This window comes from Ailuropoda melanoleuca, chromosome 3 (genome assembly GCF_002007445.2).
Source record: "Ailuropoda melanoleuca isolate Jingjing chromosome 3, ASM200744v2, whole genome shotgun sequence".
Classification (NCBI taxonomy): domain Eukaryota; kingdom Metazoa; phylum Chordata; class Mammalia; order Carnivora; family Ursidae; genus Ailuropoda; species Ailuropoda melanoleuca.
Genome location: NC_048220.1, coordinates 124,867,983 through 125,012,161, shown reverse-complemented (window position 1 = coordinate 125,012,161; position 144,179 = coordinate 124,867,983). Strand labels below are relative to the sequence as shown.

Genomic DNA, 144,179 nt, shown 5'->3' with positions numbered 1-144,179 from the left:
CAGCTTTCCTCTTGAGTAGTTTGTGAAAGGATAAGTGTAATGCTACAGACTCTTTATACCCCTAGGATGAAGCATATGAATGGTCCCCAATAAATCTATAAAGCATTTAAAGAAGATATCTCAGTTTCTGAGAAATGAACATTTTATTAAAATATTTAAGAATTGACCTTGTCCTACTATATCTAATCTCTCTAGTATTCCCAAAGTAAATCTATATAAAATAATGTCTATTTGGTTCATTGAAATTCTATTTATAAAACGTAATGACTAATTCTGTATTACCAGTGGGGTATAATTTGCTCCTATCTACAAATTTAGAAGACACAAATCTAACCACATTATTACAAAGACTAGTAAACTGAGGTTCACAAAAATGAATTATTTTGCTTAAAGTGGCAAGACTAGTTAGTAACTGAAAATATGAGCTCATGAATCTGGGTTATGTTCTTTTTCCACTTCATCACTCTGCTTTACCAAAATGTAGAACCACTTCTCTTTCCAAAGAACAAAAAAATAATTCTGTCATTGTTGCCTTTTAGAAAATATATAGATGGCACTTGGTCTAATTTGTGGGCTACAGATAGTAATCCATCATTAAAAGAAAAAAATCATATAGCTTCGTGAGATTACACATATAGTGATCAATAGCTACTAGCTCCTTTCTTTCTTTCACTTTTATTGCCCTGAGAACTACTAGAGAAGTCAAAAGATTGTAATTTATTGGAAGCAGAGGAGGGACACACCATTCTGCATCTCGTGGTAGTTTATGACGGTATACTATGTAACTGTGATTGGTGAGTTTGAGGGGAAGTTTGGAAGGAGTAATTAAGTGCCTATGTGGCACTACCTTTTAAAGGAATCCAAAGGTAAGGATTTGGCTGTAGCTATATTTTCTTTATAGATTTATCCTCATAGACACAATATAATAGTTTAATAATATAATTGTTAAATTATATAATGTGTTGAAATGTTTATATAATTTAGTAAATCTGTACACTTTTTCCCCCTCATTTAAGAGGGGGAATCCTAATTTCTTATCCAAATTGAATTTTTAAAAATCTAATAATAATAATTCAGTTCCATGTTACTCTTGTATACTATGTTAGTCTTTCTCATACACATGTTTGGGCTTTTATCCTTCCAGCAGCACATTAAACATTTCCTCTACTTTGTTTTCCAAATCAATTAAGTACTTCTTCCTACCATACCCTGTGTTTAGAATAAATGCCAAAGATACAAATGATTTGCATTACTCTATAAGGTACTTGTTGAGTAAAATAACTTTTGCAACAAGATCAGTACAGTGGGTGGAAATATTCCTGGAAGCCAGAAATGAATGTGAACTACATAAATATATAAAACTAAATCCAAGCTCAGTGTGTCTTTTAGCCATCTGTGCTTTATATAGATACCAAAAAGGCTTGCGACCATTGCGACACCATCAATAGTGACTATGGGGGAAAACATTGACAGGGAGAAATAGCAATGCTAGCTAATTGCAGATTAAAACAAGTCATTTAAAAATTTTTACAAAAACTACAGGCCCATATAAAGACATTATTGTGCCACTCATGGACCCAGACAAGAGAGTGGTCTTAAAGCTTAATTGCATTAGCTTCCTGGTAAAACTTTTTTGTTTTGTTTTCTGGTTTTGTTCTGTTTTCTGTTTCTACTTCTTCCTGACACATTGGAAGAAACATCTCTGCTCTCATCTAAACTCATCCTATGAGAGGATGGAGTTATCTTCTTTCATGTACTCTAGGATACTGGCCTCTTCAAGTGCTTCCAATCTTGCTATATAACCTTTCATTCTATTGTTCATTGAAAAAAATATATATACTATGTCATATATTGTATCATTCTTCAAATATATTTTCCGATGTCTTCTGTTGCTACCCAGTAAATAAATAAATAAATAAATAATCTAAAGTCTTTATCAGGGTTTATAAAGACTGCACATGATGATTGGTCTATCCTCTCCCTACAACCAAATCTAATTTTCTTATCCCTTATTAACTATTCCACTCACATTTGTCTTATTATGGTCCTTGAAAACCCTATACATGTTCCAATTTCCCAGGTCTCCATATTTTTTTCTTCCACATCCCATGAAAGCTTTCCCCGGTTATTCACAAAGCAGCCTTCCACCTGTAGTTTATATTTATGCCTATGTGCCCCCCTAGGCAAAGCTTTCTCTGAGCACTCCGCCTTCATTATCTTCTACGCATTTATTTTAAATAGTGCTTATCACAAATTAAAATTATCTAAGTGGATAATTTCAAATATACATAAATATATATATTTATACACGAATATAGACTTGGCTAGACTGTTGGCACATAATAGTTGTGACCTGAATGAATAAATTAATAAATTGCTATGGCTATTTAGAGGATGGATAGTTAGAAAGAAGATGTACTACCTGGAGAAAATGAGTCGGAAAATGTTAGCATAGTTGAGAAGACACTGGACTTTATAAGGCAAAGGGAAAGAAAAAATGATCTTATAAAGGGTACATATAAATGTGCTTAATTTTTAAAATTGTAGTTAAATAAACAACAAAATTTACAGTCTTAACCACTTTTAAATTCAGTAGTATTAAGTATATACATATTGCTTTTGAAATCAATCTCCAGAACTCTTTTCATCTTGCAAAACTGAACCTCGATGCCCATAAATATCAACTTTTGATCCCCCATCACCCCAGCATCTGGCAACCGCTATTGTTCTGTCTATAAATTTGACATGTAAATGGAATCATGGAGTATTTGTCTCTCTACGACTGTCTCTCTTCACTTAGCATAATATCCTCAAGAGTTATCTATATTATAACATGTGTCAGAATGTCCTTTTCTTTTAAGGCTGAATAATATTCCACTGGATATTGTGAATAATGATGCTATGAACATGGGTATACAAATATCTTAAGAGATCTTGCTTTCAGTATTTTTGAGCATATACTCAGAAATGGAATTACTGGATCATATGGTAATTTCCATTCTATTTTATAATACTAAACTTGTATCTAACAATGTGTTAACCAATTACAATAATTTTATGTAGAAGATTCTTTTGGATTTTGTTACACAATCATATCATCCTTCCTTCTTCCCTTCCTTCCTTCCTTCTTCCCTTCCTTCCTTCCTTCTTCCCTTCCTTCCTTCCTTCCTTCTTCCCAGTACAATATTGAATAGGATTACCCATCCTTGCCTTTTTTTTTAATTGTACAGTGAAAACATTTAGTCATTCATCATTAAGCATGATGCTAAAAGTAGATTTCTTTTACAGTCAAGTGTATCCCCTTCTAATCCTTGTTTAGTGAATGTTTTCATTGTGAATGGATGTTGCATTTTTGCAAAATGCTTTTCTGTGCCAATTGATATAAATTCTTGGAATAAACCACTTTAGGTTATGGTGTATTCATTTTATATACTGTTAGATTAAATTTGCTAATATGTTTTGAGGAATTTTGTATGCATGTTCATGAAAGACATTAATCTGCTATTTCTTTTTTGTGCTTTCTCTGATTTTTGAATTAGGGTAATGCCAGCCTCATTAAATGTGCTGTAAAATTCTGATCTTCTATTTTCTGAAAGGAGTTTTATAGAATTAGTGTTATTTTTTATTTGACTGGTAGAATTTGACAGTAAAACCATCTGGGCCTGAGCTTATATCTTGTACAAAATTTTTTAAATTATAATTTCAATTTCTTAATAGTTGTGGGACTATAGAAATGAGCTATTTCATCTTGAGTAAGTTTTAGTATTTTGTAGATTGGAAGATACTAGTCTGTTTCATCTATAATACCAAAATTATGGGTGTAGATTTCTTCATAATATTCCCTCGTTTTCTTAATGTCTATAGTGTCTTTAGTAACAGCCCGCCCTTCATTCCTGATGTTGGTCATATGTGTATCTCTTTTTCTATTGTCAGTCTTCCTAAGCATTTATCAATTGTGTTGACCTCTTCCAATAGAAAAATACTGGGTATTTTGTTTTTCTTTATTGCAGTTTTTTTCCTAATTTTACTGAATTAGCATATGCTTATTACATCTTTTATCTTGCCTACTTTGGTTTATTTTGCTCATATTTTTATGCTTCCTAAAGGGAGAAGATTTTATTTTTGGCTCTTCTTCAAATCAGTGGTGAGCTAAGGAGTTCATAAAAAATTTTTTTGTGAGATAATTTTTCTGAGATTTTCCCTTCTTTAGATCTCTCTAGTAATTTTTGGTTCCCTGTGGTTCCATATTTTACTCTTCCAACTATAAAAGTGGAGCTATAGTTCTTTTGCTCTGCCATTCACCTCAGCAACTAAGACTCTATCTAGGGTTAAGTGATAGTAGGTCAGTGAAAAAAGAAAAGCAGCAGAGGTTGGCCCCATCCTCCTGGAACTACCACCCCAAATATTGAAGATGTTTCCAGTCCCTTCAATTTTTTTTTCTGCAGGATCCCACCAAAGCCACTGACATAGCTACAAGTTTATTAGGAGGCTGAAGTCCCAGACAATGGAGAAAATGAAAAACGAACCAGCCAACCAAAACAAAATGAATGATCTCTGTATGCCCTCTGATGTTAGGAGTTCTCTTTCCCATTCTATAAGGAGGAACTTGGAGAAATCTGGGACAATCATTTAAGGAAACTAGAAAGCAGATATGTTCAGAATTTGAATCATATTGAGTATATATCTCTAACAATATAGTAAATGTAAGAAAGACATTTTAAAATTTGAAAGAAAGAGAGAGAAAGAAAGAAAGAAAGAAAGAAAGAAAGAAAGAAAGAAAGAAAGAAAGAAGAAAGAAAGAAAGACTAAATAAATGCATAATACAGTGGTCTAAGTATAAATTTCAAAAGTGGGCATGTCTTTAAACAGTTAATAGATATGTGACATTAATGTCTACAAATGACATTCAACTTCTAGTCAACTAGAGACCCACACTCCAGATGCATACAAGAGAAAATGCAACTCTAGCATATAATAATTTTCAGCATAGAAAAAATGTGTATTAAGTCAAGGCATTATACTGTTTATGGGTTTACAATTTTAGTTTCCATCGATGAATTAAAAACAGAAGACTTGTTTGTAAAGCAAAACTGAACAACTTTGAAATCATAAAAATAAAAATTCATTGAAGTTAGAGCCCAGTGTGATAAGGGATTATAGGATCAGGAAAGGTATAAAAAGGGTAGAAATATGTATATGAATTTTTATATAAAGGTATCATCAGATTTGTAAAAAAATAGAATGATGCAAATCATATCAGAAATAAATTTAAACTATCAACACAGAAAAGTACAAACTCAACTAAGAAAAACTTAATATGGTGAAAGAGCCTTTGAAGCCTAAGATATTCTCCTTAACTTAATAGATAATTACAATGATATAAGCTGCAATTTTCTAATTAACACATGAATGTGTCAAAATGGATAGCACCTCAATGTGCAAATAGTTCACTCCTAATAAAAACCAAAAACCAAACCAAACCAAACCAAACCAAAACAAACAAACAAAAAACAATCCCCTGAAGTGTCCTAACAGGACACTTCAATAATTTACTAATGGAAACAAATATCCTTAGGTGAAATAGACTTGGATATGAAAATGAAAATAGCTCATTTATAATTACAATGAAAATTAAAGGGAACAGATAATATCTAACTATACTGCTGGAAATGTTGAATTTCAAAAATGCCTACAAACTCTTACAATCATCTTTAGAAAAAAACAAAAGCAAATACTTACAAGAGAAAATATAAATGAAGCTATGTCCTTAGAGGTCTCCAGTCAATTATAACCGGAGCCATAAAATGCAGTAACAGAAACAAAAATAACAATACCACCATCACCAATAAAAACTTGTTGAAGAGCTCAGAAATTTGAGGAGAAATACAAATTTCTGAAATGCTCAACAAGTAGAAATTCACCATTCTTATTGATTTCCTGAAAAATATTATCAAGGCAGATCTGGATAAATTAAAGATGAATAAAAATAATCATAAATGGGAAACTTTAGATTTAAAGAGACCAAGCAACAATAGCAGCCTTCTCAGGCTACAAGAGAAACGTGCGTAGGGTTTAGTAGAGGGATTGAAGCACAGAAATATCACAGAAGTTCCAGGGTTCTGAAGGCTCAAGCTCATTGTCATACCCCAGCTGGCTCACTCTGCTTGTGACTGGTGACTTCGGGGATCTCAGCTCCTCCAAATTGTGCATCTCCTCCAAATTCTGCATCTCCTTACAAGATCCCCTTGTAGAGCTTCCTCAACTCCTAGGCAAGGTTCCTATGCGGTTCTGTGGTAGAGCGTAGGAGGTCTTCTGTAAGTTACAGGCTTCAGTGAATTTGAAAGACAGAAGTGATCAAAGGAAAACGTGGGTTCCAGTTACTTTGGTGGATGTCAGCTCACCCTGGAGGGGTCCAGTTTCCTAGCTACCCCCTCTATAAATTCATCTTTCCTCCCTGATAGCCAGATCTGCTCGCTTCAGGACCTGTAACAGATGCCAGGGTAACAGACTTACGTGGCAGACCTAACTCAGTCTCACAAGTGTATAAGATCTGACCAGCATGATACATGTCTTTTATCACTCATAGTGGCTTTGCTTCTTTGATGAAACCCTGAAAGATATATTTTCCTAAAGTAGAATGGCAATCTCATTGAATACAAAGAATATAATAATAATTTGACTAATAATAATAAACTATCCTAATTCCACGAATAAGCTAACAGAAAGCATACAGCAGGAGAGAATATTGTGGTAAGATCTAAAATAAATTGATTTCCTTGATTTGTATGCGGAAAGGATAATATATAAATAGGAATATTAAAAATAATGATCTAAACCATCAGTCATGCAAGGTTTCTGAGGAAATACAATCCACTCTGCCAAGAGAGCTTGGGGAAGTCTTTCTGGTATTTTGACTAGAGCTTAAGAGAGAATAGAGAACATTTCAGTAAGATGATTTGCATAGGAAAAAAGATGGTTTGGGTTGGTTTAGAATGCTATCTTTTTTAAAGTAGGGAATAAGATCCCCTAGTTTACAATGATGGTGCTTCAGCAAGACAGATTTGTGGTATGGCAATGTTTTTACTGGTAATAAGTAATCCATTCTGGGTTGATGAAAAACCCAGAGCTGCCAGTGTGTGTGTGTGTGTGTGTATGTGTGTGTGTGTGTGTGTATAAGGAAATACATCAAGCTATCAAGTAGGGTACTTTGAAAATTTGAAAATTTCAACATAATTTTTCCTGAAATTTAATAAACTAATTCCCCCCCGCAGAAATGCAATATGCTCAATAGAGGAAGAAGGAGGAATTTTGCTGTTTTATTAGCTTTGACTTTAAAAGCTGTGAATACTCCATGCAAATGACATTACTTTCTGACACTAATTCCTCAATCCAAATTTTAAAAATTGCATATCTATTCCTTGATACTTTTACTCATTTTTCAATAGAGAAGGCTTTAAGAAATATATTCTGCTTACTGTACTTTGTAAACAAGATGAAATATTTAAATTTTAAATTTCCATTTGTTGTTGCCTTTGAGTTAAATGTGTGTGTATAGTTTCAATGAGACATGTGATGAGCAATACTCTGGCTCCTGACAGATAAGAGCAGCTCATACTAAATCCTTCTTATAAACTAAGTTGAATTGTAAAAATAGTAGGAAAATACACTTGATTGCAAATTTCTATGGGAAAACTAGCATAGGACAGATGAGAGTAGAAGAAATAAATTCCAATTAGTATAAAGAGCCAACCATAGGGATGGGATAAAATGAGTTCAAGGTTTATACACTTACAAAAAGAAGTAATGACACATGAATGAGTGAGAAAAATCTGCCTCTTAAAATGGTTATTGAGCTGTGGTAAGTCTAGAGCTAAACTGCACTGAGATCAAAGATAAACGTTTCAGAAAATTCAACATTAATTTGCACCATTTTCGTCAGCTGTAAAATCATAGCAATCAAAGCTTATCTAAAAAAGTTTTTTTTAATCAATCACAGAAAATTAAAATTGCAATGGGCTTTTTGATTTAACAACTTTAATTATGGTGGCTGAATATATAAAATTCAACTTAATAATGAAACATAAGAAACATATAGAGGAATCCAATTTTTAAATGTAATTTTTAAAAAGTTAAAAGCATGACTCTTATACAAGTACGCTGGGAACGTGTCAAATATTTATTAACTCATCAATGAGGAAATCAATAAGATGATAAAGCTGATTCAAGAACATTTTGAGAAACTGGGCATTAATAGTCATTTTGAAAAAATATTAAAAGATGTTAAAGTAATATGGCCAAGATAGATATAAAACTAATAAACATCCTTGAGGGCAATAAAACCATAAATTCTGGGGTTGTCTTCTATATTGGCTAGAAATCTGCATGTTAGCATGCACTTCACACTTTCTGGGATTTAACCCAATAACAAATAGCAGAATCACCACAGATTCATTCTCTTAGATAATTAAATAATCCTAAGGGACTCTTGTTGAGCAATAGCTAGTATGACATTGAAATCATACTGCACATTATTTTGCCTTATTTTCAAATTTGGATATTTTTATAGTTCATTAACAACAGAAGGCACTGGGCAGGCCATTTTAATTATTATAATAAATATAATGAAATTATTTGAGCTTATACACAATTAAAATTGAAGTTACTTAAAACTAATGATAACATATACACAAAATTAAATTATAAATTTTTAAATAACTTAGAGTTCTGTCTTTATATAATGAAAAAAGGTTATGCATTATCTGTTCTTTTTTTACAATGATGACCATTCCATTCCTAGATCATATTCTTTACTTACAGAAACCAAGGTGATAGTTTTAAAAAGTAAGTTAATATAAACTTTGTAAATATTCACAATGTTAACCATTGCTTTTTATTGTTATTTGGATTCTCCAGTTAAATATTCATTTGTAGTTCAGTTGTGTTTTTGTCAGTTTAGCTTTTCTTTTTTTAAATTAACCCAACGTTCATATCGTCAAGAAAAAGAATAATGGTAGCTACAAATAAGTTAAAAAGTGATAAAGACAGAGACTAAGGAATGTTCCCACAGAAGATAAACTTTAAAGTCAGAAATAATTGGTATGGAAGATGCCAAAAGAATATTAATCTAGGTTTGAACTTGTGGATATAATGGTTAATAATTTTACAACCCAATTGTAGACTTTAGCATAGCTTCACTTGAAGCCAGTTTTGTAAGTTATTTAACACTAAATATAAAGTTGATTTTTAAAGGATTGATTTGGGAAGCTAAGCAGTTTCAGCTACAGCATTTGACATCTGCTGCTTAGCAAGTAATAACATTAATAAAGGAATGCAATTTTCTACAATGAACGGAGTGGATGCTCTAGTAAATCACTAGATAACTACCCAACAATCTTTTCTTGCTCAAAGCTGGGGCATGACTGAAAACAAGAAAGAAAAAGAAAGTAAACAGAAGGCTTTTCAGGGGAGTGAAATGTACAAGTAAAGTAAATTTTCCTATTTGGATAAAAGGCAAATGTTTCCAAGTCAGGGAAAACTACTCATTCTTTTTTTTTTTTTTAATGTTTTTTTATTTTATTATGTCAGTCACCATACAGTACATCCCTGGTTTCTGATGTAAAGTTCGATGATTCATTAGTTGCTTATAACAACTCATTCTTAAACAATAGACTTTTGTCCCTTTTCTATTCCTCTTCATAGTGGAACACTTTAGATTGTGGCTCTGCAATTGATACCGAGGCTAAGAGCAAATGTTTCCATTTGCTCTTATATTTCTTTCTTTCTCTTAAATTTTATCCCTGCCAGATTATAGGGGATGGATATCCTAGCCACACCCATATCAGGGCAAGGAAGACGTGATAATGTCTCTTAAGTAACATTGGTTTACAGGCTGGAGACAGAACAGTTTAGAGACTAGCTACACAAAAAACACACCAAAGACAACAGTAGAACCAACATGAGTGAGAAATATCTCCCTATACCCACACTTTCTATTTAGACAATCTAAAGACTTTAAATTGGGAACCATAATGTCGGGAAATTTTTAGCAACCTTTTATATACGCAGCTCCCGTGCTATGAAAGATTGAGCTAAGGGACTCCATTATGTTATGAATTCTCGTTAATTCCTAAACAGTGTATGTTAAATTCATATAAAATGGTTTGAAGACAAGATAGATTAGCATGCATTAAATATCCATAATAATATTCAAAATTGTCAAAGAGATATTATGAAATAATGATGACATATGAAAAAGTTCAGAGAGTTTCCCTAGTGTCAGTAAATAAATCTCAGCTTTTAAGTTTCATGGGCTCCAATTAAAATGTTAGTCAAAGGAACCAGTATCAAGTTCAACAGAAATAAGAAAAAAAAAAGATTAATCATGGCAGAAAAAGCATTTTATTACATTTGAATAAATATTTCTGCAGAATCTTAGCAATATGTCACTTTCTATTAATGGAATTTTATTTCACTACAGAATAATAAGTTAACTGATTTTGATCTCCTTGAACCATATATAGAATAACCACCTCATTGTTACCTATGTGTATTTCATGATTCTTCTCTCAATATCAGTAAGATTTAAAAAATGCATTATAAAAAAACAATAATTAAAGTAATCTCAAATCAAAAAATTATCTCTACATTAAGAATGCAAACAGTTTGTGGTAGGGAGAAACAAACTTGAAATGAGCGTGTTTGCCATCTTAATTATTTTCTCCCATTTCTGTATAAAGTGGCCTGCTATGGTCAAATGATATCAGAATTTTCTTCAAACAAATCAATGAACAGTCACTTAATATATTTTCTAAGTAATCACTTAAATATATGTTTACCTCACTCCCTTCTTTCTTATTTATAACCACAGAAAAGTTAAGCAGCTTGTGGGTGGTCCCAGAGAAGTCACTTTTTATTGCACTGGAATTTCCATTCCTCTAAGAATTCACACTATTTCTTCTTTCTGACTCACCAGGCCTTCAGCCCTCTGCAATTGGTGTCATGCTCTTCTCTGGTTTATCAGGCCTACTGAAGAGTGTTGGAGATACGGACAGGGATCAAGTTGAAAAGCAGAACAGTGCAGCAGTCTTAATAGGGATGTACTCTCAACTCAATTAACAGGAAACTTTCTCAAGTTTGTGAGACTACCAACAATCTTGAGAAAATTAATTTTCAGATTCTTATTCTCAACAGTCTTCCTTAAAACTGTCCTTTATGGGAATTCATCTGCTGATGTTTCTACCTACACTTTTACAACTGTCCCTTCTCACATATTTCTCCTGTATTTGGACTCTTACCATGAACAATAGCCCGAGGGTATAAAAGGCCAGCATACCAAACAAAGGGACATTTCAAAATACAGTATATAATGGATGAAGTCATTGAAAAAATGGGAAATGCCAAGTCCTGAATAATAGATCCTTTTAAAACCAGTCTATTTTTGTTTTTGTTGTTCTAAACATATTGGATGGAAAACAAAATTCAGTTCTCACCTAGTAGCTTATTAAAAATAATTTTTGATTATAAGTCATTTTTGTCATGTAAGTCAGGAGGTATACAAGGAGTTGAGTGACATCACTATAAAAAAAAACTTTGCCACTTCCATTTACGTTTTTATATCAACAAATTTTCTGAGTCCAAAACTATAAAAATGAAGATTGTTGGACAATGTTTCATTCCAGCAAATATTAGTATCTCTGTGTGTATATAATAATTTAATAAGTATCTTCTATCAAATTAAGGAATATGTAAAACATAAAGTGTTATTTTAATAAATATCAAATTTAAATATATACATATACACATTGTTCTGATAATCATATATTGATAATTTTATAAAACCAATTGAGAAAAAACAATTTAAAACTTAGAGACTTCGCACAACAGGATATTTTATGAATAGACTTCAAGTTATGTATATATTTTGTTGTATGAAACTCTGATTAAGAAGGTAAATACAAAGTATTTTCAAGAATAAAACATTAAATTAAGATGCATTTTTAGGGAAAATTGGAGTGGAATAGAGTACAAATAAAAATATTTATAAATTTTTCATTGAATATTGTAGAGAAAGAAAAAATGCACAAATCACTCAAGAATTAGAAAAACAACAGCATTATGGGCATCCTCTTTGTGCTACTTTCCCATCACTAAACCACTTACCCCAAGATAAGGCCTATCTTTTTTTTTTTTTTTTAAGATTTATTTATTTATTCGTCAGGGATAGAGACAGCCAGCGAGGGAACACAAGCAGGGGGAGTGGGAGAGGAAGAAGCAGGCTCCTAGCGGAGGAGCCTGACATGGGGCTCGATCCCATAACGCCAGGATCACGCCCTGAGCCGAAGGCAGACGCTTAACCGCTGTGCCACCCAGGCGCCCCTAGATAAGGCCTATCTTGATTCCCAACACGAAGCAGGGCTTTTCCTGTCCTACATTTGGTTTATACCGAAAAAACTTGAGTCTGATCCTCTCATCAACATGTACGGTGATACTCTTTCATATTTTTGTAGATACTTAAAGTTTGTTCATTCTAATTAGTAAATAACATCTTAGTATGTAACAAAATGCCATTTTAGTGTTGATGGGCATTTGAGTAGTTTCTATTCTGGGTTGTAACAAATGCCTTCAGGAGCATTCTTGTATGTTCTTGTAACAGTATTCTTTTAACAGTATTAAATCATCCCTGTTAGATTATTTACCTGGGAATGAAATTGCTTAATTATAAGGCATGCATGTTTCACTTCCAACAGCATATTATGATATTTCAAGCAGTTCAAGACCTCCCTAACATCTTGTGTTTTTTTAAGATTTTATTTATTTATTTGACAGAGAGAGAGAGAGAGAGAGAGAGAGAAAGTGCATGCAGGGGGACAGGCAGGCAGAGGGAGAGGAAGAAGCAGACTCCCTGCTGAGCACAGAGCCATCCAAGCCATCCCCCCCAACATCTTATTTTGTCTGTCTTTGGTATGTTAGCCATTTTGATGGGTGCATACTGTCATCTGCATATAATAGCAATTATTTCTTCCTTTCCAAAGCACATGCCTTTAATTTTTTAAATGTACCTGTGATATTATATCACATTATCCGACAGTCCATTGTATTGTTTTGGTTTGGTTTGGTTTGGTTTTGGCCATATTGTTCTGGTGTGGTCCATTCCTGTAAAATGTTTTATAATACTAGTAATGTAGGTGTCCTTGCCTCACCCAGAACTCAGGGTTAAAATTTTCACATTTTACTATTATTTATCAGTTGTAAATTTTGGGGGTAGAGCTCTTTATTGAAATAAAAAGGTCACTCTATTTCTAGTTTGCTAGAGTTTATATCATGAATGAATTAATTATTTTATCAATTGAATTTTCCATATATGTAGAAATAGTACAATATTGTATTTCTGTTAATATTATAAATTTTATTGAATACTTTGTGGATGCTAAAATCACTCATATTCTAGGAATTATCCTACTTTGTTCAATGTATTTATCTCTTTGTTTACTGCCTGCTTTCTTTTGCTAATATTTTGTTTATAATTATTAAATCTGTGTTCATAAAGATGATGTTTGTGTATTTTTCTTTCTTGAAATATATTTGTGTGGTGTTGATATCAGAGTTACTGAGGTCTTATACCAGAGCACCTGGGTGGCTCAGTCGGTTTAGTATCTGCCTTTTGGCTCAGGTCATGATCTTGGGTCTTGGGATGGAGCCCTGAACTTGGAGCCCCACTAGGAGCCCTTGGCTTCACTCTCAGTGGGGAGTCTGCTTCTCCCTCTCCCACTGCCCCTCTTCCTGTCATGCTCCCTTTCTCTCAAATAAATAAATAAAATCTTTAAAAAAACAAACAACTCAAACAAAAAACCTCCCAAAAAACAAAGTTACTGAGGCCTTATAAAAATAATGCTATATGTTCCTTTTTTTTCCCCCATTAGCTAGAGAATTTTGCATAAGATTGCTGTAATTCCTTTTTTTTTTTTTTTAATGTTGGAAGAATTCTGAAGAAGCCATATGGGCATAAGTTTGTAGACTATATTTTGTAGGGTTTTTTAAATAATAAACTTTATTTCTTTAGTAGACATCAGACTTACAGATTATCTATTGCTTCCTTTACTTGTTTTGGTACATTGTATTTTTTTTAATTACTACTTTCACACAAATTGTCAAATTTAATTGGCATAAAGTTGTTTTTAATATGTTCTATTTATCTTCTGAATATCTGTGCAGACTTCTTGCAGGCTAAGAAGAAATAGTACTAGTAAAACTATGATGTGAGATCATAAAAATCATGCTTTGGAAACAAAAACAAGCAAAACAATAAAATGCTTAGAACATATTTTTAAGTGAAAATATTTTAAAGTGTTTTAAAATCTTTACTAATTAGATAATTTGTATACAGAAAGAGTATAACAGATGTGGCATATACATGCAAAGTATACACACCCTTAAAACATAACAAAGTTATCAAAGGGAAATGAGATAGGAGTGCCTATCATTTTGTTCTTAAAGACTTTTCCCCACAATTTACATGGTTAATATGAATATGAATTGTTTTCATAGTGAGAACAATGTTTCAAACTGAAACAGAAGCATATAATTTTGTTAGATCTCAATCAAAACTAATTTAATTTTCTAAACCATATTTATAATGGCATAAATGCAATTATTTTATGTATTCCAAAGTCCTACTAAATGTACATATATACTTTTACTCCAAAACTTATTTTTGGAAGGTAATATTTCTCCAAATCTGTATTTACTTTTACTCTAGTATTTACTTTAAGTAGAAAATATATTTTAAAAAATAAAATCTATTTAACTCTATTTATAGTGATAATGACAAATGCATGTTGTCATTTCTCATGATGATAATTTATGAACATAAATCAATTGGTGAGAGTTGGAAAAGACCATAGAGAAACCACTCTTTGTTCCTGCATACATTACTGAAATGACTATGAATGAACAGACATGGCATCAGGATCAGTTACATAAATGAAATGTAGCCAAGCAATATCAGAAGACAGATGTGACATAAAGAGGAGACCTCTTTATGTGTACTTCTGAATCTGAAATTATATGAATGTGTTATGTCCAGATTCCCTAGAACCACAACAGGTCCAGTCTGTAGAAAGACTCACAGTTCTAAAACATGGTTATACATATGGTCATAGTTTATAATAGCAAAATTATACAAATCAAAATCATCAGGGATGCCTGGATGGCTCAGTCAGTTAAGCATCTGCCTTTGGCTTGAGTCGTGGTCCCAGGGTCCTGGGATCCAGTCCCACATCAGGCTCCCTGCTCAGTGAGGAGCCTGCTTTTCCCTCTGCCTGCCACTCCCCCTGCTCGTGTGCTCTCTTTCTCTTTCTCTGACAAATAAATAAAATAAAATCTTTAAAGAAATCAGCAAAAGGAATACACATGGGTCAAAGTCTGGAGGAAAGGAGGTACCATATTTCAAGAGTTGTCTCTTAGTAAAGTCACACAGGACATACGTAAGTCCTCCAGCAGAAGACTGTAACACATATAACATGTTATATGTACTCATCTCATCAGCACCCAAGGTTTTTACAAGGGCTGGTGTAGTCACTGTCTGGTTTGATATGAACCTATGGAGCAGGATGAACCTTACACAAAATTTGGGTTTTATGTTGAGACTGATGGCAGCACACACACCCCCACACACAAACCCACACACCCACACACCAAGAGTGTAAGAAGAGGTTTATACTCACACAGTGAGAATTTTGGGCGTAGGAAGTGGGAGGGGAGCGGGGTGGTACTCAACAGATCCTGTACAGGAGACTGGCTTGGGGTTTTTATGGTATTTAGAGGATGCACTGGGATGAGGGTTGCATAGTTTGAATCTCCTGCCAGCACCGAAAAACGGAGCACCATGCTTTCTTATTAGCCGACCCAGATGTGAGACAGCAGGGTAAGAGTGAGGGACTTACTCGTAAAAGAGTAAGTTTAAAAGCTGTCTGAAAACATCAAAATATTGAATTAGATAACTTCCTGGAGCTTCCTGGCATGCCAAATTAGGTGGCACGCCAAACGCCATGCCAAAATGCCAGACTCCTAGATGAAAACTAATGTTGACCATCAACCACAGTTCTAGCACAGTCAGCCCGTCTTCCACTGAGGAAAGTTTTATACTAGCATACGTAGCTCTTTATCCACCAAGCTCCTAAGTACCAGCCAAAGACCAACCATCAAGACCTTTCTTAGGATGGGCATCACTGGGCCTCAACATTAACTCTTTTCTTCGCAAGTGTCCCCTGAAGTTCATGTAAACTACCTGACCACTTCGATGTCACATGATTTTGTAGTAGGCTGTAGCAAGATTTTTTTCTCAGCTTTGTTCTTCTGTAACATACAACTAATAGGACATACTCTAGTAGAAATGTTGCAGTACAGATAAAACAAACAAAAATAATCCTCAAATAGGGTGTGGGGCACACTATTTTGTCTAGCCAAGTTCTGAGCTTTTTAGCTGTGGCATCAATTTGTTACATATTTTCTGCTAACTTTCTGAGTTGTAGAGTGTGAATGCCCCATCAGTTGATGAGTCTGCTTTAGGCAACGGACCTCCTCTATTGCCAAGACATGATGTCTTTAATAACAACCGAAGAGCGAATGTGTAAAATAGATTCTCACCTTGGTTACCTCTCTGACCTGAGTGGTTAGTGTCTGTAGTCACCTCAGGAATAATCTAATTCTTTTTCATGTTCTCTGCCCCAATTATATATATATATATATATGATATAGTATTATATAATAGCTACTATATATATTTATGTAACTTATTTCCCATATTCTTTAGTTTATACTTTTGATGAGAAATTAATTAAATCTTAGAGTGAACAACATACAACATGAAGATAGTTTCATTAACTTACATCTGTGTATTCAGTAGGTATATCAATAGGCTTTCAAAGCTGTTAACACCTTTACATTTAGTGTTACAGTTTTAAAATTCAATTATATTCTGATATGGAAGAATCAGTTTTTCTTGTTGTTGTTGTAGGATAGTTACAATTCTTGTAATGAATAAGAGATTGATACTATATGCAAGGTATGACACGTTTATTAAAGTAATTATACTCTGAATACTTAGCTACAAATTTCATACGTCCTGGCTGAGGAGTAAAATTGAAATAGCAAACATGCCATAGTGCAATTTACAATATAATTAGCTGTTGGTAGCATTATGTATTTCAAGTAACTCCATTATTAAAACGTTTACAATTTACATAATCAAATAATTTAATGAGGCTGATATAGGAGAGTTTTTTCCTACATAGAATGAAAGACTACTTACAAGTAGAAGTAATGGCCAATTTTAAATACTGAAAATAGTTTAAACACCACAAATCAGGCTGAGATATTTAACGGAAATAAAATAGAAAGATGCATTTTAAGCATTTAAGTATGCTGCTTTTTTTACTATTAGATAATATTGTCAATAAAATGGCAAAATGAAATAGTTTTACAGTTTCATCATTTGAACTGTAATATATTTGATATTTATCATTACATAATATAGTATTTAACATACTAATTAGAGATATCTTATAAAAGTTATTTTGCTTTCTAACATAATATAATAAAAAAACATTAAAAAAGTTATTTTGCTTTTATTTTTGTGAGTTGTCAAGATTTCAGAATTTTAAAAATTATTTTGATTCCTTCTTACTGTAGGCGTGCAGGTATATCACTGAATCTTGACTGTTATCAGTAGTAAAGTCCAGACTTCTCTGGGAACTTTAGAAACTAAAATAAGTAGGTTTAATAGAAGTCTCTTTGTAGAGGAAGAGAGACCCCTTCCAGAAGGAAACTCATAGAGATTAGACTAGTCCTTAAGAGCTCTATTCAGTGAGGAGACTTCTAATTTAGAAATAGAATTCAGATTGCAGACAGGTATCTACCCCTGGCTTTTTCTTTTCTTTAATTTTATGACACAATTTGAGGTCAAATTGGGGCTGAAATTACTGTATCATGTAAACCTTAAGCAAAACATAAAGTATGTTAAGAATCCTATTCCATTGCCTGGGAAACCTTGTAATTTAATGAATATAATTTAATTTAATGAAACTTCAAGAAGGGTTCACTTTGCAGTGGCTTTAGGGCTATGGTTACAGAGGAAACAGAATTTCCTTGTACACAGCTGGTAAATAAGGGATGTGGGCTGGCATGCTTTTTGTTCAAGGTGCAACTGAAATATTTCAAGATTCTCACAGAAACAATTGTTCAATGCTCTCTAGTAGTCTGAGGTAAAAAGGAGGGACCACAAATCAAGGGGACTATTGCTTCAGTTAATTTGATATCATCATCTTTTTTTCTTTTCCTGGTGCACGTCTGTTTGGTAGGTCTTTTGAGTTAATTCACAGTACTTTTCATACCTCTTCTTATAAGCTTATCCAACATTTGTTTTATCTATTAAATTATCACCTAACGTGAGGATCTACAAATCAGAGCCTGTGGGCCAAATCCAACACACAGCCTATTTTCATACTACCCTACCCACATACTAAGAATTGCTTTTACTGTTCTAAAAAAAGTTACTTAAAAGAAGAAGAAGATGCAACAGAGATTGTACATAGACTGCAAAACCTAAAATATTTATTTCTTAACTAGTAAGAGGAAAAAAATGTCTACTCTTGATCCAGAGAAGTAACTTCAATAGAACTTTCAGTGATGATGGAAATATTGGTACTTTCCAATAGAGTATTAACCAGAATCTTAATCTTTCTGATGAAAAAAATACATTGTTTATGCTACTTCAACATTAAGAATAATTTGGGTGAAAATTTTAAGAAGGAAACTTCAGGGTTAGTATAAAAGAACATTTTCTGAAGTTCGATATGGGTAAAAGTTGAATGAGCCTCATTGAGAAGTAGCTATTGCCCTGTTAAGATGCTTTGAAGCAGAGACCAGATACCAACTCATCGGTGGTGAAGTTGAGAGTCTCCTGGATTACAAGTGAAGGTCTCTTCTAACTGGGCTGTTCAGTCAGTCAATGTGGAATTAACTGGCTCTATCTTAACATTTTAGATGGATTCCATGAAAATAAATATTCTCTCAAAGCAAAGCTATTTAGCCTATTAAAAGACACTGGTTAAGTTTCCAGAAAAAATAAAGAATGCAAAAATGTTATAAAATGTGAGAAAGATCTGTGAAAAACAGCTTGCCTAGATAACTTAAATGTATTGTTTATCAAATAATGGCAGAGATCATCTCACCCACCCTTATGATATAATGCAAATAAAGCAGGCTTTCCCCCAGAGAGAGAGAAAGAGAGAGACAGACAGAGACAGAGAGAGGGGAAAAGAGGCATTCTCACTAACAAAGTGATGATTGGTGGTTATTTGTTTTCAGAATCTTGTATAATTGAATATGCTTGAGAACCTCAGTGATCAGCTAAAAACCAATTTTAAAAAGAAGTTCCTCTGAAGTGTTCCATTTGGTAGACAAAAGTCTTTTAAGCACATTAGGAGTTTAGAAAATCAAATAATACACAATAACAACAATATAGAAAAGAAAGGCAAAGGTGTTATTTTAAAGAAGTAATGATGGGGGCGCCTGGGTGGCACAGCAGTTAAGCGTCTGCCTTCAGCTCAGGGCGTGATCCCGACGTTATGGGATCGAGTCCCACATCAGGCTCCTCCACTAGGAGCCTGCTTCTTCCTCTCTCACTCCCCCTGCTTGTGTTCCCTCTCTCGCTGGCTGTCTCTATCTCTGTCGAATTAATAAATAAAATCTTTAAAAAAAAATAAAAAATAAAAAAGTAATGACACCTAATGAAAACAGTCTAGCGTACCCAGGAACATTAGCTATAATACATTTCACACACAATAGCACAATTCTCTTACTCCATTGATTCTTTTTCCTTCAATTCTTATTTTATAATTATGTGGGAACATTAGAAGGAAAAAAATTCCTTTCAGTAACTCTAAATCTAGACATCTTTGTGTAGCACTAAATGAATGAAAATATGGGGAGAAGAAATTATCTTTAGTTCTCAGGGCTTTTGAGAGACAATGCATGGTAAAATGGGCAGATTGAACTTTAACTTACGCAGCCAGCTCCCATAACAAACAGTAAATACTTACTAAATATCTTTTCTTACAAGATACTTTGAATGGTACTCAGTTGGATATAAATGAGATAGCACAATATTTTCTGCTGATATGTTTATAGTAAAGTTGAAAATGACAAAGTAATCAGACCTGCTATGATAGGCACAGCGCTTACATTAAAGCTAATGCCAATCAAATCTCATAAGCGAAATACAATTATTTCTATATTACAAATGAAGAAACTGAGATATAGGGTGGTGTATTTATCCAGATCCTCAATTAATAACTGCTAGAATTTTTTCTCAAATTTAGATATGTCTTACCCTAGATTTAGAATTTTTAGCCATTGACAGATTAAAAGTGCTCTAAGAAGGAAGTGATGAGTGGTAAATGAGTGTTGTGAACAGTGTTGGAATATAGAGGAGAGGTAACTCTGAATGTGAATGAGCCAGAAAGTTTTCATGCAGAACGGAAAGCAGTATTTTCTCTTTGAGACATGAGAATGATTTAGATGAACTGCGAAGGGGTGGGGTGGAATTTTAAGAATTTGTAAAATTTACTGAAACACAAATATACAAAAAACAACAATCTGCCAGATCAGTCACAACACTGTTGTAGACATGAAACTGACTGAAAAATATTAAGTCTTTCGTCAATGCTCAGACAGCACAATAGAAAAGGCTTCCATCTCTATACCCAACAAACCACCTACTTTCCTCAAACGTAGAAATAAAATATCTTTAAAGTTTTGCCTCTCTCATTCAGCTCTTCATTCTACCTAGAAATAGTTTTGTGTATGTTACAAGGAAGGATTACAAATTTGTTTACTTCTTCTTATTTTTCCCACATAAGTAAAGAGTACTTTAAATGTTGCTGGTGTTATATCATGGGTCCAAGAATCATTATATGAATAACAACACACACCTTGGAACGTAAGTAGGCCTCATTCTTTGAAAATAGACCTTTGGCTCTTACAAATGATGCATTATAGTTTCCAAAGTCATGCAGTGCTAGGTCTGTATTTGCAAAAACTTAAATTAATTCCTAAACTTATATTAATTCCTTTGAAACAATAATGATCATAGCCTTGTTCAATCACTATTAAAATGTCTATAATTTGATTTTAGCACCCTAGTATTGAAATTACCCATTGGCTTTCTTTATTAAATACTGGTATTTAGTAATTTCATGAGGTGTTTTTTTTTTTTTTAAGATTTTATTTATTTATTCGACAGAGATAGAGACAGCCAGCGAGAGAGGGAACACAAGCAGGGGGAGTGGGAGAGGAAGAAGCAGGCTCCTAGTGGAGGAACCTGATGTGGGGCTCGATCCCATAACGCTGGGATCATGCCCTGAGCCGAAGGCAGACGCCTAACCACTGTGCCACCCAGGCGCCCCTGGTTTTTTTTTTTTTTTTTAACCTATTTTGTTAAATCCAGTTTTCTTTTTTAAGTTTTTATTTAAATGCCAGTTAAAATGCTGTATTATATTAGTTTCAGGTGTTCGATATAGTGATTTAATACTTCTCTCCAACACCCAGTGCTTCATCTCAGCAGGTGCACTCCTTAAGCCCCATCACCTATTTTAGCCATCTGTTTGTTTTCCCATGTCATAATGATGGTTATATTGGTAATGATGAAGGTAATCCTAATAATTATGGATAATAATTAATACATGTTAGGTTTAGTGATTGTCAGTTATTCATCTTAATACTTTATTAATTCAGTTAATCTCCACAAGATTCCTCTGAACAAAGCATGTCATTATTATCCCTACTTTATAGGTAAGGAAACTGAGGCACATAAGTATTAACTGACTGCTCAAGATTACAAACCAAGTAAACACAAATCTGAGATTTGGATACAGGCATCTGACTCCATATTTGTGTCTTTCCTATTATTATCCAGCCTGTTGGAGTTGGATCATCAATCACCCAGCGCTATTTATTTTAAATGTCTGTCCCTTGTTTGCTGATCTGCAATACAACCTCAGTTAAATATCGTGTCCATATAATGTGGTCTATTTCTGAGCTCTCTTTTCTGTTTCATGATATATTTTCTTATTGCTACACTGATGTAGTATTTCTGTTACCTGGTGTAGCTCTTCCTTAATTAGTGTAGCTTTTTTAAATTATCATTATTATTATTATTACACGTTAGTCATCATTAGTTTTTAATGTAAAGTTCCATGATTCACTGTTTGCATATAACACACAGTGCTCCATGCAATACATACCCTTCTTAATACCCACCACTAGGCTAGCCCATCCCCCACCCCTCCCCTCTAAAACCCTCAGTTTGTTTCCTGGAGTCCATAGTCTCTTGTGGTTCATTTATCCCTCTGTTTACTCCCCCTTCCTTTTTCCCTTCATTTTCCTACCGATCTCCCTGCTATTTCTTATGTTCCACAAATGAGTGAAACCATATGATAATTGTCTTTCTCTGCTTGACTTATTTCACTTAGCATAATCTCCTCCAGTCCCATCCATGTTGATGCAAATGCTGGGTAATCATCCTTTGTGATGGCTGAGTAATATTCCATTGTATATAAGAACCACATCTTCTTTATCCATTCATCTGTTGAAGGGCATGTCGGCTCCTTCCACAGTTTGGCTATTGTGGACAATACTGCTATGAACATTGGGGTGCATATGGCCCTTCTCTTCACTACGTCTGTATCTTTGAGGTAAATACCCAGCTTTATGACAAGCCCTGTGTTTAGGAAAAGTCCATCAACTCTGTTAATGTTCTTTAATAGTACCTAGAATACTCTTGGTTATTTGTTTTCCTAAACAAATTCTAGAAGACTTTGTCAAGTAACATCAACAAAAGACATTTGGGGAAAAAAATGAGATTTTGATTTATATATTCTTGAATCTATAGCCCAATTTGGAGAAAATTAATATCTTAACAGTTTTAGGTCTTCTAACCTATGAATATAGGACATCTGTTAATCCATTTGAGGTTTTAACCACGATTTGTTCATTTTCCTTTGAAATTATTGTGAAATTATTGAGAAAAACTCATCCAAAGATTATGTGTATAGTAGATATCTAGGTGAATTGTCTTTTGGACTGCTAATATGATGTGATCTTGGCTTTCAGATCCTTGTCAGAATTTGCTTCTGATTTCAACTTTTTAGGGAATTCCTCACACATCAGACCTCCTGCTCTACAATGAGCAACTTTTATTTTAATCTTCTTTAGATGAGAAAGTAGGAAGAGTTGTAGATTCAATTCTCACTTTCACAAAGATTATAGCCCTGTGGGATTGCATTTTTTTGGAAGAATTGTCTTGAATTCAATTTGGACAGGTGATGAGGCTGTGTCCTCATCCCTTTGGTGTATACTGAGTGTTGGAGAGACAGTGCCTGTCAAGTTCATCATTTTGTGGCAATGTCTCCAGAACAAAACCCTCGGATACTGGATTCCCACTTTCAGTTAGATATTCTAGCCAACTCATCAATACTCTTAAGAATACTTTTATAAATAGTTTACATACTCTTAACTCTGCATTTTTAGTTGTTTTCTGGATACTTAGCCACTTCTTTATTTTAAACTGAGCCAATTTTATTTATTTAAATAGTTCATAGTTATTACTACTAGCTCTTGAATATCTTGTTACAATTTTTTCCGTTTATCAACCATGTGCTTAGGATACCACATGTGTTTATATAAAACATATGTATTCTACTATTTATACTTTTTAGGGACATCCTAAATCCTTATAAATTACTGACATTATTGTTTAATATGAAAGGTTGTGAGAAAATCAGAATGATATGACTATGAATATGAGCTGATTTTCAGTAGTAGAAAAAATGCATATGGTGTATAATACATGTAAGAAGGAATCCTAAGAACAGAAACATGCAATATATTTTTATGAATTAAGAAGCACGGTCTGAAGTCTTTGTTGTAAAAACAAACAAAAGAGAACCACTCATGCTTTTAATATTTTCAATGGCAAAGATCAGTTGAATTATCACATATAAAATTCAAATGAAATCAATATACAGATTGATAATTAAAGAGCAAGCCACTTAGAATCTCAGAATTTAGAAAGAGATTGTGGAGGTTACAGAATTGAAAAATGAAGAAAATATTCTGGGTTTTAGGAATGTAGGCAAAGCTACAGATCTTTCAAATATGATGCTAAAGAACTTAATAAAAATATATTTTTTGCCAGCTGTTTGCAGATTTTCTAAATTACAGCAAATGAGTTTTAAAAGCCATGTGCCAGATGGAAAAAGGCTCATATTTCCTAAAGTGTTAATGAAGTTTAGTTACAGCAACTTAGATACAGGGAAAAAAAAATGGTGTAAGATATAACGATTTTGTCAAGCCAGCAGCTGTCACAATGAACTACTCATCTGCCCATATTTGGGCATATTTCCCATATTTGTTACCATATTTATAATATAATGAAATACTGAAAAATGTTCAGTTTTGATGCAAATCAGGTTTAATAGATGCCATTTATGTACAAAAGTAATTCTAATATAATGTGACATTGTATGATTACAATAATTTTAAGAATACATAAATGGTTTCATGGACATTTTTTTTCCATTTTTTTCATTTTATTTTTTTAAGTTTTTATTTAAATTCCAGTTAGTTAACATACAGTGTAATATTAGTCTTAAGTGTACGATATAGTGATTGAACACTTCCATACAACACCCGGTGATCATCACAAGTGCACTCCTTAATCCCATCACCTATTTCACCCATCCCCCCACCAACCTCCCCTCTGGTAATGATCAGTTTGTTAAGAGTCTCGGTTTCTTGGTTTGCCCCTCTCTCTCGCTCTCTCTCTTTTTTATCCCCTTTGTTCCTTTGTTTTGTTTCTTAAATTCCACATATAAGCAAAACTGATTTGGCTTTCACAGACTAATTTTTATTCACACTGATGACACAGGATCACCATTTGAAAATATTTTGAAATATTTGAAATATTGAAAGGATTTGAAAATATTTAAGGATTTAAGATTATTTGATTATCAAATATTCAGAAATATTATCAAATATTAAGAAATATTTGAAAGTATTTTGAAGGTTTTAAAAATCTTTAAAGGATTCATATAGATGAGCATACACAAAGAATTCTATTCATTTTTGTGACATCACTGTGCTATATTAATGTGCAAGCATTTGAGAAATGAACTAAGGCTTTACTACCCAAAAGTAGAAAATTAACATTTCATAATATTGATATATCCAGAAACTCTTAATTCTAATTTTATTTTTAAAGATTTTAAATATTTATTTATTTATTTAATTGAGAAAGAGAGAGAAAGCACATGCTCACTCACCCATGCAAGGGTGGAGTGGGGGGAGGGGTAGAGGGAGAGAGAATCTCAAGCTGACTCCCAACCAAGTGCAGAGCCCAACAGGGGCTCAATCTCACCACTGGGGGATCATGAGTCCGTTGCTTGAGCGACTGAGCCACCCAGGTGAACTTCTAATTCTCACTTTAATGTTATAAAAAGTCATCTTCACAAATACAGTATTTTCTTGTCTTAAAAATTGATAGCCAAAAATGTCTTCCTGAAACATGAAATGGTCTCTAGTAACATTTGTAATAGGTCGTGATATTTTGAATAAACTTTAACATATGTTAAATTATTAGCTTTAGTTTTGAAAACATGAAGGAAATAAAAGATACTTTGAATTTTAGTAGAAAAGTCATATTAATGATACCAATGAAGAAATGTGTTAAGCTTTGTCATAATGTTAGTACAAATGAAAAAGTTGTTTTTATGTACTCACTTCATATGATGCAAAACACTTATTAGACCTCATGGATATAGTGTGATTCAAACACTGGTCGGTTAGGGTAAGAAACTGGACCAAACCATGTGATTGAGAGTAAACACGGTAATGAGGACCACATGAAGATGATATGAAAAATCGAATATTGTTTTCTAAAACCAAACATAATAGGGTGTTTACAGTGCTGCTGTTAAGTGATTTATCTATATTATGTAATCACTAAATACATGCAATTGGTGAATGGAGGCATTCTGTAATTAGAGAAAAGCACCATTGACTGCTATCGGTAAGATATTAGGATGAGCTTGAGCATTGAGAAAGACAGATTAATAAATCTTATTGTTTTGTTAATGTAATTGTAAATACATTAATTCAGAGAAATTTACATTAATTTTTTATTTCTATTTAAGATTTTATTTATTTATTTGTCAGAGAAAAAGAGGGAGAGCACACAAAGGGGGAGAAGCAGGCAGAGGATGAAGCAGGCTCCCCGCTGAGCAAGACTGGATTCCAAGACCCTGGGATCATGACCTGAGTCAAAAGCAGACATTTAACTGACTGAGCCACCCAGGCATCCCTATTTCTATTTTTAAATGTATTAGAAACACTGAAATTTATTATGAAATTTATAATAAGTTTTTACTGAAAATCAAGGATTATACTAGACAAATGATTATTTGTTTTTACCCTTTAAGTATATGTTTATGTGAAATATGGCAATCTCTTGGATTCCACATACTGCATCAACCATATAGTTAAAACAGCTTTCCAAGGATAAAAGTATACTAAGACAAGGAATGATGTTGTCAAAGCTTGGCATATCCACTGGAATGTATTATTTGATATATGTGATATCTAAATGGGGTACTCTTCTTTACCTCAAATGTTGAAGGAAGGGATGTTATCCAAATCGACTATCCTCTTTCGGCTAGGTATGCTATAAGGAGTTTAGAATTATTTAAATCCACTGAAATGCTTGATTCAAAACAATGTTGGTTACTTGGGAGACATTCGGAAGTTTCCTTTTTAGTTAATGATATACTAGATGCAGACATAAGAATACTTAAAAATTTATCATTTAATGGACCAGTAGGATTTTTGAGAAAAGCTAGGGATTCTGCAGATTAGCTGCAGACCCTCAAGTACTGAATAAAGAGGTGTCTGTAATAGCATCAGCTGTGCCTGGCATGATCCTAATTAACTCCATTAAGGAAGAATGGTATTTCTGTGATGTTAAGCTAACACTTTCTTTTCAATTTATATTTCAGAAACACACCAGAGCCAATTTGCTTTGATTTGAGATAGAATGAACTACACATTTATTGTTCTCCCACAGGGACATTTAAATTTTTGTGTGTGTTGACATTGCCTGTTAAGACTTAGGTTTGTTTTATTGAAAACTTTTGTTGGATTTGACAAGGTGAGTGGCCATGTTGGCGAGGCAACAGCTAACAGGGGACTGAGGCCCTGATTCTAATAATTTACAAGGATTTGAATCTCGCTAAAAATGACATGAGCATGGAAGCACATCCTTCCCAGTTGAGACTTCATTTGAGACTTCCACCTGGGCCAACATCTTCGTTAGTCTTATGAGATACCCTATACAGAGAACCTGGCAATAGCAAGGTTCTTGACCCACAAAAGCTATGAAATAATAAATGTGTGTTGTTTTCAGCAGCTATGTGTGTGCTCATTTGTTGCATAGTAATAGATAAATAATACAAGGCCAAATATGGTCTGACAATCAGAAGATATTAGAAGTATCAGCAATACGTACTTATGCTGACTGGAGCCTTTGGCAAAGGCCTATAAGCACCATCTAGTTGTGATGGCTGGGATTTAAAACTTGAAAAATTATCCGAGGCTGCCTCCAGGAATACCCTTTTGAAAGGCAAATTATAACCCTTCTTAAGGGCTTAAGTAGTGTCTGAAATACTCATCACCTCAGGGTTTATGTCAGAATAGTATTGCAAAAGAGAGGATTCACCTCATCAAGTGGAAATGACATATTTAAGAATGGGCATCAGGGGTGACCACTAGCATTAGTGGTCACATAAGGAAATAGGCAGCTGATATGCCTTTGGGCCCTACATTAATTCCCTCTTGGAAGTTACCTGATCCCATAAACATCCCAAAAGGAGTTAAAAAAAAACTCTTCTCTATAATCAGTTATTAGAGGACTCCCAGCAACTATCATGGCTAAAGGCAGAGAACCAAAATTCAATCTGGAAGGCAGCTATTCATTGTGACCTGTGATAGGTTTATTTGGCTGAAAAAGAAAAAGTATGCTCCCTAAATGAGCAAAATTAAGAATGATAATTTCTCATTTCATCAGAAGATAAATAATAATGACAATGGTAAGGTATGGATTTATAGAGCTTCTTAGTAGCTAATGGACTGGCAATGTGGTCAGGAAAATGAACTCTAGATGACTAGAGGATGAAAGAAGCCCTACTCTGGGCCCTGTATTATGAAGAGGGGGTTTCAAAGTGGGACAAACCTGTATTCATCAAAACAAAATCCTTATAAATTCAACAGCACCCAGGAATAAAGAAGCGAAGGCTGTTATTCACCACTTGGAAGTGATCTTTTAGCTACATTAGATGAGCCTTAATAGAGGCATTCAGGCCCTACAAAGAGGGGGAAAGGGAGAAGGAATCCCTTTCTCGAAACCTCGCTATCAAGCGTGTGCCCTGTCTCCTTTCTCATTGCCATCTGTGGGACAATTGCTGAACTATCAAAAACTGTACACCAATGGCATAAGCTGGAGTTTTATTCCCTCTAAACATATTTTTTTTTAAATGTCTTCCAACCAAGACTATTGTTTCCTCTATTTTAAAGGCATATTTTAGATGTTTAATTTTGAATAAAGATAATCCTACATTTTAGGTGAAAGAATCCTATATTTTAGATAAAAGAAATTACACTAAAATCACCAATATCATAGTTACCACTACTGCTATTACTACTATTAGCTCCCATTAATTTAATATTTGCAGTGAGTTGAAAATTGTTTAACCACTTCAGGTGAACTCCTTTTAACAATATTTCACAATTTTTGGAGATTATTGTTAATATCAACACCCTAAGTTAACTGACTTTCCCGAGGTACACACCTGGTAAGTGACTAAGTATTTGAACCCAGGCAAGCTGCTTTCAGAATTGGCATTCTTTTTAAAGCACTTTGTTATATTGGATTCCATAATATAGAGCATAATTCCTCTATATCTAGGTCACAGATAATACAATATTACATATTATTACAAGCTTCTCAAGTATCTAAGGTGTGATTTTGGTCTGAATTTCTTTAGCAGACATACATAGAAGTGATTCTCTCTAGAATTTGCTGGCCCGTGGAGTCATTCCTGAGTACATTGCCTCTACCTCCAAACATGGAGTCCTACCTAATGTTTAGGAATACATTTTGAAACGTTATTGTTTCTGATACCTGCTATTGTATGGAACTCTGCAGGAAAATATTTATGTTTTTTCCATGTGCTACAATGTTTCCAAAAATATTTCCAGAAGACAATTCTGGCAGAGAGTGTTGGAGCCAACTTTTCTGTAGTGTTGGATGGCTTACCACGTGAGTGTGAATACTGATTTTGTTTCTCAATTTTTATAATAGAAGATCACATGCACTACAAAAGTATTCTTTAATTCATTTTTGGTTATGATTAAGTGGTTGTATAATAATAAGTTTGGCTGCCCTTCGTCCCAGTTCCTGAGAAGTACCTCTAAATCCTTGGACTTCCTCGGTGATAGGAGTGTCTTTGTTATTTATGGCGGACTTCAAGCACACCTTATGATTTATGCTGAGGTGGCTCAGGGTGGGCGCTAGCATAGTTTGTGCTAAGAAGATGACTCAGGACAGAGGTTGGCCATGCCAGAAAGGAAGACCAATCATATGAGGCTTAGAGCTTTGCATCACATGGTATCAGCCAGATCCTAGAGAGTGGAGAAGAGCTGAAATTTCAGTTCACTAACATGACCATGTTGATTCCATCAACAATCTACAACTATTGAAACTCCAACAAAAAACTTAGACAATATAATCAGGGTAAATGTTTCGGTTGGCTATGCTGTGTGTTATCACATAATGATGTGCTGAGAGGTTGTTACCTGACTCCACAGGAGGAGAGCAACAGAAGTTTTGTGTTTGGAATCCTCTAGGACCTTGCACTATATTCTCTGCCTTCAGCTGGTTCTGATTTGTATCCTTTTGCTATAATAAAACTGTAATCATAAATATAACTCTTCCTGGGTTCTGTAAATTGTTCCAGCAAATTATCCAACATGAAGAGGTGGTGAAAACTCCCCAATTTATAGCCAGCTGGTCAGAACTGGTTGTTGCCCAAGGACCCTCAGACTTGCAGCTGCTATCTAAAGTGAGGGCTTATGGAGGACCATGCTCTTAATCTATGAAGCCTGGCCTAAGTCTGGATAGTCGGAGTCAGAAGTCTTTGCAACAGAACAACAGTGAATTTAAACATATGATTTTACTTCATAATTTAAAAATATGTCAACAAAACATTGTGAGATATTTAAGATCACTCAACTATGGTATACTATCTACTATGAGTTTGTGTATGGTGTTTAAATATTAGAATTGTACTAACATTATACACAAAAATGTGTCTATTAGGTTAAAATATTTCCATGTGTTCAAGCTAAGTGTTGTTGTCACGGTTTATCTTTAATTTAAAACAAGTATAATTTGCTTAATTTAAAATTAAGTGTACTGAGGGAATGTGGCAGGAGAACTGGCAGGAACTTCCACCTACTTGCACCTACTTGCACCAAAGGAATGACACTGGCATCCATGGATGGCACAAAGGAGACCATGCAGGACTCATGTGGGAAACCAGAGATCTGAACAACCATTGGGTAAAGAAGTTTGGTAGTGCCTCTGCTACCACTAAATTCTGTAAAAGGCTTTGGAAACAATAGCAAAAATGAAATGATAAAGTGCATTGAATTAGAGAGAGAAGCTGGCGACTCATGGCTGTGCTCTGCCATGTACTAGCTGTGCCATCTTAACTAAGTCACAGTCCTCAGACAAAGAAATGAGAACATGCAAGATAATGGGAGCTTGAAGATGCTGAAGAAAGCATCACCTCTGGGCCTGTTTGTGTGTCTGTTTATTGATGTGGTGTATACCAGGGGGCAGTGGTCTCTGTCATTCAGGACTTCTTCAGCATCATGGAGGTGGCTGCAGGGGCAGGGAGGGTCCAGTGGGCCTGCACTGATCTCCCCACAGCTGAAAGTGGTCATGAGTCTTCTACAGGGTCATGTCTGGCATAGGAATAACTGGTACCCACATGTTCATCTTCTAGTTTGCACAGTAGCCCAGAGAGGCTCCCAATTTGACCCAAAAAACTTCAAAGCACAGAAGTCAGGCCTTTCTGCTTATTCACATGATCTTGGGAGAGCAATAAGAGATGATGTTAAGTAAGAAACTCATTTTGTCTTCTGGAAGGTCACTTCTTTGGTCTTCATGGGAAGAGCAAATTTAAACCTATTATTAGGAGAAAAAGCTCAGAAGCCACTGCAAGAGACACAAGGTGAAAGAAGCATTGAAGGCATCTCCTTCACTGTGGAAGATGCCTGTGTTTCTATCATGAATGGAATAGATGAAAATATTTCAACATGGCTCACAGTCATCTTCCTAACAGGCAGTAGAAGGCCCCCAGGAAGAAACAGCGTAGACATGCTAGATTTGGGGGCAAGATCCACTCAGGTCTTCTAAGAGTTGAGAGCACCAATCTCACATCCCCAGTTGGTAGCATAACATCATTCTAGATGTTTAACAGAAAATATAATCTCCATTTCTACATCTACTGGGTCTTGTATTGATGTTGGTAAGACTCATGGGTTGGGATGGCATAGAAAAGAATCTGCTAAAGGTAGAAAGGAATTGATCTGCCCTGGTTTGTCTCCCAGTTTCAAAGGAGAACAGGAACATGTTGAAATAATATACAGGCTGTCAGGACAGCCAAAGGGTTAGCCTCTATGAGTTGTTTGTTGGCAGAGGGGCAGAAATCCTTCAAAACACAGTGAACAAAGTGGAAGAAGTGAAGAACTTGATTTTTTCTGTATTTTCCTACCACCATGACTTTGCAGCAAACTTTGGACTTATAGATGCAGAGAAAGGAGTCAGTCTTGCGGTTGTAGACTTTGAAACTCCAATCAAGTGTGTGTGTTAGACAATGGAGACTCATCCACAGAACAACCCTTTTGTACATACACATGGATTTCACCTATGTCAGCTTGCTACTGCAAGAATTCATGTTTCTGGGGAACAAAGTGCTAAAGCTGACTCAGAAAATTGACAATGTTAAAACTAGCTATGCTCTGGGAGCCATTTTTCATTACATCAACTCACTGAACCGACAGAAAAGTCAAGCCTCTTGGTAGCCCAGCTTCCTACTGCCAAGCTGCCCTATTCCCCCCATCTCTCAGTCAACACTCAGATTTACCTTGGGACATTCTCCCCAAAGTGGTGACAATCTCCATGAGAACAACAAATATTTTAAGATGAATAAGTTCTAAGGATCTAATGTATAAACATCTTGACAAAAGTTGATAATACTGTATTGTATAATTAAAATTTACTGAGAATAGAACTTAAGTGCTTTCACACACACGAAAGTGTTAATTAACTAGATTGTGGGAATCCTTTCACAAGGATTACATATATCAAATCATCATCTTGTATTCTTTACATTTATTCTGATTTTACTAGTTAGTTATACCTCGGTAAAGCTGAAAAAAGTCAAAACCAGAAACAGATATTGCACACAAGAAAGGAATGAGGACACATTTGTTGGGAAACCTATCTGAACTGAGGTTCATACCACCTATCTGAACTGAGGTTGCCTCTATCTGCCGACTATATTCCTTTAAAAAAAAAAAAAAAGATAAATGATTTTTTATTATGCCGACTATATTCCTTAGAATGGATTTTGAAGCGTGGGCAAATGGTTTTGGCAATCTCCCCCCCGACTTTAATTCTTTAAAATAAACAAACAGAGAAAAACAATACACCTTTGAGGAACTCCCTAGCCTGGTCTGTCAGCTGACTAGACATCATCCAATGTGATTTCGTCCTTGATTTAACTGTTGAGGTGTTGGAAAGGCCCACAACATAGCCTCACACCCTCCTCCCTTCTAACCTCGGGTGAGGCACTTCTGTGCAGACTTGCCCCAGGGACTTGCAGAGTTCGCCGTGTAATGGTTCTTGGGTTGCGCTTTACTTCTTCCCTGGGCAGCACAGCAGCCTCGCTTTGGAATGGCAGGTTTGTCTCATGTGACCTGAAGACCAGTGTTTGGGAGAGGTTCCAGAGGAAGGGGTAAAATGCAGGTCCAGGTCTCAAAGCCTCTGTCTATCAGTTGGCTGGAAGTGAGCTGTGGAGCAGACTGGGGCAAGATAAATTCAGGCCAGTGACACTCAGCTTTTCCCTCCACACTGCCCCCTCTGTCTCCAAGGTTGCTGCTGCTGTGACAGGGCATCCCTGTGATGCAGGAGTCTTTTATTATTCTCCCTTCTACCTGGTTCTCCCTGCCTGGTTTCTTCCTGGAGGAGTAGACCTCTACATTCTCTGAATGGGGAGGTTCTATAGACTGTCCTGGTTCCTCTCAGTGCGAGTCAAGTAAAAGCAAAACACATAGACACACACACACACACACACACACACACACGGCTCTCTAAGAAAGATGGATTGGATCCTGGGGTAGACTGCTATGAACTTTGTGATTGAAAATGTTTCTCTCTTCCTTGGGTGTGGACATGCACAATTAACCAGATGTCTTCCTCAAATCCTTGGCTGGTTTGATTTGGAGCTAACTGACAGAGCTGTCACTATGAACAGGCACATGGATCCCAAGGAAGAGGGTTTAGGGGTTGCAAAATGTCACTTTGTAGACCCTTACGTGCCCCGACTCTTCAAAACCAGTGCTTACATGTGAACGTGATGTTGAGAATCAATTGCAGTTAATAATATTTATAGTTGTGGTGCTTCAGTTTCCAGGTCTTTGAGTGACATCTCTGTAGTGTAGGCGCTTAGTGGATTGTGGAGGAGTTATGTACCGACAGTGCTGCCTTTTCTGGAAACTCACTCTGTTCAAGTGCATCCCTACCAGGAGCCACCTTTGCAGGCAAGTGATGGCAAAAGACGCCGGGGGCTCCGTTGCACTTCCCATCTGTAGATTTCAACTCAGGGGTCTGCCTGAGTCAGAGTCCCAACCATTCCCCTTCTCTTTACTTTGTCTGGGGTCTTGAGCCACAGCCTGTTCACCTGCTGGCACAGAGATATCCTTGGTACTTGTCCCTACCTATCTTGTGTCCTGCTAGACGACTCTCCATCAGCAGGCAGAGGTCTGTTCCTTGGGAGACTTAGTCCATTCATTCTGCTTAAATGTGGCTCAGGGTCTTCCCGTCTAGCCCTTAGAGTCATTCATGCAGTGAATGTACAGTAAGAATAAGCTGAACCTTGGATGTTCCATCCAAAATGAAAGTTTACAAGGGAAAAGAAAGTGTTTCCCATAAAATTTTCTCAAGCAAGAACAATACTTGTCAAAAAATGTGTTAAATGTTTAGTTCTTTAGTGAATAAATCACAGTAACACCTTTTAACAATATGTAAAGGTCTACAGTCCGAGATTCAAAATTAAATATATATTTTTTGAACCTGAACCACATATAACCTCAGGATTAACCCTATTGCCATAGACGCCCATAGTCTTAGATTTCGCACAACATTTTTACAATTATTAGAGTAAATTACACAAGCTTTCAAGCCATCAATCAATTTACTTTCAATAAGATTTCATAGATATATTTATCAGAAAAGAAAGTAAAACTTAAAACCATGTCAACTGGGTCATACTTTGCCAAAAGTGATGGAGAATGGGACCATTTTGAACAGACATAGGGTTTGTTCTGAACTGCTGAACTATGAGAAGTTAAACTTTTACACAAAGAAGAGAAATAAGTTTCAAAGGTAGAATATTTTCTATAGTTCAGAAAAATGAGGCAGTAGTTGTCCTTCCTCTATTCTGAATATAGGCCATTGATGCTGTTAAATTTTGCTGAAACATTTCTGCAAGTCAAAAAGCATAAATGATTCAAGAGGTTACCAGAGTAAGAAATTCATTTCTTCTTCCAGCATTATTTTATATATTTCTCTAAGGGCTTTTTAAAAAAATTTCAACTAACAGAACAATGAATGGAGTCAGATCAAACAAACAAACAAAAAGGACTCAGAGTCCCCACCTAAGGCAGAGGCTGGACAGCTAGTGATCAGAAAGGCTTACAGACATCCCTGAGAAGCTAAGCAGCAGTGTCTCCTATATCTTGCTGGTCACCTCAACATTATTCGTTTTCCATAAGGGCAACTCAATCCACACTGCAAGAGAGTCTATTCAGATTTTACAAGTTTACAAATTAAACATTCATGTGCCACAAGAAACTGTTTCTAACATCGCCGATTAAAAATTCCTTGGGAAGAAATTCTTACTTTTTTTGTGGAAGGGAAGTATCTACTCCTTGTCCTGTTAGGTAGGACTGAACAGATGGAATGGAGTCCCTGCAGCTAAAGGATTTTGATCGTAGCACAATAGCAGTGTTTGAAGCCAAACTCATACTCACCCTTTGGAAGAATTTCTGACAGTCATATTTGGGAATTTTATTAATATAATTATATAATTGGTAAAGAAAGGAAATTTTTTTATTAAAAGTAGACTCCAGCGATTTACTGAATTTTTCCTCTTTTCATATTCTTGCTATATTCCCTCTAAACATTAATCTGTACTAACAAAGAGGATTTAAAGTTAATCTCATATAATCATAGATTTCAATAGGGAATCTGGTGTTCTGTATATTCTTCCTGTAATATGATTTCATTGAACTTTCTTAAAGCTTATTCTCTTCACTTAGATCACATCTGCATCACCAGCTTGTTTCTTTCCCTTAGGATTAAGGATTGTTTTAATAATAGGCCTCCCAAATCCCTAACACAATGTGCTTGATAAAATAAAGTGAAAAGAGGAGATGAAGTAATCCATAGAGAGAGAACACAGATTTTCCTATGTGCTTTTTCATCCTACAATGTGTTGATGAGCTGGATAAATGAAAATGTGTGTATGTGTATGTGTTTGTTGCTTTTAAGGCTGCTTTCTGACTATTAACATTCGACCTTTGACTCTATCCCATCCTTTATATATGCTTAATGTATATGCATGTATATACATTCATTTGATAGGTGACTTGATTTCATTTAGTAGGTCATTAGTAGGAGACCAATATAAATGTATCTAATAAGCATTCAAATGATCACGGCGATAATGTAATTAAAAAGTCACGTGTGTAGAAGAATCCTGAATTCTTTCTGTAATTAGGGTAGCTCTCCATAATCTAAAAAACAAACCCCCAAATTTCAATGATTCAGCACAAGAGAAGTTTACTTGTCACTCACACAGCTAGCTAATGTGGGTATATTCCTGTCTGATGTGAGCATGTCTCCTCTGTGGGGTTATTTAGGAATTAGGTCACTTCCAGAGTGTTCTGCCGTCCCCCGGAAACTCAAGAGTCCTCTATCCTCAGGCCTCAAAAGGGTAAAGAGACAGCACGAGGAAGCCTCCTCTGATTCTTAAGTAACTTCGCCTAGACACATTTCACTTTACTTTCATCTTCACTTTCATCGGAGACGGCTCTTATTACCACCACAGAAAGGGTCTTGGTAATGTCATCTCTAGCTGAGAAGCCACTTTCCAATCAGAGCTGTATAACATGAAAAGGGGAAAAAGATTTTGTTGGAAATCAACATGTTGCATCCTCCATAAAAGTAACCAGGAAAGTTAAAAGAAGCTTCCCACCTTGAACAGAGTTAACCAATCTCAACTTTGTACAAGGCTTAGCATTCACCAAGTCTGAACTCTGACTCTAAATTTTCTCTCTGATGTGAAATTGTAATAAAGTGAAACACAGATAATATATAGCACCATTAAGATTCTCTTAATTGGGAATTATTCTGGACTGTAGACTGTCACTCAATGGATAGACACGTGCTTTTTCATTTTGCTATTATATTTGCCAAACTAGAACTTACCACACATAGTAATAGAATACAGTACATAATAACAGTACACTAATTGATTAATATAGTTGATACACAGGTATTGTTGAGTTACAGTGTATTGACCAATGCCACAGAATTTGCAAATAAAATAATCTATCACACAGATTATAGCTTATAAAATCAAGATAGTTTAAATTTATCTGCAAGTTCATTAAAACTTCATTTAAATAAATATTGTATATATAGTAATATACATATTTGGGTAATTTTTGTTGAATTCTACATAAACACATTTCTATTTTGATTTTATTATTTTAATGTTTGGATGTATTATGTATTTATATGTTTTTGTTATATACTTGCTCTTATACCTTTCCTCATTATTACTACTTATGCTCTTATGCTTCACCTTATTATTACTATCCCTGCTATTGATTAAATTCATTAAATATTACAACTAGGCTTATTTTTTTACCGATTTTTATTTATTTATTTGAAAGAGAGAGAGTGAGTGAGAGAGAGCACATGAGCAGGGAGAGAGGGAAAAGCAGACTTCCCTGCTGAGCCTGACTGGGGGCTCGATCCCAGGACCCTGAGATCATGACCTGAGCTGAAGGCAGATGCTTAACTGACTGAGCCACCCAGGCACCCATGGGCTTATTTTTAGTAGAAATGCTTTGAGATAATTTGAAACCCACTAGGATTTTGGCTTCTAAACTACAGTATGGAAAATGGTAAATAGACTGCTAAGGAGAGACCTAGCAAAAACTCATTAAAAACGCTAATTAGCAAGCTGAATCATTCTGACATACCCACTTCACTAATCTGCTAGCTAAACACATCATAGAAATGTGCCTGCATTGGAAGTGATCAAATATCCAGAGGAAGGCCGTTTTGAATTTCCAGATTATTTTCAATTAACTGGATTCAGAACAATCTAGAATATGAATAGCTGTGTTATTGAAAATGTATCATTAAGTCCCTAAATGAGCCATGGAGTCCAGTTGCTATTCCTGAGGCAATATGACTGTTTCTGTTTCTTCTCACCCATCTCCTTAACCTCTTTCTACAGATCTATTTATTTGGTTTGCAGGTTCTGGTACTTTCATTACATCGTCTTTCACATTTCTAAAAAAGATTTATTTATTTATTTTAGAGAGAAAGAGCTGACTGGAGGGAGGGGCAGAAGGAGAGAGAGAATCTTAAGCAGGCTCCCCACCAAGCACAGAACCTGACACGGGACTCGATTTCATGACCCTGAGATCATGACCTGAGCCGAAATCAAGAGTCGGTTGGTTGGCTGAGCCACCCAGGCACCCCTCACATTTTGTTTTTTATTGCATCTACATTATTACAAATTTTATCTCTTTTACTAGACAGAAAGTTCTGTGAAGTCAGGGATTAAATTTTTCCTTGTTACCAGAAACCTGTTTTGGAAAGTGGTGAATCTGAGAATAAGTATAGATGTTGCACTAGGCCTTTAAAAAGTTGTTCAGGTGGTAGAAGATAGTATCTGGCTCTCAGTCCTACTGTGTGTGTGTGTGTGTGTGTGTGTGTGTGTGTGTGTGAGAGAGAGAGAGAGAGAGAGAGAGAGAGTATGGAGGCGGTTATAGCTTCCTAAAATACATTAGATGAATTTCTTTATTTTTAATTTCTTAAAAAAATCAATATTAAGTATAAAGAAGATAATGATAAATAATTTAATGTTCTCTAAGTTAGGAATCCCATGGTTTTGACAGTGAAGATGGCAATTCATAAGTTTTTAGTCAGTCTCTGGCCACAGATCTAAATCTTTATTATTAGTAAATCTAAATTTTTACTATATATAAATAGTGAAGTTTATATCTTAAATGTATATGTCTGTCTTCTGTTTTATTTTTCTCTCTCTCTCTTTCTATATAGATATTAAAAATAAAGAAATTCATCTAATGTATTTTAGGGAGATATAACTGCCTCCATACACTCTTTCTTTCACACACACATAGACAGTTTTAAGGCATTGGTATCCTCTCTGTCTCTGTCTCTCTGTCTCTCTCTCTCTCTCTCTGTCTCTCTCTTTCTCTCTCTCTCCATAAATATATATATATATCTTAAACCTTTTTTTTAAAGATTTTATTTATTTAATTGAGGGAGAGAGAGTGAGTGAGAAAGACCTCACAAGCAGCGGCAGAGGGAGAGGGAGAAGCAGGCACTCCGCTAAGCAGGGAGCCCGATGCAGGGCTCGATCCCAGGACCCCAGGATCATGACCCAAGCCAAAGGCAGACACTTAACCCACTGAGCCACTCGGGCACCCCTGCCTTAAAACTTTTAACTGTTTAGTGAATTTTCTTGAAATCTTGAAGAAAATGAGACATGGAGTGATCTGAAACAACCCAAGTGGGTGACTTAAAATTTTAATTTTAGTAAAGTAAAGGACAGGACCTTCACAGCAGATAGTCATGTGAGATTATGGGCTCCATTTTCTGGAGTTAGGAGATTGACATTTAACAGGACACATGAGATCTTAGTAACTGAAACTATGATGAACTTTGCAGCTGACCATGACCATTTATGCAAATATTTTTATTAAGTTGGCAATGTGAAAAGAAGCAAGGATTTATATAGAGGAGAGAAGACTCATAACAAAGCATTTTCTATACTACAGATTAGAAATATGTATTGCAAGTTTAGCCTGGTTGTTCAGGAAGTTGTGGAGACTGAAATTTAGACTCCAAAGAGCTAAGTTCCAGGGGACTACAGGACACTATGGTGTGCATTTCCTGCAGTGCAGTGCTGAACGAGATACCTCAATTTCAGTCCATGAGTGTGACGCTCTTAGGTCAGGGGGGAAACTGTAGAAGAGCTTGTCTCCACCATCCATGTGGCCTATCCGTGGACATAACTGTCACCTGATCAATGAGGTCCCAATATTGGCATATTATGTGAATAACAGAACCTCTGAGTATAAGTTTAGATTTAGAATATTTGCTACGTGACTACTTCCTTAATTTGAAGCATGCCTGTCTATGTCCAGCAAAGCCTAGATTTCTACCTGACTTTCTGTCAATTTGATGCCACAGGAAATGGCAATCTGTTGGTTTGACCACCTTTCCCTCACCAACTGATGAATAATAATCCATTGTAGGCATTTACTACATTTTCTTTATTCTTTTATCCACTGATGAACATTTGGGTTCTTTTCATGTCTTGGCTACTGTAAACAATAAAAAATGCTTCAATGAACAAGGGGGCACAGATATCTCTTAGAGATGTGATTTCATTTCCTTCAGATAAATCGCCAAAAGTGGGATGGCAGAATCCTACAGTAGATCTATTTTAAATTTTTAAAAGAAACTTCCATGACTGTTTTTCATAGTGGCTATATCAATTTATATTCCCACCAACAGTGCACTGAGTTCCCTTTTCTCCACATGTTCAACAACACTTTTTATCTCTTGTCTTTTGATAATAGATACACTAACATGTGTGAGGTAATATCTCATTGTGCTTTTGATCTTTACTGATGATTAGTGATACTGAGCGCCTTTTCATATACTAAGAAGACAAATCCATAAATGTGTTGCTAAGGCTGGTGTCCAAAAGATTACTGCCAATGTTTTCTTTTAGGAGTTTTATCATTTCAGGTCTCACATTCAGGTCTTTGTGTATTTGCATTTTTAACTTCTTTTCAATTTCATTGAGCTTTTTCTCTGCTATCTGATAAATAGCAAAATCATTTGTTATATAACAGATTGCCATTTGGGTGTTTTATCTATCATATATCTATCTGTCATCTATCTATCATCTATCTATCTATTTATCTATCTATCTATCTATCTATCTATCTATCTATCTATCATCTATCTATCTATTTAACTTTCTTCCCTATGTGTCATGAATGCTCTTTCCCTTTATCCAATAGATTGCCTTATGTATTTATGTTAGTTATTTTAAATACAAATGTGATAATTCCAAGATCTATGTTATCTATTCTGTTTTATTGACTATTTCCTTTCTTGATGATGAGCCATGGTTTTTGTCTCCTTTTGTGCTTTGTAATTATTTTTTTCACTTGAGTGCCAGGCATTTTGGAACTGAAGTAGGTAATATCTGTGTACAAAAATTTCAGGTATTCTCTTCTGTTAAGTTGAATCCTGTATGAGGCAGTCAAGTTCCTGCTGAAATAGCTCTTTTCACTATTATTATTATCATCATCAACAACATCATCGCTTAGTTTGGGTTAGATTTAGATCATTTATTGCATACTTCAAATTATTTGAATTCAGGACCAGAAACTTCTTTTTTTGCTGGATATCTGATTTCATTGAGCTTTTCTTGCCTTTGTCTTCCTGCTAGTCCTAGGCAAATACAAACCAGGAGAGATCTCTCTCTTTCTCAGTTCTCCTGCTTCTCTTTCACATGCAGATATCCAGGATTTAATACTCACTATAAGATCCAGAGAGACATTTTCTGCTATTAATAAGCCCCAAGACTGGTATTTAGCAAAGTCTGTCACCTCTCCTGCTAATTTCCCCACCTGTAGAGGGCTGTTGCTTTGGATTAAGTGAATGCTTGAAGTTTCTATCGTGTTTATCCCAGTCTTCTACTTGCCATAATAGTTCTTCAGGTCTGATATTTATACCTCACAGGGAGTTATCTCTTGGGGTCCTTATTTGCCTTCATTTTTTCCATGAGCACTTAGTGAAGACCAACGGAAAGAACTGTCAAATTTTTAAAGTCTTACCTTAAATCTATTACTCTAGAGAGTTTCCACTCGTATGCTGGTTCTCACTTTGCTGTTAAAAGGGTTATTAGCATTCTCATCTGATTTCTTCTTACCCAAATCTTTTTTTTCTTCCCTCTGTTACTTCACCAAAGATAAAAGCAGCTATGGGCCTCTTTGTTGACAAGACGTATTCATCAAATTGCACATTAGTTCATTGGTTTTCTTTGTGGCATGGGCTCTCTTATATGCTTTAAAAATGGCTCTGTTGGTTTTCTGGCTTGTTTGCATTGTTAGAGAGCATTCATAGTTCTCTTGTGGCTACCGACATAATAGCAGGATTTGAACGTTCTCTCCTCTTCATTTGTGATGAAATTCCTAAGATAATGTTACAATTCACTAGTGTGCTTTGTGTAGTTTGCTTCTCAAATTCCTAATTGTATGTATTATATAAATTTTATCCAAGATTTCTAATTTTTCAAAATGTATTTACCTACCATTGCTCATATCTGTATAAATTTTTGATTAATAATTTCTGTCTATACGTTTTTAAGACAAATATCTTTAATCTTATCTCCACAAACATCTTCAATAATCTTAATAACTTTTTCAAATTGTTAAGTAATGTTATTATTGCCTGATGCGAATTTATATTTTAATGATAGAATCCATTAGCTATCTTTCTTAGAATTAGGTTTTGCTCTTATTTATAGATTTTTTTTCCTTTTCTCATTATTTTAAATTTCTCTCTCCTTAGCATTATCTCCTCTCCCCTCCCTCTCCCTACCTTCCTCCCTCCCTCTGGTTCTTTCCCCTAAATTTAACCTGTGAGCCTGGATCCAGTTTCTCATCTGTGTATGAAGTGTATTTAGTACTTACTATGCTGCAAGAGCTGGATTTCTGGCCACCTTTGCACATGTGGGACTGATGCCTCTCTAGACAGTGGCGTAAGTGTGCTCATTATTTTTTTTTATTCTTCTTTTGTTGTTGTTGTAGATATTCATCTGTTTTTATGAGCCTGGATTTGTAACTTTATTTTATGTATTATCCATCATTGTAATAAATTGACAGCAAAAATGATTTTCAATGGGTGAATTCATAGCACTCCTTTGGATGCACGAACCATTCTTCTTCTTTTTTTTTTTTTTACCACCCTTCTATTTTTTAACTATGCATTTTTTCCAAGAAGATCAACAGAAATTTTTTTAACACTAATACACACACACACACACACACATATGGCAGCCACAGAGTCTGAGCATAATAAATGAAAATGCTATAATGCCATAGAAAGGTCAAGGGTCATGGAAAAGCAGACTAAATAAATGCTGATTACACAAAATGTTTGTTCTCTTTGACTTCCTCTTCACTATGATCATATGCAAGAGCATGTGAGCAAACAGTGATAGTTAATTTCTTTACTTTGCCTTAGACTTTTGACTCAATGCTACTTCAGTGTCTCCTGCATAATTTAGAAAACTTTTGCTTAATAATTCTGGTGAAATGGACGTTTTAATTTTCTGAGACTTCCATTCGGTAGAGGCAGCAATTTAGGAATACCCACGGATAACTTATGAAACAGTTAAATGCTAGTGTGAGATATTGAAACAAAAAAACCTTAAAAAGATGTATAGAAAAGTAACATTTACCAAAATATTTCAAATCTATTTGTACACAAATGCTTTCTTGAGCTTGGTTGCTTTGATTTTCACACTGAATCTTATACTGAATTGAATCTCTGAATATGTTAGCATTTGTGTTCACTAGGTGATGAAATAACTTTTAAAAAATTAAGCTAGTAAGCTGTATGGAAATTCAGATATCTTACAAATCTTTAGAAAAGGTGATGTGTTTCCAGTAAATAGGAGTGAAAATTTATAGCCTACAAGTAGGGAAACTGCAAAAAACCCAAGAAAGAAAATAAAAATCATAATACAAAGGAGCTAAAATGAACATTTAACAAGTGAGAAAACTGTAATAACACAGATTTCTCATAATTCTTATTTTTTCCTTTATTTCATCTATTCTGAAAAACAACAAAAGATAACATCAACATTTTAGACTTTATTCTCTAGTACCTACTCAAATTTGTTTATTGTTCATTAGCATTCAGCTGAATTTCATGCCAAATAAAATCTAAATCATGCTTAAGAATCAGGGAAATGCACTCTAGAATTAATTTTACAAATTAAGACCAAACATTATAGTTCTAAAAATATAGAATAAAAATGCCAAAAAGTACTTCCATTTTTGTTCTGGAGTAAATTTAAAGTATAACACTTTCTATTTTATATTAAACACCAAAATTAGATACTATGGAATATAGCTGTGGTAGCAGTTCCCCGTTTTTCATACACCTGCCTGTGCGGACACTTGTGCAGTCCTCTCCTACGCTAATCCTAGGGCTGCCTGTGTGACTTGTTTTGGCCAATGCGACAGTAGCAAATCCACTGGGAGCAGAAACTTTGAGCTTGCTCAGTGGGCCTTGCTGTCTTGATACTCACTCACCACTTCCTCCACCAGGTGTAAACAGCCCGGCTAATCTGCTGGAGAATGAGAGACAATGTGGAAAATAAACAAAATCTATATTCCTGTCCAAAATGAAATATTCTGTACACCATTGAGCATGAACGATCAACAAAAGTTGGTCGGTAGAGTGTCTAATATATACCCTAACTTGGGTTGAATGCATATTCAAATATTCATTTTCTGGAATTTTTAGTGGCAGGAAAATAATAAAATGGGACTTAAGGTATATACGATATTTGGGGAGAAAGAAGAATGCACAATGTAATTGGATAAAAAAGCAGAGTATAAAAGCTAATAGATTCTTAAATTCCACATATGAGTGAAATCATATGGTATTTGTCTTTCTCTGAATGACTTATTTCGCTTAGCATAATACACTCTAGCTCCATTCCCGTGTTTGCAAATGACAAGATTATATTCTTTTTGATGACTGAGTAATATCCCATTGTGTGTGTGTGTATATATATATATATATATATATATATATATATACCACTTCTTTATCCATTCATCTGTTGATGAACACCTGGGCTCTTTCCATAGTTTAGCTATTGTGGACATTGCTGCTATAAGCATTGGGGTACAGGTAGGTGCCCCTTTGAATCACTACGTTGTATCTTTTGGATAAATACCTAGCAGTGCAACTGCTGCATTGTAGGGTAGCTCTATTTTTAACTTCTTGGGGAACTTCCACACAGTTTTCCGGAGTGGCTGCACCAGTTCGCATTCCCACCAACAGTGTAAGAGGGTTCCTCTTTCTCTGCATCTGTCATTTCCTGACTTGTTAATTTTAGGCATTCTGACAGGTGTGAGATAGGTGTGAGGTGGTATCCAGGTGATGGGCGTTAAAGCGGGCACGTGATGTAGTGAGTACTGGGTGTTATATGCAACTGTTGAATCACTAAATTCTACCCCTGAAATTAATAATACACTATATGTAAATTAAATTGAATTTAAATTTAAAAATATGAAAAATAAATAAATAAATGAAATAATTCAGCAATTTTCAACTTCATCCCTCCCAGGTAAGAATAAAATGGTTTTAAAAATAATAATATTCATGATTGCTATATTTTATATTCCTCTTTGGTACTATAAAAATTACTTTACACGTCTACATTGTACCAAAATTATATATTTCATAAATAGAAAAGCTACATATATATTTTTTATTAAAAATTTTATTTATTTATTTATTTATTTATTTGACAGAGAGAGAGACAGCCGGCAAGGGAGGGAACACAAGCAGGGGGAGTGGGAAAGGAAGAAGCAGGCTCCCAGTGGAGGAGCCCTATGTGGGCTCAATCCCAGGACCCTGGGATCAGGCCCTGAGCTGAGGGCAGACGTTTAACGACTGAGCCACCCAGGCGCCCCAAATATACTTTGATCAAAAATGTAATCTTGTTCAGAGTTCAGAGAAACTTTACTTATTTTGATAATTATAAGAATGGAGGATACTGAAAAACATTAATTCATCAATCATTTGTATTTTTAATGAGTCATCTAAAATAATAGAAATGATAGCTCTTGTGAAAATATGAATAAATCATAGAGGAATATATATTGGTGCTGAAATGGGCATTACAGGTTGTCTGGTTTCATAATATCATCTTTCATATACAGAAACTAAAGCATAGTTTCTGTGGATTTTTTCAAGTTTGTATTCCAATAGCGGCAAAGCTTGTCTGCTTACTTCCAACAAATTTTGTTTCAGATTTCTTTAATGTGTAAACTTTTAGTAGCCTGAAATCTGAGCAAAGCCCTTTAGAAGTTGAGTGTAGTGCCCTAATCTCTAATTAACTGTTTTAATATTTTAAAATGGCCTTTAGACCGCAGAAATGAATTTCAAGGCACAAGGAGACACTTTATTTTAGACCAGCAACTTAATTTCTCTTGGCTTTCATAGACCTGATGAGTCCTCATATTGCAAGTTGGCTTCAATGCAACATTTAAATAAATGGACAGAAGAAGCTAGCCAACTGCTGTTAAAATAACTGCTTTTGCTTTTGACATTCCTCCTGCAGTTTTTATGTCTGCTTAGTGCCTCTGAGGTCTGAGTGACAATGATTCAGACTTTTCTAAACCAGTAAAAGAAATTCATTTTTTATAATGAGAGAACCCAAGTGCTCTCACACAGGATTGTTCAGGTCCTACAGCCTGCTTTAGATGTGACTTTGGTGAACCAGTTTTATGTGTCAGTATATTATCTGTAAACACAGCAGTAGAGAGAGCAAAGACAACACTTATCCAGCACCACAGCTGGAGCAAGAGAAATTCTTTGGACAATAAATATACTTGTAGCTTAAGTATGTGCGTTAGAAATGGAAAGGCATTAATTCTACATTACGGTTTTTAAGCTAAGGTGACCAGATTTAGTTAAATACCCTTGTAACTTGATTGTTTCTAAATGTTTATTTTCTCTTTTTTTTGTTAATTTACTTAATGCTTTGTATTTGAAATAAAATATTATTAGTTACTATATCCTAGCTTATATTTTTATTTTCCACCTGCTATTTATCTAGTAATCACCATGAAATCAAAGGGCGTTTTGTGGGGTTTTTGTTCCTTTGTTTGTTTTGTCTTGTTGTAAATGAGATGCTTTTTAAAATTACTGAGTAAGTTATGTCTAATTTCTGATAGTACTTCACAGGCAAATCCAAAATTTAAAACTGTATAGCTCTTTATAGACAAACTTTTCTCTTTACTCACAAAAACTGACTACTCTCAGGATGTGGAACTTTCTGTCAATATTTGTTAAATCAGGCTATAAGCAAAAGTACACAAAGATAGAGAAGTTGACATTGGAATTGCTAAACTGAGTGAAATCACCAAATGATCATTCTCATTTATTTATTTTGTTTAAACAAAACAGATGCGCCTCCAAAGTCCAAAACAAAACAAAACAAAAGTAGAGCAAAAAAGGACATGCTGACAAAATACGTCATCTGTAAAATAAATTGTCAGTAGTCTTAAAAAATTAAAGCACCCAAAATGGGTATCTTATGTCTTGAAAAGGTAAAGTTTGTTATTTGAGCAGTAAGCTGTTTATTTAAAGTAAGAGATGTTTATAAAGTGCAACATTAGATAGTCCTAGAGCTGACACACTTGGACCTATATTTATTGTTCCATGATCACAATAAACAAAGTGAGAACTACTGAGATATACACCCATTAAAAGAATGTACATTATATGGTTCCAAATTGAGGGTGTAGAACACTAAAAATTAACAATGAAAGACACAGATCAACTTCACGGTATATTTCAAATTCCTTAGTATACTCCCTATGTAGTTTGTAAATTTCAATATTATCTCTTATCATTTTAATGAAACTATAATGCCTTTTGAACCATAGTGAAATGACAAGACAGATATAAATAATACAATGACTAAGATAAATTGTATTAAATTAAGTTAATGGCAAGGAAAAGAAAGAAAACAATGAAAATTATACACTGCTTTAGTTTTGAAGCTGGAGTATTTTTTCTCCAAAGCAAAGTTATTTATAGCTGTCAAGTTATTTATAGCTGTCAGGCTTTTTTTGTTTGATTATTTTACTTAACCTAATGTTATCTAATTCACACTAAATATGCTTTACTATATGTACCCACTTCAATAATAGGAACCAAAAGATGAAGACTCTCACTTACAACATTTATTAATAGAAATTAAACATTTTTAATAAAGAAGCAATGAGTGAAAAAAGTAAGTATACAGCTAATACTCTCTGAGCCAGCTATATAACAAAAATACCTCTCTATAAAATCTTATTGTACATGTATTCCATTAATTTCTGCATAACAAGCCAACGTCACTGGTGAGTAAAGCAAAGGAAAAAAATTTGGAAGTTTAGGCACCAGACCAACAGTTTTGTTTTTTCTAGTAGAAATGTTAGGTATTTTTACCATTTTATTTATACTTATCTATATTATCTGATTTCTTTTCTGGTAAACATGCATTACTTTTATAATTTGAAAGGTCTATTTCCAATTTGTTTATTTTTTAAAGATTTTATTTATTTATTGAGGGAGAGAGCACAAGTGGGCAGAGGGGCAGAGGGAGAGGGAAAAATAGACTCTGCTGAGCAGGGAGCCCTGTGGAGGTGTGCGGAACTGGGGTGCTGGATCCCAGGACCCTGGGATTATGACCCCAGCTAAGGACAGACAATTAACTGACTGAGCCACCCAGGTGTCTCTCTATTTTCAATTTAGAAGAAACATGAAGTGATCATCTTTTAATCTTTAAAATAATGTTCATTGAATTATTGACATATTCAAAATTGAGCCGGGTAAGATATACTTAACACTAATGTTTAAAGAGGTTGAAATAATAAGAAGTTCATTATATGAGGTATCTACCATAAATTTAGGTCCATTTGTGAAGACTTTCTAAATTTTAAGATAAATTAAAATTTTTACAAAATTTGATTATGTTTTACTTTTTAATCTCATGAACAACTTGGAGTTGCTCTCTCTTAATTTCTTCTTGGTGTAAAATTGACAATGGATATTAACATTTTGACTATTTCTGAGTTTCCCGTCATTGCCTTATTTAAGGCTTCTTTGTACAACTTAGAAGGCATCCTTCTTCAAGAAGTTGAGAACTTTACTAAGTGGCTTAAACAAAAGTGTTACATTATCTCAAGATAACAAAATACTTGAAGGCATGTGACTCATTCTTTTTTTAATACTTTTACTGAAGTATAATTGATACATAAAAAATTGCACATATTTAATACACAAAATTCAATGCGTTTGGACATGTGCAAACAACCAGTGAAACCATCATCATGAACAAGGTAAAAAGTATATTCAACACCTCCAAACTGTATTTCCTCATGCTGCCCATCTCTTTTTGAGAAGGGTGGAGGTGTAAAGAACACAACACGAGATCTACCCTTTTTACAATTTTGTAGTGCATCACACAGTATTAACTATATCATAGACACTATGTTGTATAGCAGATCTTTAGAACTTCTTCATCTTGCGAGACTGGGTGATTCAGAGCTACAAGGGCAACAGCTCATGATTTCTGTGGCTTTTCCCACATCTGTACTCCAACATCAGTCATCCTAATCATATTCAACGCAGGAAGAGGGGAAAAAAGGGACGGCACCAGCAAAATCACAACCTTGCATCAGGAAAGTAAAAGCTTTCCTTGAAACTACCCAGCAGTTTTGCTTTTATTTTCTACAGTAAAAATTATTTCATTGGTCATTCCTAGCAGCAATAGAGGCAGGGAGGTGAATATTTGGCTTTTCCAGTCTTTGGAGTGAAGTTGTCAAGGGAGAAGTTATTTGAGAATGGGTGTTAAGTTAGCCACCTACTTTTCTAAAGTTGCATTTCTTATTTCTTTCTTAAATTTTGTCTATTTCTCAGATTTTGCTTTCTCTAGGTTTTTTTCATCAGTTTTTATATGGTACAACATTCAGTCCTTAAGCAATCTCTCACATAATCATCTATCTAATGTTACCTTTTCCCAAAACCATACCTCGCCTCTGAGTTCTATACGCATATACACGTACACTACCAACCAGACTTTGTCCTCTAAATAGTGTATATATTCGATGTGCCAGAAAACTCAGTGTACACTATTTTGAACAACTGCTAACAAACAACTATTCCCCCAACTCCCCACACACATGTACATAACAATTACAACAACCAGTAGCAACCACCACCCCCAGACAATAAATCAATCCAATCCATGTGTGTTGTTAGGTCAAAGTTAGAAATCCAAGCATTGACACTGACTCTTCTAGGCTCCTTACCACTCATCATGACCTACTTATCAAATTTCTCAAGCTATTATTTGACTCTGTCCTTTGTTCTCTGTTATAGATATAATTACATTAATTTAGGTTCTTATTTTCTGACAGTTGAACTATTCCAAAATTCTTTTGGCTTCAAAACTCCAGCATCTCAATTCCGCAACACCTCTTTGAATAATACCATGCATGTTATTTTCAAAGTACAAAAGGTTATCAACTCTCTGTTGATAATCCTTTCTTTGATACCTAGTACTGAGTCCAAACACCTCAAACATCATTCACTACCCCTTTTCTCACCCACCCTTTTCACTGTTCTGGCCATACTGAACTATTTGCAATTATATGCAAGTTTGTGCAAATTGTAATACACAGCTGGGCATGGACTCTAATCATCCATCTTCCTGTGAACTCTGGTTTATTCTGCATGGCCGAAATATGTGACATTTGTCTTTTTTTTTTTTTAACATTATTTTCTCCATGAAGGTTATAACTATATATCCTACTTGGTTAGTATTCCATCATGCCACCCTTTTATTATGGAAATGACTCATTTAGTTACCCTCTGTTTCTCATACTAGAATGTAAGCATCTTGGTGGCAGTAAATCTTGTTTCCCTCCGAGTCTTCAGGACCTAGAGCCTTACGGAGCCTACGGTTCAATTGGACTGGTGTCCTTATTAAAAAAGAGATAGAGAGAGAGATCAGAGTGTACTCTCTTCCCCTCTCTGTCTCTCGTCTCCCTCTCTTTCTGTGCACATGCGCAGAAGAAAACCTATGTGATGACACAGAGAAAAGGTACCATCTGTAAGTCAGAAAGAGAGCCCTCACCAGACACTAACCTTGCTGGCAATTTGATCTTGGACTTCCAGTCTCCAGAATTTGAAGAACATAAATTTCTGTTGTTTAAGCCATCCAGTCTGCATTATTTTGTTATGTCAGCCTGAGCAGACTAATATAATTTGTGAATCAATTGTCCATTTAACTTTGTTTAATGAATAGTGTAGATTGTGCTAGTAAAATTCATCAAAGACCTGCTTTCTCACGAGAAAGCAAAACACACCAAGATTGAGTTTATAGTAATTACAGCATAAGGAAACTTGCATCACATCTGTACTGCAGGTTTAGCAAATTCTCAGTTTATGTGGTAAAAGTTACTGGGTCTGAATAGTTTAATTCAAAGTTAAATTCAGAATCTATATCAGAAGACACAATTACCAGAATAAAAGACTTTTTTATTTTAAAATTTTGTTTACTCTAAGTGTCTTACAATGCAAAGGACTCAGACAGACTAAATTTATCAGTAATTCTTGTTCACACTGTAGGGGGTTTTTCTTTTGTGGAATAGAGATTGATAATATGCTTTATGTAAATTTCTCTAAATTTAAATACAGTTGATTACTTATCAAATTACTATTTTATACAACCATAAATCTACAGTTAAACTCTCTGTATAATGAATTTGAAAATAAATAATTTTGCTATCTGTATTGACTTTTCTCCTCCTTTATAAGTATAATATATTTTAATTATATTGATTAACAAAAACAAAAGCACAATGGATTGAACAAGTCAAAAATTCTTAACAAATCCATACACTAGGCTAATAAGGGATTTTAAAAGATTCCATTAAAAGAGAAAGAAGATTAAGAATTTGCAACATTTTATCTATGTGGGAAATTACTTGAAGTGCATTTTTATAGTTATTATTATTGCTTGAAAATATGCTTTAAAAATTGCTTTAAAAAATATGACAATTAGGTGCTAGAATTTCAGTAAATTTCCTGGGATTGAATTTAGACTCTGCTGCTTATTTTCTTAATGACTTTGGGCAATTTATTTGACCTCTCTGAACTTCAATTTCTTATACTGCAAAAAAGGAACAATTATGGGACTCACCTTCTAAAGCTGATATAAAAATTGCATGAGCTAACATGTAAAATGGTTGGCATAATGCCTAACATACACTCAATGAGAGCTGGCTATCTAATAATGCTAGTAGATATTCATAATCCATTTTGTATTTGATATTCAGTAGAACTTAACACATTTACATGGGACATGTAAAGGGATACCGACTTGATATGTAATCAATTTCAGGTATCTATTTAGTTCACTCTACCGCTTATGGTCATCTGGGGTTTTGAACTTTTGACCCTCTAACAAAAGAGGTTTTACCTATAAAACCAAGAGTGTACAAAACCTTTCTGATATTCTATGAGGAGCACAGAGTTTGCTTATTTTTTACCAAGATGGCAAATGCTTCTGAAATACACACTTTCTGTATAAAACAGAGAAGTCATTACACTAAACAGGTAATTACCAGGTTACCTTGATACCAATTTATTTTCTTAAACACATATACACACACAAACATACACACTCAATATCCCCCAGAAAAAATAGCCAACAGGTGAATAATCACAGAGCAATTTAAAAATTAGTAAATAGATACATAAGGTCACATGTTCTTAAAGGGAAAGCTCAAAAGCAAATGTCATTTGTGCTCCAATAAAATAGTTTATTTTCTTCTTAATATGTGCAAATTCTTTCCAATTTGACAATCTAAGAGATGTTTTGGAATTCATAAAATAGTAAGGTGGTTTAGGGATTGATATAAGTGGAAACTTCTAATTTTTAAAAAATAGCATGAGTGCCTCAGTCAAGAGCTAAAAATAATAATAATAATAGGTAAAAAATGGCAACCATAGTGGTGAGGAAAAGATATTATCATTAATTGCTTTTCAACAACAGTGGCAGTGTTTCAAGGTTGTCTGCCGCCTGCAGATTTGTTAGCTGCTTCATGGAATATGTCACAAGGGAGGTATTTTTGAAGCAATCACAGAAGTGTGTGAAAAAACTCCATATGATGCATGAGTGTAATCTCCTCCTTGCAGATGTTAATTCCCTGCTTGTTGCAACTAGAAAGCAGGTGTCAACATATTTGTGAAGACTCTTTCCTGCTGGACACCACACAGGCAAGTTGGGAAGGAATCCTATAACAAGCCACATGCCATTGATATGTGATAAATATTAATAGTTCAAAAGTCTTTCCACATGCATGAGTGGTTTTAATAGTACTTAGTCTCCTTTAAGTTGAAAGACGAAAAGAAGTAATTGAAGCTGTCTGCGTGCTCTGAGCTTGGAGGGGAGGTATTTCCTCATCACATGTTGTCTCTGATGAACTCTCAATAAAGGCAAATCATAGATGCTTTCAAACACTCTCAAAAGTGAATTAGGTGTCAAAAATAAAAAGTTGTTTTTTTTCATAAAACACTTTTTTAATGAAAAAATATGATAGGAAAAGAAAAACTGAAGAAAAATTTCAATCTTCAAGGTTGTATAGGATAACTTTGTAATCTGAAGATGATAGAAACAAGCAAAATGTATCTGAAGAAATATAAAAGATAGTCAGAAAAATAAAGTGTATAGAGGACAAATAGCAAAAGTCTACAGCAAAAAACTCTTTTTTTCTTAATAGAAATGAGTTTTCAGGATCTATGTAAACTTTCAAACTGACATTTCGTGGTAAACTATATTACTTTTTTTTTTTTTTTTTTTTTTTTTTTTTTTTTTAAAGATTTTATTTATTTATTCGACAGAGAAAGAGACAGCCAGCGAGAGGGAACACAAGCAGGGGAGTGGGAGAGGAAGAAGCAGGCCCATAGCGGAGGAGCCTGATGTGGGGCTCGAACCCGTAACGCCGGGATCACGCCCTGAGTCGAAGGCAGGCGCTTAACCGCTCTGCCACCCAGGCACCCCTATATTACTTTTTTTAACTCAACAGGTGAGCTTACCTACCTTAATATGATTTTTCTATCTGAAAAAATAAGGATGAAAAAGAGTTTTCTAAGTGTCGTGATGGAATTCTAATTGCCCAAATACTGACTTAAACACATTTTCCATGTACTAAGAACTTCTATTTATATCTTCTAGAATTGTGAATGTCAGAAGTAGAGGACTCATGCTTATTTTTTAGCATGTGTGTGACATATTTTATAAAATTGGGATGTGTAAAATAATTTAATTTCTACAAAAACTCTAAAATGCCCTTATTTTCCTTATTTGGCACGTGAAGACACTGAAGCATAGAGAAACCATGTCACATTCCCAAGTCACTAACTTATGCCACATCTATTTGTCTCCAAAACTGCCTTCTGTTTTTTGTGGGGTTGTGTGTGTGTGTGTGTGTGTGTGTGTGTGTGTTTTGCTGTTGTTGTAATAAGAAAGTCCTAAAGATGGATAAATCAGAAGAAGAGTTGTGGGGTTTTGTTTTTGTTTTTGTTTTTTGTTTTGTTTTGTTTTTTAGTTAGGAATTGCACCCATCATTTGGAGTTGAGATGAGAACAGGAAAGAATAGGAGAGAAACAGTGAAGGGATAAAGAAACAAAACAACAAAAGTATTACCTTTTTTTGTATCCTATTAAACCTGATTACCTACAAATGAAATAAGCCAATATTTCTAAAAACCAAACCAGACAAAAAGTGTGGCTGGGAAAGAGGGCATTTGTGTTAACATCATTTTGATTAGAGCTTAATCAGTTTCACTCAGGTCAAATGAAACCAATCTGATTTTAGGATGGTCATATTGAAAAATTGGGTAAAATAGTTATATACACATCATACAATAATGAGGTAAACGCCTTATAATACAGTGAAGATCAAAGGTTAAATCCAGCTGTATTTTTATTTTTTTCCTCTCTCAAGTAATACTAAGCTCTTCATAACTGTTAGGTTTGTTTTAAATAATTTCATAGAAAGAGGTAATGATCTGAATGACTCCATTTATTCAAAAAATATTGTTTAACAGAGTTAGTTTCAGATGCTTGAAACACCGTAGTGAAGAAAATGTTAGAAAAAGGAAGAGGAGGAGGAGGAGGAAGGGGAAAGGAAGGGGGAAAAAGAAAAGAGAAGAAAAGAGAAAACATTCTCTTTCTTTTGTTTTTTGTTTTTTTTTTTTTCCCTAGAACATTCTCTTTCCTTTTGTGGAGCTTGCATTATATCAGTGGTAGACATACAACACACTGGTGATACATTAAATAAGCATAATATTTAGTATGCTAGAAGGTGGCAAGAGCTTTGTCAAAAGAAATTCATGGCAAGGTTAGGTTATGCATAGGGATTGGAGGTGTGATTATGCAGTTGACCCTGAACAGCACCTGGTTTAGGGGCACCAACCCCCACACAGTTGAAAATCCATGTATAACTTTTGAGTCTCTGAAAACTTAACTGTCAATAGCCTCGTGTTGGTTGGGAAGCCTTACTGATAACATAAGCTGTTGATTACTATTTATTTTGTTTGTTATATATAGTATATACTGTATTCTTAAAGTGAGCTAGAGAAAAGAAAATGTTATGAAGGAAATCATAAGGAAAATACATTTATAGTACTGTACCATATTTATCAATGCTATAAGTTTATATATTTATTGAAAAAAATCCCCGTATAAATGGACTCGTGCAGTGATTCACATTTGTGTTGTGTTTTCAAGGGTCACCATCATTTCGAAAGGGGCATCATGGTGAGCCTCATAAAGAAGGGTACATCTGATCCAGTGCTTGGAGGTAAAGGAGTCATGAGAAAATCTGGGGAAATATTTTCCAGGCAGATGGACTACCAGTGCAAATGCCCTAAGTGGAGGCATGGCTGCCTTGTTCTAGGAACAGCAAGAAGGCCACTCCCACCACCCAGGCCCCTGCATGACCTGAAGGAATGAGCTACAGGGAGAGCAACAAATGAGATTAGAAGCAGCTTGCTGAATCACATAGTGGCACCTGTAGCCAATGTAAGGACATTACGGTTTTACTCATGGTTTGATGGGAACATATTGCAAGATTTTGAGAGAGAAGTGATATGATTTCAGGTACCTTGAAAGAATCATTCTGGCTACTTTGTTAAAAATAGCCTGAAGGAGCACAAAGGTAGGGCACAGAGACAACCAGGAAGCCACTGCAGTAATGTAGATAGTAGCAATGATGAGAGCTTAGATCAAAGCTATGCTCAGTGAGATATCAGTGAGATAGCAAGATGTAGCTGGATCCTATTAATATTTTAACAGCAGAGCCTGAAACGCTTCCAAATGTCTGATATGAGGGGAAAATAAAATGAAAAACAACACCAAGTATATGGCCTAAATATGTGGGAAAAACAAAATTGTCCTCAACTGAGACAGAAAACATGGTAGGAAGAATAGATTTGGAGGCAGACTGTGAAGGGTACACTATTAGATATGTAGAATTTTAACTGTCTGTAGACACAAGTTGAGACATTTAGTATGCAGTTGGACAGATGAGTCTGGATTTCAGGTAAAAAGTCTGGGCTAGGGATTATATTTGGGAATCATTGGCATATAAACCATGAGGCTAGATGAGGTAGCCACTGTAATTAAAAATGGGAAAAAGGTCTGAAATTCTGGAAGTCAACATTATGCAGTCAGACAAAAGAAGAAGAAAGTATACAAGAGTTAGAAAAACAAATAAGATAATAGTGCCTTGGAGGCAAAATGAAGAAAGTTCATCAAAGAGGATATAAAGGCAAGCTGAATTTTATGCTGTAATAGGTCATGAAGGATAAAGAATGAGGATACCAAATTGGATTTAGTAGGGTGGAGGTCAGTGATTACATGGACAAGAGCACTTATGCTAGAATGGGAATAGATGCATGGTCAGTGTGGCTTCATGACAGGATATATAAAGAGAATTTGGAAACCATGTGTACACAACTCTTTCAAGGCATCTAAATGAAAAGGGAAGCAGAGGAATGGAGTGGTAGTTGATAAGGGAAATAGAATCAGATCAGGATAAATTATATTTTTAAATGGGAGGAATGTCAGTACGTTTTTATGCTGTTGACAAAAACCAGGTATGATGGTTAATTTTAGGTGTTAACTTGGCTAGTCTATTCCACCCAGTTACTTGATCAAAAGCCAGTCTAGATGTTGTTGTGAGGTATTTTTCAGACAGGATTAATATTTAGGTCAGTATACTTTCAGTAAAACGTATTACCCTCCATAATGTAGGTGGGACTAATCTAATCAGTTGAAACAAACAAAAACTGAAGTCTCCCTAAGAGAAAAGAGTATTGCCTCCAGACCTACCTTGATACTCAAGACTGCAATGTCGACTTTTCCGTGGGTCTCCAGCCTGTCAATCTGCTGTGCAAATTTTGGACTTGATAGACACCATAGTTGTGTGAGCCCATTCCTTAAAAATCTCTCTATATCTATTTCTTTCTATCTATCTATTTATCCATCCATCTATCTATCTTTATCTCTTAATCTTTCTTACTATGACTGGTCTTGTCTCTTTGGAGAACTCTGACTCCATGGTGCAATATGGTGGTAAGCAAGAAAAATCACTGAGTGATGTCCTTGAGTGGGTAAATGGGAATAGATCTAGCATACATTTAAAGGGTTGGCTATAGATAAGATATGGTCATTTCTTCTAGAGGAGTTCTTAAATCTTTTATATGCCCTGGACCTTTTTGGCAGGCTGGAGAAGGCTATAGACCCACCCTCAGAATAATATTTTAGGATTTTAAACTAAATCACTCATATGTAAATGCATGCAAGTCTATATTGCTAAAAAATAACATTTTATCAAAAAATGAAATTTTATCATAGTAATGTGCATTTATTAATGGTTTAGATAACAAGTTCAAGTGGTAGCTTTGTTATTATTTTCACAGTTGTGCGTAGTAGAAAAATATTTTAGAATGTTAGAAGAACTGTGGTACAATATAAAAAATATCTGTGCTTTTCAATGATAACAGAGTTAACAAATATCACAATTCAACTTTTGTCTGTATTCATATTTCAAATAAATATAAAATGTGAGGAATCAATAAAAATAAAAATATAGCTTTTTCTTTTTTTTTAAGATTTTATTTATTTATTTGACAGAGAGAGAGGCAGCGAGAGAGGGAACACAAGCAGGGGGAGTGGGAGAGGGAGAAGCAGGCTTCCCATGGAGCAGGGAGCCCGATGGGGGGGCTTGATCCCAGAGCGCTGGGATCATGACCTGAGCCAAAGGCAGATGCTTAACGGCTGAGCCACCCAGGAGCCCCCAAAATATAGCTTTTTCCATCCAAGTACATTGACCCTGTAATTTCCATCCATGGGGAATGTCATAGCCATTGGAACCCAGTTTTGCATCTGTTTTGCAGTGATTGAGGGCAGTTAGAGGCTATGGAGCAGATGCTGTAAGTGTGTAGATTTGGTATTGGGAGTCTGAAAACTTTCCTCTAATTGACGCCAATGACATAAGTTCATCATGGTAGGTGAGGAATAGGAGGAGTGGAGGTTTGGAGAGGGATGATGGATAACAACTGAAAGAGTGAATGTCCTAGCATAGTCTGATTGTTGAATTACGTTAAGATCCCACTTGAGGTTCATATCATAAATTGAAATTAAGATGAGTCAATGTGGTTGTGTATCTTTTTCGATTCATGTTAAACTTCAAGGATGCAGATAAATAGTAGCTTGTGTGTTGGACTTAATCAGAATATGGTTTTGCCAATTGAGTATGAGGAAGCAAGTAATAAGGGCACAGGAATTAAGTATATGCACTTGACCATGGGATTCAAGCCAGGTAAGGAGGCGGCAAGTACATTAGGAGATAAAGAACAGTGAAACAAACAGAACCAAAAGATTGATGGTTTTTGTATTTGTGATTATTGCAGGCTGGTTAAATAGTGAGCTATAAATATAGGAAGCTAGATGATATCACTACTTTTTCACAAAGGGACAAAATTTGAAATAACTGAGTGTTTCTTTTAATAGGTGTTTTTTGTGAAATACCTAAGGAAAAGATCTTCACAGAGAAAAATTCTCAGAAGTGAACATATTGTTTTGATCCAGAGATTGCCACGAAGTCCATTTTGCAGGCCCCGGAAAACTAGTCTGGATCACATAAATACTATTCTTTATTTAAAATACACTGCATATAATTCTAGCTCAGGTGTCCTGCAATGGCCTTAACACTTGTGTTCCCCCCAAATCCGTATGTTGAAATCCTAATCCCCAATGTGATTGATTGTACTAGGAGACAGGGTGTTTGGGATGCCATTAGGTCATGAGAGGGCCCTCAAGAATGGGATTAGCGCCCTTATAAAAGAGTTCCCAGAGAGTTCTTTAGCCCTCTTTCTGCCCTGGGAGTATACAACCAGTGTTAGGAATCTACAACCCTTACAAGTGACTTCATCAGAACCAACTATATTGACACTCTGATCTTGAACTTCCCGATCCCCAGAACAGAAATAAATCTTTACTGTTTATAAGTTAACACAGTCTATGGCACTTTGTTATTGCAGCCTAAATGCACTCAATTATGTCCTCATCATGCAGAAGGCCAGAAGCACTAGATCAAGGAAAGATGTGCCTACATGCCTAGAGGAAAACGTTTTCATCTTGTCTTGGCAGAAAATTGTAGGAAAAGCTGAGAGAGTCTTTTTTCTCCAAGTTACATCATTCTATTTAGCTTGAGAAAGAGAGAAAATAAACATCTCCAATGCCATGGCTGATGGTCTCCAAAGAGTTCTAATCCTAGGAAAGAAGCAGAACATCTTCCTAGAACACAAGGCGCAAGCAGTGTCCTTGGTATTCAGTAGGATACCCTCCAGCTTGGTTTCAAGATGCAATAAAAAGCCTTGATCTATCTTTGTTGTGTATTAGGTAAGGGGACAAGCAGTTAAGGAATGATAGGCACCAAAGTCTCCTCCCAGGCCCATGAGTAAATCTATGGGTCTATACTTACAAAAGATATTCTGGACCTTAGACGTACTATGTCCACAAATTAACAGAATTTCAAAATCGCATTTTTTTTTTTAGAAAATTTGAAACAATTGTTCATATAGTACCTAACTAGTAACAGAATATGAAGAAGAAATGCTTATAATCCTGGAAAAGAAAACCACATCCAAGAACGGTAATACTATTGTTTCACGTCATCCAACTCCAAAGAAAGTTACACAATAAACTTTTGCACCACAAGAATTTCCATGGGACACTAATAGTCTCTAAATTGTAGGTTCTTTCCCATGTTATTTGCAAACATTTTAAACTGATGAGTTCGGGTTTCTGAGATTCAACTTTGTCTTCTTCAAAATAGCAATAAAGAGAATAGGCCTGTAGTATTAAAAGGGGTATGATAAAGATCAAATTATATAATACATATGAACAAAGCAAAATTAAAAAAAACTGTTGATGTTCAGTAAAAATTAAATTAGGATAAGTGGTCACTAAAAAGATACATGACAGATGATACATAGATGGATAGATGATAAATAGACAGTAGACAGGTAAGATATGATAGGCATAGGTAGAGCTATACAGAGTTCCTTCAATTAAAGTTTACCTACACTAATTCATATACACAAAATAAAAATCAGTCAATAAACATGTCAAAGAACTTTTTAAAAGCAAAAATAATATTCCATCACATAAAATTCTGCCTACTGTGTGTTTTATAAAATAAATGATTTTTGTATAAATTGGTGATTTCAGTAAATTGAATAAAGAGCAAATTTATTTTTATCAAATCATTTTTGATATATATAGTTTCAATTACAATACATATGTATCTATGTATTCTTATTTGAGTGGGTCATCATGTACTTGTTCTTTCAACATTGTTTACCAGCTTCTACTCCACTGTTGCTATGACCGTTTTAACTCTCTTAACTAAGTGATAAGAAAGATGTAAAATACAGTATAGTTCGGACAATAGCAATCCAAACGGTATTACGGCCTAAGGAGTGTCCTTTTTTTTTTTTTTTTTTAATCTGGAGCATATGGAACAAAGATGATAAGATGAAAGGATTATACTGAGTGTAGCTATCAGAAAACAAAATATGCAAGGGACTTTCTATATTTAGCAAACTCTCACAAGGGTTCAGAGTTTAGGGAAAACACTAATATGCTTAGCTCCTGACTTTTGGTGTCAATGAAATACAGTCGTGCATTTTTATTTCTAAATGAAAAATAAATATCCTATTCTCAAGTTCATGCTATTGAATAGAGAGATTTAGTCATGGGACAGGCAGTGGCAAGAGATCCCTTTCAAAATCAATATTTTATCCTTTATTAAAAACATAATCCTAGTAACAGAAATAAACTCCAGAATGTACATATTTAAAATATTAATAGTATTATTTGAACAATTTAAATTATAATGATTTAGCATATAGATCATTTACATGTCTAAGAAATTATCTGAAATTATTTTACATAATAAATACAAATCAGAGTATCAGAGAGTTATGATTCATTAGGAAAATTGCCTTTGAGTATATAAAGAAATTGCATACTTAATGTACAGGCAAATAATGAAATGCCTTTCTAAACATTACAAGACAGATGCGTTCATTTCTCAAGGATAATAATGTGTTTACTATAGCCACTTATTCACTAGTTTCAAAACAATTCCATTTAATACCAACTCTGTTATATTCTGTATTTAAAGTTTTAAAATTAGTACAGTTGAGAAATCTTGTGCAGAAATAATTACAAAACAAATTAGGGTGTTACGAATTTTAAAGAAAGTAGGATGTAGGAGAAACCATACTCATGATTAACCAATAAGAGAGAACGCTAGTCTCAAAGAGCTTAAATTCACTAATTCATTTATTCCCAAGTGCATACTGATTGCCAAACACATAGCACCTGCTATGCAAGGGGTTGAGTGTAAAGTAGTGAATAAAACAGATATAATTCTTGTATTATTGATGGTAATAGTTCATTTGGAAACTGTATGTATATATAAGTGTATGTGTGTGTTTGCGAATGTGTGTATATGATAACAAATGATGTAAATACTATGATGGAAAAACTCCTCGCTCAAAAAGAGATTGAACAGATAATGTAGTCTTTTTGATCAGTGAAGCCAATTGCATGTCAGGATCTACAGGGAGAAATAAATTAACAAAACACTAGGTCTTTGGGGAAACAAGCTATGGGAAGAAAAAAACCCAAGAGGTCAGTTTTGGAAAGGTATGCTATAGAGACTTGTAAGGCATCAGAGAAATATTGAGGAGACAATAAGGAATGTGAAGTTGGGATAAAGGGTTGAGATAAAGTTGGTATTCTTTTTTTTCCTATAGCAATACTCTTAAAAACCAGGGTTAAAAGATAAGATTATCTGTTTTTAAAATGGGTTCATAAACACATATGTAGTGCTTAATAACGGTCAAGCAGTTGAAATTGAATGGCAGTAGTACAGTCTGATATCTATAGAAAGATAGGGAACAAAAGGGACCCTGGCTTGAGTCCCAAGTGACACTTAAATTAGACATCTATTCAAAGGGAAGAAAGTGGTAAAGGCATTAGGGAAAAGGAAATATCTTGGCATAAGGAAGGAGGGGAAGAAGAAGGAGAGACAGAGGGAGAGAGAGAAGGATTGAGTTAAAGAGAAAAGAAAAAGACAACGAAGTGTTACAATACATAGAGAAAACAGATATTACTATAGAAAAGAAAGAAACGCTCTCAAAAAACCTAGTAAAGTATGGTAGAGCGAAACGTATAAAGTTTCCCTCGGCTTTGGTATAATGGAAATCAATGGTGACTGCAAGGGTATTTGGTTTGAATGGTAGTAGCAGATGCAGATGCCAGGTTGAAATGGCCTAAAGATTGACTGGGATGTAACAAAATAGTGGCTTTATATGAAAATAACTCTGGAGTAGCTTGCAATGATAAAGGTGGAACATCGGGCGGTAGCTCTAGGCAGCTGTGTGCCCAAAGAACATAACTGCCGTGGTACTCTAAACCATGGAATTCAGCAACAGCAGATCTAATCAAAATAACGTGTTGCTTTTGCAATAAAATTCTACGCATTTCATAATTCATTTATCAGGATATATTTTGTGTTAAATATTGTATCTGAACATGCATTGATTTTGTGTCCTTATTAGCATACAACAATACTATTGTGTATTGTTTCATTGGGAAATAGAATTATGTAAGATAAATGTCTTAATTCAATTAAATTCCTTATCTATATAACATGAATCATATTCAAATATTGTCACTTTCCATTCAATATGCTACCTCAATTTGTAGAGCAATATGAGAAAACACAGAACTAGCTTTGTCACTCTAGTCATTTTATTTTTCAAGGGAGAGAGCAAAGGTTACTAGAGAAATGGAAAATTCTAAATACAAGTTATTAATTATATTAGAGAAAAGCAAAATCGGCTGTGTGTTTTATTAGAGAACAGATATTCTAAGTCCATTGCACAAATATGATATTTTTATTAAAATCTAGTTCACTTTTTACTTCATATTTCAAACATATAATTATATTCTTTGTAACCACTGAAAAACATCATGATAATAATTCTATTATAGTGTATATTAATCATAATCCACCTTTGAATTAACAACCTGTCTCTGTGGTGGTAGTTATTTGAGTATTTTCCTAAATCTTCATATGAACAATCTTTTAAAATATCATTCTCAATTAGATAAATGCTCATGGTTTCCTGAACAAGGGATTTTGTCCGTCTTTCTTAGATACTTGTTATTCATTTGAATGCTGGTTATTGGTTATACAAAAATGTCAGTTTCTCTATAACATTTCTTTTCTCCAAGTGAGGCTTAAGACTTTTTTTCTGTTATGCTGTCAGTTTAGGGTCAAGTAATCTTACTCCATGCAGAGACTGGGAATAAGACTAGGATTATACTCTTGGGAAGAAGACCTATTGCTGATTTCAAGAACATAACAGTTTATAATTGAAACTCAGAGATTTTACCCTTTCTCTTTGTCAGTCTGCAAAATCCATTTTTGTCTCCCCAACTCCTTGAGCCCATAAAAACCAAAGTCTGTTTGGCTTTTTAGTTTCTTAGTCTCCATTTCTTAGTCTTTCTCCATGAACCTCTTAGAAACCACAAATTACCTCAAGACACAGCATTGCTGCGTGAGCTTCTGCTAATTTCATTGAACTCTCCTTCTTTCTGGGATTGTGAACCCCTAGACCCTGGCTGACTTGATAGTTCTAACATGCCTTCAGACATTTTATTTTGTTAACTGAGCCCCACTTTTCCAGTTATTTCTTACTATTTCTTTTGAATTTATTGGTCTATGATAAACTGTCATTTTCAAAAGGTAAATTTTATTTAATTCTTCCTCATTCAGTTCCACCAACTTAAAAATATGATACCATGTGTTTCAATAAAACCCCAAATCAATCTTTCTTTCTTTCTTTCTTTCTTTCTTTCTTTCTTTCTTTCTTTCTTTCTTTCTTCTTTCTTTCTTTCTTTTTCTTTCTTTCTCTTTCTTTCTTTCTTTTCTTTCTTTCTTTCTTTCTTTCTTTCTTTCTTTCTTTCTTTCTTTTTCTTTCTTTCTTTCTTTCTTTCTTTCTTTCTTTCTTTCTTTCTTCTTTTTCTTTCTTTTTTCTTTCTTTCATTTTAAAGATTTTATTTATTTATTTATTTGACAGAGAGCACAAGTAGGGGGAGCAGCAGAGGGAGAGGGAGAAGCAGGCAGGGACCCTGATGCGGGGCTCAATCCCAGGACCCTGGGATCATGACCTAAGCCAAAGGCAGACACTTAACCAACTGAGCCCCCCAGACACCCCTCCAAATCTCTTTCTTAATGTATTTTACATTTACAAAAGTAGGCACATCCAGAAAATAAACACATAAATACATATATTCACACTTTAACTTACTCTTTCCCTTTCTTTACCATGATTTTAGCTCATCTTCAAAACAAGCAAACATCTTCAAACATCTTCAAAACAGTCCAGATTACACATCAAGGTATACACAAACACTGGTTAGAAAACAAAACACCTGTGTATTTTTTGATTCATGAAAATAATGATTTATAAAAAGGATAAAGTCTTGGTAAAAAATTCATGAGAAACACTACATTTTTTTTTCATGCTAAATTTCAAAATATAGTTTGTAAATCATACTTAACAGCACATCTCAATTCACACTAGCCACATTTCAAATTCTCAGTAGCTGGGCACCTGGGTGGCACAGTCCATTGGTCATCTGACTCTTTGTTTTGGGTCTGGTTGTGCTCTCAGAGTCATGAGATCAAGCCCTGTATTAGGCTCCACGCTCAGCATGAAGTGTGCTTGAGACTCTCTCTCCTTCTCCCTCTGCCCCCCCCACTTGTGCTCATGCATTCTCTCTCAAATAAATAAATAGATCTTAAAAAAAAAAAATTCTCATTAGCTCCTTGTGGCCAACAGCCACCATATTTGAAAGCTTAGTCCAAGTTCCATTTTAATATTATCTTTATAATTAACAAGTGAGTATGGCAATCAATAAAATATGTATATCATTTAATATAACCTGGATGATATTGTAAAGTCCTTGATAAAGAAAAAAATATAAATAAAAGGGAGAACATTCTAATGTCAAGATCTATTATGTTCAACTTTTCCATTTTATTTTCTTCTATATTAGTTATCTTTATTAGAATTAGGAAATATTGGTTGTTTTCACAAAGTACTCCTTATTTGTAAATCTAGATGTATTGCAGTTGAGGTTTTCTGTTAATAGGTGTTTATTTCATTAAATTAAACAGCCTGTAAAGGAATAGAGAATTACCATGCAATTACATATTAGTAATTTAAATCCAATTTCTCACAGATTTTTGTCGAGGATATAAGTTTCTAGACTACATAGTTCTAGGAAATACTGTAAAATTGCAGGGATCATGGCCATATTATATTCATCTCTTTGTCTCAAAGACATAGATTGGAATAGACAATTAGCTTACTTTCATAAAAATAAAAATACTTATTTTCTCAAGTTATTGTTACTATTTTCCAGAAATTTTTTATTTTATTTTTTTTGAATCAGTACGGATGGACAATTTCTGATCTGATGTCTGCATTTGGAAAGATTCGACAGCACGTGCATGCATGGATGGTAATAATCTTTTATTACCAAATGGTTTCCAAGATGATCAGAGAAGGCAATAAAATTCTAATTTAATTCCAAAAATATCATTTGTTTTGGTACATTTGAATCATATAATCTATGCTTCATTTTATTCTGTGCCAGCAACAGCTTCCACTAAACTATATAATCATTTTTTCTAAGATATTCAGTTTTTCTGAACTAGTACACTCCATGAGAGGTGGGGTTTGAGAAAGAAGGAGAGAATATATTGTGGAAGAAGTTTGAAAAATATTAAAATAGATATTTCTTTGATAAGGTTGCCATGAATTGACATTCAAAAGTTATAGTACCAGATTTATTATCTTTGAAACATTGATTCATCATTTGCAAAATTAGGAAAATATTATGGAACATACAATGATTGCAACACCTACCAATATTTGAATACAAAGCTGAAACTGTTCTTGCTGGTGGATTTCTAGTTTCATTAAGTCATAGGAAATGAGTTTTATGAACAATCCTCCAGATGGGCAAATGTTCACATGCCACATAACGTTCACAGATTTATATGAAAAGCAATCTATAACCATATGCATATCAGAAATGAGAAAATGAATCTTCAAATATACCTGGATTGCTGTTAGGTGTACAGCTGTATGAACTTGATGTTTTCCTTCTGGTGGGCTTACCTGATGCCCCCTTACTTTTTGTCAGCTAGGGTGATTAATAGTGATTAACCTTCACAAGAAATTTAAACCGCTAGACAAAAACAGTGGTTTTTTTGTTGTTGTTTGTTTGTTTTTGCATTGGCAACATATGAGAATAACCTATGCATTTACAGTTTTATCTAAAATGAAACATTAATTTTGCATTACCTGTAATTCTCATACCCAGAAATATAAGGGTATTAGAAAATCATATAGTTAGCTTCATATAGTATCGCATAAGTTCTTTGCTTATTCTTTTGTGTAACAAAAGTGTCATTAAACATAATAATAATATCTATTAAAAATATATTGTCAAGATTAAAATGTTTTAATCTCTTGCCTAACCAGAGATAATTTACTACCTGTGTGCTTTACAAAAATCTATTTCTTAATCTTTTGATGATAGCATAAATATAATACATATAATAGCGTAAATAATGACAGTATAAATACTACCTAAGATTTCCCCTCCCTCCCTCTTTTCCACTCCTGCTTTCTGCTTCCTCACTTTTCAGAATTTAATGATCACCTAATTTCCTCATGCATGTGGTTAATTGATAGAATGCAAAGATGTCTAAGAGACAACACATAACAATTTTTTCTTATTTTCTTTATTATGAAATAAAGTTTTGATAGAATACATTTAATATATAAAAACAATTTTAGCAGCTTGATTCAAGTTTCTTAAGGGCAGAGAGTTTTTTATTTGACTTAGTGCCCAAGGTCTTGGAATTTCGCCTGACATATAATAAACTTTCACAAACTACTAAAGTAAAACTAAACCCATTGAGTCCACGTGGATTCTGTTATAGATCTTTAGAAAATCAATTACCATTAAAATGTAAAATACATGTTTATAGACTGCCTTTCATACTTTCCCCATAGAAATTATATTCAATTAAGTGCAAAGTTCCACACATGAAATTATATCATATGATGTGAAAGTAATCATCACTTTTGAGTAAATCTTGCAACAGATAAATAGTCTACCATCACTTTTAATATATTTTACATTTTGAATTCTCTGGATCATTCTGAATTACTCTTGGATTTTCCTAAATTTATTTGATAATCATACAGATTATACACTATCCTTTCCAGGCTTCTCCAGATCAATTAAGTCATTAATGTATTTTTCCTTCTTGATAGACTCTTCAACAAATTCCTGAGCAGAACGAAATCCCACCAAGTGTTCTCACTGACCCATAAACTGGATATTTTTAAGTTTGAAGTTTGGTAGTTGTAACAATAGGTTAAGTTCTTAAAATGGAGTTTTTTTGCATTAAATATGAAACCTGAATTTATGTAATAAATTGTTAATTATGAAATCAAACAAATTAATTTTGGTAAAGAATGACAATGTAAATCATTGCAATGATCAGAAATTTACTAACGAAAGGCATCTAAAACCCAGGTTGTTTACTATTACTGTAAACCTTTACATGTAGTCACCATTCACTCATCTATTGGTTTAAATACAGAATGATGTGACAAAAATTTAATGTTATTTCACATATTTCCAGCATGCATTGATTTATTCATTAAAAATAAGAGAATAAATTGGAAATACTATGGATTTAATAGTTACGGTTCAGTCCTTCATGTTCCTCCAAATCTGAATTTTAATTCTCAGCTCTCACTTCACCCCATCTTTCTTTCCCTCCAGAAGTAACTCCAAGCCACATACTTACCTATTGCCTTTCATATTCTTAGGTTTCTATTTGTTCTCTGAAATGACTGGACTGGCTAACCATGCCTGCAAACTGTTAACACAGTGCATAACTAGACCTAACAATGTCACAAAGTACACATACATACAAAATACAAATAACATAAAATTGGGGACCCAGGTATTCCCAGTTTTGTATCATAACTTTACCATTCACTTGGGGAAAAAATCATTTAATTTGGCCATGCTCGGTATTTACAGATGTAAAGTGGTGATACATTTTGGGGTAATTTCAAAAATTACAATATTCTTATACAAAATCTAGTACAAAAACTAGCCAGAAATTCTCCTCTCAACATTTTTTCAAGATACTCCTTTCCTCTCTCTTCTTTCAACCCTTCTCAGAAATCTTGTATTCTTTGGCAGGCAAGACCAGAATCTCTGTAATCATATAGGCCATTTAACTCTAAACATATGATTGTGATAATTGGGGAGAGTGTTTACACTTTTTTCCCAAATCTAGCCTCAAAACAGAGAAAGAAGAGCATCTTCTACATTTTATAAGCTGTTAAATGTTTTAAGGCAAATTACAATCACCATTAACAGCCAGCCTCTACTAATTCAACCTAAATGGAAAGAAACTTTATCTAAATACATAAAAATGTTTCATATATGTATTAAATTAACAGTTTCTGCTGTTTAATTTAAAAGTAGACATTGCCATGAACTAGTTAATGATTTCTTGCCAAACAGAGCTTTAAAAATGGGTAAATGACATACAGTAATAAACCACTTACATATAATTTGGTGTTTCTAAATGCAACTTCTCCTTTTAAGTAAGTTAAACATCCTTCTTGTAATTCTAGTTAAAAAGTCTAATTTATTAACTGCTTTTTCATATTTGAGAATGGAGCCAGATTTTATATTTTGCTCAAATCATATTTATTTTAAATGAGACTCATCTAGATGAATATCTCTTCCTGTAATAAGCTCAAATGCTTGTTTAAATGTTTTAAAATACAAAAATAAAATTAACATCCAATATGTTCCTTAGTCATCTCAATATGGAAGTGAACTGTGCCAAGTATTATCACCATATCCAAGATTTCTTCATTGCTATTCTTGATCCAAGTAAATCTACAAATTCTCCTGGGTCCAATATTTATAATCCCCCATCCCCAAACTCCCAAAGAAAGAATAGTCAAATGCCCTTAGGACATATAAAAGATCTATTTTTTTTTAACTTGCTGAAGTGATGTGATTCTTAAAAAGTCAAGATAGTTAAGACAGAAAAACTTATCATGCTCATTTGTACATAAAGAAACTCATACATTTACTCATATGGAAAGCTGCCCTAGGAGACAAATGTGCCCAACAACTTATTTGCACTACCCTGAAATATCTGAAATCTGAGTATTTTAATAGCTATTATTTGTCATAACTTAAGCTGTTCATTTGTCCAATTTCCACCATCTCCATACATCACATCCCCAAAGGCTACTTTAACCTTACTGACAGAGGAAAGAAAAGATACTTATTAAATAGCTTAACATTGAAATATTTACGTACTCTTGCAAATATTCTTAAGTATTAAGAGATATATCTTATCCATTTCTGTATTCCACAGAGTCCCCAACATGTATGTATTCTATAAAAGCAACTCCACATGTTTTGCTTTTGTTTTCTTGAATATTAAACCTCATGAACTACACCTATCTACTTTCCCTACTCTGGTACCAGACTAAATCCTTAGTCACAGAGTTCTGTTACATTGACTCAGACCAAACCAATCCTTATTACTATCCTGCCAGCAGTAATTGTTCAAGGGATACATATGTAATCTTAGGTCAGACCATAGAGAAGACTTTTTCAGATATTTTGCTCCTATGTTTGTTTTTGGTTTTGTTTTTTCTTCAAATAAAGAGGAAGAGAGGAAATGTGATATTTTACATAGTAGCGATTTTTTTTCCTCCCTATTTATGATACTCTTAATAATAAAAACACATATCTGCCTGCAATGATAACTAGCTTTGTGGAGAGAACTGGCCCGAGAGAATGAAATAAAAACACAAAGAAATCAGGAATGGCCAGACTTCGGAGAGGAGATGATGCTCACCTCTATCATTTCTATACGATTCTTCATCAGTCTACTGATCCTTTACAAAAGTGATTGAATTCCACTTTTTTCTTTTTGTCTAAGCTTATCAGAATTCATTTGCAAACAAGTAAGTACTAGCACTCTAATATTCTAATATTATGATAAATACGACTTAAGTAGTATAAATGAATGTAGTATAAATATAAAATAAATGCTACTTAAGAGAATTTTAAGGTGCCCCTAAATTAACACCTGTCCCCATGCAAGTTCTGAATCAAATGAAGGGAAAGATAAACATAGATAGAGAAATAACCATACCACTGATATGGTTGATATTGGAAAATATGGCTTGAGTGATTGGCAATACGGCTTTGATTCCATATCCTAAAATTGGATAGACTTTTCCTCTTGGTCAGAAACTATGCTGGACCTTCACATCTTTCTGGGCAGAGGCTGTCTTTATAGAAATTACAGCACTGAGTAACAAACAAGAATGCATGTTGTGGGGGTAGCCTAACTCTAGATAGACAGGAGGGAGGAACAGACTCCCCACTTTATCTCCCAAATGCTCTCATAAGGCAAGTTATTCTGTCTGCCCAGAGGAGGAAACAAAGAGGTAATAGATAAGGGACCAGAAGTGTTACACTGACAGATACCCATTTTCATGGATGAAGACATCAGATTGCTAACAAGTCTTCCCTCTTAAGGCATAAAGACAAGTACAGGGTATTTTTAATTAAAAAAAAAACGGATTTGGTGTTCTTAGAAGGATCATTTTAGGAAAAAATCTAAAATGACTGCAATTTGTTTTAAAAAAAAATCGCTGTTATGTAAAATATCACATTTCCTCTGTGACAAAGTTCTCCTACTTTTGTAGCCAGTGTATCTGGTGTAATTTGATTAGTTTCTTAAACATGAGTTTGCTTCCTAATTTAATAAAAATAGTTTGAAAAATGAACTTTAAGATAGAAATGAACACATTTTAACAAAAAATCAATATTCATCTTTTTTTATATCTCAGTGTATTGTCAACAAATGCTATTTCAGGGATGTAGGGACTTTAGTATAATTTCATGTAATCTTTAGTCATATAATTTCTCTTCTCTGCTACATAGAAATCATTTTTGTGTCTTATATGCCCTAGTCTTTCCCGTTTTGCACGTATGCCTAGAACTACAGAATCAAGATAACAGGAGATAAAATAGATGTTACTGCTATGAATTGGGTTTTCTAAGAGACATTTAAAATAGGACAGCTCTTGCTGGATTCAAAATGATGGTTACTTTCATTGCCAACTGCAAACAGGAGAAAAGTGTCACCACTTGTGGTGTTGTATTTGCACCACTATTTTTTCTGTCTCTGTATTAGTAATTCAATATGAATACATTCAATAGGATGCTAAAAATTTTGTTGCGGTCAGCAAGTGCAAAACTGAGATAAGATAAAATAATTCTCATAAGCTTCTCCTACATCTAATAATCCTTAGACAACATTCTTTAGACATTTGATCTCATACATTTGAAAAATTTGTCTAAATTACAATTTCAGAAATTTAAAAAATTGAAAATTTTATCCTACCATTTTGTGTGATCACTCAGCAGCAAAACAATGGAAAACATTTTGAATGAAGTCTTGAGTTGGTAAGAAGTTAAATTTTTTTTAAAGGTTTTATTTATTTATTTATTTGACAGAGAGAGAGAGAATATAAGCAGGGGGAGCAGCAGAGGGAGAGGGAGAAGCAGGCTCTCTGCCGAGCAAGGAGCCCTATGCGGGGCTAGATCTCAGGACCCTGGGATCATGACCTAAGCCGAAAGCAGATGCTTAATTAACTGAGCCACCCAGGCACCCTAAATTGTTTTTAAGATTTTATTTATTTATTTGTCAGAGAGAGAGAGAGGGAGAGAGAGAAAGCAGGGGAGAGGGAGAAGGAGGCTCCCCGCTGAGCAAGGAGCCTGATGTGGGTCTCCTGGATCCCAGGACCCTGGGATCATGACCTGAGCTGAAGTCTGAGCTTAACCGGCTGAACCACCCTAGTGCCCCAGAAGTTTAATTTATTTATGCGAAAGTCACTTGTGAATTATTTGCTAAAAGTAGGATCAAATAAATAGATATTTTAATTATGACATAGGTGCTAGAGTTCTAAGCAAGTAATTCCTAGCTAGGTGGTTAATCCTAGCTAGGTAGTTAAACAAGGCAAGGTGACTAAGTTATTTTAGGAGATGATTTAAAGAAAACATACCTGTGTCTTTATATTGGTCTTGAATCGTTCCTGAATTAAAAATTACTTTCCCAAAGGAAAACTTCTAGCTAAATTATTATATGAAAAAAAATTGCCAATAGAACATCTTCAATTGAACTTTCAATATGTTATTGTCTTAATTATATATTCTATATAACTCTATTGTATTTGTTTTCACTTGTATATTTAAGTCACCATTATTTCCTGGGCATATGGCAAGAAAAGATACACACTAAATTTATTGTAATTAACTCTTAACTCTTCCACTGAATAAAGGTTTTTTAGGAATAAATTAAACTCTCAAATTTAATAATATATCATGAATAAAAACAATTTACATGTGATTTGAATATAACAATTTCAGATAATGTACTTTTAATTACCATTACTAACTACTTGAAATATGAAACAAATTGGTCCAATGGTATGTATGAAAATAGTGTGTGGGAGTGACTTAAAAGATTAGAGACTAACCGCAACTCAGTAACCAAGCAGTTGAGACAGAGGCATCGTGTCTGCCCATGTTCTCTATAAGTAGCTCTGGCAATCATATTTACTGGAAATTTCGAAGTTGTTTCTTACACAAGGGACTTTCTAAAAAATTCATAACTCTTTTCAAACGGAACTTTTATGAAGCAAAGAAATAAAAATAAAAACTCTTGAAACTTTTTGTTTGTTTGTTTCTTATGTTAACGTCTAACATTTGGTACTTACTGTCTGATTCAAAAGCTGCTCCCTTATGAATTTCCTGACACTTTTTGTCATTCAGAAAAACAAAGTTAATATCTTTATCTTCTGTTATGACAACTATGACTAGAAGCAAGAATAGGAACAGCAACAACAAAACTATATACATATATTTGTATATATACATCCATGAATGTACACACATTTGTCCTCCATCACTAAAGGTTCTATACTTTCATTTAGAAACAATCATTTTAGATTTTAGCTAGTGTCATTACTGAAAGTCAGATTACACCCTACACTGATTTGCTCTTCATTATAATATAGATTTATTATTAAAACAAGTTAAAGAAATGATATTTCTCACCAAGCTTTAAAATATTAGTTTTCATTTTGTCTCAGAACAAGATGTTTTATTCATTGGCAAAATTCCCAGTGCAATAATATAAAGGGAATAAATTATGTACATTTGGATGGCACTTTAGTGGATTCTTAATTAAGAAATGGTAACCATCATCTAAGGGGACACATTTTATTTAGCAAGTAAAAGAACAGATCCATTAACCCCCATAAATTCCAATATTTAGCACTAGGGATGAATTTAAAATTAATGTTAATTTTTTCATTGTGTAAAAAAGATATAACCTTAGGATATTAAGAATAAGGAATAAAAAAAATCTCCTAGCTATATAGGTATAGCAAGCATTTTGAATATTTAAATATAAAATGTAAACATAATCGTTACTTAGCATGTTTTGTTATTAAAGAACTACTGGATTTCCAACGTTTTAAAGCAGTTTAACACACTGTAGTTGTTTAACAGAGATAGCTACTGAATGGGCAAGAATTTTTTTAAGGACATGAGCCTCTCTGTAGCTCTAAACCAGTTAATTGATTGGATATTCTCAGTTGATAAAGAAACCCCCTAAAATCAGTGGAATATGTTAAAAATTTACTCCAAGCATTTTTAAAAAATAGGTGAAGGTATGCTTTTGAACCAAAAGAAAATGGTGAAGCAAGGAAGTACATTTTTGAAAGGGGAAGGAAAGAAACAGTCAATAAAATATTGTATACTTGTTATGTATCAGGATGGAATTCAAATTATAATAGAAATTGATATTTTCCTAAATTGTAATGGATTAAAATATTTGTGTGTTAAACATATACATAGAAAAACTTAAAAATAATGGCAAGCATTTTTGGAAATTTTAGAAGATAAAGCTCTTTATAAGTAATATTTTCCAATTGAAAAGCCAACTGAGTGTTCAAGCCAGCATGTGAAATATTTATTGATTTGTGAAATTCTGGTACAAATGACTTCCTTGTTTTTGTATTTGATAGAATTCACTAACATTTCAACATGTTTCAAAAGATGTGATGCCTATTTATTTAAGAAATTGATGGTTTTAGGACAAGTGGCATGGTATTTTTAACAAATACCAGCCTATGATTTAAAAGCAGAGATGGTTGCTTTTGATGATTTAATAGCAGTACTAGGCTATCACTGTCTGGGCAACAATAAAGAAAATGATAATAAAGATCAATTGTATGTGATTTTTTCCTTACTAATGAAAGGTATATTGACTTCAGAGACAAAGTATTTTTAAAAATAAAACCAGCAATACCTATATTCCCCAAACAATTTAAATTATATGTAAACAATTTATATATGCATATTTGGTTAGTTACAATATTGGGGAAAGACAAAATTGGTTCAAATTAAGCTACTTTCTTTGTATTTGCTGCATTCTGATTTATTTATCCCTTGGAAATCATATTACTCTTACACAGTATTTCAATATTGTACATGTAAACTATATCTTCCTGATTACTTTAAAAATATTCTCTGGAGCACCTGGGTGGCTCAGTCATTAAGCATCTGCCTTCGGCTCAGGGCATGATCCCAGGGTCCTGCATCAAGCCCTGCATCAGGCTCCATGCTCCACTGGGAGCCTGCTGCTTCCTCTCCCACTCCCCCTGCTTGTGTTCCCCCTCTTGCTGGCTGTCTCTCTCTGTCAAATAAATAAATAAAATCCTTAAAAACAAAATATTCTCTTAGTTATATCCTAAAAATAATTGATAGTTTTTTATTTACAATCTATAAAGGGCTCTGAATCTTATTGCTGTTCTTTTGCAAATGACTTACACTATTAAAGCATCTTTTCAGATTTTCTTTTTGTATCTAGTATCTCCACTTTAATATGTTCTATTTGGTGTGGGTTTATTTTATGTATCCTATTAATTAATTACTATGAAAAAGACTCTAATTCTTTGAATTAGCACATATCCTCAACTGCTTTTCTTCTTTACCATTTTCTTAATTCATCTATGTCTGAAATAATCATTAGGAACGACTGATGCACACGTTTCATAATAGTTAGTGATACTTTTTTTTTAATTTTTTTCACTCTCTCTGTGAAGAGTCTTGGAATCCTAAGTCCTAAATTCAAATTGACTAAAATGCCCTAAGAACTTGTCCAGGTTAGAGTTTATAATACATATTTTGTTTTTATGTAAATAATTACATAGTTCATCTTTTGTATGTTCAATTGTTTGTAGGGTTTTCTATATGCCTCTTAGATTATCCCATCATCAATTTTTATATCATAAACTCTAGTGAGTTATATAGATAATATTACTTTATATCTGAGGTAATTAAACAATCTAACTGTACTTATTTACTTTGGAGAGAATGTATCTCCTTCTTTTTGAGTTTGTTAGGCCGCAAAATACCATATGGTTTAGTTGAAGCATACTAGCTATTCTAATTAAGAGACTCTCATTAATAACAGTTAAAAGACACAAGGAATTTTTATTTTTTGCTCATGCAACAGTACAAAATGGCGATTCTTGTTGGTAGATAACTAGCTTCCTATTTTGTTGTACCTCTGTCTACAGAAGTCTCATCATTTTTTACATGCAGAACACAGCAAGGGATTCTCTAAGAGATAATGTGAGATAAGCACATCCACATTTTAGAACTCTTACCTTGTAAGTGGAGGAAATCTCCTCTCTTCATATTCCAATTGGGAAAATAAGTCATATGGCCACAGATACATACAAGAGGCTCCAGGAATGTAGAACCTGGTTCAGCAGATGCTTTCTAGACAGAGTCACAGGTCTTTAACCATGGACAGAAAATGGAAATCTAGCTATTTCTGCCAACACACATTTTTCTTTTCTTTGTGTACTTTGGATTTCCAGTTTGTGAGGATACTGAATCTCAGTGGAGAAATTCTCTCTCTCTCCCCCTCCCTCACTTCTCCATCCCCCTGTCCATTTATTCTTCTGTTTAGTTGGTTTTGTGATTGCTTCACTGAGATACTAAGACCTCAAAATAGTTCACAGTTCAGATAGTCACAGCTCAGTGAACTTTTTGTGTTGACTTTTGGACATCACACAGATCTACCTGATTCGGATGTAGTGCTCACTGTGGGGCTCAGTGTACTTCTCAATCCCTGACTATGTAATCTTAACATAAACTACGGTCATACATATTTTTAAAAGATTAAAAATGTTCAGTATACAGATTATTTTCACCTCCTCAGTTAAATTTATTCCTAGGCATTTTGTTCTTTTTGAAGCAATTGTAAATGGGATTGCTTTCTTAATTTCTTTATACACTATTATTAGTGTATAAAAACACAACAGATTTATGTGCATTGATTTTGCATTCTGCAAATTTACTGAACTCATTTATTAGTTCTAATTTTTGATTGAGTTTTTTAGAGTTTTCCACATATGATTTCATGTCATCTACAAATAGTGACAGTTTTACTTTTTTCCTTTCCAATTTGGATGCCTTGTATTCCTTTTTTTTTTTTTTTAAACATAATTGCTTTGTCTAGGACTTTGAATACTGTGTTGAATAAAAGTAGCTAGTGGACATTCTTGAATTGTTCCTGATCATAGAGAAAACACTCTCTACTTCTTATTATTGAGCATGCTGTTAACTGTGGGCTTTTCATAAATGGCCTTTATTATGTTTATTTAGGTCCGTTCCTTCTATACTCACTTTGTTGAATTTTTATCATAAATGGATTGAATTTTGTCAAAAGCATTTTCTACAATATCAAATTTAAAACTTTAAAAAGTCTTGGTTCCTACTTAGACTAGTAGCACTGACCCCCAGTTATTCTACAGAATGAAATTACCACCTCATGGTCCATTCTGCAACCAGAAGTTTGGCATGTTACCAATATCAGCCCTGAAATTTTTACTTTGAATTTCTGTTTGATTTTTGGTTGATAGAGGCACTATTCTTCTTTTCTTTTCTTTTCTTTTCTTTTCTTTTCTTTTCTTTTCTTTTTTCTTTACTTTTCTTTTCTTTTCTTCTTTCTTTTTTTTTTTTTTTGACAGTGTACCTGTGGCATTTATATCTCTTGCTCTGTACTTTTAATATTATGGATAGTTAAAATAGTCAAGGTCCACATTGATAGATTACCTTTTATAGGTATATTTGTTTGTAACATATTTTGTGAATTATATGGTGTTCATGTACTTTGCCACTTATCAAATGTAGATATTCTCTTTTTTTTTTGACCTTGTGTCCTCTTCTAGTCTTTATATTTATTAAGGTCTTGAGATTTTGTCATATTTCACATAAATATTTCCAGTTGGTTTGGTGCCTCCAATTATTTCTAATGCTTATGTGGAAAAGTAAGTAGATAAGAGCACACCATTCCCGACCTGCATCTTTATCGGGTTCATTTTATGCAGTCCCTATACGACCTTATGTTTTACTTGTTTGTTTGTTTTGCTGTGCATGTATACAGCCAATATTCTCCACACTGTATACAGTCCTGGAGTTTTGTCATTAATACCATTGGAATAAACACTAGGGAACTATCAAAGCTTTTGAACAAGCACAAGAAAAATGATCCATAAAAAATTGCATGATTATTACCATTGTAACCTCCAGACATTTTGGAGTGAAGCAGACCTTTTAAAAACAAAGTTAAAGCAATCTGTAGCATTTCCTGGGAGTCTAAGACTTTGCACCCTAGTTAGTAAATTGATCCATGGCTCCTTTGTTTCTCTGGGCCACAGAAGTCACAGAGTTTATTCTTGCCTAAGGGATAGATTTGTGCTCATTTCTCTTCCCTGCTACAGCACAGTGAGGGATAATGACAGACATTTCTCCCATGGCTCCTTCTAAAATGTCTTTAAGGTATAGTTCAAGAAAAAATATCTTTGCCCATCCTGATTTCAACTTTGTGTCACTCAACGGCTTTGAGTCATTCATGAAATTTAAGCTGTTTCTATCTTCTGACACTTAAAATTATCTTAAAATTTTAAGATAATATAGTACTTAAAAATAAAACCATCTATACTAGCTCTAACAAAAGAGCATTCATTTTTGCATGTACCTTTCATGTATTTGCATCAAGGTTTTTTTTTTCTAATATATATATTTTATTGAAGTATAATTAACATAATGTTATATTAGTTTCAGGTGTACAATATAATTATTCAACAATTCTATGCATTACTCGGCACTCACTGCAAGTGTACTTGCCATCTGTCACTAAACAACTTCATTACAATATTATTGACTATACTCCCTATGCTGCATTTCATCTCTGTGACTTATTTATTTTATAACTGGAATGACAGAACCTCTTAATCCCTTTTATCTATTTCACCCATATCCCCACTCACCTCTCTGGAAACCATCAATTTGTTCTTTGAGTGTAAGAGTTTGTTTTTCTCTTCCTTTCTTCCTTTCCCTTCCTTCCTTCCTTCCTTCCTTCCTTCCTTCCTTCCTTCCTTCCTTCCTTCCTTCCTTCCTTCTTCCTCCCTTCCTTCCTTCCTTTCATTTTCTTTCTCTTTCTTTCTTTCTTTCTTTCTTTCTTTCTTTCTTTCTTTCTTATTCATTCCACTCCCCCTTTTTTCAAATAATACTGAAAGAGTGTGTGTGAAAAGATCATTCCCCATCAAAACTTACACCTTCCAAATAAAGCTTACCTCACTATTTACATTCCTTTTTTTTTTTTTTAAAGATTTTATTTATTTATTCGATAGAGAGAGAGACAGCCAGCGAGAGAGGGAACACAAGCAGGGGGAGTGGGAGAGGAAGAAGCAGGCTCATAGCGGAAGAGCCTGATGTGGGGCTTGATCCCATAACACCGGGATCACGCCCTGAGCCGAAGGCAGACGCTTAACCGCTGTGCCACCCAGGTTCCCCTCACTATTTATATTCCTAATTTCTATCATGACATATTTTATGCCCGGACAGCCTTCAGATGTTGTAGTATAGTTCTGTGTGACTTTGCCTTTAGCTATATTTCTATACACAATGACTCCGATTCTCATTCAATACTTTATAGCTTCAATATGCTTTCATATTTCACTTTGTTTTTGTGAAAAATTAAAATCAAATACCTACTGATGAAGTAAGTGTAATTTTAAGAAGCCTTTTGCTGGGGCACATCAAGCCCCGCATCGGGCTCCCTGGTCGGCAGGAAGCCTGCTTCTCCCTCTCACACTCCCCTTGCTTGTGTTCCCTCTCTCACTGTCTCTCTCTGTCAAATAAATAAAAATAAAATCTTAAAAAAAGGAAAGAAGCCTTTTGCTTTCTAACTTACAGAATTCTACAAAAGGAACTAAGATAAATTTAAGTTGTCTTATCCATGAAGTTCATATATTTTTTCTTGCAAAGTAAATGTAAATTACATTTTGTTTTATATATATACGTATTATATATTATATATTATTATATTATATATATATATTATTATATATTATATATACATGTGTGTATATATATATATATATATATATATATGTATGTATTTTTTGTTCCAGTAGCTAAGGTAAATGGAGTTCGTGTTTAATATCTCTACCCAATATATATTTAGGCTATTTTTTTGTGATCTAATAAATTATTGTTTAGAATCTTTAAATTATGTGCTTCAAACCATAAAGATTCTTGCTGACCATAATCAAATGTTAATGAGTAAAAAGTTGGCCATTACATATCTTCTAATGTGCATAATACAATGTATTATTATTTTGCTGATTGAATATATACTGTTTAATTGTATTAAAATGTATACACTTATATATAATACATGCATACACATATATTCCCATTTTTATTGTATGTATGTAATAGGACATCTTAGTAAATATAATAAAAACAATTAGTATATTGATAATACTGTTCAAATTTTCATTTGACTTTCAAGTATTTAATTAATTATTCTTTTTGTTTTTAAGATTTTTTATTTTTAAGTAATCTTTACTCCCAAGGTGGGGCTCAAACTTACAACTCTGAGATCAAGAGTTGCCGTGTTCTACCCAGTGAGCCAGGAGGCTCCCTGACATTTGTTTTTTGTTTTCTCCCTTGGTTTAGTTTTTTTTTTCTTTTTTTTTCTTTTTTTTTTTACATTCATTAACCTAACTGCTGTATCAATGGCCTATTGGTCTAAATTCACCTGTAGAAGAGAAAATCTCCATTTTCATTGGTCACATATAATAGGATGTACATAATAGTTTTTAAAAATAATGTGTTTATTTTTTATTTTATTTTTTGAAGTTTTTTAATTAATTTTTAAAATTTTAATTCCAGTATAGTTAACATACTATTTGGTGGAAATGCCAATTCCCACCAAGAGTGTAAGAGGGCTCCCCTTTCTCTACATCCTCACCAACATCTGTTGTTTCCTGTGCTGTTAATTTTAGCCATTCTGACAGGTGTGAGATAGGTGTGAGGTGGTATCTCATTGTAGTTTTGATTTGTGTTTCCCTGGTGATGAGTGATGTTGAGCATCTTTTTATGTGTTTGTTAACCATCTAGATGTCTTCTTTGGAAAAACGTCTGATCATGTCTTCTGCCCATTTCCTCACTGGATTATTTGGTTTCTGGATATTGTGTTGGTAAGTTATTTATAGGTATTGGACCTAACCCTTTTTCAGATATGTCATTTGCAAAATATCTTCTCCCATTCCATATGCTGCTTTTTAGTTTTATTGATTGTTTCCTTCACTGTGCAGATTTTTTATCTTGATGAAGTCCCAGTAGTTCATTTTTGCTTTTGTTTCTCTTACCTCCAGAGATGTGTGCAGCAAGAGATGTACGGCTGAAGTCAAAGAAGTTGCTGTCTGTGTTCTTCTCTAGGATTTTGATGTTTTCCCATCTCACATTTAGGTCTTTCATCCATTTTGAAGTTATTTTTGTGTACGGTGTAAGAAAGCGGTCCATTTTCATTCTGCATGTGGCTGTCCAATTTTTCCAACACCATTTTTGAAGAGACGTTCCTTTTTCCATTGCATATTCTTTCTTCTTTTGTTGAAGATTAGTTGACCATTGTGGGTCCATTTCTGGGTTGTGGGTCCATTTCTGGGTTTTCTATTCTGTTCAGTTGATCTATGTGTCTGCTTTTGTACCAGTACCACACTGTTTTTATGACTACATCTTTGTAATATAACTTGAAGTCCAGAATTGTGGTGCCTCCAGCTTTGCTTTGCTTTTTCAAGATTGCTTTGGCTATTCAGGGTCTTGTGACTCCATACAAATTTTAAGATTGTTTGTTCTACCTCTGTGAAAAATACTGGTGTTATTTTGATAGGGATTGCATTGAATGTGTAGATTACTTTGGGCAGTATAGACATGTTACTAATATTTGTTCTTCTAACCATGAGCATGGAATAGTTTTCCATGTCTTTGTGTCATCTTCAATTTTTTTCATAAGCATTCTATAGTTTTCACAGTATAGATCTTTTATCTCTTTGGTTAGGTTTATTCCTAGGTATCTTATGGTTTTTGGTGCAATTGCAAATGAAATCAATTCCTTGATTTCTCTTTCTGCTGCTTCATTACTGGTGTGTAGAAATGTAACAGATTTTTGTACATTGATTTCGTATCTTGGGACTTTGCTGAATTTGTGTATCAGTGCTAGCAATTTTTGGGTGGAGTCTTTCAGATTTTCTACAGAGAGAATCATGTCATCTGCAAAGAGTGAATGTTTGACTTCTTCCTTGCTGATTTGGATGCATTTTATTTCATTTTGTTGTCTGATTGCTGAGACTAGGACTTCCATTACTATGCTAAATAACAACGGTGAGAGTGGACATCCGGTCTTGTTCTTGACGATAGAGGAAAAGCTCTCAGTTTTTCCCCATTGAAGATGATATTAGCTGTGGGTCTTTTGTATATGGCCTTTATAATGTTGAAGTATGTTCCATCTATCCCTACTTTGTTGAAGGTTTTTATCAAGAATAGATGTACTTTGTCAAATTCTTTTTCTGCATCTTTTGAGAGGATCATATGTTTCTTATGCTTTCTTGTATTAATGTGGTGTATCACATTGATTTATTTGTGAATATTGAGCCACCATTGTAGCCCAGGAATAAATCCTGATGATCATGGTGAAAAATTCTTTTAACAATACATTTATGTGTTTATTTTGGTTATGAAATCATACATTGGAAAACTGACATGATAGTTCTAAAAATAAGAGAATAATCTATAATTCAATTTCAGGCTACAACATTTTTATCATGCTTTCTTTCAGGTTCTTTTATATTTGTATTTACGTATAAATAAATGTTCAATGTAATCATAAAGTTCCCATATTTGTGTGACCTGTATTTCCCTTTATTTTAAGAACTTGTATATTATTCCACTATATTAAGCCCCATATTTTAATTGGTTAATTTCTTATTGTTTTTAAGTTGTGGTTTTTTAAATATAACTTTGTAAATTATGGGTACTAATTGCTTACTTATAAAAATAAATTTCAAAGTGTTGATTAACTCAAAATATGTATTTTATGCACTTTGAAAATATATTGCCATATTATACCTCAGAATTTGCATGAATTTATATTTCAAAAACATATATCAGAATGAATATGTTGCTTTTTTACCAAACAATTAAAAATATGTACTGGGTAGGCCATATCTTATTTGCATTTGAATGATCTTCAACAGTCATAGGAATGATGGCAGAAAAACAATATGAAAAATTTCGCAGATACCATCTATGTAAGGGAAGCAGATTGAGGGAATTTAGGAACAATACAGAGAAGAAACACCAAAGAACTATAAGGGCAAAAGTCTTTCCAAACTATAATGAATTTTCCCGTGTAATATTCAGATTCCTCACTCCTTCCACTACACTTCTGGCCTGATACACTCATTCTCCTAGTGCTGAAAATGTGAGCAAACAAAGCTCTCTGCTGAGTTACTTCCAGGCTTTGTCATGGCTGAAGAGAGCTGCTCCCCCGATGTCATTACACCCTGCTCAGAGCAACCCATGTCCAATGGCTGATTGAGTTGGCAACATAAAGGCCCAGACCCCTTGCTCCAATTTGATGCAACTCTGAATGCCATTCCAGTTCTAGTGCCCCTCTGGGTGGGATTTTTGTTATAGTTGAACTTCTACTACTACCTGCATGTAAATGTCCATCTCAGAATCCTCCTGGAAGAAACCAACCTGTGATATTTATAGTAACCCTAACACCAATCAAGGAAGTGAAAGCAATATCACCTTTTTCTCTTTTCCTTAGGCGACAGTTAGGAAGTGACTGATTAATCCTGAGTCAGCCTTATTCTTCACCACTAAAGGTGTTACTAGAAAGTGGAAATCATATAGGGAATAATATAGGAAAAGAAAACTGAAATGTTCAGTAACTTCTGACCAGAGAAAAATAGACATTATGCACCCTTTGAAATTTCCCTTCTTTACTATAGATTAGCAATTTTATGTACAACAAACACAGGGTAGTTTCACTAGTTCCTGGGATCAATCTGAAGTAGAAAAGCTATTTAAAAGCTAAATATACTCTGGATAAGAATAAAATATGCTTCAAATCAGAAATGACTTGAAGACTTTTTTTTTTTAAGATTTTTTTAAATTTATTTGACAGAGAGAGAGACAGCCAGCGAGAGAGGGAACACAAGCAGGGGGAATGGGAGAGGAAGAAGCAGGCTCATAGCAGAAGAGCCTGATGTGGGGCTCGATCCCAGAACGCCGGGATCACGCCCTGAGCCGAAGGCAGACGCTTAACCGCTGTGCCACCCAGGCGCCCCTGATTTGAAGACTTTTAACCTAAATACACTTTAAAAGATCAAAGACTAAATCTATGCACAGGCAAATGCAGAATATGGAGACTAGAATTCTGTAAACTTTTCCCTCATGTCTAATCCCTGAAAAGAAAAAAAAAAAAAAAAGCCTCAGACAAAGTGCAATGAAGCTAGGGAGAATTGATTACATATTTTATATGAGAAATATCTAGTTTAGGTAAAGCTATCCATGTTAAAATTAGCAAGACAGCAAAAATTGAGGAGGAAATAAAAAAAGAAGGAAAAAAAGAAGAAATCATGACTTACCAAGGTTAAAAATAAAGGCAAAAAATGTATTTTTCACTCCTAGAATGATAAAACAAACTTTAGTATCAATAAAAATGAGTTATATTTTAAATGATAAACAGATAATGCGGAACTAAACAAGCTGAGGGATAAAAAATAAAAAAAGTAAAAATAAAAATATTTAAAAAATATATAAAAGTAAAAATATAGGAATATGAGTAAAAATAAATAAATAAATAGTAGCAGAATTCCCTTATATTAGTATCCAAATCAATAGACTAGATGAGAAACTTGAAATAATCACTGAGAAATCAGAGGAAAATTAAGTAACATAAATTAGAAGGAAGATGATAATTGTGAAGTACATATCATAAGAATATTTAAGAAATGCATAATTAGGGGCGCCTGGGTGGCACAGTGGTTAAGCGTCTGCCTTCGGCTCAGGGCGTGATCCCGGCGTTCTGGGATCGAGCCCCACGTCAGGCTCCTCTGCTAAGAGCCTGCTTCTTTCTCTCCCACTCCCCCTGCTGTGTTCCCTCTCTCGCTGGCTGTCTCTCTGTCGAATAAATAAATAAAATCTTTAAAAAAAAATGCATAATTAATTCACATAAGTAGAAAATACAAAATATAGAAGAAAACTATTTTAAAATGTAGTAGAATAGAAACGTATCAAAATTCAAGAAAAAGTGAAGCAAACAACTAGAGGCAAAAATTAATTACCAATAATTAATTAATTAAGGCATAACCAATGCTTCATAAAATATGCCTTTTGAAGCACTCACAAGGAGCGGGTAAAATTCAAGTAAGTTAAGAGGTAAAATCAGGGTGTTTTCAAAGTTCTCCCCCATAGCATTCAGTGGCAGAGAGCCTTCAAGAATAATATTTACAGGGCAATGAAGGAAATCCAGCCAACCAGTCACACAACTGTAAAACCAAAATTACAATGATCATATTCTTACTTGACCTGAGCTAAATACTCACATGGTCACATTCAAGAGATTCTCAGCACTGGTAACAGCCTTTTCTCTGAAATGCATATTTTAAGAAGCCTGTCCCCCACATACCATGTTTTTCCCCCAGTTCAGTTATTCTACGTGCTATTTTCTGCAATCCTTTGACTCCACTGAGAACTCCTACCTATCAACGGCACAAGTTTTTCACTATGTATCAGTTTCCTCACTTATTTTCTTAACCATAGGATCATCGAAAGTTTTATGCTACTCTTCCCATCTGTTATTGCAACTGGACAAACTTCATCCCAGTTATTAGTCCATTCTGGGTCCATACCTGACTCTGAATATTAGTAGAAAAACCACATAACACTGTTACATGGTCCCACTTTATTTGTGTGCACAAATCCCAAATGGAAATTACTATATGTATCTAGTAACTTCTCATTCCCATGATCCTATATGGCTTCTTTATATCCATCTTCCTATTTAAAACTTTATCCCTTTTACCCCGTCCCCATATACTCATCAGAAAACTTTACTAAACATCTCATTTGAAAAACAAATGAAAGCAATCAGAGAAGAAAAACCTCATACTTCCACAACCAGGTTTAACAAAGCTCTTTCATCTGAAGGTTTATATTCTGACTTTGCTCATATCACAAATTAAAATATGCCCTTAGGGGTGCCTGGGTAACTCAGTTGGTTAAGCATCATACTCTTAATTTTGGCTCAGGTCATGATCTCATGGTCATGAGATACAGCCCTGCATTGGGCTCCACACGCAGCAGGGAGTCTGCTTGAGATTCCCTTTTTCCCTCTCTCTCTGTCTCTCTGCGCCGCCCCCTGCTTAAATAAATAAATAAATAAATAAATAAATAAATAAATAAAAACTCTTTTTAAAAAGAAGAAATTCCCTTACCTTTTTCTCTTTTTTTTAAGAGTTTATTTTTGAGTAATCCCTATACCCAATGTGGGGCTTGAACTTACAACCCTGATTGCAAGAGTCACATGCTGTACTGACTGAGCCAGCCAGTGACCCTAAAATGCCCTTACTTTTATCTAAGGTCTTTCATTTGTAATCTGGATGCTATAGCCCTCCATCAACTCAAGGATTTCAATACTGTGATAATCCTGTCTCACCCTATACCCTCAAGAATTCTCTTCATTCTATATCATTTATAGAACTTTATTTTAAAAAATCCATATTAAACAAATCCCTTTGACCCAATTTCCTTCTAGGAATTTCCTAACTCTCTATTGTCCATTGTAAAAATAGTATCTAAAAAAGGTGTCTAAATTTATGTTCCTTTATATTTCCCCACACATTCTCTTCAAGTTATTTCATGTGGACTGTTATATAAAATTATAAGAAGTCTTGTTTAAAAATGACTTCTAAGATAGATACTAACATACATTTACAGAACTAATGTTTAGGTGATCGTTATATATTGGACTATGTTATAAGGATTGTTACAAGTTTTCTACTCTGTCAGTCTCAGAGAATACAGGTAACCAGATTCTTAAAGATATGAAAAGAAAGGTAAATTTGTAATTGGATATCTCCACTTTTAATCTTCACAAATATAAAAAAGAGAGAGGTACAACACACTCAAGAGAGAATATTAATAACCAGGGGCTTATGCAGAGAGTTTAACTGTTGGTGTAAATTTGCCGTAACATTCAAGCAGATAGAATTTGGGCATTTCCTATTTCTACTCAAACATTTGAAAGAGATGAAGTAGAGATCTGTATTAGTCATAGTTTGCCAGAGAAACACAATCAGTTAAGATGTATAGATGTGTATCTAGAAAGAAACTTCTTATAAAGTATTGCCTGACATGATTATGGAGGTTGAGTCGTCCTATAGTCTACCTCTGTAAGCTGGGGACCAAGGAAGGCCAGTGATTTAGTTCAAAGGCCAGAGAGCTGATTTCAGTGTAGGTCTGAAAGTCTGAGAATCAGAAACACCAAGAGAAAGACAAAAATCACTGTTCCAGGTCAATCTCTCAGGAGCAGAGAGCAAGAGAGCGCACAAATTCTCCTTTTACCCAAATTTTTATTCTACTCAGGCCCTCAAGGGAATGGATGATGCCCATTCACCTAGGGCAAAGAGTAAATCTTTGAAGGGTAGATTCACAAATGGATTTTGAGGCAGAAGTGTGTTGCCTTTGCAGGAAAGAGCCTATATACCCCCTGCTGTTCTAACACTTTTATGAAAATGGGACCCTTTCCATGTCTGCAATGGTCTTATACTTTCTCGGTCCCAGAGACATCTATCTGTTCCTGAATTGAAGTAAATTATGTTTAGGACTTAATAAAAATAAACAGTAACAGCATCAATTGTGACAGATAGTAAAAGAAAACTGGTCCATTCTTACTTAGCACAGTGGTCATGGTTTCGAAAGACACGTACCTACTCAGTCACACTTCCATGTTTGTAAGGACTGATCTATTGAAGCCAGTTTGCTTTATTTCTTGTTACTTGGTACTAAATATTGCATTCAACATTTCTCAGAACACTTCACCATTCTGTATATTTGTAATCAACAACTGCCAAATGTAAAAAAAAAAAGGAGGGCGATCTATTTTATTCAGTACCAGTTGAAAAGCTGTTCTCTTTGGAAACACTCTCACAAACACACCCAACAACAATGTTCACCCAGATATCTGGATATCCGTGACTCAATCAAGTTGATACATAAAAGTAACCGTCACAAGGTCTATGTTCAAAAGGATGACAAACCTATATATATATTAACTAATATAGGAGAAACCCATGCAGATATTAGCTATTATTTATTTTGATAATACATATATTACTTGACACATGTTGTAGCATATAAAAATTATAAAACAGTCTTCTAACTGATGTTTGTATTTGGAGTTTGAACCTTTTTATTCATTAAAAAAAATCAATAGATCTATTTATTGTGACCTAGCACACTCGAAAGTGTTTATATCCTGATATTTGAAAATATGGACTATGAAAAACAAACTGAGGGCCTCAGAGGGGAGGGGGTGGGGGAATGGGATAGACTGGTGATGGGTAGTAAGGAGGGCACGTATTGCATGGTGCACTGAGTGTTATATGCAACTAATGAATCATCGAACTTTACATCAGAAACCAGGGATGTACTGTATGGTGACTAACATAATATAAAAAACATTAAAATAAAAAAATATATATATACATATATATGTATATTCTAACATAAGAAGACACAATTTTTTTTGAAAATATCAAAACACTTCAAATAATTAATGTAGAATTATCTGCCTTACAAAAAAGAGACTAGCCAATAAGGTTCACTGGAAAGTTGTTTCAAATATATTTAAAGAAAGAATAATTCTGATCTACATTATTACAGAACATAATCAAGAAGGAAACTGTTTAATATTGTTTTTTGAGAGTCTAGGGAAACGATGATCAAAAAAAGAAATTGGCAAACATACCATAGCAAAAGGAAAGACCAATTACACTTCTGAATATCTCCTCAACATTTAAATATTATAGTAACAAATAGAACTCAGTAATACAATAAAGAAACAATATACCACAACAACGTTTCTTCTTTGAAGTATGGCATTATTTAATATCAGGATATAAATATATTACACCCCACATGTTTAAAAAAAAAGTTATTTCCTATAGAGATGTTTCACCCTCATTCATCTCTGTAAGTCTGTCTTGGCCATCTTACCAGCATTTGCAAATTTCCCTCCTACCCACTCTCTATTCCCCTCTCCTGGTTTATTTTCAGTAAACACAATTCACCGTAATACATTTTTTAACAATTCATTATTTTTATCATTTCTATAGTCTTTCTCACCCTGGTAGAATATAAGGCCCAAGGGTCAAGGAATTTTGTCCTCTTGTTGTTGTTGTCATTCCCCCCCCCACAAATGTAAATCTTAGGAGACCCTCAGTAAATATTGATTGAATAAATGAGTGCAAGGATCATTCCAACAGATTTCAAAAGCCATTTAACAATATTTAATATCTATTCTTCATAAAAATCCTCAGCAAAATATAATCAGATTTTCCCTTGATATGGAAGATATCTATATAGCAAACTACTAGAAAAATAGTGCATATGCATGTATCTATGTGAGAGACAGGCAGACAAAGAGATAGAAAGACGAAGAAGGATTTTTATCCCAGTACTAAATTTGAGGAGAAAGGTTTTAGTAATTCTCATTCCTTTATCTTCTGCATGGGGACAATGAGTTAGTTAGGAGAGAAGGATAATATTGGGAGATGAACAGATTGAGAGCTATATTAGATTTATTACTGACATTAAATTTTTATCCATCCAGATACCCATGTTTCCTGGCATGCAATTTGTGTCCCTCTCACCAACACCCAATGTATATATGTGAATCTTAACTTGGGCCTGGCCAAGTGACCTGTTTTACCAGTGATATATGGATTGAAGTGATTGTGTTGATTTTGAGCCTACGTCTAAAAGAGACCTCACCTCTTTCTGCTGTCCTCTTGCAGCTCTCCCATCTACATGAGACTCTGTCCCATCTAGGTCTGTGATCTCAAGGGGAGAATGAGATCTAGCACAATGTATCAGTTGGTTTTTGGCTAGCTGGTTGACTATTGTGGTGAATTTTACGTGAAAATAAACTATAGACAGATTGACTTGAAAGTCTGGGAGATCTAAAGATAGAAGGGATCATCACATGATAATAGAATACACTTCTACTAAAATGTGAAAGTGGATATCTGGTGATAAATATTAGAAGGTTGGCTTTCCCTGAGCATCCCTTTTGAGCTGCACTTGCTGGATGCCCGAAAAAAAAAAAAAAAAAAAAAAGGTGGAATTAAATACCAAGTCCTTATCTGTGGAGTCCTCTAGAAGAAAACAGACAGTTCTCATATTTTGGAGCAAATATACAAGAAAATTCACCAACAGGCTTACTGGCTCACTGCCAATTTTCTTATAGACAAGATATCATACCTGAAACTTATCTTTTTTTCCTTGATTTTCCTAGAATGTTGTTAAGAATCCAAGGAGTGGTCGAAAATATGAAAACCAATGTAAAGATATTTTCTCACATCCAAACCCCACCAGACTTGCTACAGCTTTGTAAGTAACAGATTTTTCACCCTTTTCCAAGTAGTAGAGAAGATATCAGGGTTTTTTTGTTTCATTTTTTGTTTTTTCATTTTCTGTTTTTTGCCCAACCACTGCATCCTCTGAACAGCTCTCTTTCTAAAAGCCTGGTTGTTACACATTTGTTTCACATAATTCAAATGGCATACAGGGCAAATTAAAAGTGGGAGAGGAAATAATCTTTTGGTACAGCTATTATATTCTCATATTGAGCTTTCTAAGACACAAGCTGAATCCATAGAAAGATGCCCTGGTGAGTCTAGAACTGTGGGAGCTCTGAATGCATTGAAAGGCTATGCTGGTGGGAAATCCTTCAAGCTGCTAACATTACTGCAAACAATTGGCATTCAGGCTGAGATGTTGTATTAAACAAGCACTATAGAGAAAAGATATTGAGCCTGTTATACATTTAGTGATGGTCTTTCTGAAGTTTACTATTCCATACATCTCTTGGATAAATCCATACTTTCTCCTAAGCATGTCAAACCTGTCTACTGACTCTGACTTATCTAATTCCATTCTCGAATCCAACAGATTTTATGCATCAGTCAACCAGCTCAAAAACCACACTAGATTGTGATGTTCTCACTGCTCCTACTGGAGAGTTAGGAAATCAAGATGGTATAATAAAATACATAAAATTCATAAAGACTTTTTAGTTTTTCTGAGTTTAATATTTTTGTATCCACTCATATTTTTCTTTTTGTATTCCAACTTGCACATACATTTATAAACTTAATATAATGATTGTGATCCAAAAAGGATGAAAAAAGCAAAAAAATAAAAACCTGAACTGTGTCTATTTCAAAAGCTATCAACACAGGTAATTCAGTGAAAAAGAGGAGAAGTACATACAGGGATTATTTCTACTTTCTCTGTCTATTGCTGTGTTAATGTGTTAATAGTTTTATGACATGTGATCACTTAAAACTTTCAATCAATTTGCGAAGGAAAAATTCCAAGATTCATAAGTTTTATCAGAGCAGATTAAATGAGTGACTTTTAAACTGTAACCTTCAAGAAGGAGTATTACAACCAGCTGCTCTTCATTTCCACTGAGAGTAGAAGACATGGAGGTTGATTTTTTAACTCACAGCAGGAGTGAGTTAGATTGGACAACAGGAAGATATACTTGTCAGAAATTCATACTAGACCCTAAAAAATATTAGCAAGGGAGATTTGTAAACTCCTTTTCCACGCAAGTCTGCAAATAAATGATTCTGCAACCACTGTGATGACCATGAATTCTTGCAAATTAGTCAAGGTGGTGAACAATGGAATGCTAAAGTAGCAAAGCCTTTTACCGTTCTACGTTAAGATGGTAGAAGTTAAGTAACACATAAGTCATTTTCTTTCTCCCATACATGGCTTCCTTCTTTCTCCCTTATCTCCTACGAATTCATAAGAAGTCAGTTTAAACTGATGAATTCTCTGTTCCCACCATGGTGCTTTGTTATGAACAAGAAAGGCCTATCCCACGATGGAATATATAGACACAGCTAAAATTATGTCACTTTTTATTTAATTAATTTATCTCATATTTCTCTCTTAATGCTAAAAGGTGCCACATATTTTCTATTGTGGATGTTATATTTTCTTGAAGTTATTTATTAATGCCTGGATATCCCTTTTTATCCCAGTATTTGCACTGAGAAAATAGTATGAATCAATAGGATCTTTGCATTCAGAAAACTTTCTGCTCTATTTTTGAAAACATATTTGAATGACTTGGGAATAAGATGTCACTATGAAAAAGCAAAAACAGTCAAAAGGGTACTCTTCATTCATTGAAATATTCACCTAGGTTGTTTTACCACCTAATGTAGTATTCTTAATAGAATAAAATAAAATGTTTTTTCTGTAACTAAATTAGCTGTCTAGGGGTCGCTGGGTGACTCAGTCCTTCAGCTCAGGTGATAATCCCTGAGTCCTGGGATCCAGCCCCTCATTGGGCTTCCTGTTTGGTGGGGAATCTGCTTCACCCTCCGCTCAAGCTCTCTCTCTCTAATAAACAAATAAAATCTTTAAAAATAAATAAATACATTAGCTATCTATATTGTTTTTTTGTTTTAGGTATTAGAGTTGACTTTTTTTTAATGGGTTCAATAATTCCTCCTAAACCCATGTTTATGTTCTTTGGCAGTATCTTTGCCATTCTTCTATCAAGAGGCAAGATGTATTTCCTCATCCGTTAAATCTGGGCTGGAAATATCACTTCCTTTGACCAAGAGAATGGTTCACAGATAACATTTTGAGAGTTCAGGAGATGACCCCTATTAACTTCTTTCTTTTCCTCTTCAAACATTGCCCTGGGGCCACTATCTGAAGCCAACTCCCTAGAAGATGAGAAACCACGTGAATGAGAACTGAGGAACCATAGTCCACATGCAGTGTCCACCAACCACACACTGGCCTTCTCCATTGGTTCTTATCTGTTTGCATCTTTCAAAGCCGTAAGTAAATATTACTCAGTAGGAGATAGTGAAGTCAGGAAAGCAAATTAACCAAAAGTGGTGTAGGGGAGCTGCCTGACCACCAGTGTCCTAAAGCAGTGAACATGTAGATTATTAAGTAGCAATACTGGCTTAAAGTGTTTCTGTGGAATGATTTTTGCTGTGCCTTGTCTTTCTTAATTCTTGTGCGATTCTGGTATTTCTGCTTTACATTGGTTCAACAAACTCTTTGGTGCACTTATGTTGCCTAATCAAAAGTGGTTTCTATCACTTGGAACCAAGAAGTAACAATGTGCCAGTACCTAGATTGACCAGAAACCACAGATCCTCAAAGAAAGGGGGAAACCCTGGGGGTGGACACCTAAGTTTGTCAGCGCTGAAGGGAGTGAAAGTGACAATCGACAAAAACAGCTAAACAAATTCTTGTCTCTCATACTCTGGAAAGTAGTTCTTATAAAGTAAGAGGGTGTCTTAGGGTGAAGAAGAAGCTTCCTCTATGAAGGAAATCAGAAATTCAAGATGCATATTCTTTTTAATGACATTGGATACTTTATATGAAATAAAAGCTCAAAAACATTAGAAATATTCTTTATTTTAGTCGATGTTAACTATAGCTTGGTGCTAAATAACTTACCAAATTGTTATTTCTTCCATTTCTTTTGGTATGGCACTTTCAATCACAGCTAAGTACCTGTTCACTTTAATTAAAAAGATCCACAACTTACTTTAAAGAATAATTTTGATTTTTTTTTCTGTATACATCCTAAGGGCATCTCCATGCAAAAATAAGTTGGCCATCATCATGAGTTTATAGGAAGTTCCATAAGATCATCATAGCCTAGCCTCTTGTACTGTTTGAGAACAACAGCAACAACAAAAAATGTTACTTTTTTCAATCGACAATGTATATTTTGGTGAATTCCTGAAAAGTCTAGTTTTTGAATATTTGTCATTTAAGAGATGTTAGAAGAGCAATTGAGAGAAAGTGATATACAGATAGTCTTAATTAGGGTGACAATATCATTTATTGTTTAAGCAGTGACAACCTTGATAGTCAAATGGGTCATTATTAATAATTATGCCTGGGTAATGGACATAAATTAAACCATTCCAGGCAAACTAGGATGTACAGTCTCCTTTCTTTAAACCATATTAAGGGTACATTCCTCTGGGTTTTCTTAATTCAACTTGTAGTATTCTTCTCTTTGGTAATGTTCAGTATTCTTGTAAATATTTTTTTCAAGGTTTCAAATCCCCACAAAAATGCAAATTCCAAGAGGGAAATGATCTTATGTGCCTTATTCAGCATCTAGTATGGCATATGGCATGCAATTCTGCTAAATATTTAATAAAGAGGTTATTCAATGCTACATTTCCAGCATTAAGGGTAAAGATAAGAAAAAGTACAAATTAAATTGTTCCAGAAAAAATAGTTCCTTACCTTGTGTAAGCATATTATAGGAGGCCTTGTCTATTATGCTATTTTAAATCTTTATGTTAGTGACAATCATTTTATACTTATGGAATATAATCACAGAAAGTCACATGAATTGAAGAACTAGAATACTTCCTCCCATCCATAATGAATGTGATACAGCTCTTGCATTTCTAAATTATGTATGTAAACATATAGAAATATCAGAGAGAAATGAAAACATTAATATCAGTAATTATTTTATTAGATAATTGTGTGACAGTTTTTTTATTTTCAAATTATGGTTTGGGGTCTCTTTATTGATTTCTTGGACTCTGGGTATAAACATAATTATGGAATATGTATAATTTTATAAGATTTCAGATTACCTAAAATGTTTGAGTATGAACATATATGAATTACAAATATTGTCAAATGGTAGTCATTTGTCACTTACTGTACTCCTCTAAAGTATTTTAGTCCAAATATGTATTCAGCATCTCTACACACGTAATGTAAATTTTTTATAGATAGCTCAATCAGTATATGTTTTATTTTTCAAAATAAAAATGCAAATAAATTTTGAATTATTACTTGAAAAGGTAATATGAGAAGCTCTTATTTGAAATTCAAAGAGTTGCTTACAATGCTATTGATATGTCAACATTTTTTATGCCTTTCTCTTTCGAAACACACACACACAAGCACAATTACATTGTAAAAATCCCCAAAATCTTGAAGATATTTTATTATGTGAAGAGATAGGTTCAGATAAATGCTTTATAGTAGGAAGTGTATGTTTCATATTTAGAAATATGTATCCTTGGTAGAGCCATGTTATTAATAATTAAATTAGAAATTAAAATAATATGAAACATGGAATTAACCCTCTCTTCTGTTCTAGTTTCTGTGGTGTGGTACATTCATTCTTGTTTTTATTTCATTACTTTTGAAAATACTTACATGTTTTTATCAAAACAGTATTTTAGAATCCTTACCTGTTTGGCTTCATCAAATTTAAGAAACAAATTTAATCATCAATTTTGACTTCTCAGTTTTATCAGGTATAGAAGACAAATATATTTTCTAATATAAATTCTGCTTTCAGCTACACAAATCTTTGACAGCATGATTGAGTAGGTTTTTTTTGACACATCCCCTACCTTGAAAAATAACCTTTATAATCTTCTTGAGTTTTGAGATAACAAGATCTTTCTGCAGAACAGACACTGAGGAAATAATCACGGTGGCTTGCTCTGCTTTGTACCCCCATTTTATCAGCTCTCTGCTCCTGCTGTCCTTGTTGACCTCCAGAGTAGAAGCTGAAGAGCATCTTCAGGCTTTTTTCAGCATTGATTAGAAAATAAGCAGAAGATTAGCATGAAAATTAAAGCCCGAATGCATACTTTCCTTTTCATATATATTTAGAGTATACTTATTAATGGAATTTAATAACAAGTATGAATGCAATTATAGGCAATTTACTTGACATTTGTGTCCTCAGAGCATTTTAAATTAGAGAACAAAAAGTCAACACAAGGAGGGAATGTTATTAAAAAATAGGGATAACTATAAAGAAGTTTACTTGGTGGTTCATAGAATATATCTATTTTAAAGCTTAATAGATACTACTAGATGTGGTCTTTAGAAAAATAACAAGCTTATTACATAGGAGGTCTTATCCATTTCTATCTCAAAATAGGTTATACTATCTGTGAATTATTATTTTTTTAATTCCAGAACTCGATCATTTTCTAATCACTCCATAAGGAAGGTGAAGGTGAAAAAGGAAACCTATAAATCATTTAATCATAACTTTAAGATTTGAAAATTTGGATATAAATTATTTTAACTAAACATCAATATTTAGTTTGATTTATCAATGAATGCTTTCAAGTGGGTAAGGCAATTGTGAATCTTAAAGACACTCAAAGTAGAATCAAATGCATGCATGCACCCAATATACATTTGAAAGTGCATGTACATATTTAGATGACAATTATGAATATATTGTCTCTAATTACTACCGAAACTGACTTAAACTGCAAAAAGGAGTAGTCTGCAAAATTATAGAAAAAAAGCCTCATTATTTAAATAAATGCAATATTTCTGGCATCATTTTTAAATTAAAATAACCCTTAAGATATGTTAATAATGATAGCACAGATAGAGGATATGAAATAAGTTATAATTCAGAAACAACATCTTGTATGAAATTGCAAGAATGAGTAACACCAACACATCTCCTAGGCCAGTTCCTCTGCTGTCTTCTTTTCCTCAGTTCAGATCTATTTCAATTGCTTATGACAAAACCTAAGTTTATGCTGCTTGTCTCCTCTCTATCACATTTCTGATCCACATTATGACAAAATCCTGTCTCTTATGCCTTCAACATCCAATGTTTGAATCCCCTCACCACCACCAATGTCACTTCCCTGATCCAGAAATTACTGCAAGCAGGACTAGCTTCCTGTCTGAGTGACCTGTGCTGTTGGTCCCTGTGAATAGAAGGACCTCATCTCGATTTAATGCTCGGTTCTTTGGTTTCTTTAAATTCTTAATATTTTAATTAGAATTGAACCTTTTCCTTTTGTACTGGAACTTCAAAATTATGTAACCAGACCTGATTGCAAAAGTTGCTTAAATGGTTCCCTGCTTCTGCTTATATTCCCTCTAGACTCAGCAGGACCGCAAAGGTGATCTTTCAAAATTTAAGTTAGACCATATTGCTCCTTTGATTAAAGTCCTCTGACTACATCAAAGCTAAGATTTTGACTAGTGAGGTCATATATGATTTCTCCACTCTCTTCCCTCTCTTACTCTCCTGCGGTTCTCTCACTAATTCTCTCTGTTCAGTCACTAACTGTGTTTTCCTAGATATGCACGAACTTCAGTATAATGGATTTCAAATTTTTTCATTTGTTGTTTCTAAGTCTAGAGAACGTATTCTTAATATGGTCAAATCCCCCTCGCCAAAGAGAACAAAAATGGATTTGATTTAAAATTGGTTTTGGCCCTCCAATATTCAACCTTACTGGTCAAAATGTTATTCTTAAGATTGCATTTCATGTAGAGGGACAGCTAAGGAATGTCTGAAAAGGCTCCTAAGAGGGTAGATAATGATAAAAAAAAAATGTTGAGGAAATTTAGCCTACAATATTCTCCTACCAGATATCTTAAATTCTGTTGACTTCACTTTTACTCAGTGGGGTCTCCTCCTCAGTGAGGTCTTCCCTGACCACTGTAGCTCAAGTTTCAAAATTTGCTCTCCTTTCCCCTTCCTACCTCCCAATAATTAAATTCTTTCCCTATCACAGACACACATCACAATGCAACCTGTTTTATATTTTATTTATCATGTGTAGTGTCAGTTTATCCCACTGGAACATAAGTACCAGTAGAGGCGAGCTTTTGTCTGTCTTGTTTACTATTTTATCTCAAAGCCTAGAATAGAGCTTTTCATACAGTAGGTAGTCTGGGCAAATCTGTGAATGAATGAGTCAAACAACTTGAGGACAAAAAAATGTCTAATGTGCAATGAGTTTATTATAAATAGCTAACATACAGTTTGTATCAATGAATTTTATCTGTAGTCCTTTTCAATATCTAGAAAAACATGACAATGTATTATACCCAGGGATAAAGTTTCTAATTGGTAAAATATTCATTAGAAGAATGTATTTAGTTTAAGCTCTGGCTTTCAGATAAATGTTAGGAAATAAAATATTTTGGTAAAGAAACAGAGGAAACTTCTTCATGCTGGAAGCACTGGGTTTTTTGTTTTTTGTTTGTTTTTTTACCAACAATATAAAATATCATCTTATACCTCAAATTCAAATCCACTTAATAAAATTGAAATGTTTCATTCCAAATGAAAGTCATTATTGGATGCACAAGACTTTTATAATAGACTTGTAGGAACACAATTGGTCCATAAACATGTTTTGACTCCCCCCATATTTTGAAATTCAGAATATGACACATCAAAAATCTATTAAAAATTAATAATGACATGAAGCTGAGTGGTGGCTTTAACATTTAAAAGAATTGCATGTTTCCCAGTTGGCTGCAATATCTGATACTCTCTAGATGATTTTCTACCTCTGGGCAACTGGTGTAACTCTATTTCCTTGACTCTTTCATCCATCACCTTTATCAGAAGGTGTTTGACATCTATCTTCAAAAATTAATAGTTAGCAATATCATTTTCTTGAAAGTATTATTCTAAGAAAAGACTTAGAGGCATATGAGATGTGGGAGATTTGGAGCAAATTTTAAGTACAAAAGTCTTTCCCAACATTTAATTAAAAAAATAAAACTGTACATATATTCCAAATCTTTGAAACACATTTGCCATATCCTTTCTCTACCTCTAAAGCATTCCTCTTTGACAGTAGCAATATTTATAAAAATGTTAGTATATATATTCATTTTTTTCCTATTAATAATCGATCTCAAAAATACCTACAATCCAAATCAATTGTCTTTTAGAGTATCATTTGAAGTGTTTTAAAACTACTTGCTAATAACAGCTGCTTTTATGTTTTCTTTTAAACAATATTTTAGATCAATAGGTTATTTTTCCCTGCCATTATTAATTATGAACCAACAATATCCTGAAAGTTAATTAAAAAAAATCATAATGCTGGCTGAATGTCAGAGAAGGTTATGACTTCTGCAGAAATGTAATACATATGTCACTTTAAAAACTGTAATATTTATATTATCCTATTTAGGTTCACATTATATTACAATAACATATATTTATGATATACTTGCTGATTATTAGTAAATAGATTAACGGTCATAAAAATAACTATAATGTACTTTTCTTATTGTTTCTAGGACTTTACCAGTAAAAGTCACATATTATTAACTAAATATTATATAAATATGAATCAATATGCATGAATTCCATACACATAGATGGTAGTTAAAAACTTAAGCCTTATCCAGTTTGGTAACTATGAATTATTTTATTTTATTTGACTTTTCAAACTGACAGTTGGACATCAGAGTACTTGAATACTTTTGTCTCATTGAAATGCATAGCAAACGCAAAACTACTGCTTTGATACGTTGGCCCATGAATTATAATTCATACAACAATCTCATGTAATGTAACCTGCAGGCATCTATAAGCCAATGATATTTATTTGGAAATTATTGGGAATCGGAGCAATTTAAATAAATCTGGGCAGTCTTCCAAAGCTATATGCAAGAAGAGAATTTTTTACTTCTGTGAAAAATCATTTTCCTTGCTGCCAATTAAAATTACCAAGTATGAAGAGTAACAAAATTATATTTGAATATATCAAAAATCTTCAAATAACTAAGATGAAATTGTATGTCTTACATATATGTCTAAATTGTTGTTAAGAAATTCAGTATATAAAAGCACACAAGTGAGAAACACTTTCTCCTGTGAGAAAAAAATTCTCTGTTTTAATATTTACTTCATTTAAGCTCTACTTGATTAAAGGGCAGTTTTAAATCAAACATGTGTAAATGAGTAATCAAATCTCCTTTAACTCCCCGTGTGCCTCACTTAATTCCAAGTGATTTAATCAATACTTGGCTGGGTGACAGATGTTAGCATCAATGGACCATATGGTGTTATTAGTATCTACAGACAACAAAATAATAAAAATTCTATACTGATCTCCAGTCCTTTAAATTCTAACCTTATGATTGCTGGCTTTGAAGAGAAGTTATTAAAAGTAACATTTTGTTTCAAAATTCACTATACAAAAGTATGTTTTTTTCTATAGCATGCCTACTTTTTAAATGTTTAGAAGCAATCATGATATAAACTGGAATATTTCATTCTGTATGGGTACAATCATATTGTTAATACAAAAATTTACACCAACAATCTAAAATCTTATATATGTAAAATACCTTGGTGTTTCCTTAATGCATTTTATTTATTTTTTTTTTAATTTTATTTTATTATATTGTGTTAATCACCATACAGTACATCCCCAGATTCCGATGTAAAGTTTGAATGCTTCATTAGTTGCGTATAACACCCAGTGCACCATGCAATACGTGCCCTCCCTACTACCCATCACCAGGCTATCCCCTTCCCCCACCCCCTCCCCTCTGAAGTCCTCAGTTTGCCTCTCACAGTCCATAGTCTCTCATGTTTCATTCCCCCCTCTGATTACCCCCCTTTTCTTTATCCCTTTCTTCCCCTACCGATCCTCCTAGTTCTTATGTTCCATAGATGAGAGAAATCATATGATAATTGTCTTTCTCTGCTTGACTTATTTCACTTAGCATTATCTCCTCCAGTGCCGTCCATGTTGCAGCAAATGTTGAGAATTCGTTCTTTCTGATAGCTGAGTAATATTCCATTGTATATATGGACCACAGCTTCTTAATCCAGTCATCTGTTGAAGGGCATCTCGGCTCCTTCCATGATTTGGCTATTGTGGACAATGCAGCTATGAACATTGGGGTGCATATGGCCCTTCTCTTTACTACGTCTGTATCTTTGGGGTAAACACCCAGTAGTGCAATGGCTGGGTCATAGGGTAGTTCAATTTTTAACTTTTTAAGGGACCTCCACACTGTTTTCCAGAGTGGCTGTACCAACTTGCATTCCCACCAACAATGTAGGAGGGATCCCCTTTCTCCACATCCTCTCCAACAATTGTTGTTTCTTGCCTTGTCTATCTTTGCCATTCTAACTGGCGTAAGGTGGTATCTCAGTGTGGTTTTGATTTGAATTTCCCTGATGGCTAATGATTTTGAACATTTTTTCATGTGTCTGTTAGCCATTTGTATGTCTTCATTGGAAAAGTGTCTGTTCATATCTTCTGCCCATTTTATGATTTGTTTATTTGTTTCTCGTGTATTGAGTTTGAGAAGTTCTTTGTAGATCTTGGATACCAGTCCTTTATCTGTGGTGTCCTTTGCAAATATATTCTCCCATTCCGTGGGCTGTCTCTTAGTTTTTTTGACTGTTTCCTTGGCTGTGCAGAAGCTCTTTATCCTGATAAAGTCCCATAAGTTCATTTTATCTTTTATTTCTCTTGCCTTTGGAGATGTGTCGTGAAAAAGGTTGCTCTGGCCGATGTCATAGAAGTTGTTGCCTATGTTCTCCTCTAGAATTTTGATGGATTCCTGTCTCACATTGAGGTCTTTCATCCATTTGGAGTTTATTTTTGTGTATGGTGTGAGAGAGTGGTCAAGTTTCATTCTTTTGCATGTAGCTGTCCAATTTTCCCAGCACCATTTATTGAAGAGACTGTCTTTTTTCCACCGGATGTTTTTTCCTGCTTTATCAAAGATTAGTTGCCCAAAGAGCCGAGGGTCCATTTCTGGGTTCTCTATTCTGTTCCATTGGTCGATGTGTCTGTTTTTGTGCCAGTACCATGCTGTCTTTGTGATCACAGCTTTGTAGTACAGCTCGAAATCCGGCATTGTGATGCCCCCAGCTTTGTTTTTCCTTTTCAACAGTTCCTTGGAGATTCGGGGCCTTTTCTGGTTCCATACAAATTTAAGGACTATTTGTTCCAGTTCTTTGAAAAATGTCCTCGGTATTTTGATCGGGATAGCATTGAAAGTGTAGATTGCTCTGGGTAGTATGGACATTTTAACTATGTTAATTCTTCCAATCCATGAGCATGGAATATTTTTCCATCTTTTTATGTCTTCCTCAATATCTTTCAAAAGTGATCTATAGTTTCTAGCATATAGGTCCTTTACGTCTCTGGTTAAGTTAATTCCAAGGTAACGCATGGTTTTTGGTGTTATTGTAAATGGGATGGATTCCCTAATTTCTCTTTCTTCAGTCTCGTTATTCGTGTATAGAAATGCAACTGATTTCTGGGCATTGATTTTGTATCCTGCCACCTTACTGAATTGTTCTATAACTTCTAATAGTTTGGGAGTGGATTCCTTTGGGTTTTCCATATAGAGTATCATGTCATCTGCAAAGAGAGACAGTTTGACTTCTTCTTTGCCGATTTGGATACCTTTGATCCCTTTTTGTCTTCTGATTGCTGTTGCAAGGACTTCTAGTACTATGTTGAATAATAGTGGCGAGAGTGGGCATCCTTGTCGTGTTCCTGATCTTAAGGGAAAGGCTTCCAGCTTTTCCCCATTGAGAATAATGCTTGCAGTAGGCTTTTCATAGATGGCTTTTATGAGATTGAGAAATGTACCCTCTATTCCTACACTCTGAAGGGTTTTAATCAGGAAAGGATGCTGTATTTTGTCAAATGCTTTTTCTGCATCAATTGAGAGGATCATATGGTTCTTGAGTCTTTTCTTGTTGATATGATGTATCACATTGATTGATTTGCGAGTGTTGAACCATGCTTGCATCCCAGGTATGAATCCCACTTGGTCATGATGGATAATCCTTTTAATGTACTGTTGGATTCTATTAGCAAGGATCTTGTTGAGGATTTTGGCATCCATATTCATTAGAGAAATCGGTCTGTAATTCTCCTTTTTGAGGGGGTCTTTGCCTGGTTTGGGGATCAAGGTAATATTAGCCTCATAGAATGAGTTTGGTAGCTTTCCTTCTGTTTCTATTTTTTGAAATAGCTTTAGGAGAATAGGTATTATTTCTTCTTTGAATGTTTGGTAGAATTCCCCAGGAAAACCGTCTGGGCCTGGAGTTTTATTATTTGGAAGGTTGTTTATCACTGACTCAATTTCTTCATAGTTAATTGGCCTATTTAAGAAATCTATTTCTTCCTGTTTCAGTCTTGGTAGTTTATAGGTTTCCAGGAAGGCCTCCATCTCTTCCAGATTGTTTAGTTTTTTGGCATATAGCTGTTGATAAAAGTTTCTAATAATCCTTGCAATTTCAATGGTGCTGGTCGTGACCTCTCCCTTTTCAGTCATAATTTTAATAATCTCAGTCCTTTCTCTTTGTTTTTGGACAAGTTTTGCCAGTGGTCTATCAATTTTATGGATTCTCTCAAAGAACCAGCTTCTAGTCCTGTTGATCTGCTCTACTGTGGTTCTGGTCTCTAATTCATTGATTTCTGCTCTAATCTTGGTCAACTCCTTCCTTGTCAGTGGGTTAGGCCTGTCCCTCTGTTGCTGTTCCAGTTTCTTGAGGTGAGAATATAGAAACTGCATTTTAGATTTTTCTATTCTTTTGAGTGAGGCTTGGATGGCTATGTATTTCCCCCTTAGGACTGCCTTTGCAGTATCCCATAGGTTTTGGACCGTTGTGTATTCATTCTCGTTGGTCTCCATAAATTGTTTAATTTGTTTTTTGATTTCCTGGTTTATCGAGTCATTCTTGAGCAGGATGGTTCTTAGCCTCCAAGTGTTTGAGTTTCTTCCAGGTTTTTCCTTGTGGTTGAGTTCCAATTTCAGAGCGTTGTGGTCTGAGAATATGCAGGGGATAATTTCAATCTTTTGGTATTGGCTGAGACCTGTTTTGTGTCCCAGAGCATGATCTATTCTTGAGAATGTTCCATGGGCATTTGAATAGAATGAGTATTCTTTGGTTCTGGGGTGTAGTGTTCTATATATATCTATGAGGTCCAACTCGTCGAGTATGGCATTCAAAGCCTTTGATTCTTTGCTTAGTTTTTGCCAGGGTGTTCTGTCTATTTCTGATAGTGGGGTGTTGAGGTCCCCTACTATTACTGTGTTCTTATCTATATGTCTCTTTATTTTGGTTAAGAGTTGGCTTGTGTATCTTGCTGCTCCCCTGTTGGGGGCATATATATTAATAATTGTCATATCCACTTGTTGAATACTTCCTTTAAGAATAATATAGTGCCCTTCTGTATCTCTCTCTATGGCCTCTAGTTTAAAATCCAGTCTATCTGATATGAGAATTGCTACTCCAGCTTTCTTTTGAGGTCCATTTGCGTGGAAGATGGTACTCCATCCCCTTACTCTAAGTCTGAATGCATCTTTGGGTTCAAAATGAGTCTCTTGTAGACAGCAAATGGATGGGTCATGTCTTTTTATCCAATCTGCAACCCTGTGGCGTTTTATGGGAGAGTTTAAGCCATTTAGATTGATAGAGATTATTGACAGATATGATTTTAATGATGCCATTTCTCTTTAAAGTCTTTGTATCGGTTGTGACTTGCTGCTCTGTATCACTCTTGGGGCCTTTTTACCTTTATAGAGCCCCCCTTAATATCTCCTGTAGGGCTGGTTTCGTGGTTACGAAATTGGTTAATGATTGGCGATTTTGGAACGTCTTTATTTCTCCATCAATTCTGAATGACAGCTTTGCTGGATAAAGGATCCTTGGCTGCATGTTTTTCTCTGAAAGAGCTTTAAAAATGCCCCCCCAAGCCTTTCTCTCATTCCAGGTCTCTGTAGACAGGTCTGACGTAATCCTGATACCTTTGCCTTGGTACGTGAGAAATTTCTTTGCCCTGGCCGCTTTCAATACTGTATCCTTGGATCTAATATTTGCGAATTGCACTATGACATGCCGTGGCGTAGGTTTGTCCTGGTTGAGCTTGGATGGGGTCCTCTCTGCCTCTTGGACACGAATGCTTGTTTCCCTTGCTAGATTAGGGAAGTTTTCAGCTACAATTTGTTCAAATATCTCTTCTAGACCTCTGTTTTTCTCCACCCCTTCAGGGATGCCGATGATTCTGACATTGGATCGTTTCATAGAGTCAGTAATCTCCCGTAATCTACATTCGTGGGCGTGGATTTTTTTAAGACCAGCTTCTATTTTCGTTTTTTCTTCTACTAACCCATCCTCCAATTCGCTAACGCGTTCCTCTGCCTCGGTGACCCTGGCCGTCAGAGCCTCTAGTTTTGACTGCATTTGGCTCATAGAATTTTTAATTTCTGTCAGATTCGCTCTCATTTCTGCCCTTAGGGATTCTATATTCTCAGCAACGCTTTCTCTGATGCTTTTTTCAAGTTTACTCATCATCTTGACCATTGTTGCTCTGAATTCCATTTCTGATAATTGGGATACATCCATATGTATTAATTCTGTGGCCGAGGCCAATTCTGTGGCAGAGGCCACAGACTCATTATCTTTTCTTTGCTGGGGGGGACTTCTCCTTCTCGTCATTCTGATGAAGAGAGATTGCAGGGTTGTCCAGAGCCCAAGTGTTGACTGGGACCCAGGCCGTGCGCCCTTGTTTTATAGAGATCTTAGGGATGTGGGCTTCTTCCTTAAAGAGTTTATTTATTTATTTGAGAGAGAGAGAGACAGTCAGCAAGAAAGGGAACCCAAGCAGAGGAGTGGGAGAGGAAGAAGCAGGTTCCCGGTGGAGAAGCCCGATGAAGGACTCCTTACGGAGCGTTGTGATCACACCCTAATCCGAAGACAGGTGCTTGGTGACTGCGCCACTCAGGCGCTCCGGGTTGTGGGCTTCTTGATTTTTCAGCCTGCCTTCTGGGGGAGGGGCCTGCCTGCAGGTACTCAGAAAACCCTGTTTGGGTAGAGTCTCTGTGTCCCTTGCGAGGGGGGATGGGGATGGGCACCCTGTGAGCCGGTATTTCCGGGCTTTTGTTCTCTGGCGGCTTTCCCTGGCGGTTTGCTATGCCTCTTCTGAGAGAGCAGCAGCGGCTGAAATTCAGCCTCTGTCTCAGAACAGAGGGATCGCGGATCGTTCTCCACTGATGTTCTGGCCACTTTAACTCTGTTTCTGTTGGTGCTGCTCAACCCTGCAGCATCCCGGGCTGTGCGCCCCACACCCGGCGTCCCAGCCCTCACTTCCAGGGCCGGCACGTCTCTGTCCTTTGTGTTTCCAACCCCGCCCGCCGCCAGCCGCCCCGCGCGGGCTCCCGGAGCTCCCCGTCTCAGTCTGGTGTCTCACGGGTGCTGACCGCGAGTCCGCCTGCTCCCCCGTGCAGGTGGCCCTCCAGCCGCCAGCCGCCCCGCGGACGCTCCCGGAGCTCCCGGTCTCAGCCTCGATCCAGTGAGCACACCGGAGCTCCGGAGCTCCGTGAGATGCTTGGTGGTGCACGCTCCCGGCTCACGGACTCAGTCTGCCGTTTCCAGAGTGCGGGTCCGCGGTCCGCCCGCTCCCCGGTGCAGGTGGCCCGCCAGCCGCCCTGCGCGCGCTCCTGGAGTTCGCGTTCTAAGTCTGTTGTCTCGCGGGTGCCGTCCGCGAGTCTGCCTGCTCCCCCGTGCAGGTGGCCCGCCAACCGCCAGCCTTCTCGCGTACGCTCCCGGAGCTCCCTTCTCAGCCTGCTGTCTCAAGCGTGCGGGTCCGCGGTCTGTCCACTCCCCCTTGCAGGTGGCTACCGCTTCCCGGCGCCCTGACACGGCGGCTCCCTCCCCCTTCTGTTTAGCTTCCGATATCTGTGCGCGGTTTCACGGCTCCCCGCTTCGTACCTCGATACTCAGCGCTGGAGATGTTCATTTGTAGAGATCCAGATGTATCTTCCTGCGTCTCAGGCTGATTCCGTGGATATTCCTGCTGGTCTGGTACCTATCCAGCTCAACTCAGGGGACCGGCTGAAAAAGGTGTCCCCTACTCCTCCGCCATCTTAACCTCCCTGAAAACAGTTTCTTTCTTGGGGTCTGCAGCTCCAGTGATACAGTTGGTCACACAGACACTGTAAGTTTGGGTTACTGACACCGGACTCCTAGATTCAATCAGGTTTTCCTGACTGACAGCACTTTGCAGGCATTGTCACAATTTGTTGCTGGAGAAATTAAGTGTGTGCTGAGTGACTCCGCTGGAAGAGACTCTTGGACATCTGCACTTGGTTTCCTCTGGACTTCACCCTTTGTTGAATTTTCCTTAATGCATTTTAAAAAAAAGAAACTTTAATAAAATCAACTATTTTTAAAACTATAAATGGAAAACAGAACGATGTTAGCATAAGACCTTGATGTGGGGAGCAACAACCCTGAGGAAATTATTAGGGCATAAAGACACATAAAGTGTTTATTCTTGCACTTATCGCTTCTGCCACAATAATGATCACTGAAATCCAAATAGGAAAATATTTTGGAAAAGATTTCCTCATGTATATGACCTAATTTAGAACTTCGAACTGTTCAATAAAGGACAGCTGTGATTTATTTTTCCCCTCAAGCAAAATGTGCCTTAAATTTTTTATAAATTTTAAATTTCCACAAATATAAGCCCATGTCCTAGAGCACGATCATCATTCTAAACATCGCCACAAATCAAATTTAATAAATCGTATTTTCTTTCCCTACCAAATTGGAAGAAATTGGAGACATGAATAACTTGATTTTCTTCCCAGTGATCTTTGAAAGTAAAGTGAAGAGAAGAAAATGCTCTTTGCTCTTTTTCTGGAATTGAAATGTCTTCTATGTGAAACTTACACCCCATCTTTCTATGAAAGTTTTATTTACCATGTAAACTCTCCTTTTGAAAAGTACTATAATTACTTCGTTTTAACTCAAAGTATAATAATTGTCAGATGTTTTAATATTTGTGCTGGGTTACGTGAAGAACTTCCATATTGCACATCCAGGTAATTGATACTGCCAGATACAAAGAATGTTTAAGACCTAAGTTCTGACTTAACCTAACATAATCCATGGGAAAATGGATTTATAAACAGAAAACCCTCATATTCATTTGTTGCAAAAGTTTAATTAAACTGATGGATATGTGGTGCTTTAAATAAATTAAGTACAGAAATGTTGAAATATATAGATGTCATTTAGTTATAGAGCCTAAATCACTAATTCAGCATAAAATGTTAAAGCCATTACTTTAACATCTTGGATATTGGTTTCCAGTAGTTAATAAATAAAGTAGAAGTTTGCTTTAAAACAACGTAATCTTATTTAATTAGAGTTCTCTGTGTGCTCCTAAACCCTCTGAGCAGAGATTTTCCATTCTTCTATATTTGTTTACTAAAGCGTATGAAATCATAATAAACTTGTTAAGATTTAAGTCATCTGCCCTTATGAAAGGACTCTCTCACCACGTCCCTTTCTTCACATGATCCTTTATGTGTCCAGTTTAATAACGGTTTTCTGAGAGAATGACTGTCCAAAAGAATCTTGGAACATGTTGCCAATTACGTGTGTTGATGATCTCTTATGGCAATCTACCAGATGTTTTATACTACATGTTCTCCAGCCCTGCACTTTTTTGTTTTGATTAACTTTTGCTGGTCTACTAGATATCTCAGAAATACTTTTAAGAAAGTGACATGTGTGGTGTATCTCCAAAATTCTTTGTATCGTAGAATGTCTTTCTGTTGTTTCAATTCACAGAAGAAAAAAACATCCTAATTGTATATTTTGAGGCTTCCTACGTTTCTTCAAACTCTGCAGATGTTACTTCAATTGCCTTCTGGCATTTAATATAGCAGAGACAGAGACCTACATCATAATAAGTTTACTTATTTTTTCTCTTAAATAATCATTTTTAGATCATTGTACCAGGATACTTAAAGGATTATATTTCCAGCTTTAATTGTCATGTAACTCATGACAAAGAAAAAAAATCTTCCGGTGAGAAACTACAATGTTCTGGTTTGCATCCTACTCAAATATTTCTCAGGCAACTGTTTTTGAACATTTCTTCCTTTCCTTTTTCTTTTTTATTACTCTGTATGACATGTTGCAATAGTATGTGCGTATTTATAGATATAAGACATTATTTACTGGCTGCCCTTGAAGCATACGATAATTTAGATTATTACCTATAACTTCCTGCCAACACTTCAAAATTTTTGATATATAATTAAGTAGTGATGGTGATTGTTGTATCTTTAAGTAGCATGTGTCAAGAATATGAAGGGTCTGGATTTTTAGCTTACTTGCAAACTAATAAGTTAGCTTACAACAAATTCATAGAAAACTTTGCCGGAAACTTTGCTCCAGAAACATCATTGTGTTGTTCCCTGAGCTGCAATTTTTATATGGTAACACAGCAAGGATCAGATGATGCCTTCCTATGCAGTGGGGGTGCTTTACAGGACAGGAGCCATCACATGAAGAAGCCTCATTCTGTGTAAGGAGCTACCAGCAAGCCTGTCCAATCTTTGTCTCTGTGAGAGTTATTATCTTTATTATCCTACACAGTAAAATCTGCTCAGAGGGAGACATTATCTTCCAAGGCTGCTCTCTATGAAAAACATCTTTGAAAAGATAGTTCAAAGCAATAATAATAATAATAATACTTTTGTACAGAAGGTATGCAAAAACATGAGAGACTCAGGGAAAATTTTCCCCCTACATATACATAAAAGTCTGTTTCTTGTTCAATCAAATTGAAACATCTCCTGGTTAGCTCTGTTAAATGAAGCAGTTGGCACCCTTATACATCTTTCCATCATTCCTCCTTTCTCATAAGCTTTGTCACTCTTATCCTTCCTGCCACATTATAAAAATTTTTGTTATTTGCAGTCTCTTCCTCAATTATATTTAAGTGTACTATGATTTGGTTAACAATTCAAGAAAATTTAGAGATAATAAACTAAGTGTTTAGCTTGTCTCCATCTCCTTGCAACACCTCATTAGAATGGTAAAACTAAATCCCTTAATAGTTAAAAAGCTCTAAACCATTTCTAGGAGAAACAAACGTAAAGGAAAACCTATTGGTGGCTAAAACTGAAGCAAGTCATCAGCAGCCAAGATGATATGGAATTTGCAACTAAGGTAAAAGCCAGAAGCATAACTGCAATCTAGGTAAGTTCTAAACTCACAGACAGGAATGGAAGGGGTCCAAAATAGTAAAATAAATGAAAGTTCATCTTTGCAGCAACTGCTCCCCTCATTTCCCAAATGCCCTCCCTCAACCACCTCCACCTCCTCCATTGGTACTTAAACTGAATTAGGAAGCACAGCTCTTGCTTTCCCAATCAAAGGAAAACATTGAAAAGATGCTATTTTCTAAATGAAATAAATGCCTTTGCAGAACTTAGGATTTTAGGATACAATTTATTGTAGTAGATTGCCCTTTCTTTCCTGGCATTTCAGAAAAATGGATTTATTATCATTGATTTTTCCTGAAAGGTTAAAAGGTTAAAAGATCCACAATTTTTTTTTTTTTTTTTTTAGAGAGAGTGTGCATGCACATAAGTGGGAGAGGGGGAGAGGGCAGAGGGAAAGATAGAGAATCTTAAGCAGGCTCCACACTGAGTCTGGAGTGCAATGCTGGGTCAATCTCATGACTCTAAGATCATGACCTGAGAGGAAATCAGGAGTTGGATACTCAACCAACTGAGCCACCCAGGCACCTCAACATATTTACATTTTAAAAATTATTTTTCCAAAGTCAAAAAATTTTTCCTCCATTATTTCTCTGAATATAGCTTCTGTTCATTCTTTCTAATGTATATATTAAGCACATAGTTTTGTCTAAAATCTATATCCTATACTTCAGTTATCTCTATTTCCTTATCTTCCCAAATCTAGGATTGCTGCTCAGATTTTCCCTCCACATTGCTATATTTTTTCCATTGTTCTCTTCTATATCATTTAAAAATATTATTTTAGTTTTGCTAACTTTTTTATGCAATTCTGTTGAATCTTATTTATTCCTACTTATATCTCGTTTATTGTCTTTTCATTTTGACTTATTCTGTGTGCACTAATTTTTACTCATATTTCATGGAAATCTTCCTTAGAAAATTTTTTCCCATTTTTATAAAGCACATTTCAAGGCTATGGACTTTTGGATCTTCAGGCTGATATTTTATTTGTGTTAGTCTACAATATTTTTATTTCTCTTCCTCCCTCCTCTCTATCCCTCTCTCTCTCCCTCTGTGGATCTGTCCCTTCCTTCCACCCTTCCTTCATTCCACGTTTCCTTCTTTCTCTTCTTCATGTCTTTATCTTGTCCTGACTTGAGAAAGCTCTGCCTGAATAAGGATGTTAAGTGACACTGGAGTTCAAGTTATTCTTGGTCATTAGGAAATAGGTCAGTCTCTTCCACAACACCTCTAGTTGGTGGGTGGGGTGACTGCACCACTTTTTGCCCACTTTTGGTGTATAACACTGTTTCATCAATCCAGCTTCAAAGAACTTGATGTTACATTGTATTCAGTCTTCAGATGAAACACATGAAACTGGACTCTCCATTGCCCTCTGCTAATAGGACTGTTATATCTCTTCCTCCAGACCCTGTGGGCATTACACATCTCAAGATGGGCAACCTCAATTGTCAAAAACATTTTATTTTTGCCTAGTGGTTTTCTGAAAATTTCACTAAGAGCATCGATTTTCTAACTGGTAAAAATTCTTGCTGAATTAGGAAATACAAAGCATGATGAAGGACAAGTGGTCCTCTTCACCCTAGGCAAATTATCAATAGGCCTGTGGTTGTGTTTACCAGTTTAATTTCATCAGCTCATGTGGGTCTTGGAACTTCATCTTAGTTTTACTGTTTGCTGGCAGAATGTTTTAATAGTTTACATAAGTGATTTTACTTAAATTGTAAACTAAATTATGAAGGTTTGTTATCAAATCTCATTTTACCCATTTAGTTATTCGTTTATTCAGGGGGGTGGGGGAGGCAGAAGGAGAGGGAGAGAGAGAATCTTAAGCAGGTTCCATGTCCAGGGCAGAGCCTAAAAGTAGGGCTCGATCTCACAAACCTGAGGTCATGACCTGAGCCAAAATCAGGAGTCAGATGCTTAACTGATTAAGCCCCCAGATGCCCTGATATCTCATTTTTATTTATTTATTTATTTTTTTTTTAAGATTTTTTTTTTTTTTTTTATTCGACAGAGATAGAGACAGCCAGGGAGAGAGGGAACACAAGCAGGGGGAGTGGGAGAGGAAGAAGCAGGCTCATAGCGGAAGAGCCTGATGTGGGGCTCGATCCCATAATGCCTGGATCACGCCCTGAGCTGAAGGCAGACGCTTAACCCCTTGCCACCCAGGCGCCCCCTGATATCTCATTTTAAAACGGGATCTTTGAATATCAATTTAGTAATATATTCTGGAAATGAAACTGTCAAATACTTCAACCCTTTGGCTAGTACATTATATTCCCAGGATAATAGATATTGGAATCTAAATGAAAATCAGAAAATTCCTTAGCAATGAGAACTGTAGAACTCTGGACACAGAATGATTCCATCCAAACCCTTGTATTAAGAGGCTTGACCAAACTCTGGCACGGCTTCCACTAGCTTAAGGCCATGTTCCTGAAATGACCCATCCTCCCTAAAACCCTCGCCTGAGGAAGTTCAATGCCACCAAGGTAGTTTACTCTGTTCAAGACAAAGCCTGGTGATAAGCAGGCCCCTGAACTCCCTCTGAAAACTATTACTTTAGAGAGCTTGCAATTATACATGTTTTGACCTTTGAGATATAAATCTATCACCTAGTCCTGTTTCTTCAATGACTTGAGAGCCCACCCTTCGAAAAGCAAACCTTCAGGGAGATAATTCGGACTCTCCTGGCCAGGTAGGAGGAGAAGGACCTAACTGGTAGGAGTCATGATCCAAGTTGCACCACTGCAAGTTTGTCTCTCCTCCAGGTAAGTGCAAACTAGCAAACTAGATGGCCTGGTCGCATGGGCCAAGCCCCTCTCTTCACTCTTGGTGTTTTTCCCCTAGCACACTCCCACTGTTAAAACGTCTTCTGCCTTTTCTTTCAGTGAAGTTGAGTTCACTTCATGCCAGCGTCTCTTCCCTATTGCAGTGGTGATTACTGAATAAAATCTGCTCCTACTTCTTTAACTAGTGCTCAGATTTGTTTGTATTTGACAGTGAACATAAACTTAATTATAGGAAAGTGAGGATATTGGTAAAGTGACTATGTTACAGGAATACGTCTGTAAAGGGAAGGGGATTCAGGGGCGAGCAGAATGAGTGAAGGAGATCAAGAGGTACAAAATTCTAGTTATAAGATAAATAACTCACGGGGATGTAATGTACAGCCAGATGACTCTAGTCAATGATATTACAAATTTGAAAGTTGCTAAAAAAAAAAAGTAAGTCTTAAAAAGTTATCATCACAAGAAAACAAATGTTATAAATTTGTATGGTGACAGATGGTAAATGGACTTACTGGAGTGAATAATTCACAATGTATACAAATGTCAAATTATTAATGCTGTACACCTGAAGCTAATATAATGTTGTATCTCAATTATACTTCAATTAAAAAAAAAGTGATGACACCATAGGAATATATCTGTAAGTATACATTATGAAAAACAGTCAGGAGATACACTGACTACATTTTTTATCTGATTCCTTTTTACTTCAGAACTACAGTCCTGACTTTTTCTATCCACATCTTTTCCTTTAATATGTTAATAAGATTGATGTTTCAGTTTTAGAGATGTAAATGAAGCTTAACTTCCCTTTTGGTTACACAAACCAAAAATATCTTGGCATGTGACAACCATACATTTAAAATTTACTTCTCATGTTGGAAAAATCACCAGTAGACACACTGTTTTGACTTATTTAATCATTTCTGAGGGTTCTAGGTGCCCTAGGATTTTTTTTTTTAAATCTTCAGCTAGTGTGGAAACACCTGAATAATTTAAGTTGAAATATTAAATATACTTTGTCTTGGTTTTTTTTTTAACCTAAATGAAGTCAACGAGATAATAATATTATGAAACCACATACATGAAACAAGACCTCCTTTGTAAACATATAAAACAAATAGGATGGAATGTGGGGTACTGGCAAAAAGTGAGGATGGAATAGCCTTCCACCTCAAAATCAAATGATCAAAAGTACACCTGCATACACACACACAAACATATGCACTAATATGTGCATATAACTTCCCTTTTCCTACTCTGTTTTCTTTGTTGAAATTGCATTATTTCAGATTCATTTCCTTAGTTTTTAAGGCTATTTATTTTCTTAAATACAATATTTAGATTAAAAACTCCTCATCTAAAACAACATTGAGATATGGGGAAACATTTATAAGATAGAAAGGTAAGCAGAAATTGTAAAAAGTATAATGTAGCAAAATTTGGCAAGTGTAATTTATTATTTTTTCTTAGGCTGGAGTATGGAAATAGAGGATGGGAAAAAATTATATCTTCTTCTACGCGGTTTAACTATTGCAAAAACAATTCAAAGTTGTTACACCGGGAAATGTTTCATGGCTTTAAATATTTTAAGCAAAGAAATGGTCACTTACTACAGTTATTCTATATCTTAAATTGCAATAAAGATATTTTCAGGACTACCTTGTGAGCAGTTTTAATGTTTTTATAAAACATAGACATAAATATAAAAACTGTGTTCTGTCACAAGTAAATGGCAAACGTTGACACCACCATTTTTAGCAAAGGGCTTTTTGGAATTATATATAAAGTATATTTGCATCTAGTGCTAGGACCATGAGAAAAGTATGTGGAGAGGAAATTATTACTATAAATTTTTATGCATTAACCTATTTTAAATTCTTTATTGGATGATTTTATAGAAATGTGCTTGGGCATTATCTACCTCCTCCAGTTATGGTGATTGAAAGTTCCAATTTGTGGAGTTTTATATGGCTGATAAGCACTAAATAAAGAAACCAAATATTATACTCTGGTAATAATTCAAATAAACCATAGCCCCATTTAGAATTTTGTTCCTATTAATATTTTAATTGTTTTATTAGCATAATGTTAGGAACATTCACAGATGGTAATTTTGCTTTTATGTCTTACAATTAATGGTAAATAATAGAGAAACTTGTAATCTTTTATACCTTCTCACTTTGGACAACTTTATTAGCATATTTGATATTTTTATCGTTTCTATGGTGCTATACAAAAAATGTGTCAGTGAATTTGCATTAATTGGTTACAGATAAGAAATCTGTATATTAATAATAATGATAAAGATACTTTTTAAAGAAAAATGTCCTACATTTATATTTTTTGAATCTGCTACATCTGATCTGAAATGCTCAGCTCATTTCTTTGCTTATCATTTCTTCTAAGGAACACTCCAGCAGAGAGAGCAAGCATAATGCTATGCGTATTCTTCAAAGTCATTTTTTAAGACTTACTCTTGCCCACCATGCTTTTCACTCAGCTTAGCAACCAGATACAAACTACAGGAGGAAAGGTGTGGACAGCGTTATCTTCATCATGTTGGGGTCTCTTTACTTTGGTGAGAGTAAGGCAATGGAAGAAAGCTATATTCAGGGCCAGCGTCATAAACAAGGACTGTGCACGTTAATTACATGTGATAGGGGTCGGTTTCCACTCTGTCTGTGAAATAACAATATAAGAACTCTTGAAATGTCATATGAGCTCAAGACATAGAAGTTATTTTACCATAGCTTATGTAGTTAGGTCTCAATTTCAATACAACTCAATGCAGAAAAAGAAAAAAAATAGCTGAATTTGTTTCACCTCATCTACATGATTTGGAAGAATTTAACCTTCAAAATGATTGATAGTGACCCAGTTTGGAAGAATAGGGGAAGCCTGGAAATGCTTTTTGCGTTATGCACAATCACTTAGTCAAAAGCTTTCCCATAGCTGCAATACTGGAAGGTAGGGCATTGTCGAGAGAGACTGAAAGAAAAAGTTGCTGGACTCCCACTTTAAGACTAAAAGAAGCTGCTGTCTGCAGAATCATACAGGGGAGTGTGAGGAAATGCTGTGCCACTAGCGAACATCTTAAACGTCTGGAAGTGTCTCATTGTATTGGCAAAAGCAACATTAGAGAACATAAATATCACTGCATCAAGCCAGGCCGCCTGGATCCCTCTGATGGCCCTGATACTATTTATAGGGCAAAGTCCTTTGCTATTACTGTGGCCTGTCCCTTTCAGGCAGGGAAGGATACATGCGATTTAGAAATGAATTTAGTGAACTTTATATCGAACAGGATTAGCGATTTAAAAAAGAAGGGATTAGAATAAGGAGAGAATTGGCTTTGTTTTTCCTCTTCTAATTTTCTTTCAATTTTAGAATATAGGGGAGCATTTTTGTTGCCTTACTCAAAGCCGGAAATCTTTGAGGATTTTGCGAAAGGGACGGCAGGTGTTTTTCACGGGAAATAAAGGTAAAGAAATGGAAGAGGCGGCTAGATTAGACTGGAACAGAAAAAAGGTGAAGTCATCCCTCCTGTGGGGCCTTTACATTTTAAATCCGAAAATCAAGAGGAAACAGTGTTGCATCCAGGAAACAGACGCTGTCAGGTAAGCCTAAATCCGATGTTTTCATGGGGCCAGCTCTGCCCACCGCAAAGCCTCGAGGTGTAGCGCAGGGCGTCTCCTCCTCCATCACTGAAGGACCTGGCTGAGAGCAGATTCCCTGTCTGCACTTTATAATTAGACACCACAGTTCCAACATTCCCACTGCCCTCTGATAGCAAATATTGTCTGTAACCTTTTTAGCTTTGATATTCCTCTCAGAGCTATAAATTTGTTTTCTCTGAACTATAAATTCCTTCTCAGATATTGCGGAACCACAGCAATATATGAAAACAAAATCTCTCTCTAAAACAAACAAAATAGGGCAGTCAGTACCGAACAAAACAAAATAAAACAAAACCACGAAAACACCCCACAAAATCCACCAGTCTTTTCAAGACAGTTCTGTGGGCAACATGAATGGGATCATAACCAAAAGTCATTTTCCAGCATAATCATATTGGATTATGGGATACCTTCATCATCAGTCCAAGGGGAATGAATGTTGAGAAAGGCTTGGGCCAAGGGGACAGGTTGCGGGAGCACGGTCCTGCCGTCCGCCCCTCTGTCTGGTACCTCCTTCACATTTCATCACACTTTCTTCCCTTTTTCCCCACTTCCCTTACTTCTAAATAATCTGGAAATGAATTTCAACATTGATGAGTATTTAAAATTCATCTTGATTTTCTTCTCCAATAAACAAAGTTTAAAACATTTTAAAATGGAAATCAGTATCGGCAAAAGCAATATTCTCAATAAAGGAAACACATAACTGTAAAGATAAAAAGTTAAAAAATATCCACTGGTAATAAGGGTGCATATATTAATAAAACTGTAAAATCAACCACACATTTATGTTAATGAGTTACAGATTGAATAATTGTGATAATAGATATGTCTGAGTGATAGTGGTCTTTCTATAATAATCTGCTATATTTGTTTTTTTTTTTTTTTAAGCCACTTAGGTGTCCTATATGGATAGTAAATTTCTTACAGGAGTGGCAAGTTTTAATAAAAACAAGCAGGTTAAAGACATTTTCTGAGTTGAAGTTGAGGGTGATTTTAGGTAATCGAGGATTTGAAAAAGAATTTGTATATAAAGGTGAAGGCGGTGGTGATTTTTGAAATGAGGGAAATGCAGAGAATAACACAGGATGAGAGTCCAGGACGGGTGACTGTGAGCTTGGATTTCTAGAGACGACTCACGTAGTTGTTAAGCCTGCCCTCCCTGGTGGTTCAAGTGAGGGTAGGCCTATTTTTATTGGGCTGAATGCTCTTTTCCACATATATGGCAATATTAGAGTTGCCACCTAAGTTTAGTAATATGCAAGAGTGCCTGCCTCAGTACACAACTAAACATTATTTGAATAATACAAAACCAATTGCTAATGGGTTTCCTATAGTGTCTGGTATTTTTTCCATAATAAATAAATATTAGTTTTTAAATAAAAACAAACCCAAAATGCAAACATTTATCACTAAGACTATAGTAAACATAATATTGCCCTAGAAACATGTTGCAGCGCTGCTGTATTGTCAGATTTTATAAATCCTAAATCCGATTACCATGATTGCAGTTTGCAGATAACAGCAGTAACTAAGAAAGCTGCTGATCAGAAATGAACTGTTTTAATTTGATGACAATGAGGAGAAAACTATGCTCAGAAGAAATGTAAGTAAATGTGCATCAGTGATTTTATATACACTCTCCAAAAAAGTGTCCTTGAAGAGTCTGTGTTTATCAGTGCACCTATATATTTGGATATCTTTAATATATTAGAAAGTAGACATAGGGCAAGTCTTATGCAGAGTAGAGGGAAAAAAAGCAAAGACCTTGCCTCTTAATTGGATGATAATAATCAACTTAAACATTTATTTTATATTATCATACCAAGAGTAGAAATCTTGGAAGTAACTCTTCCCAGATTTAGAAAATAATTTTGCAAAAGCTCTAAGTAAGAACGTAGTAACATTGTTATATTTTATTGATGTTCTTAACTATGTTATTAATTTAGTGGAATGAGAATTCTTCATCCCTTTCTACAAACCAAATTGGGTTTTATTTTGTATTTTACCATGCATTTTGCTGCCTGCTAGTGAGGTGAGCACCTGCTTGTATGTTAGTTAGCTATTCAGACTTCACTTTCCATCAATTACCTATGTATAGCCTTTGTTCAATTTTTATTAGATTTACTTCTATTTTGTATTGATTTCAAGTTCTTACTATATATTAGGTAACAATCCTTGGCCGATGTTATACATTGAAAATGATTAGAAAATTTTTTTTAAATAATTACAATGAATAAAGAAGTGTTTAGTATTAGTATTAAGATAGAGATCTGTGGTTAATTTTGGAGAGAAAAGACAGGAGAGAAAACAGAAATATTTAGGTAAAAACAAGTCTGGGAAATATTATGTATTTACCTATGACAATATCAGATATTTATAATAAAATATTATACAATTATTTCACTTAAATATACTAAGTTAATTCTAAAATTGGTAAATCTCAATTGGTTAGCCAAACAAGTAGAATAATCATCCTATTATTATTATTTTTTAATTATATAATATAGAGTAATCCTATTTTCCAGATAACAAACATACAAAAAAATCTTTTTCAGCTCCTTTGTTGATACTGTTTCCCTCCCATCTTTCAAAGCTTTCTTTAGAATCTGAAATCTTACTCCTAAGTAGAGCCAAACAAACAAGAGTCCATTTAGAATGCAACTTTATCTGTTGATACTATTGTCAAAATAAAATCACTTATATATAGTAGATTATAAGTTTTTCCCCTGATGTCATTCTCACTATTGTGAAAGGATAATCAATCTCCTATTTTTGAAAAGCATGTAATTTACACAAACAGCAAAATCATTCAGTGAATAGAAACTTTTACTGTTTAGAGTAATGCAGTCTTTCTTTCTTCCAATGAAAATTCTAAAATAATCTAGTATTTGAATACCTTCCGGAATATATTTCTAATGGTAACATAAACATTTCAAATTTGCTTCATACCAAGGATGAAAAATGAATTTTTTTCCAAAAAAAAAAAAACTTCCCTCAATCAACATTATAATACACCGAATAGCTTTAAAAATTAGCTGCTGCTATAGACTTGGTCATATATCTTCAGATCCAAAGACAAAATAGTGCTTGTATAGGAAACAGAAATATGTTAAAATACCTTTTGATGACTATTAACATTCTTTGAATCATGAGTCATGTCAAGCTGCTTTACACACTGTGGTGTCAAGAGGTAAACAAGCAAAATCTGCAGGTGCACACACCATTTTAGGTGAGTTCAAATTACCATTCCAGCAGTGTTTGTCAGACTTCAATGAAAGTACAAAGAAGGACGCCTGGATGGCTCAGTCGGTTAAGCGTCTGCCTTTGGCTCAGGTCATGATTCCAGGGTCCTGGGATGGAGCCCCACGTTGGGTTCCCTGCTCAATTGGGGGGGGGTTTGCTTTTCCCTCTCCCTCTGCCTCTCTCTCTCTCTGTCTCTCATAAATAAATAAATAAATAAATAAATAAATAAATAAATAAATAAAATCTTATATATAAAAAAACAAACTACAAAGGATATTTCCATATTTCAATATCTATTTAATTAAAAAAATGGAGAAATGGCCATATAACCTTTGATTGGAAGTGATTATCTGCAATGCAATTACATCATAAAACACAAATATCAAGAAGATAATTTAATAGGGCTCTAAAAATATGCTCAATTAAAGGCATATACTCGTGGAATGATACTAATATTTGGCATTACCTATCTCCATAAGTAAAGTTTTTCAAAGAGGAAATATGCGAAATCGCATCACAGATCAGGTAAATATTTACAAAAGATTTTGACGATATGGAACATGAACTTTGAATCTCAATGAAACAAACAAACAAAAGAAAATGAAAGAAAAAGAAATCCCATTATTCTCATTACAAATGTTTATTGCAAAAAGTATTCAATAGTTTATGAGACCTTGTTTTCTTTTTTGATCCTTAAACACTAAAATATCTACTATCTGGTCCTTTGTCAGAAAATGTTTGCTGACCTCACAATTAGCACATGTGTTTTCTAAAGATTTTAAACATTGGATTTCCCAGGTATGACAGTCCATTTTTTCTAGAAATTAATAAAGATGTGATTGTCTTACAGTATACAAACACTTAGTAAACACTTTCAGCAACATTTTTGACTGTTACACACCAAGTTTTAATACACAATCAAGTCTGTTTCTACTCTCCCTAATTCGTTTATTGACATGCTCATATTTAACCATTTAATGATTAAATGGTTTAATGATTAAAACCATAAACGTTGATCATACATGTGTAAATATATGTCATGTACATTTATTATTAGTCACATGTATGTATACAAATGTGTGCATGTATATATATATATACAAGAGGGCTTTTTTTTTTAAGATTTTTATTTATTTGAGAAAGAGCGAGAGAGAGATGAATGGAGTGAGGGGCAGAGGGAGAAGCAGGCTGTCTTCTGAGCAGGCAGCCTGACATGGGGCTCAATCCCGGGACTCTGGAATTGTGACCTGAGCCAAAGGCAGACGCCCAACTGACTGAGCCACCAAGGCTCCCTAGGAGGGCTATTTTGAATTTTCATTTCAATTTGCTAATTTTTATTTTTAAGATAGTTTTTTTAAAGATTTTATTTTATTTATTTGACAGAAAGAGAGACAGCCAGCGAGAGAGGGAAAACAAGCAGGGGTAGGGGGAGAGGAAGAAGCAGGCGCCCAGCAGAAGAGCCTGACATGGGGCTCGATCCCAGAACACTGGGATCACGCCCTGAGCCGAAGGCAGACGCCCAAAGACTGAGCCACCCAGGCACCCCTTAAGATAGATTTTTATATCAATGCTTAAAAACCATGTTCACATGAAATGGTATTTTCTTAATCGTTTTTAATATTGACATATAAGTTAAATTATATTTATAATATATTCTTGTGTGCATTCTGGTTGTTTTTTTTTTTTTTCAATTTTCTGGAAGAGATTTCTTGAATATTGTGTAAAAACTCCCTTGCAAAATTCGGTAAACTTAAAGTTATATTTATGCTTAAATAATTGTTAAAATAGTTTTAATAAAGGTTAACATTCTAATCATATCTTTTGTGTGTTTTAAACATTTCTATTTCTTTAAAAAAATGAAAATTGCACCAAAAATAAATGTACACCTCAGTGCATATGTACAAAGTGAAAACTCATGTAATAGCCACACCTACATCATGAAACACCATGAAAGCTCTTTGTACTCCCTCCCAATCATTACATTTCATCTTTCCATGGGTAGTACCATATTAACTACTAAAATATAGTTAAATTTTGCCTGTGTTTCAAATGTATAGATAAATGGAATTAATCAGTATATATTATGTGTGTCATGTTTCTTTTGTCTAATATTATGCTCATGAGTTTCATCTATGTTATTGATGTAGTTGTATTTTATTAATTTTTTTTACTCCTTGATAGTCAATTTTGTGGCTATATCACAATGTATTAGTCTACTCTGGTAAAAAATGTAGATTAAGGAATTAAGAATCAAGTTTGTGGTCTGTTCTCTCCCTTTCTCCTGGAAAGGAAGAAGACACGTGTCCCCATCTAATCTTATAAAAGAAACAATGACAGATCTCTCTGCAAAAAATCCAAATTTCTTTTTCCTGGCAAAAGAATTCTTATCTATGAATGCTTTTAGCAGATTGTGCCAGATTATCTAGGATTGCTTACTGTTAACACACCTGGGGTCTGTGAATTTATAAAACATGGCTCCCTTGACAATGTCACATAACTGTGAAACTGAGTAAAAAATGCAGATGTTCCATGACCTAAATGACTATATTTGTGTAACTTTGCTTAGAAATTTCATCTGTTTTGCATAGGCTGAGTATGTCTGATACTAGAAAAAAGGGCCTAGGAAATCATGCACAAGACCCTGAATCTCTGCCTTCTCTGCCTGTGCATCTTGATTCTTTGTATTCTTGATAAAGCTGAAAGTTGGTAAGATCTCTAACTCACGGAAGTCTAACCTTACACTCTGATCCTCTCTGTTATTTCAATGGACATTCAAGTTGTTTTCAACTTTAAGCTTCCTTTAAGTGGAGAACTCTGGAAGCAGACTCTGAGCTCAAGATTTGCATGCAGAGGTTTATTGGGGCAGTATCTGTAGCAGAGTGAGGATGTAGGGCTGGGCACTTCTCTGCAGTGAAATTGCAACCTATGACACAAGAGATCCCATTGGGACCTCTGAAGCTGGGTGGGCTTTCAGAGATTGCCCAAGAGAGCTGGGAATTTGTACTACAATTGACTAGCCACTGGAGGAGGAATTTTTTCCAAGACAAGGCTTAAATTTGGCAAACCATCTTCTGCACAAGATAACATGAAATGAGATGAGAGCCCAGCCCCCAGATGCTTCAGCTACAGTGACTGCTTGATCGCCACTGCATGGAAAACTCTGGGATAGAACTTCCCACCTGCACCCTACCTACAGATCAACTGAATCATGGTATTTTTTTTTTATTATAAATGCTGACATACAACTGTTCTTATAAGATACATGTCAAGATTCAGAGCCACCGGTTTCTTCAAGGAAAAATAAGAGAAGCAGGTAAATGATTAAAGAAATATCAGAACCCTTTCTTCATCTCTACCTCTGAATATATAAAAAATGTTTTATAGTTTCTTAAATGTTCCCAAGAGAGAACCCAGAGCACCATACTTATTTTTAGTCTTCAGAATAATTATGAACATACACAGGTATGTATTTATACTTCTGAAAATATGATCCTGAATATTTTCTTTTCTTGAAGAAAAATCAACGTTAAATATATGTAACATGTGAGACTTAATCATTTTCTATTCATGACAAAGTTACTTTCTGAGTGATAAAATATTATTTGAAGATATTAACAGTATAATTATGAGAAGTGCACCATACTGAACCTTTTTTAAGCATTCTCTTTAACTAGTATAACCAGCAATCAACCAACATATAGATTCTTATTTTCAAATGTCTGTTATTCAGGTCGTACATTGCTGTAAGCAATATTTCGAAAAATCTGCAAACCAAGAATTTCATATGGACAACCAGGGATTAGAAGAGAATAATTGAATCCATTCTGTGAAATAGGCCATATATTCCTTAGTAATTAGCATTTTATACATAAATAAATTCAGGTATTAAAAAGCCAGCCCTAAATAGAAACATACTCTGTGTTTAGCTTCTAATCCTTGTTAATAGACCTTTTGTGAAGACCCCATGAATTGCCTTCTTAATTTTGTGCCATCATGGTTTTGTGCCTCACAAATAAAATTTTATTTTTAATTTTAAAATGCTCTCTTGGTCTTACGATAGTTCATTTATGGCTAAACTAGATTATGCTTAATGTCTAAATTCAGTTTTAAATGTTTTCTCCCTGACCTTCTTGGAATTCATTAAATGGATCTCCATTACTGTTTGTCTATCTTTTTTCATATTTACTAATGTACACCCCTAACCAGTGCCTGGGATTACATATGATACATATGTCTCCACGAATAACTCCTTGCTTTTACTGTGGTTATAGTTTTCTTCTTTTTATAGTACTAATAAAAGAATCAAGTGTACCCGTTTTTTAAATGTTTTCTTCTTTTCTGAAAATTAAGATATTTATTCTATAGTATGGAAGAAAATAAGACTTCATCTCTCTCTGTCTCTCTGTCTGTCTACTGATATTCTATTTTATGTGGAACATATATTTATGTTTCTTAAATCTCTCCAAAAGATTCACTGAGACTTGGTTCTTACTCTTAAGTATTAACAGTTCCTTTTGTCACTGCACTCCATTTAAGAACTGTGAACTTGCAAAACAATGCTATTATATTGGGTATAGATATTATAAAAAAATAGTATTCAATTCTACAAAGTGAAGGAGCCTAGGTCCCTGGTTTATGAGCAATCATCCCAATGAGGCACAAAGATTTAGGTTTATATGGCATTTATGGATTTACTCATGACTACAGTCTATTTGCAAGGGGTTGCAGCATGCAAGGCAACTCAGAAAAGGAAATGCTCTGTTCCTTGCCAGGGGTTAAGTGGCTTACACAGGGTTCTTGAGTACTCTGGGTAATGAAAGGTCAGGATAGTAGTTTTAGATGTCCAGTAGAAGAGTAAGCATGTAATATAACCTATTCAGTGGGGACAGGAAGAGGAGAATTCAGAGATAATATCAGAGTTAGGTATGGTGTCTCTGGAAAAAATCAGATTCTGGTATTGGGAGAGTGAGTGAAAAAGTACTGAGCTTCAGGCATTTTCTAGAGGCTTGACAAAAATGACTAAATGATTCATTTTTAATATTTCCTATTCTCCTTGTCAAACAACAAATATGAAAATGAAAATATGTTAATGTGAATCTGCATTAAATTTTATGACTTTGCTCACATTTCATGTTACCTGGCAATGTGGCCTCTCAAGCCATAATGTTATGTTTAATTGTTTCATGCCATTTTTATAAAGGCAATCAGTTTTTTTTAATCAAGATACCTTTGTAGCATTTGTAATGGGAAACACCATGATCCATTTCATAATTAACATGTATTCTCAATTCAGTTACGCTTCAGATAATGAATGATTTCACAAAGGAGATAAAAATAGTTTGTATAAAATACATGCAGTATTATATATTTTTTATCATCTTTGATATGGAACTGTATCTATTAAAATAGTTAAATCAGAGAATATAAAGCAGAATGAGTTTTTGCTAGCCATTCAGTTATTGTGATGACCATGAAGAACTAGGATGATTTGATAACATTAACAGATTATGTGTGGCCTCTCTCATTTGACTTTTTAAAAATGAGGTCATACTGGATGAAGGTGGCCCTAAATCCAATGACTCATGTCCTCATAAGAAGGCTGTATGAAGACACAGACACAGGAGGGAGAACTGCAGGTGAATATGGAGACAGAGATTGCAGTGATCCATCTACAAGCCAAAGAACATCACAGATTGGGGCAACTGCCAGAAGCTAGGAGAGAAGTGGGGGATCAACCCTTCCCTGGAGTCTGCAGAGGGAGCATAACCCTGCCAACACTTTGATATTGGCCTTTTTGGCTCCAGAACTGTGAGAGAATACATTTCTATTGTTTTAGGCTACCCAGTTTGTGGCATTTTGTTACCTCTGCCCTAAGAAACTGCTACACAGGTACAAGAAATTCAGTAGAAAGCAAGATCTGCCTTCTAAGTTCTGTTAGGAATGATAGACAAGTAAGCAGGTGATTATAAGGCATTGTGATATATGTTATAATAGGGTGTTTTGGAGTACTAAATAGCACATCTAACTTAGAGTATCAGAAGACAAGGCTTCCTGAAGCAAAGTATGTCTGAATAGAAACCCGAAAGATAAGACGTTAGAAAGAAAAGGAACGGAGACGAATTCCTGCCTTGGAAAGTATGCAAAGGTACAGTGGTGGCTATGGCAGGAATCATCTTAGCATATTTGGAATACACGTAACGTAGTAAAGGAAGCAAACTAGTTTTTACAAGGGAGAGTGTGTGGGGAAATATAAAGCAGGAGATGTAAGCAAGGTTTATTAGTTGTTTAAAACACTGTCATACATACTGGAGTTACGGAGACTGCTTAGTTCTAAAACAATTGAGAAACACACTGAGCAATGTTAGCTTTATTGATGTGGAGTAACTTCTTTAAATATGAATCTAAAGTGTTTTCTTACTCTTTGCCCAATGAGTTAATTTGTTCACCCAATCTAAGACAGAAAAGCTTGCTACTTTCAAACTATTGTCCCCTAAGACAGACCCCGCACCGACAGGTTTGCTTAACAAGCTTTTTATAAGATGTGTTTCTTCCTCTTCCTGATCACACAATTAGAATATATTTTTCAGCTTTCCTTACTGAAAGAAAGACATGGCCACATGACTGGGTTTTGGCCAAGAGAATGTGAAAAGAGGGAAATACAAGGCATATAAGCTTAGCCCATTAAATCTTTTCATGTGCGTTCCCTCATTCTTGAGCCCTTTCTTGGTGATATTAGGTGCATTATTTTGAAGACATAAGAGCCATAAAATAGAAGGAGTTCTGTTCCTTGATATATGGATATTTCCCCAATGGATCATAAAAGTTTAGGTCTGTATGGGATTTTTGGATTTATCTGTTACAACAAATATAATTACTCTAAATAACAATATAGACAGAGCAGAGAGAAAGACATTAGGGAAAGCATTTATGAGAAAGAAAGAAAAAAATCCAAGCTACTTGTGACCTATGACCATTTCCCAAAGAGATTTGAAAGGAAGAAAAAATAATTTCCAAAACTCAAGAATTTGGAATATAAAGGAGATAATGAGAGAAAATGGGCATCTATGGTTTCTCTCAAAATTGACTTCTCTTTACATAAATGTAGGATACTGAATGTTGTCCTCCTTTTCTCACATACATGACAGCATTGTACACTATTAAGATTTGTAATAAAAAGTCACTTAGATTGGTAAATAGTTTGAGATTTTATGATAATGAATGTTAGAAAACATTTAAAAGATGATAGTAGTAATCCAAGTTATACCTTTGGTGTTGACAGTACAGAGGGAGAAAACCTGTGCTAATTAAACATATATTTAGAAGATGGAATTCAAATAAATTGTTTATAAATATAGGTCAGAAAGAGTCATTCACCAATACAATAAATGTCTGGAAGAAAATAGGTGGAGGTTTGGGTTCTGGACTCATAAATATAGAATCATCAGCCTGTAGGATGTTGTGTTTTAGGCGACTATGCATCTTCAAAGAAACAATATCTTGTAGGATGCGTGAGTTTATAGTGAAAGTACTTATTCAGAGAGAATAAATCATAAATGTGAGATGAAGAAGAACCACTTACAGAGAACAGAGGACTCAGTACTTTTGTGTAGTTGATCTATCTGATACCAGAACGATCACCTAACCTTTTTTTGCCATAATTTCAACATGACATTTGTGCATATTTCCAAAATATGCCTAAAAGTTATTTTACAGAGTATATTTCCATCTTAACCACCTCTGCCTACTCCAGGCTATGATATTATTGTACATATAATTGAAGAAGGAGTCATTTTGGGGAAAAAAAAAGGACAAATGTTAGTTAGTTTTCTTCATTTGAATTTTAGCTTAATAGAAAATATTTCGCTTGAAGAAATGAAAACATGACGGTGCTATATTTGATTTGTTGCATATATATCTTAGCTTTCTTACTAGATTCCTAAACGCTCTCTACCTTTCACCATATAGGTCAGTGGTATTCAGTACAATCAGTACAGTAGTGCGGCCAATGCCCAAAAAAAGATTACATAGCATACCTGATAAAAGTGCCGTCATTTCACATGGAAAACGGAGTCCCAATTATGATGATATGGCCTTGAAGTCTAACATTCTAAGAATAATTCACTTTTGAGCAAAGAAATTTAATCTATGATGCAGAAATATGTCGAGATAGGAAGGAAAGATGTATGTAAACATTGTGGTTTGTAAATATGGGTAAACTTCTTAATGTTGGAACTTCCTTTCCAGTTTTATTGAAATTTGGTTTATAGTAACTGAAGAGAATGAGAGGATCCTCAATTTTATTGTGAGCTTTTGTCCTTGTGTGTCATGTTTTACACCAAAATCCTTTCCAGTTCCATCTAGCTGCAAAGGTAGGGGCATCCGTCACCTTGGAGGGTGTGAGGGTGCCATATGCCACACACAGTGTAGCTTAGAGTAGCCTGCCTTCCATAAATATTGGCAAGAAATAAGGATACATGTGAGAGAAAAATTAATAGATTAAGCCCTTCAATGTTGCTTTGTCTTTCAGTTTTAGCGAATATGCGGCATTGTATTTTTATGCTTTCAACCTTTTTATATTATCCTGCATGTCGTCACAGGAGAGATCATAAACAAGGCAATGCTTCTGAAATATTATAAATGTGATGAAGTGAACTGAAATGGGCATTTCAAATTATACTGTCTAGAGATAAGTAAAAGTCCCTTTCCACATAGCTCTAATGGTAATTGGATCGCTAACCCTTGGGAAAATGCACATTCTAAATCTCTCTTTGATATTATTTTCTGTTCTTCATATGGTTTGGGTCTAAATCACAACTCACACATCTGTGTTTTTAAGAGTCTGTTGAGAGGTCATTAAGCCTTTCTGTACCACGCAGTAGTCCTCAGAGCTTTGTTTGCTTTGTGCATGTTAGTTAGAGTTTGTATGAGTGCTGAACAACCTGAAAATCTTGAGTCTGAAGTAAACATATTTCTGGGTGGCCAGCTAGTGTGGAGCCATTCCTTGACCTTTCCTCTCATTCACTGAACCAAATCAAAGTGTATTGCAAGTAGTGCTGCCTTAAGTCCTTCTCAGAGCAAAGTCAGAGCATAAAAGTAGTTCACCCCTGAATGTCTTAAGCTAGTGATTCTACTCTTGAACAAAAAGAGACAGAGAGAGAGAGAGAGAGGGAGAGGGAGAAAGGAAAGAAATGCTGTGGATGGCAGTATTCTTCAATAATGTCCAAAGTCCTTGCTGAGATAGCTTGTCTTATTCCTGTGCATGGAGTGACAGCTTTGCAAGGTGTGTGATTGAAACAACAACAAAATAACTCTAGTAGTTACCATATTCTGAGGTTTTGAAAACTTAATGTTATTTCTGGATACGGCTAATTGGGAATTCATTAAGTACAGAAGGCATTAGATATAAAGGAAAATGGTACATAAAATAAGTGAGATGTAGCATTTTCCCTCAGGCAATATTGTTTTATATTTAACCCCACCTGGAAATCTTGATACAACTTACTTTACTGTAGATTTTGATTGAAAGAAGGACCAAAGTTATTGGCTTGCCTGATCATATTGATAAATGAAACTGTATCCAAGCGGATTAAAAATGAGTTAAGTTCCTAAGACCCTGGAAAGTTTTGAGATAAAGGGTGCAATCTACATTACTTTCCTTAGTAAAGCTGTAACACTAATGATGTAAATACAATTTTAACTTTTATTAAAAACTTATAATGAAATAAACATTTTTGTTAGTAATCTAAATCCATTATCAATTTTAATCCAGGACAGAAAATACTGTATTTATCAATTTATATTGTAATGATTATCTTAAGTATTTATTCCATCTTACTATTTTTCAATATTTCCTTAAGCACATAATACATCTCTGAAAATTACTATGAAATATAAGGTTTAAAAGTAAAATTCATACAAATTATACCCAGTTAAAATTGTTCAACTACAAAATGAATGCTAAAACTGCTTCCTATTAAACTCTTGAAAACTGAAGATTATCAATTTAAATAGCCATCAATATTTTAATGAATTAAAGAACCAGTTCTATTTTAAGAAAGCTAGCTTACTGCATGTGAAGTATATTTTTCTTTATATGAAAACACAAATGTGTTCAGTCAGTTGAGCGGCCAACTCTTGATTTTAGCTCAGGTCATGTTCTCAGGGTCATAGGATCAAGCCCCACAACAGGCTCCATGCTCAGCATGGAGTCTGCTTGTCCTTCTCCCTCTGTTCCTCCCTCAGCTCATGCTGTCTCTCTAATAGGTAAATAAATAAATAAATAAATAAAATCTTTTTTTAAACACCACTCAATGTCTTCATATATTTATGATACAGATTCCCAGAGACTAATCTTGTGGTTGATCACATTACTGGTCCTGATTGCTCACCCTCTGAATTTTGTTTTTTCTACGTGACTTGCTTTGGCCAATTGGATAAGGTGAAATTGATAGCATGCTACTTCTGAACCAAAGTATAAGAGGTGGTAACCTATTTTCTGTTTGTTCTCTTGCAGTTCTGTCATCACCATGAAAGGAGTATCTCCAAACTAATTCACGGATCCAATAGGAAAGAGTTAAAATCAAGTGAAGTAGAGCCAGACAGAAATATGACCTGGAGAAATGCTAATTGTTATATGAAATAAGATTTTGGCACAGCTTGATGCATAGAATTACTGTAACAAATAGCTAAATAATACATATATTCTAAATTTCAGAAATTTAAGAGAGAAATGGATGGAAACAATACAGTCTTGAAAATAATGGTTCATATAATTAATCAATAATAATTTATATTGAGTCCCTTTTTCATAGATCACAAATATTGTTAAATATTATAGAAAGATTTCCTACCCACAAAAGAACGTAAGCGTAAGCATCTTCACCATAAATTTGGTATACATAGCCACCACTTAATGACTCCTTTAGAAACACTGAAAAAACTCCATTTATAACAGATTATGAAGTTTCAATATATATCTCCCTGTGTGTACTTTAGCAATGTAATTTATCTCTGCTTTAATTTCTTTCAAGAGCACTGATGTAAATGGAACCTCATCGAGCACAAGAATGATCTCCAAAAATAAAGTAAATCTTACAGGATGCCCTCTACAGATGGTACTTACAAATTTACTTACCATCTTAAAAAACTGTTGAAGAAAATTCAAGAATATCAGATTATAAATTTAGAATCAGCAACAAAGTCCATGGCAAATATGGGCATTGTATCTATCTCTGAAGGAAATCATAGTTGATTAACTGACAATAATAGTTTTGAAGTACAGGGTGAAAATATTATACAGAGGAAAATCGAATAATTGTATCATAAAAAAATCAATGACTTAGAAAATAAGCATCACTCATTGAATATGCACAATAAGAATTCTAGAAAGAAGAGATTTTAAAACGTCAAGTCTTTCCTGAGTTAAATCTATTAAGACTATTCAAAAATTTACCATGGTACTATGTGCAGACATTAGATGCATTCTTTTAAGTGCCTATACTTTGGAGATAGATACAACACAAGAATAAGGAGGAAGTTAAATACTGTAAAATTCTATTTGAATAACTTTAATGCAAATGTTCAAAATAAAAGTTTCAAGTAATGTATCCATAACTCGCTAATAGTTCATTTGCATTTCCAAATGTTCAATACTGTGGTTTTTATAAGCATGGAACTGAATGTCAAAAAATTTGTTTAAATGTTATTTAAACAAACTATACACATTTATATAGAGAACATTGTTAAAGCTGCCTCATCTCACATATTTTCAATATTATATATTTTTTCAGATTTCATAACCTTTATAAAATAATCTGGAAATACCCTAATTTTATTGTTATGTGTCTTCATTTTTTCCATTAAAAACGTCTTTAGAATGTGCCATTTGCATTTTTTATCTTTCATAGCTATTCCCAATTTATATTTTATTTACTTATTTATAATATTTTATTTATTTATTTGAGAGAGAGAGAGCACAAGCACAAGCTGGGGGAGGCAGAGGGAGAATCAGACTCCCCACTGAGCAAGGAGACAGACAAGGGGCTCCATTCCGGGACCTTGGGACCATAACGTGAGCCAAAGACAGACGCTTAACTGACTGAGCCACCCAGACGCCCCCCAATTTGTAGTTTTAAAAAATGATAATGATGAAATCATAGTAGCAGCAAGAACTCAATGAGGCTATATTTGGGGGTTTAACATGCTCAGTCTAAAAGTGAGCAACGTTTGTTGAAAGCTTTTCAGGTTTTCTTTTAGCTGCTTCAAATGTATCTGCTTTGTTCTCTATATTGTCTTCTAGGAAAGCAAGGCTTCTCATTATCTGTTTCAATCCTGCCCATCTTGCCTCTATAGTATTCATAGTTTCCAGAAGGCATCACATAACTCTTCTCCAAATATGGATCCTCAATGAACTGAACCTCCTGATACTCGTGCCCTTGTGTGGCTTTCTTTGCACGGAATCTGGGCTGGAGTGATGTAATAAAACAATAGGGAGGAAACTGACATTCACTTCAGTTGTTGTTACATAGTAATGGAAAGTTGAAAACACTGTCACCTGTATAATGGGAGAAGTAAGAATATAAAAATAATTTCATGAATTTGACTAAGGATTTGTCAGACAGAATGTTGAAAGTGTCAACTCTATATAATATATAATGTAGGCTATATGATACTGCAATGTGTATTGTATAAGAAATAATGCCATATATAAAGTATATCATGCACCATATATAATAGGCAATACATTAATATGCACATATATGCATTTATATATGTATATACATATATACATACAAGAACTTGTATATCAAATTGTGAATTTTTAGTTATATCAGAAGAATGTGTCCATTTGCTTTGTCTTTTGTTAGGTTTTCTGTTACATGCAGCAAACTTCATTCCTCCATGATAAAACTGTCAAAAGGTTATTCCTTGAGGTGTTGAGAGCTTTCGTAAGTTCATTACTACATATATCTCCAACCTCAGGTTTCAAAGTTCTGCAACTGATTTTCTAACCAATCCATCTCCAAATTATATAACAATAGAAAATCAGCATGCTCTTTTAAAAGTATTATTTTGTTTAGGTGAGTTTGGAAAACTCTGATTTTACGTTCTTCTGGAAATGCAGAATAAATATTGGTACATAGAATCTGGGAAGTTTTTCAGTAAAGAAACTTGAGTGCTTTCAGCTAAGTGTTTTCTAAGTGTATTTGACCACATGATTCTTATTCAAGTAACCCTTTGTATCAATACTCAGTATAAACATAATGGGAGACACATATTGCATGGTGCACTGGGTGTTATACGCAAATAATGAATCATGGAACATTACATCAAAAACTAAGGATATACTGTATGGTGACTAACATAACATAATAAAAAATTATTATAAAAAATAAAAATAAAAGAAACAAATGCATAGTTTAAAAAACATAATGGGAGAAATGTAATGTGAAATGCTATGTCCAAGCACATGAAATTTCTCATAGTCTCCTAAACGTGCTTTTTCTCTTCACTGCAAGGATTTGTTGAGTGTCACTGCTCCATCCAAATGCCCATTTTTACTTATCCTCACCAGGCACACTGCTTCCCATCACATACAAATTTGTCCTGGTGAAGATACAGTATTGAGTCTGTCCTCAAAAGCCAAGCCCAATTTTACAAATAATCTTGGAATTGTTTTAGAAATGGATTTTTTGGTGGATATTACATAAGGTACATAAATGCTGGTTACAATTCAAAATTCCTAAAACCATACAGGACTAAATAAGGAATTTGAAAATTTACCCAAAGTATATTGGAATAGGTACGTTTGTGTAAGTGTGAGTGCTTGTGAGTATGTGTATGTGTTAACACACGTAAACACTCTAACAAACACAGAATTAAGCTTTGTTTTATACTTTTCCTTCAGTCTTTTCAATCCCAAACAGGTAGATACATATTCTTTATCCAATAGTAGTCTGAACAATCTTATCAATAGACCAGTTAGACCACATGAATTCTGACTTAGGCTAATGTTGGCTTCAGATGATTATTCAGTGTGTCTTGATACTAAAATGATACTTTTTGGATTTTTGTGATAGAAAAAAATATATTACTCCCATGTCACATCTGATTTTTAACCTGAGGTAAGTTGATACAATTATTAAACACGCTAAAGGCTCTTTAAGCAGAAAACCTCTTATTGAAATGCAGTGACCAAACAGGAAATATTTTACAGTCTTCACACTACATTACACTGTGACTAAGTATGCGAAATAAGATTAATCTCATAATTAAAAGAAGAAAATTACAAACTTCTTCTTTCTATAGAAACAAGTGGATATATGGGAAGTTACTTCTTTTAGCAATATCCTAAAGGCGGGCCCCTGGGTGGCTCAGGCAGTTAAGCATCTGACTCTTGATGTCAGCTCAGGTCTTGATCTCAGGGTTGTGAGTTCAAGCCCTGCACTGGGCTCTACTAATTATTGTATTAATACTTTTCCTGGCACTCCTCATATTTAGCTAACAAAGACATGTAGACTTCTTTGCTCCACTTTTATATACAACAACTGACATATAATGCCCAGGGTTTGATTAACAATTTATTCAACATGTTGATCATATGTTCATTTGTAAGACATCTTGCCACAGTAAGTCAACAGCTCAGAATACATGCACGTGTACACACATACACACACACGCACAAGAAGGTAGGCTCGTATGAGAAACGATCAGTTAAATAGTGTTTTATCCAATTCTGTCAATCTGACTAGGGAACAGGTAATACCTAGAAATAATGACGTTATGTAACATTGTTGCTTTTCTAATCTTTGTCTCATTAAATACTTGAACAATCTCTACATGGTAAGCTGTATGATTCTAGATCTTAAACATTATTTGTTATAACATTGGATTCATTGTGACTTTTCTAGAAAGGTAATTTATACATTATCCAGCTAACTGACAATCTTGGGCTTACCTTGCTTTGGAATCAACCGATCATGTAATTCTATAATATATAATCCATTGGTATTTACTTATAGCTGTGTGCACTGACAGTGCTATTTTACAGGAAAACTATCTGAATCTCAGAGAAATTATGTATCTTGTCAAAAGTAACATAGCTAATAACTCTGAATTCAGTATTGGACTACATTTCTGCCATAAATGTAATTTATTATAATCTTAACTCATATGCTTGGCTTTCTTAAATAAATCACAAAATATAATAAAATTAATGCTATATTATTAATAATTCTAACAATTATTATTGAGATTTTATCATGTGAAGATATTGCATTAAGTAATTTGCGCGTAGTATCTGCAATTCATATATTTACCCTGGAATTCGATTTTCATGGAAAAAGGAAGAAGTGCTGAGCATTCCCCAGAGGATCAACACTTGGTAAGAGGAAGAACTGAGCTGAATTCTAGTATGTAGCCTTTGTTCTATTTCATTTCAATTTTCATTTTCTAATGATTATCTCCTTACTCACTGTAGAAAAGGGAAACATTTTTCAGTTCTACTGAAATAATCAAAATGAGTTTCTATTAACATGCTTTATTCTTTATGTTGCTATTTATTATTCAGTTCACATTTACCCTATATAAATATGATATCTGGCACAGAAGACAATTTTTTATAGGTCTGTACATTTCTAGTTTTCTCACCTTTTCCAATTGCTTTGTCTTTCCAATTTATTTTCTGCTCTTTCTGTATCTCTCTTGGTCTAACTCTTGCTGTCATTTGCCTGCCCTTGTTCTCACCTTCTGGTTCTTCCCTCCATAGTCTCTATTTTGCTTGGATTTATAGATGTAACATTTACATTTTTACATGACTATTTCCCTTTCAGGGTGAACAACTTAATATATTATAATAATGGACATTACAACAAGCAGTCATGATTTACAGAAACATAATACAATCTAGAGATTGTGGTTTTATATCTCAGGTCTCGCATCAAAATATATACCTAATAAAGAGGGTTATATAACTAGTAGTAAGAGCAGGACTCCAGGTCTCCCTTCCTTCAGTGCAAAACCCAGAAACCTTTTGGGGAATATAAGGCCTGAAGGTGGGCTGAAATGCAGAAATAAACAAATGAGAGCAGGCGTGGGGAGGTAGAGGGTTGTCAGGGAAGGATAAGAGAGTTGATTCTGCAGGTAATAGGGCTATTAGTGAATTCATAGCCAGTGCAGAGAAAAATTTGTTGTGGGGCAGCTAGTGTCTGGATCATTTCAATTCGGTAGGCAAATTCCTCAAGGTTTCCAAATACATTTCAGCCCACTGTGAACGCTGGACAAACTACTTATCACCATTGATCAAAGCTGACTTTGAGGGCGTCCTTCAGGTGCCTCCGAGAGCAATTTGAAACAAGTGCCACATCCTGGTTCCCTTGTGTTTCCTATGGTTGCTAGTGAACATCAATAATATGAATTCCATTTTAATTTTTCTTTAAGGGATCTTATTTATAGGGCAATTTCCAGTGCAGTGTCTTGTCTCTGTGAAATGATTGCCAACTCAGGCAGCCGTTAAAGTTTACTGCTTAGGCCTTCCTTCAAGGTACAATATGGATATTACTTTCAAAAGTAATTTGGAATACGGAGTGAGAAGAGTATGTTAACTCTTTGCAAACATCCTAACTTAGGGAAATTCTTGCCTTTTGAAATGATGTGCTGCTTTTCTAAGGGAACAGAAAATGCGACATTAAAACTTATTTTTACTGACCTATGTATAAATTAATGATGTCCCACTTTCAACTGAGCATTACCTCACAGAATTTCAGTTGTTAATTGAAGGAAATGATCATTTATTTCATTTCAGCTTTTGTGCCAGTACTGTAACCCGCACCCACACACTGTGATAAACTACACAAGCTGTCACATTTTTATGTGCTCTCCCTTCTTGAGCAGTGGCGTATTTCCACTCAGCAGCCTGTCTCTACACTCCTACACACAATTAATAATGAGATTCCCCAGCTATAACCTAGTTAAAGGTTCTATTCAGAATGGAACCTGACCTTTCAGAGTTCAAATCTGTTCATCTAAAGCTTCAGGGAACATATTGCTACATTGAACTAATTCCTAAGCACGGTTTTACCCTGAACATTGTACTGTCTCTGCATTCTTTTTTTTTTTTTTCCCCTATTGCAATTATGTGACCGAAGGAAATACAATCTTAAGAGTGACGGGGCACCGGGTGGGGGGGGACTCTAATCTGGTCCATCTCTAGATGCAGAAAGAACTTCTCTAGCCATTGGAATTTAGAAGGGAAGAAACTTCACACTGAAGCCAGTTTAACTGTCAGACCCATAAATATAGAATTCTAATCTTTGCTTATTAAACGGAATCCCCCATCATGCCAACATTATATTCTGTGGTGCTTGTTCTGACCTCTTGAACTGCAAGCTGAATGAAATTATCATTTTATATCATAGTTTTTTAAAAAAGATGCCTAGAATATGAAAATATCTGCTCTTAATTATCTCTGGACCATGTGTGTCATTTTATCAACCATTCCTTATGGGCCATTCAGATTCCTCCTAGTGAGTTTGCCCTCTTCTGTGTATTTTATCTAGTCAAACATTTATTCTAAAATGTATTGCCCTTATTTTAGAAAAGTATCCTAATGTGGCCAAACCTCAGCTACTCCTGGTAATTCTATTGTCAATAGCTTCTGCAAAAAGTTTTATTAATACAGAGACTCCATTTCCCTTTCAAAGTATTTTTTCCTCAACAGTATCAATTCAAATAGAGTCTGTAACATTTCTAGCTTTCATGTTCCTTTGTCCATTCATTAGATTTAATCTTGCCAGAGTGAAGATAATTTTCTTCCACTTTGATGCCAATTTGACTAGTTTTGTGTTGTTTATCATATTTAAATTTATTCTAATTAGCTGTCATCTAAGTGTTTGGTGGCTAAATATTTTTTATCTATTTTCAAAGAATTGAAAGTAATTTAGAATATGACAAAGAAAGATCTTTACAAGTCAACTCAGAATCACCCAAGATGCTGAGATAATGAATACAGGATAAAAATCCCAGTAGTACTTTCGTTATTCAGTTCTGATGCCTCTTTCTTATCTGCAAGACTAATTTAGCATATTTAACTCAGATGATTAATAGAGCATATGGAATTTCTAATCAATTTTGATATACAGAGAATACCTCAAAATTGTGAATATTCTTATTATTTTCCAGAAGTCTGTATATATTCTCTACCTCCCTAAAATATAAACAATAAGAACAGCAAGAAGGTACAATTCCTGAAGATGCTACTAAAAAATAGCTTACTGGACAGTACTAAAATTCATATTTATCAGCTTTTATTTGGGGTAATAGATTATACGTGGTTAAATCTTAGGACTTAGATTTACCAGTCAAATGTGTTTATTGAATACCTACTCTGCAAAAGGCACAATTATAGGCATAGTGGTTACATCAATGAACATGAGAAGGAAAGACTCCTTGTCTCTTTATTAAGACTTTGAAGAACATAAAATGGTGCAGACTTGACTACAGATGTTTCTTTAGAAAGGCTAGTTGAGAAATATATCCCTCTGCAGATATATATCCCTCTTTAGAAAGGCTAGTTGAGAAATATATCCCTCTGCAACTTATATTTGATCTCTCATTTGATATAACAAGAAGAAGAAAGCCAAGTGAATATCTGTGGAATGAAATTTCCAGAAAAAAAGGATGTCTAGAGATAAAAATTTATTTTCTCAAAAAGAGATGAAGCAATACAAAGGACCTGAGAAACAAAAAGGGTAGTGTAGGGAAATGCAGAGTTGGTAGTAAATCAGGGCAGATAACAAGGCAAAGCACAGGTCATGTAAGAATTTGTAGACATGGTAAGAAGTTAGTAAAGCTTTATGTCAACAATGGGTAGTTTTAAATAGAACACAACCCAATGTTATTTGAGCCTCTAAAAGATCATTCTGGCTATTCTGTAGTAGACAGTTTGCAGGGTAGCAAGAAGGGAGGCATGGAGACCTGACAGGATATTGTATCTGGAATCTGGATGTCAATAGCTTGAAAAAGATTTGCAGTGGTATAAGTAGTAAGGTTTAGATCTTTTTGGGAAAAGATTTGAGAGAACTTTTTATTGAATTGAATGTAGAGTGTAAGGGTGAGTAAGTCTTAGATTTGTGGTCTAAGTGGATAGGTTGCTAGGTATTTATTGATAAACAGTTTTGTTTGTTTTTAGGGTGGGGTGTTATATTGATAATAATATGATGTAGATGACATTGTCATCATTTTGGCTATATGGTATCAAAAACATCTTTTGGGTTTGGTTCTTTAGCAATGCAGTGCATGTTTCCTGCTATAAAATATACAAGTGCCAAAACTTCAATTTCCCTAGTTAACTTGCATCAAAAGTGTGGGCACAGGACTAATGCTCTTGCAATCAGGAGCACATAACCTGGATTTTGACTCAAGAGATTATAATCAAAAGAATTTCCAGCATTAGTAGATTATCCTCTCTGGTAGCAGTGACAGCTGTATTGTGTTTAAGTTCCTTAAGCGACAGAGGTAGTCTTAGGAGCAGTTTCCAGGATAAGGGGCTAATTGTACCAGCAGTGAATTAATAGTGGTACAAGTTGCAGTATCTGAAGTTCTGACAAGGTGGCCCTGGTTTCTCTGTTAAACCAGCACTGTGGAGGGATTTGGGGTATGATCTTCTAAGAATGTTTCTCTAAGTATCCCAACAATTTTGTGAATTACTCAAGATCTTTTTTTTTTTCCTCTTATGCTTTAATTTACTAGACACTTCTTCAGTGCTTGCTTACAATTAAGAACTCTTACAATATAAAAATTGGAATTAGAAGTAAAAGGTCCTAAGGCAAGTGAAGGGAATCTGTAATTTGTTACCTGCTTGTACTGGCACCAAGGGCAGTGATAATCAGCTAGTACACTATGGGATAGCTCTGAGGAGTTGAACACTAATGATTTCAATAAGCGCTTAGCGAGCCTGTAAGTTGAACTCATCCTGCAATTAATAGATTTGCAGAACCAAACTTTTTAAGGTTTTTCTTAGCACTGTGGCTATAACCAATAATAGACATTTTAGTGAAGTCATAGAAAGATCCATATATATATAAATATATATATATATAGGCATATGTGTGTGTGTGTGTGTGTGTAGAGAGAGAGAGAGAAAGAGATTGAAATGTGATTCTATGCAAGATTTTACAGATCTCAGAATACCTTTACTGTTTGTTCCATAATCAGCCTCCCTTAACAGCAAGTATATGTTCACCTCTTCTGTCTCATGAGGATTTTCTTACATTGTTTAAAAAACAACAACAAGAGCAAAAAAAAAAAAACAAAAAAACAAACAAACAAACAAAAAACCAGAAATGACTTGGCACAAGGGAGTTCTTTTCAAAGAAAAAACAATTCTCTAATGCTTCTATCTCCAAATATAGTAGTTTGAAAACTATGATTCAATTGAAGCTTTGTCATTGGAAAAATGAACAAGAGTATCTTACAACTGAAGATCTATCTATCATCTATCATGTATCTATCATCTATCTATCTATCATCTGTCATCTCCTACTTAGTTTCTGTAATTTATATGGAGCCTTCAAGATTAAGAACCATAGTCCATAACCTAATTCCCAGATCTGAGTTTTTTAAAAACATAGACTCTTCAAATAAAGGTCAGTTAGTAACTTGAGAAAGCACCTCAGGATAATATAACAAATACAATAAAATTCCTATCTGTTAGTTTGCTAAGGCTTTCATAGCAAAGTGCCATAGACTTAGTGACTTCCATAAAATGATAAATCCAATACAATACTGGGTCTAAGGTGAGTAATACATTTTAATGACAAGAACTTCAAATATGATGAATGGAATTCCTTGCACATTCTTTTTTAATATGCTTGCTTGTCCAGCACAGAAGGCAATTAGATTTTGGAAAATAGCAAACTATGGCCTGTAGTCTAAATCTAGTCTTTCATTTTTTTAAATAAATAAAGTTTTATTGGAACACAGCAACTATATTTAGTTTTCATATTGTCTATGGCTGTTCTCACACTGCAATAGCAGACATAAATAACTGGGATAGATTCGTTATGGTTTACAAAGCCTAAAATATTTACTAGTTGGCTCTGTGTAGAAAAAAATTGCCAATCCCTATATAAGATCAATTGAGTAATGTGGGAGATACAGATTAACAACAATTTTTATTAGCATCAATTAATGGCTTGCTAGCATGATCAGGATTTGTAGGGAATAAGTTTGGAGCATTTAAGACGAAAAGGTTTGGGAAAGTGTTATGGAAATTATCTTTTAGATTAGGTCAAAATATGAGTCTCATGAGACTTGCTAAAAGTCCTATGTAAGAAATAAGATCCCAATAATCAATTAGACTAGATGAGGTGCCTTGTAGTTATCAGACAAGCTCATTTCGAGCTATCTAGTCCTTGTTCAATGGCTGTTTCTTGACAAGAAATGAAAACTAGGGTCTTATTCTTAAACGAGTTAGCATACAGTAAGTGTAATCTAACCTTCCAGAGATGGACTTCTCTCTGGATTCCCCTAGAAAGTATTACACTCTGAGGGAGCCCAGCAACCATGTAATAGCTGTATTACGTAAATTCCATTGAAGTTCTACCATTGTTTTGACAGTATACACTTACATACAGTTTGTATTTGTTTTCTCTTAGCCATGTTGCTCTCAGAAGCCTCTTAGTATGCTTTATGAAACTATTTTATCACTGATATTTTATAAAACAGAGTATTGTATCTGACCAAAGAACTTCACAGGAAAAACAGAGGGTGATAAGCTAATTATCATGGAATTTATTTGCGTTACACAACTTAGAAACAACAAGTGTTCTAGAACCTTCTTGAACCTAGCTGTGGCAAGAGAGTTTGAAGTTCTATCCATATCAATTTTATTTATTTATTTTTTCATTGAAAGAATACATGGTGTGGGAACCAGAACATAAAAGAGAGATGGTGCATGCTGAACATTGCACAAAATGATTTCATTGGAAATTCTTTTCCTGGAAATTATAATTCCTAAGGAAAGAAGCTCCCATTTCGGAGTTAGCATGGGGCTTACTGAACTAGAAACTGAGGTTATGTTGCTGGACACTTTTTTTTTTTGTTGTTTCTCTTTCTCACTCTTTCACTCTTTTTTCTTCTTTGTTTCTTTCCTTTTTTTATTCTTTAGGGAGAACCGGAAAGGGCAAGAAAAGAAATGGAGTATGATTTTGGCTGAAGCAATCCATTCTGATTTTCAAGGAGAAGTGTGGTTGCTATTGCAGGAGGAAGAAAAAAATTGTATGAATGGACTTCGAGAGATTGTCTTGGTACTGCCTGTCTAGTAGTAAAAGTTAAAAAAAATATCTCTAAAGGAAGAAAAACAGAAGGTTTACATTCCTCCAAAGAGAAGTGTTAATCATATTCTTTGATAAAGAGGGATGACTGGCTAATGATCAAACGAAAGTTAAAGGAAATATGGAATAAATAGTGGAGAAAGGCAATTATAAAATACAGATTCACTGCCAGTGGATAATAGTAGAATTAATGAAGTTTTTTTGGTGTGTGTTTTCTTCTCTGTGGAGTTAAAAAAAAAATCTGTGTTGTTTATATCAAATACTATTTTTTATCTATCAATTTTATATACATATTGCCTTAGAGATAATTAAATTATAACTTAATCCATAGGTTAGAGAATTTTTAGGATGGACCGTGACAGAACTAGGGAAATAACAGTCATTACTAGGATAAACTATATGTTTAGTTGAGTGCAATAAATGATATGAATTTGTATTTTTTCCCTTTTGGAGAGCTAAAGAATGTGTGTCCAATATTATGAAATATATTTGAATTATGCTAGATAAGAACCATTTTTATTTGTAAAGATGAAAAGAAGTGTGTATGTTTTCATTGGAAAGTCAGTGGTGTGGCATATACTGCTGGTTTTCTCCCTTACTTTTTCTTTCTCTCCTTTTCCTTTTCTGTTTCTTTGTTTTTTATTTTTCTATTTTTATTTTTCCAATGCCCAGTTGCAGTGCTTGGGAGAATCCTTCCTTTAATAATCTAAATAGGGAGCAGAGCTTCCTTTGCACAATAGAAGCAGATCTGTCCAGGCAGACGCTTTTTCAGACGACTAAAAGACCGAGTATGGACACTGGGCCTACTAAGCTCTGACAATCAGGTGTTCTTAATCAGGGCTTCAAAAAAAAAAAAAAAAAAAGGGGGCACAAAGATTCTGACACTATATAAATTTTATTTTCACATCATTGGCAGTTCTAGCAAGATTCCTTTCTTGGTGACAGTGTCAGTGGTGCTGATGGTGGCATCTAGAAGTGCCTTCCCAGTGATGCCTCTGGATTAGGCTGAAGCATCTATAGTTCAATTTCCTCAAGGAAACTTTCTGAGGGGACATTTGGTTACTGTTCTTAGACATGTGTCAAGCAACCTTCCCAGGCTTTGGCTGCTACTATCAAAGTGTTCTTAACACAGTTCTTTTGTGTTTATTTTAGCCAGATGTCGTTTAGCCAGATGTCTAATTTTCACAAAACAATTGTTACTGATAGACACAAATGTAGACAGAAATTTGATTATTAGTAACAGTCATGTTAAAATACTCTTAGTATTCTCTGAGGATGAGAGTCCAGCTGGAATGGGTGAAGGATAGAATGAGTATTATGGAAATACAATAAGAAAAGACAAATACTTCGGTTTGCTGATTGTTATGGGAACAATCAAAAGAAAGTTGGGCAAAGTTTTGATGCAAGGAACAGGGAATATTTACAGTTGCAAAAGCTTTTAAATTGTGAAAAGAGATAAGGTGCAGAGTCAAAATTATGAGTTGATTGAAAAAAGGAGCCCAGGAGTTCTTACTGCAATAAAAGAAAGACAGAAGATCTAGAAATGGGATTGGGATCAAATAAGTTAGCTTAAGTAATGGTGGGAAGTTAAGGTAGCTTTCTTCTGATTTCATGTATTTTCTTCGTGAAGAAATTATTATGGTCTTTGGCTAAAAGGGAAGTGGAAATAGGACATATTGGGACAGGGAAAATTTACAAAATATCCTAAGTAATAAAAAAATTTGTTTATTAGAAAAGTGAAGTAGGAATGTTTTCCATATTTATTATGTTGGTCTACATCTTTTTCTTCAAACGAATGCATCACTATCTACAAAGATATATTTGATTATCTTGAGGAAATTCACCTGGGATGGAGACATGTTCTCTTTCTGACTTAAAAAAATGAGTTAACTTATTACCCTGTTAGCATTGCTGTGTCATCTCCCACCTAATAAAATAATCATGGTGGCTCTGCCGTACAAGGCTGTGTGGGAGATATGAAAATAAAGAAAGACTATAAGGGTTGGGGAGGTACAATATTCAGAAAAATTGTGAGTTTCTTGGTATGATTCTAAAATCCCAACTTTTGAAATAAGAGCAT

The 144,179-nt window shown here is 34.6% G+C and overlaps 1 pseudogene; it reads left to right on the top strand.

Moving 5' to 3' along the window:
• Window positions 1–30,588: 30,588 nt before the first annotated feature.
• On the top strand, window positions 30,589–142,087 carry LOC100477887 (annotated as a pseudogene).
• The last annotated feature ends 2,092 nt before the right edge of the window (window positions 142,088–144,179 follow it).